Source organism: Amblyraja radiata, chromosome 1 (genome assembly GCF_010909765.2).
Source record: "Amblyraja radiata isolate CabotCenter1 chromosome 1, sAmbRad1.1.pri, whole genome shotgun sequence".
NCBI classification, from domain to species: Eukaryota; Metazoa; Chordata; class Chondrichthyes; order Rajiformes; family Rajidae; genus Amblyraja; species Amblyraja radiata.
The window spans coordinates 8,640,259-8,784,437 of NC_045956.1; the positions used below are offsets into that span (position 1 = coordinate 8,640,259).

At 42.1% G+C, this 144,179-nt stretch overlaps 3 protein-coding genes across 4 annotated transcripts in view; 1 reads left to right on the top strand and 2 right to left on the bottom strand.

Moving 5' to 3' along the window:
* The first annotated feature begins 29,212 nt into the window (after positions 1 to 29,212).
* On the top strand, positions 29,213 to 104,000 carry LOC116970725 (alpha-L-iduronidase-like). 2 transcript variants are annotated; one of them, XR_004411300.1, is made up of 13 exons: positions 29,213 to 29,292; positions 30,312 to 30,419; positions 37,895 to 37,990; positions 41,183 to 41,385; positions 47,292 to 47,471; positions 60,025 to 60,241; positions 76,637 to 76,852; positions 77,597 to 77,718; positions 87,879 to 88,004; positions 92,243 to 92,319; positions 99,234 to 99,349; positions 100,392 to 100,557; positions 103,484 to 104,000. XR_004411300.1 is itself a non-coding variant. In XM_033017211.1 (12 exons), exons 2-12 carry the CDS (start codon positions 30,323 to 30,325, stop codon positions 100,496 to 100,498), a joined length of 1,557 nt encoding a protein of 518 aa, XP_032873102.1. In that variant the 5' UTR covers positions 29,213 to 29,292; positions 30,312 to 30,322; the 3' UTR covers positions 100,499 to 100,684. The 2 variants fall into 2 exon arrangements, 1 of the variants encoding a protein (XP_032873102.1); XM_033017211.1 differs by lacking the exon at positions 103,484 to 104,000 and having other exon boundaries at positions 100,392 to 100,684.
* Positions 104,001 to 104,390: 390 nt separating this feature from the next.
* LOC116970778 (purpurin-like) lies at positions 104,391 to 111,598 on the bottom strand. Its single transcript, XM_033017279.1, has 4 exons — positions 111,302 to 111,598; positions 109,812 to 109,948; positions 108,599 to 108,711; positions 104,391 to 104,616 (listed from the first exon to the last, which is right to left on the bottom strand). Exons 1-4 carry the CDS (start codon positions 111,551 to 111,553, stop codon positions 104,396 to 104,398), a joined length of 723 nt encoding a protein of 240 aa, XP_032873170.1. The 5' UTR covers positions 111,554 to 111,598; the 3' UTR covers positions 104,391 to 104,395.
* An 18,919-nt stretch (positions 111,599 to 130,517) lies between these two features.
* Positions 130,518 to 144,179, bottom strand: part of gtf2e2 (general transcription factor IIE subunit 2) — a 25,698-nt gene continuing 12,036 nt past the window's right edge. Inside the window, exons 5-8 of the mRNA XM_033017219.1 lie at positions 139,097 to 139,279; positions 135,519 to 135,612; positions 132,523 to 132,635; positions 130,518 to 130,990 (exon numbers count right to left, since the gene is read on the bottom strand). Coding sequence (XP_032873110.1) covers positions 130,871 to 130,990; positions 132,523 to 132,635; positions 135,519 to 135,612; positions 139,097 to 139,279 — 510 coding nt within the window. The 3' untranslated portion in view covers positions 130,518 to 130,870. The remainder of the gene's footprint in view (positions 130,991 to 132,522; positions 132,636 to 135,518; positions 135,613 to 139,096; positions 139,280 to 144,179) is intronic.

Genomic DNA, 144,179 nt, shown 5'->3' on the forward strand with positions numbered 1-144,179 from the left:
TTGGGATATTATTATGAACCAGCTGCAAATAACAGAAAAAATGAATACAGGAATTGAAAGTAAACATCATTTCTCCTTACTGAGAGCTGTAAATAATTATGGAAATCGGGATAAGCGTGAGAGACATTTAGCCTACTTCAGAATTCGTAAAGTGAGAGTCGTGCAAATCATGCTGCATTCTAAAATGAATTCATGCCAATTCTTAGGAGTATTAAAGATGCCTTTAAAGGAAGATCAAATTCATCTGCAATTGGTATCACAATTAACAATAAATTGAGAAGAATTGCAAGACCCTTAAAAATACTTTGGAAAAATGTTTTTTTTTAAAAAGGATTCTTTAAAGGCAGAGACAGGAGAAATAATAAAATAGAATAAAGGAATCAGGATTACTCACTAAAGCTTTCTACAAAAATGAGAACTCAGAACTGGTTGACGGGGGGGAGGTCAACCACACTAAAACATATGGGGTGATGCTATATGACGATTGTAAAAAAACATTGATTATACCACATCTGGAGTACAGTGAATAACTCTGGGCACCACACTTTGTTAATTATATCTTTTGCTTGGGTGGAAGGCAGTGCAGATTTACCAGGATTCTCCCCAGGACTGCCAAGATGAAATTATAATCACACAAATAGCATTCCTTGGAATCAAACTGTTTCAGAGGTGGTATGATTGAAGTTTTCCAACTATTGCAAAGACATTGAGAAAGTTCAAATATTCCTATGCATTTTGGGAGTCTATAACCAGAGAACATGGACTAAAAATTGGAGCTGGGTATTTCAAAAATGAGGTTAGGGAATGCTTCGACATGTAAAGAATGATGACATTTGAATTTATTTGACAAATTCCATTTGACGCTAGGTAAATTATTGGTTTACAATCTATTGATTATCACCCAGAGAGTTGTGAATCTGTGGAATTCTCTGCCACAAAATGCTGTCAAGGCAAATTCAGCCTAAATCCCCTGTCCCACTAACATGTCCTTGGCACGCTAAGGCGCGACGGACTTAATGCGTACGCGTGACGTCATTTGAAGATGGACACAAAATGCTGGAGTAACTCAGCGGGACCGGCAGCATCTCTGGAGAGAAGCAATGGGTGATGTTTCGTGTCGAGACTCTTCTTCAGTCTGAAAGAAGGGTCTTGACCCGAAACGTCACCCATTGCTTCTCTCCAGAGATGCTGCCGGTCCCGCTGAGTTACTCCAGCATTTTGTGTCTATCTTAAATTTTCTTGGCCACGCTCTGGGAGTAGAAGTGGGGGCGGATCCGGACCGCAACGGCCGTGAGCCCCAGGCCGAGCTCGGCGATCGTATGCCTGCTTCTGCTGCTGTTGAAGGTGAGACCTTGCATCGCGCCAGGGTCTTGGGCCTGTCCCACTTTGGCCGTCATTTACTCGACAGGCCATTGGCACGCAAAGATTTCGTTCACTACAAAAATTTCGGAGCCCCGCGCGATGTCGCGCACAACTACATACCCCTCCGCGCTTCTCAGTGGGACCGGCCCCGCGCAGCCACACGATGCCCATATGCCTCAACGCGTAAATGAGACAGGCCCTTACCTGAAGAAGGGTCTCGACCCGAAACATCACCCATTCTTTCTACACAGAGATGCTACCTGTCCCGCTAAGTTACTCCAGATTTTTGTGCATATCTTCAGCCTAGTTACTGAAGTTTACAGTCATTTAAAATAGGAAGAATCACAAAGTTTGTCTCCATTGAATTGAATTGAATTTATTTCACTGTTTTAATTATAGAAAATGCCAATGGCACTTCATTGAAGCATAATCAAGTTTTAAATTCATTTTCTGATGTGTGGTCTTTGCAAACAAGGCCAGCAATTCCCCTAGCGAAGGTGATCATATGCAACCTCCGTACAGTGTTGTGGTCCAAGTTATGACGATACTCCCACAACTCTGTTGGTAAAGGGAATTCCAGGATATAGATCCTATGATGAGGAGGGAATGCTGATGTATAGGATTATGACATGGAGGAAGACTATAAGGAAGGATTATATCTTTGGACCAGCATCTAACGGTTTGGCAAAAGCTTTGTGGATGAGGGGTGAGCTGAGCAGTGAAGAGATTTGCAGAGTGAAGGAGACGGTGGCAAGCTGAAGAAATTCAAAAATTCATGCAAAGAAGAGTATTAACATTGGAGAAGGAAGATGGAAAGAGATGGAAGATAAATTACTGTGATTCCATTTACATTTAGTGACATTCTGTTCTCTATGGCTAGTTTATATCCTTACTGAAGAATGATGAGCAAAATTAAACACAGTATTCTAGATATGATCAGGGTGTTTAAACATTTATGGAGCCTTGCTTACTTCCTTGCTTAATCATACTTTACACCAAACGGGATGAAAAATGATGCATAAATGTTTGCACTAATTGCATAAATATTCTGCATTTACAGATTAGCAAATAGTTTAGGCTATCTCATACTTTCCTGTCTCTAGTTATTGTCTTTGTCTCGTCCCCATATCAATTGCAAGTAACTTATATGCCGTATTTTATCTCGCTAAGATTACCTCATTGTACATATTTTGTTCCGCCACTGCTAGTAAGGTCGCTCAAAATGATCATTTACCTGAAACTTGACGCGATCAATTAATCTTAAGGCAGTCTTTTCCAACATGATGACAAAGCTGACAATTATGTATGACAAGAACAGTACTTTAAAAAAAATCTATTTTGATATTTACTTACCGATATTTGGTTGTTTATTTTCTGTCATTTCAAACGACAAATCAAGATTGAACAAGCTTGGTATTTTTTCTGTGTTCGAGTGTAATATGTAATGTGCAAAATCTGGTATGAAGTAAAGGTGCAATCAGTGCACCCAAACCTTGAGTGGCTAAATGAAAATCTATCCCATATTTACCTCAGCTGTTATCAGCCACTCCTTTTTATTTGTTTACTGTTACAATAGGTTGATTTATTTTATCAGTATATGTGGCAATCACTAAATCTTTTTTTTAACATTATTGGTATGCTGTTTTATTTATTTCCAATCAAAAATCGTAGTTAAATCGCTCATTTGATTTGACTGGAGACTTTGCTCTCGAGCCCCTTGGTTCTGGAACGATCTTTGAAAATTTATGGTGTTCAGATATAATGCAGCTTGATTGATCTGTGGATTATTTATCTTACTTACTGGCTGATCAATTAGTTAGCTTGTACCAAATGGCCACTCATTTCTTCCTCTGCAGTGCTTGGCTTTGGAGAATCGCCATTTGGTTCCCCATTTGGTAGCAGCAATACAGAAGATTGTAAAATTGGTCAAGAACAATATTCAACATCATGATCATGTTTTACTTCAAGAAAGAAGTACAAAATCATGACCTGCGCAGCTCCCAATGAGACTAGGCCAAAGTCCCTGCACCTGCCAATTAACCACTACATGGCAATCAAAGAGATTGCTGCCCTAAATTCATTTGCTTGTACAAAACCACAAGAGAGAGAATATCATGCGTTGGGAGTTGTTTGAGTAGTCTACTATTGGTTCTGAACCTAACCTGTGAGGTGCCCAATATTATCAAAGTAATTTTAATCATGAATAAAGCAAAAATCTACCACAGTGGTCTGCCATGACTGTCCTCAGCTGTAATCCACCAATCCGTATTATTTGTAGTCAGTATTTGGAGCCTTCAGCTTCATTTTTTGTCACTTGAGGCTGAATTATGTATAGCATGACCACAATGAAGAACTGAAACAGGGAAAACATCAAGTGTATTGACATGGGTTGAAACCAGAAACACTAGTCCAATTTTGTGTGATTTTGCTAAGAAATAATTTCTAACTTTATACGTCTGCCACACCCCTCCAGATATGCTGCCTGTATGGTCAAGGTTATTTGATTTATAATCAGCTGCTGCAGTACTGCCCTTGTCCTCTGAGGCAGAGATTGCAATTGATTGTGCCTGAAACATCCACTTGTCATCCCTGTGTAGGAAGGAACCGCAGATGCTGGTTTAAATCAGAGATAGACACAAAATGCTGGAGTAACTCTGCGGGCAGGTGGCATTCCTAGAGAGAAGGAATGGGTGAAGTTTCGGGTCAAGATCCTTCTTCAGACTCTGAAGAAGAGTCTCAACCCGAAACGTCACCCATTCCTTCTATCCAAAGATGCTGCCTGTCCCACAGAGTTACTCCAGCATTTTGTGTCTAACGTTTCTGTCATCCCTGCCTTCCCAAGTTGTTGGCCATCCAAGGAGAAATCAGTGACGGTTGCCTCTTCTAGGTCATCTCCCTAATGCAGCAATGGGTTGCCTAATCTGGCATATTGGTCACACCGCTCACAAGATCTAGAGGAGCAGGCATAGATTGCCACAGTCTCCTTTTAAACAATCCACTTGTCGATCAGAGCCTGATTATCATCTACCTCCTGAAGCAGGATAATCCCCGATGTTGCTCATCATTCAGGTGCTAATTTGATAACACATCTCCCAAATGTATTACAAACGTAACTTCCTGGTCAGAGGCTTCCCCGGGCCTTTCCCGATTCCTTCCACCTTCTCTTGAAAGTCTGCCTTCTCCCAATCATATCGGAGATCCCTACGTACTCTCACCACTAAGCTCATGTCTACACTTAAACAGATATGGCTGTAAGTATAAATTTAGAATATTGCTTTGGCACCGGCCATAGCTCTCTGGAGCTTTTTCAATAGCTATTCTATGACTTCTTATAAAAAATCAGTTACTCCAATTTTCTTTAACAACCTCATATCTAAACCAATTGCCAAATAGCCCTCTAAATCCTTAGGATTACTTTAACTAGCATGGCTTGTTTGAAGGAGGGGACCAGATCTTACTGCAGCTAAATGCGAGGTAGTCCTTTGGTAACTATCCCATATAGAGAGCCAGATCTTTGTGACCGAATTGGTCAATATTACCCCAGGACTCATGTCATCAACTGTTTAAAGAAGGGTCCTGACCCAAAACGTCACCTACCCATGTTCTCCAGAGAGTCGACCTGATCTGCTGATCCACTCTAGCTTTATTTCCTTATTATGTAAACCAGCATCTGCAGTTCCTTGTTTTGAAACTGTTTATTTCATGTGCATCGGAGCAATATGCTGCTATCACCATATCCAATCTTATGATTAATGAGTGATTTGAAAAAAAGAGGAATTTTTTGTTCATGAAAAAAAATTCATTATTATTAATATACACCTGCATATATAAACTGAACTTTTTTTTGTTTATTATGGTGTTTACAGAGTACTATGTTTACATGTCTGTTGTGCTGCCGAAAGTGAGAATTTAATTGTTCCGCTATGACAATGAAACACTCTTGACTTGAGCCTTGACTCTTGATCTAGAGTTGTATCACCAACTCCAAAGGAAGCTGACTGCGCTGATGTATTTTGCAGCCAATGAGTTTGCCAAGATTTCTCTTTGAAAACCTGAATAGAAGTGTTATCAACTTATGTATTTGTGAAATTCTACTACACAGGCTTCCTTGTTCACACTTCAACAGAGAACTGCGAAATTTTCCAAGTAGCACGTTTGTGCAATGCTGAACAATTAATTATTGCAAACTATACATTTCCAAGGGAAATTACAAGCAAATACCACATCCAACCAGCATGCAAAAACATAAGTTCAGGTTAACCTAGGTTAACCTCAGGGTACAGGTTTGGTGCTTCTGTTTAACAGTGATCTTTTACCCCAGGGATCGGCAACCTTGTTCTGCATAGGGGCCAGGATGCATGTCTGTGAGCAGTTGGCGGGCCACATCTATCACGTGTACACATGGATCCCGCACCCATCCCACCCCGGGTGGCAGGGATCAAATCACGTGTTCACAGAAGGTGCAGGATGCGGTACAGCCAGAGCTCGGCGCTCGGCCGCACTCAGTCGGTGCTCGGCGCTGCGGGCCGGATGATTTCGGGCTATGGGCCGCATTCGGCCCGGGGGCCGTAGGTTGCCAACCCCTGCTTTACCCCATCTAGGCAAATTACTTTTGTCTTTACAACATTTAATGCAGGGGTCGGCAACCTACGGCCCTCGGGCCGAATGCGGCCCGTAACCTGAAATCATCCGGCCTGCAGGCGGATTTCTTTTCCCGCATTCATCCGGCCCTCGGTCGTATACATTTTTTTTTTTTGCACTCATCCGGCCCGCGGTCGTAATTTTTTTTCCCGCATCTAGAAGTGTGGTTGCAGCGGCTGCTCCTGCTCAACGCGCCCCAGAACCATTCCGTATTTTTTTCCCCGCACCTGTCTTGGATTGGTGGGCGCTGTTCCAGGATGTAATAGTGAAGTTGCATTTGCAGCGGCTGCAGTGCCTGCTGCTCAACGCGCCCCAGAACCATTCCCTCCACAGATACCGCCTAGCCCGCTGAGTTCCTCCAGCACTCTGTGTTTTTTTATTTAACTCTGAACTTGAAGATAGCTGGAGGAACCCTGCGGGACAGGCAGCATCTCTGAAGAGAAGCCATGGGTGACGTTTCTTGTCGAGACCTTCAGCATTATGCGTTGCCCGTGCATAAAACTCGATCACACCTGTGTACGTCCGCGTGTGTGAGTAAGTGTGAATCTGCGTGAGTTAGTGCCAGCGTGCACGCCCGAGAGACGGGAAGTGTCCACGCTGCTCTGCCTCGGGTCTTTATTCCCAGTGAGCAGAATTCTTCCAACTTCCATGGACTCCCAGCTGAACCCAGCTCCAAAATAAATTCCAAATATGAAACCTGAAACGATGCCACTTGATACAAATGCACATAAAAAACTTGAGACAACCCGCAAGCAACGAACAACTCATTTATCTTCAACGAAAGACACTTTAAGAAATAATGAATATACGCCCACTCTTTCTGACCTGTTGATGTATAAATCTCCACATTATTTTGTAAACTGGACGTTACTTGTTTGAACTCATTATCAGGAGTATTACGAAATAGACTCAAAACTCGATGCAACACTAGCCAGTAACTGACTTCAATAATTAATCATATGAAATGTACTGCCGATATACATCCAATATTCATATACATGAAATAAACAGGTCTCCTGAAGAAACGGTCCTGGAGCACCCGATTGTGTATTCGGACAGTAATTTGTACCTAGACATTCAGCTACAAGTCACAAGACTCTTGTGTGGGAAGGAACTGCAGATGCTGGTTTACACCGAAGATAGACACAAAATGCTGGAGTAACTCAGTGGGACAGGCAGCATATCTGGAGAGAAGGAATGGGTGATGTTTCGGGTAGAGACCCTTCTTCAGATAATCACAGTGTTTAAGAAGGAACTGCAGATGCTGGAAAATCGAAGGTACACAAAAAAGCTGGAGGAACTCAGCGGGTGCAGCAGCATCTATGGAGCGAAGGAAATAGGCAACGTTTCGGGCCGAAACGTTGCCTATTTCCTTCGCTCCATAGATGCTGCTGCACCCGCTGAGTTTCTCCAGCTTTTTTGTGTACCTTCAGGTAATCACAAGTACTCTCACCGACGAGACTTCAGTTCAGTCTGAAGAAGGTTCTCGACCGGAGACGTCACCCATTCCTTCTCTCCAGAGTCGCTGCCTGTCCCGCTAGTCACTCCAGCAATTTGTGTCTATTCACAAGTATACTTTGTATCTCTGGAATATAGATCCCGTGGAGGCATTGTATGAAATTATATAACTGGTTTGGACTGATGGGGGGATGGGAGAGGTGGAGTGTCTGCTGTCCATATGCTTTCTGTAAGAGTAGTCAATTTACTGCCATTGTTCATGCATGTAAAACCGAAGAAGGGGCTCGATTCGAAATGTCACCCATTCCTTCTCTCCAGAGATGCTGCCTGTCCTGCTGAATTACTCCAGCAATTTGCATCTACCTTCGATGTAAACCAGCATCTGCAGTTCCTTCCTACATTGTACTAGTAAATCTTGTTTGCGCTCTCTGCCATGCTTTTGCGCTGTACAGTGCAGTTCCCAATATCCCAGCCTTAATGAAACCAATGTTTTAACAAAGCTCAACACAACCTCCTTGCCTTTGTACCCAGCACCTTCAGTTATGCAAACCATGCAAATGGTTGGCATTGTTGATACTGCATATTGTGCATTGGTCATTGTGCATATACTGCATAGTGGAGTATCTTGCTCTGCGCTATGATCTTTGGCTAATGCTCCGGGTGGCGTCCTCGAAGGGGCGGGATCTATGTGGACACGTGATTTGTCGCCTGCCATCCGGGGGCGGGATGGGGGTGGGATCCATGTTTGCACGTGATAGATGTGGCCCGCCATCCACTCACAGACATGCGTCCTGGCCCCTATGCAGAACAAGGTTGCCGACCCTGATTTAATGAATAAAATGTTCTGCTGCAGGCTTTTTAATAGCATTGAAGTGTTTAGGATTAAAATGGTGTGGAAACATCCATGCAAATTTAGCTAAAATGAAGGCAGGATTATTGTATGTTTATCTAAATGCATACATTGATAATAAGTATTACAGGGCTGCCAACATTGGGTGAGAGTTGGGAGTGAGAAATTGCGAGAGACCAAGCCCAAGGAAGCATAGCGACGGGGGGGGGGGGGGGGGGGGGAGGAGGGTGTCCCCCTCCCATTGGTACAGAACATTTGCATTTTTCAGTTTGAAATTGTGCAATATGGTGCATACTGTAGCGAGTCTTTTAACTTACACTTGAATGCAATATATATGCTTTAAATTGGATTGGAGCGTTTTTGAAAGGGGGGAGGCTGTGCGGTTACTGATCACTGGCCTTGGGGGTACCCGGTGAGGGAGTGGAGCAACCGAGTGGGGAGAGGGTGTGGAAGAAGGGTGTCCCCCCTCCCAGGGTAGGAACTTTTAGAAATTTGATGTATTAAAATCAATGTTTTAGTGCACTGTAGAAGTATGATTTCAATGTTTTTTGTATGAAGTATTTTTAAGAGGTAACTTTTTAAGTGGTAACTTTATCCACACAAAGGGTGATGGGTGTATGGAACAAGCTGCCAGAGGAGGTAGTTGAGGCAGGGACCATCCCAACATTTAAGAAAAAGTTAGACTGATACATGGATAGGACAGGTTTGGAGGTATGGACCAAAAGCAGGTAGTGTAGCTGGGACATGTTGGTGGGTGTGGGCAAGTTGCACCGAAGGGCCTGTTTTCACACTGTATCACTCTATGACTACATTATACCTCCACCATGCATGAATGCTTCAAAATCAAGTGATCGAGCTTTATTGCCATATACTCAAGCATAGAAACATAGAAAATAGGTGCAGGAATAGGCCATCGGCCCTTCGAGCCAGCACTGCCATTCAATATGATCATGGCTATTCATCTAAAATCAGTACCTCTTTCCTGTTTTTTCCCCATAACCCTTGATGTCGTTAGCCCCAAGAACTAAATGTAACTCTCTCTTGAAAACATCCAGTGAATTGGCCTGCACTGCCTTCTGTGGCAGAGAATTCCACAGATTCACAACTCTCTGCGTGAAGAAAGTTTGTTCTCATCTCAGTCCTAACTGCCCCGCCCCATTATTCTTAAACTGTGACCCATGGTTCTGAACGCCCCCAACATCGGGAACATTTTTCCTGCAGTTACAGTAAGTGAAAATCTAGCAGGCAAGCAGGATGCTTTCACCAACCACCCCCATTTGAAGTCCACTATCTTCCACCGTTTCTACCCAGTGCTTGGTACTTACTTCCAGCAGCCACTGGTTGTCCTCCAGGATGCACCGAGCCGCAGCCTTATCCATGCCGGTCACCTGGGCGAATTCGGCACAGAGACTCTCTCTCTCTCTCCCCCCTCTCTTCCGCTCTCTCTCCTCTCAACCCCCCTTTCTCTCCCCCTCTATCTCTCCCCTCCCCCTCTCTTTCCCCTCTCTCTCTCCTCTCTCCCTCTCTGTCTCTCCTCTCCCCCCTCTCTCTCCCCTGTCTCCCCCCTCTCTCTCTCTCCCCTCCCCTCTCTCTCTCTCTCTCCTCCTCTCTCTCTCCCCCCCCTCCCTCTCCTCTCTCTATCCCCTCTCTCTCTCCCCACTGTCTCTCTGTCTCCTTCCCCTCTCTCTCTCTCTCCACCTCCCTTTGAGAGTCTGTCCCTTCGGCACAGAGACTCTCGCGGCAGCGGCGCAACGCTTCCGACGCCTCCGACGGCCCGGGACTTCACTATCCGACAGCACTGTCCGGAGTGCTCCATGGCTGGAGCTGCAGCGAGTGACTTGTCAGTCCCGCAAACACTCGACTGCTCGGCAAACACTCACCAGTCCTGGCTCCCCGCATCTGTTCCCGTCACTGGTTCTGCTCCCATCCCTCCCTCAGCCCGGCTCTCCAACACCCGCGGACCATGCAGTTTATCCGAGTTTTGACATTTTCGTTGATCACAGAATTTCTCACCGCTGAGCGTGAGAAATTTCTGATCAGCGTGAGGGCGTGAGAGTTTGCTTGAGGGCGTGATTCTCACGCTCAAAGCGTGAGAGTTGGCAGCCCTGGTATTAGGAACACAGCTTGTTTAGTGTATATTTAATATTTTGAATGAGGTTCAAAGGTATAATCTTAAAATTTACTGATGCAGAAAACAAGCAAAAAAAGTAGAAATAGGGAACTGCAAGTGCTGCTTTACCAAGGAAAAACACAAAATATAGGAGTAATTCAGCGGGTCAGGCGGCATCCTTACAGAACATGGATAGGGACCCTTCATCAAATAGGAAGTGGCTTTGTGAATAGTAGCAGATTTCAAAAGGATTTCTACTAAATAGTAAAGTGGACAGATACCTGGTCGATGATTATTAAGAGTGAGAAGTCTCAAGTGACTTCTTGAAGGCGGATAGAGATGAGGGAAAGGACTGTAACTAACTGGTGCAGTTTTTAAAGAGATGCAAGATTAGAATGAACTGGGATCTTCCCATTCATAAATGCATAAATCTGACAAAACATTGATAACGCTGTTAGTCAAAAAACCACATACATGTTCCCCAGCTTTTATAAATAGAAAAATCGTACAGCAAAGCAAGGAAATTGTAAAATCACATTCTAGGCATCAACTGTATTAGTATGTATTCTTCAGAGCAAAACATACTGGCAAAAAGTGCCAAGATATCAGATGCAATTTACCGAAGTGAAACAAGATTGTTGACTTCTCTCCATAGCCACCCCTTCCTATCAGCATTTCCTTCTCCAGACCTGCACTCCTCTTACCTAGGTCACTAGAATAACCAAGATTTTTTGTGCTCCTCCATAAACTGCTCTGCCAATAACTGTCTCGACATATATCTTGATAATCTGAAGTTATTAGAATCTTTACCTCACTCCTGCTGTGTTGATTCAAGCTATTTTTTTAACCAAGATGTTAACATCTGAATATTTCCTCTTTTGTCTCAACTTTAAATGTAAATTCATTCAGGATAATCTGTGTAATTGACCCTGTCTAAAACTGTATCAATCTTGTTTCTTTAAAATTAAGTTACATGTTCATATGTCCATTCTGATAATTGATACATAGTTTGAAATATAAAAAAAGAACATGGCTTGAAGATCTCTGCATTATGGAATCTGTGGTGCCATCAGTATACGGAGTTGACAGCTGTGTTTCACTCAATCTTGTTTTAATTCGCTTCTGTGTTCCTTTGTTAATGAGAGTTTTCAAGAAGTCCTTCATTGCTTGGCCCTTCATTTTATGGTCAGCTGTTTCTCCAGTACTTGGAATAATATATTTTTGTTTTCATCCTGATTGTATGACCATATTAGCTTGACTGTTTTTGCTTTTTAGTATGACCTCCTAACAATTTCTATAATACTTCCTTATAAGGCAATAAGGTCATAAGGGATAGGAGTAGAATTAAGCTATTCGGCCCATCAAGTCCACTCCGCCATTCAATCATGGCTGATCTACTTCTCCCTCCTAACTTCATTCTCCTGCCTTCTCCCCATAACCTCAGACACCTGTACTAATCAATAATCTATCTATCTCTGTCTTAGAAATATCCACTGACAGCCTTCTGTGGCAAAGAATTCCACAGATTCACCACCTCTGAAATTTCTCCTCGTCTCCTTCCTAAAAGAATGTCATTTAATTCTGAGGCTATGACGTCTAGTCCTAGACTCTCCCACTAGTGGAAACATCCTCTCCACATCCACTCTATCCAAGCCCTTCACTATTCTGTATGTTTCAATGAGGTCCCCCTCATTCTTCTAAACTCCAGCGAGTACAGGCAGAGTGCCAACAAACGCTCATCATATGTTAACCTACTCATTCCTGGGTTCATTTCTTGTAAACCTCCTCTGGATCCTTTCCAAAGCCAGGACATCCTTCCTCAGATATGGTGCCCAAAATTGCTCACAATATTCCAAATGTGGCCGTATAGGGCCTCAACATTACATCCCTGTTTTTGTATACAAGCCCTCTTGAAATAAATGCTATCATTGAGTTTGCTTTCTTTACTACTGATTTGACTTGCAGATTAACTTTTTGGGAATCCTGCACCAGCACTCCCAAGTCCCTTTGCACCTCCGATTTCTGGATTCTTTCCCCATTTAGAAAATAGTCTATGCCTTTATTCCTGCAACCAAAATGCATGACACCACACTTTGCTACACTATATTCCATCTGCCACTTATCTGCCCACTCTCCCAACCTGCCCAAGTTCTTCTGCAGAGTCTCTGCTTTAATTATTTTTCTGTAATTTAACTTCCTCTAATTGTTCCTCTCATCGCTGAAAAGAACCTGAGGTAATATAAAATAATTCTTACCCCCACAAATAGTAGATTGTGGCACAGATTGTCTTGCTTTGCTTTAAACAAATTTGAAGAGACTATAAAGCATTTTTGGCTTTCCTCACTATGTGCAGAGCTTTAACAGTTCTGTAATATTTATAGATCATCCTTAGTGTGATCATTTATCAGATTTTCTTCTCGGTATAAATAAGTGATGGATTTTAATTTAACTACCAAACAGTAAAACATTGAATATTTATTAGTGAGAGGTTCCCTAAAAATATGTGCTCTCGATGACCTCCCAAGGAGTTGAAGTGCATGAATAGATTTTAGTCATGATTTTCAAAGATTAACTACATTAACTTGCAGCGGCTTCACAATTTGGTTATTCAGCATTTCTCAAATGTATTGCAGTTGTGATCCTTAAGTGCCTGTCCCACTTACGCATTTTTTTCGGCGACTTGCCGGCACCCGTCATAGTCGCAGCTGGTCGCCGGAAAATTTCGAAGTGTTGAAAATCCAGCGGCGACCAGAAAAAGGTACGACTCTTTCGGCGACTACTCACGACCATACAGGCGTCACCTCACGATGACGGGTGCCGGCAAGTTGCCGAAAAAAATCGCATAAATGGAACAGGCCCTTTTTTATTTACATTTGTTGCCATCGTATCCGAATCTGGATGGGAAAGAATAACTTTTGCTATAAAATGTTTTTTTTCTATGAATGTCAGAAAACATTTCTACTTGCTTCATGGAGTCACAGAGCACAAAATAGGGTCTTTGGCCCAACTTGTCCAAGATGCCCCATCTATGCTAATCCTATTTGCCTGGCAACATCCTCATAAATCTTCTCTGCACTCTTTCCAGCTTAATGACATTCAGCTTGGTGACCAAAACTGAACATAATACTACAAATGTGGCCTCACCTATGTTTAATTTAGTTTAGTTTAGAGATACAGCGTGGAGACAGGCCCTTCGGCCCACCGAATCTGCGCCGACCAGCAATCCCCGCACACACTAATGCTATCCTATACACACACTAGGGACAATCTGCAATTATACCAAGTCAATTAACCTACAAACCTGTACGTCTTTGGAGTGTGGGAGGAAACCAGAGATCCCGGAGAAAGTCCACGTAGGTCACGGGGAGAACATACAGATAAGTACCCGTGGTCAGGATCGAACCCGGGTCTGTGGCGCTGTAAGGCAGCAACTCTTCCGTTGCGCCACCATGCCAGTCACATGTTGTACAATTGTAACATATCACCCCAACCTTATACTCAATACTCTGACTGATGAAAGCCAATGTCACAAAAGCCGTTTTAACCACCTGTGATGCCACGTTTAGAGTACTATGTATTTGAACTCCTAGATACGTCTGCTGTACAACACACTGCCCAGAGCACTTACCATTCATAGTGAAGGTCCTACCCAATGCAATGCAATGCAACACCTCACTCTTATCTCAGTAAACTCCATTAGTCATTCTTCAGCCCACTTGCCCAACTGATCAAGATCCTGCTGAAATTATACCACCACTTAAACCACCCCATTTACCCCAATTCTTTGTTTATTAATCTTCAGGATGTAGACACCACTGCAAAGCCAGCAGTATTAGTACAGTAAATTACAGTAATACACATCAGATATATCTTATTACATTTGTTGTACCACTTCGTTTTTCGAGCTTTAAAAAAGATAGAAATAAAAGAAGTAAGGAAAGTGAGCAAGAATCGTGAAGGTGCAGGAAAGTGTTGGGAAAAGAAAGCCCCTTAGGGAGGAAGTTAGAGAAGGAAGTAAAGAAAGGAAATAACACCCTAGAAAAAAAAGGAAAAACAATCGCTCTATTGTAACACAAAACTCGCAAAAAAGGATATACCAACCGTGTTTTTTTTTTTTTTAATTTATTTTATTCCCCCCGTTACCAGATCCTGGTACCATTTATATTTTAAATTACTATTGCACCTTATGCTTGTAATAGTTCCATAAATGCAGACCACGTCTTTTGGAAGTGGTCTGCTTTGCCTGCAAGGAGGAGTCTCATCTCTTCCAAGTGTAGTGTTTCGAACATGTTTGAAATCCACATTTTTATTGTTGGTATTGGAGCATTTTTCCAAAATTTGAGTATAAGCTTTTTTCCCATTATTAGCCCGTAATTAAGTAAGTTCTTTTGAAACACGTTTAATTCGGGGTTACCTTCCGATATTCCAAAAATGATCCATTCTGATTTTGGTACAAGTTTTATTATAAATAATTTTGTGAAGATTTCAAATATTTCGTTCCAAAATTTTTGGATTTTTATACAAAAAACAAAAGAGTGCGCTATGGTAGCTACTTGTGACTGACATTTATCACAAGTGGGTGAGACATTGGGGAAAAGTTTATTTATTTTAGTTTTTGAATAATATAGTCTTATGTAATGTTTTATATTGAATTAGAGTGTGTCGTACGTTGACCGAGCATTTATGCCAGTTCTTTTTTGAAATGTTTATAGCTAGTTCTTGTTCCCAGTCTCTTCTAATACCATCAGTTGTAGGTATTTCTATATTTAAAATAATGTTGTATAAGTATGATATTAGATTTGCTGATTCAGCCTTTGTCTTCATGGCTTCATCCAATAAGTCTGGGGGCATGTTATGATAGTCTTTTGTGTATTTTTTCAGATAGTCACGGATTTGAAGATATTTAAAATATTGATTATTTTTCAAATTATATTTCAGTTGTAATTGTTGAAATGATAATAATTTTCCTAATTCATACAAGTCTCCGAGCATTTTGATTCCCATTCTTTCCCATTGTGTAAATGATTTATCTATAATTGAAGGTTTAAACGACGGGTTATTGACTATTGGCATTAAAAGAGATAGATTTCTTAATTTTAGATTCTGTTTTATTTGTTTCCAAGTTCTAATTGTGCTATGTATCATTGGATTTTTATTATAATTTTAGTTATTCAGATTCATTGGTGAGAGGAGAGTCGCTCCTGTATTACACGGAGAGCAGTCCTCTCTCTCCATTACAATCCAGTCCACCTGCAGGGCAGAGTTGTCCAGCAGGTGAATCATATTTTTAATATTTACTGCCCAATTATAGTACATAAAATTAGGGAGCGCTAGACCACCCATCTCTTTTGGTTTACTAAGGTGTGCTCTTTTTATTCTGTGGGATTTATAATCCCATATAAAATTTGTAATGTCTGAGTAGTTTTTTGAAAAACTTTTTTGGAAGATATATTGGAATTGATTGAAATAAATATAGGATTTGTGGTAAAAAGATCATTTTTATAGCATTTATTCGACCTATTAAAGACATCGGGAGCGTTTTCCAGAATTTGATTAGATTATTTAGTTTCTTAAGTAAGGGGCTATAATTGGCGTTAAACATAGCGTGATAGTTTCTAGTGATTCAAATTCCTAAATATTTAAATTTTTCTATGGCTATTTTAAAGGGGAATTTCAAGAGATGTGTTGAGTCTTTCGGTTTTATTGACATAATTTCACTTTTGTTCCAGTTTATTCTGTATCCTGAGAAAGATCCAAAGTCCTCAATTAGATTTAATATGTTTTGTATACTGATTCGGGGTTTTGTGATATACAGTAATACATCGTCTGCATATAAGGATATTTTGTTATTTGAATATTTTGTATTATAACCGTAAATATCCGGGTGTGTTCTAATTTTTTCTGCTAAAGGTTCAATTACCAGAGCAAATAACAGCGGTGATAATGAACATCCTTGTCTATTGCCCCTTGTTAATTGGAATTTCGTAGATAGTTTATTATTAGTTAATATTCTAGCCGTGGGTTTGTTATATAATAATTTTATCCATGCGATGAAGTTCTCTCCCATTTGAAATTTTTGCAATACTTTAATCATATAATCCCATGCTACTTGATCAAACGCTTTTTCTACGTCCAATGAAATGATAGCTAACTCTTGTTCTTGAGGTTTGTGAGAGTGCATTATGTTAAGCAGACGTCTCAGGTTATTAAATGAATGTCTCTTAGGTATAAATCCCGTTTGATCCTCATTTATTAATTTACTAACATATTGACTTAGTCTTCTAGCTAGTGTTTTCGCTAATATTTTTTGGTCCATATTTAACAAAGCAATAGCTCTATATGAGCCTGGTTCTTCTATATCTTTATCTTTTTTAAGTATTAATGTGATCGTTGATTCTGCTAGTGTTTCAGGTAAGATTTGTTCTTTAAAAGCGTATGTATACATTTTCTGTAGACGTGGTGTAACTATGTCGTAAAAACATTTATAAAATTCATTACTGAATCCGTCTGGTCCTGGTGTTTTTCCATTCTTAAGTGAGTTTATTGTGTCTTCTATTTCCTTAGATGTAATTTGTGCTCCCAGTTCCTCTTGTTCCTTCAGTTCTAGTTTTGGAAGGTTACAGTTGTCCAAAAATTCTGAAACTTTATTATTGTCTATTAGCGTTTTTGATAATTCTTGTAAAATTGAGCAAATCTTTTATTGATATCATTAGGTAGTGTTAGTAATTCCCCTCTATCTGATTTAATCTTTAAAATTGCATGATCATTTTCCCGTTTTTTCAGTTGGCGTGCCAAAAGTTTATGGGGTTTATCCACAAATTCGAAATGTTCTTGTTTTGTGATTTGGAATAATCTTATAACCTTCTCTGAAAATAATTTATTTAGCTTAAATTTCAGTATTAAAATTTTATTATGTTTATCCATAGGCTTCTTAAAAGTTGTCTCCACTCCTTCTCCCTCCTTCTCCCCCCTCTCCCCCCCTCTTTTGAAGGACTTACGATACACTGTGCTTTTGTCGTCTTAATTTCAGCGCCAACCTTCCTGTTCATCACGGTGTGTGGCTGTATCACATTGGCTTTGACCGTGTGAATTTCACTCAAACAGCGCTTCCCCCGCATGCCCTGTCCCCCGCCTGCATAACGGGCTGGTGAAGGAAGCGATGTATGTGTGTGCGTTTCACTCTGACAGTCGCCGGCAGTCGTCTGAAAAATCGCCTATGTGGGACAGGCACATTAATGGGAACCTGCAGGTGTGCCAGTCCCCTTAACTTGCTTCATGGTAGAGTCTGCAGGTTTGGGATGTGCTGTGGGAATAGACTAGCAAGTAATTGTGGCCAGAGTGCATGGTTGGGGAAGGGAGGGAATGTTTACAGTGGTTGTGGCTCAAGTGCTTTCATGATGTCAAGGACAATCGGACTCACCTCATCTCTGCAAATCAGCTTTTTTCCCCCCTGTCTGATGAGCTCTGGTTCATAGAAGTCGTGCAAACTGTGCATAATTGAGCGATTATAACTGTGCTACTTGATAGAACCATCAATAACACCTCTATCACTTTTCTGATGATTGAATGAACTACTTGGGTGCTTGAACTGCATTATTTATGCTCTAGATTGAGTGGGCATACCTGGAAATTTCCGCATGATTGGGAACATGCCCGGTGTTGAAATGCTACTGGAATTGTTTGGCTAGAGATGCAGGCGGTGTTTCAACACGTCTTCTTTACTTCTGTCTGAAGAAGGGTTTCGGCCCGAAACGTTGCCTATTTCCTTCGCTCCATAGATGCTGCTGCACCCGCTGAGTTTCTCCAGCACTTTTGACTACCTTCTTCTTTACTTCTTGCAGCATCCTGTCTTGCCCCATTGCATTTGATGTGGTTTAAACCACATTGGTCGAATACTGGCTTCTTCGATAGTGGGGATCTCAAGAGAAAGCCAAGGCAATCTATCCATTCAGCACATTTGGCCTGATAAATTTTCAAATGTTTTGGCCTTGTCTTTAGCACGGGGCAGTGAGAGGTTAAAGATGTCTGTGAATAACATCTGCCAGCTGATCTGCACAGGCCCAAAGTTGTGGCAAGGGATCCATTATTTGCTTTCCACGGATTCACTCTCAGAAAGGCCGATCTTACGTCAGCCACAGCAACCATTGCTACAGGCAATCAAGACTGGACAATCTACCACTGGCGGGTGACAATCTACCACTGACCTGTTCAAAATGGGCGTAGAATGCATTGATTTCATCAGTGAGAAACTCTTTGGGGTCAGCTTTTCTGTTCTTTATCATTCTGTGATAAATAATGTTCCATTAAGCACCATGTTCTTTCAGCAAAACAAATTGTCTCTGAAAGTTTCATCATGAACTTCCACACAAGCTACTTGATGTAGCAAACATTAGAAACCGCTTCATCTCCATCGACTTTATACCACGCAGCATTGGGAAAATAGCCAACATAATTAAGGACCATTTAATTTCCGCTCATTCGCACTTCTTCCCTCTCCCATTGGGATGAAGATATAAAAGCTTGAAAGCACATACTACCAGATGCAGGAACTGGATGCTTCTACCCCACTGTTAATGGACTAGTGAACTATACTCTGCGTTCTGTACTCTGCTATTTTTCTTCGTACCACCTGCCGTACTTGTGTATAGCTTGATTTATACTCATGTATAGTGTGATTTGACACACCATACACAAATAAAAACATTTCTTCCATCGAACGTGTCCAAAGACAGGCAGTTCGATTTGTTACTAACACCTATGAGAGAGAAGCGAGTGTTACCAAACTTCTGAATTCTCTGGGGTGGAACCTTCTCCAAGACAGACGTGAAGCTCACCGTTTGACCTGTTTTTACAAAATGTTAAATGGTCAGCTCGACATAGATTGCTAGACCTACACCAAACCCAAACCAATTAGGAGCAGACGAGGGCATTCACTCCAATTTGTGATTCCAGCTACCAAGACAGATGTGTACAGCAATTCGTTCTTCCCCCGCACAATTAAAACATGGAATAATCTCCACCCTACTATAGTTACCCAACCAGATGCAACTAAATTTAAGGTAGCTCTTTCTTCCCAATAACCCTTTCTGGATTAAGTCTTCCCTCCACCACCTCAAGTTTAAATTCCATTTGGAATATTTTGGAGGACCAAGAAACCAAGAACCAAGACAGGATAGCGTACAAATAAAGCTCTTCAGACTTAAGAATGGTCTCGACCCGAAACGTCACCCATTCCTTCTCTCCAGAGATGCTGCCTGTCCCGCTGAGTTACTCCAGCATTTTGCGTTTACCGGTGATTTGTCTGTCTTCCATTTTCATTGCAAGTAAATCAGTCCTTACTATTAGATTTGTTTGAACCATAAGAAATTATATAACAAATGTTCAGATACATTTCTAATTCAATAGTAATTCTAATTCAATAGTAATATCATTCAAAAGATGCAAATTAAGCTCCAGTTTTTTACTATTACTTAATTCACATAATGGTGTCAGAGTCATAGAGTCATAGAGTGATACAGTGTGGAAACAAGCCCTTTGGCCCAACTTACCCACGCCGGCCAACATGTCCCAGCTACACTAGTCTCACCTGCCAGCATTTGGTCCATATCCCTCCAAACCAGTCCTATTCATGCTAACTGCTTCCTAAATGTTGGCATAGTCCCTCCCTCAACTATCCTCTCTGGCAGCTTGTTCCATACATCCACCACCCTTGATGTGATAAAGTTACCCCTCAGATTCCTTTGAACTCTTTTCCCCTTTACCTTAAACCTATGTCCTCTTGTCCTTAATTCAACTACTCTGGGCAAGAGACTGTGTGCATCTACCCTATCTATTCCTCTCGTGATCTTATACACCTCTATCCTCCTGCACTCCAAGGAATAGTCCCAGCCTACACAACCTCTCCCTATAGCTCAGACCCTCTAGTCCTGGCAACGTCCTCGTAAATCTTCTCTGTACCATTTCCAGCTTGACACCATCTTTCCTATAACATGGTGCCCAGAACTGAACACAATATTCTTAATGCGGTCTCAACAACGTCTTATACAACTGCAACATGACCTCCCAATTTCTATACTCAATACTCCAGCTGATGAAGGCCAATGTACCAAAAGCCTTGGGGGTTTTGATAGGGGGCGATGCACTGGCAGCGCCTGTCGGCAGCGTGTCCGTCTTTTTTCAACTTTTTAAATTTTTTTAGTATGTTTAAAAGTGTGTTTTTAATGTTTCTTTGTGTGTTTTGTGTGGGGGGTGGTGTGGGGGGGGTAAGGGGGAAACCGTTTTGGCCGCCTCTTCCATGGAGAGGCGACTTTTTCAGGCCGCCTCCCCCGTGGCCTAACAGCATGGATCGGCGCCGACTTTCCCGGAGACGCGCCCGGAGCTTCAGCGGCGGGCACAGCGTGGACTCTCGGCGCGGAGCGGGTGAGACCTCGCTGGAGGGGAGCGCTCCGTTACGCTGGCCCGCGGCAGCCGGCAGCCTGAAGCCGCAGTCTGCAGAACTCCAGCTGGTGCGGCGTCTACAGCCCGGGATCTCACGTTGGGGACCCGGGTGGAAGAAGCTTCCACCGCCGGCCCGCGGCCATCTTCTACCGCGGGCGTGGTATGGACTTAACATCACCCCAGTAGGGGAGCTTCGACCGCCGGCCCTGCAGACTGCGGTGCTTCCGGCTGCGGCACGGCAGGTACTTTAAAACTTTGACCGCCGGCCTGCGGCCTACACCAGCCTGAAGCCGCGGTCTCTGGTTGGGAAGAGCCGATCCTGGACTCACCTTGACTTTGACTTTGTCCCTTACCATCTGGACGCCCGCAGCAACGGCTGTGGAGGGTGGAGGTCCCGACCACGGGGGGAAATGGAGGAGGACTGGCCAAGCTCTGTGCCTTCCACCACAGTGATGAATGCTGTGGTGGATGTTTGTGTAAAAGTTTAATGTGGTTGTGTTCTTTATTATTGTACCGCTGCTGGCAACCCAAATACCACCGACCTTGGTTGTGTGGCAATAAAATTATTTCTAAATTCTAACCACCCGACTTACCTGCGACTCCACCTTCAGAGAGCTATGCACGTGCACTCCCAGATCCCTCTGCTCTACAACACTACCCAAAGCCCTACCATTTACTGTGTAGGTCCTGCCCATGTTAGACTTCCCACAATGCAACATCTCACATTTTTCTGCATTAAATTCCATCAACCATTCCCCAGTCCACTTGGCCGATTGATCAAGATCCTGCTGCAATTTTTCACAACTAACTTCACTATGTGCAAAACCACCCACTTTTGTATCATCAGCAAACTTGCTAATCTTGTAGTGTATGTTCTCATCCAAATCATTGATGTGGATGACAAACAGTAACGGGCCCAGCACTGAACCCTGAGGCACACCACTAGTCACAGGCCTCCAGTCTGAGAAGCAACCTTAGAAAAAATAGAAACATAGATACATAGGTGCAGGAATAGGCCATTCGGCCTTCGAGCCAGCACCAGCATTCAATATGATCATGGCTGATCATCTAAAATCAGTACCCTATTCCTGCTTTTCCCCCCATATCCCTTGATTCCTTTAGCCCTAAGAGCTTCCACCATCACCCTCTGCTTCCTACCATGAAGTAAATGTTCTATCCATTCAGCTATCCTTGGATCCCATGCAATCTAACCTTCCAGAGCAGCCTACCATGAGGAACCTTGTTGTTGCATTACTGAAATCCAGTCTTCAAAAATCCACGTCTTCAAAAATCTCAATCAGATTTGTGAGACCGACCTCCCACATACAAAACCATGCTGACTATCCCTAATCAGCCGTTGTCCGTGCAAATGCCTTTATATCCTACCCCTCAGAATACCCTCTAGTAACTTTCCAACTACAAATGTTAAGCTCACTGACCTATAATAATAATAATAAATTTTATATTTAATGGGCGCCTTTCATACAAAATCTCAAGGACACCTTACATAGTAATCAGAATAAAAACATATAATCGGAGTAAAACAAGTAATTAAAGACATCACAATGACACAAATTAAAAACAGAATTCAATCCAAAAACAGAAAATCAAAAACACAGTGTGAAAAGAGAGCAGCGGCAACCAATTCGTGCCAGCGTCCACTCTCCCTTCACGGCAGCCATCTTGGACACAGACCTACAAGACTACAGTTAGACCAAAAAAAAAAACAAAAAAAAACCTATAGTTCCCAGCATTTTCCCTGCAGCCCTTCTTGAGTAGAGCCACAACATTTGCCACTCTCGAGTCTTCCGGCGCCTCCTGTATTTACAGATGACTCATAAATTTCAACCAGGGCTCCACCAATTTCCTATCTGGTTTCCACAATGTCCTCGGATATATATGATCAGGCTCTGGAGATTTGTCTAGCTTCATGCACGATGGTAGCTTCAGCACCTCTTTGACCATAACACTGACTCCATGAAATGCCATTATGATTTCTCAAGACCATGATGTAATTCCAAATGTACTTAAGTGGACAAACACAATTATCTTAGAATTCATAACATTTTCTACCCTGACTTAGTTTACTTAATCTTAATTTTGAGTGAGGTACATGATGGTCTCCGTCAAGTCACTCTCAAAATTTATAACTGATACAACTGTTGTACAAGATGTTGGTGAGGCGACGTTTAGCGTATTCTGTTGAGTTTTTGTCTCCCTGCTATGGGAAGAACGTCATCAGAGGATGATGAGTACATGGAATGAACTGCCAGGGGAGGCAGGTGCCAAAGCACATTTATAGGGCATTTAGACAGGTGCATTGATAGGAACTTTTTAGAGGGATATTGGTCAAATGCAGGCAAATGGGACAAGCTTGGATGGGGCATCTTGGTTGGCATGGATGAATTGGGCTGAAGAGATGCCGATGGCGGGACTGTCATATGAGGAAAGATTGAAAAGACAAGGCTTGTATTCACTGGAGTTTAGAAGGATGAGGGGTTTTCTTATAGAAACATATAAAATTATAAAAGGATTGGACAAGCTAGATGCAGGAAAAATGTTCCCAATGTTGGGCGAGTCCAGAACCAGGGGCCACAGTCTTAGAATAAAGGGGAGGTCATTTAAGACTGAGGTGAGAAAAATATTTTTCACCCAGAGAGTTGTGAATTTATGGAATTCCCTGCCATAGAGGGCAGTGGAGGCCAAATCACTGGAGGGATTTAAGAGAGAGTTAGATAGAGCTCTAGGGGCTAGTGGAGTCAAGGGATATGGGGAGAAGGCAGCCACGGGTTATTGATAGGGGACGATCAACCATGATCACAATGAATGGTGGTGCTGGCTCAAAGGGCCGAATGGCCTCCTCCTGCACCTATTTTCTATGTTTCTATAAGAACCTGTTTCTGTGCTGTATGATTCCATAAAATTAGCAAAAATAACTTTGCCATTGGAGTGTATTCCCATTATCTGACTAAAGACTAGGATGAGAGAGTAGGATGGAAATTATCACTGCAGCAGTTCATGAAATGTGTCAGGTCCATTCTTGCTTGCATAAACAAAGTAAGTTTCAGTGGCAGTAAGCATGAAACTATCTGATCCGTTAGCAACTCTAACAATACAGAACTTAGTTCTGCACAAGTGTAGCCATTTTAGAAACTGAAATGCTGGTGAGGCTGTTATCACTATTATTCCAAATTATGTATTTCAAAGTTAAATGTTAGATATTCCAAAGTTGAATGGATATCAATAATTAATCTTTTCTTACTCAGGAGAAGGTCAGTATGTAAAAGGTAATCAGGAAGTTTGTATAATGTTGAGATAGAGTTCTTATCAGAAAGTACAATAGTCTTGCCCTACTGATTACAGCAAAATAAATCATTTAATTCTTTCCATGATATCTCTTAGATTCAGAAGTTCAAGGTATTTGGTAGGTAAGTTTCTGCAAAACATTTTAATTGGCCAATCAAGGTCCCATTGGAAATGATGAAGTATAAAGTTTAAACTGATAAATGATATGAGGGCTCAGCCAGAAATAACTCTAATATTGACAGTTAAAAAAAAGTAATGGAGCAGAGTTCAGGATAGATAGAGCTCTGTAGAGGCATAGGTGAGGGGGAACTAAAATAACTGTAGTAGGTGCAGCAGTGACAAATGAGAAATGGCATGAAACAGACAGCATCAATGTAGGGGGAGGATGAGAAATGCAAAAAAAATGGCAAATGCTGGAAGTCTGGAATAAAATGGCAAGCAGCGCAACAGGTCTATGGACAATGCAATTGCCTTAGCCCTACATTCATCCCTGAAACACCTGGATAAGAGAGACACCTACATCAGACCCCTATTCATAGACTTGAGATCTGCCTTTAATACCATGATACCATCCAAGCTTATCGCCAAACCCGCGGGACATGATGTCAGCACTCATCTCTAAAACTGGATCCTCGACTTCCTGACCAACAGACACAATTCAGTGAGGATAGGGGACAAATCATTCTCTACAATAATCCTCAACACTGGTGTTGTGCAATAATGCGTTCTCAGCCCCCTTCTTTACTCCTTGTACACCCACGACTGCATTGACGGCGCCGAAGTAGGGATAGTTGAAAACGTCAAATTCCCAGGAGTCAATATCACCAACAGTTTCTCCTGGACCACCCATATTGAAGCAACGACCAAGAAAGCACACCGATGCTTCTACCTCTTTAGGAAGTTCAGCATGTCTCACCAGCTTCCGATGTGGATGCAGCCCAGACCATCATACAAACCAACCTCCATTCTATTGACTCCATTTATATCTCACGCTGCATCGGCAAAGCCAGCAGCATAATCAAGGATGAGTCGCTACCTGGCCACTTCCTCTTCTCCCCACTCCCATCAGGCAAAAGGTATACAGTGCCCTCCATAATCTTTGGGACAAAGACCCATCAATTATTTATTTGCCTCTATAGTCCACAATTTGAGATTTGTAATAGAAAAAATCACACATGGTTAAAGTGCACATTGTCAGATTTTAATAAAGGCCATTTTTATACATTTTGGCTTCACCATGTAGAAATTACAGCAGTGTTTATACATAGTCCCCCCATTTCAGGGCACCATAATGTTTAGGACACAGCAATGTCATGTAAATGAAAGTAGTCATGTTTAGTGTTTTGTTGCATATCCTTTGCATGCAATGACTGCTTGAAGTCTGCGATTCATGGACATCACCAGTTGCTGGGTGTCTTCTCTGGTGATGCTCTGCCAGGCCTGTATTGCAGCCATCTTTAGCTTATGCTTGTTAGGGGCCTGGTCCCCTTTGGTTTTCTCTTCAGCATATAAAAGGCATGCTCAATTGGGTTCAGATTGGGTAATTGATTTGGCCACTCAAGAATTGACAATTTTTAGCTTTGAAAAACGACTTTGTTGCTTTAGCAGTATATTTGGGATCATAGTTTGCTGTAGAATGAACCGCTGGCCAATGAGTTTTGAGGCATTTGTTTGAACTTGAGTAGATAGGATGTGTCTATACACTTCAGAATTCATTATGCTACTACCATCAGCAGTTGTATCATCAATGAAGATAAGTGAGCCAGTACCTTCAGCAGCCATACACATGCCCAGGCCATAACACCCCCACCACCGTGTTTCACAGATGAGGTGGTATGCTTTGGATCTTGAGCAGTTCCTTCTCTCCACCATACTTTGCTCTTGCCATCTGATTTAAGTTAATCTTCGTCTCATCTGTCCACAAGACCTTTTTCCAGAACTGTGGTTGCTCTTTTAAGTACTTCTTGGCAAACTGTAACCTGGCCATTATATATTTGCGGCTAACCAGTGGTTTGCATCTTGCAGTGCAGCCTCTGTATTTCTGTTCATGAAGTCTTCTGCGGACAGTGGTCATTGACAAATCCACACCTGACTCCTGAAGAGTGTTTCTGATCTGTCGGACAGATGTTTGGGGATTTTTCTTTATTATAGAAATAATTCTGTCATCAGCTGTGGAGGTCTTCCTTGCCCTGCCAGTCCCTTTGCGATTAGTAAGCTCACCAGTGCTCTTTCTTCTTAATGATGTTCCAAACAGTTGATTTTGGTAAGCCTAAGGTTTGGCTGATCTCTCAAACAGTTTTGTTTCTCAGTCTCGTAATGGCTTCTTTGACTTTCGATTTACGATGGGTAAATCGAAAGTCAATTTTGGCCCTCATTTATAAACAGTAATAAAAGTTTCCAAATGTGATGGAAAGACTGGCTAGGTTCTGAGAGCTCTCTTATACCTGCATTCAGGAGGCAATTAAACACACCTGAGCAATTACAAACACTTGTGAAGCCATGTGTCCCAAACATTATGGTGCCCTGAAATGGGGGGACGATGTATAAACACAGCTGTAATTTCTACATGGTGAAATTATGTAGAAATGTTTTGGTATATCTTGCTTTTCGTTATGACCATCTCACTGGTGTTATCCATATAATTGGCATGGAAGCAGTTCCTTGTTCTAGTTTTGTCCGTTTTTGTTCTCTTTCTTTTTCTCTTTCTATTCCCTACTGTTGTCAGCTGCAAGAAAGGAACTTATTGAATGAGCATTGCACCTTTGTATTTTCTCTTGGTTTATTATTGTCAGGTGAACCAGTGAAAAACGTTATGGTTAAACGTGGATGCCTGGAATGCGCTGTCATGGGTGGTGGTGGAGGCAAATGCAATAGTGCCGTCTTAGAGTCTTTTAGACAGGCACATGGATATGTAGGGAATTGAGGAATAAGGACTATGTGTTGGCAGATGGAATTAGTTTAGCTTGACCGTGTTCAGCATATACATTATGGGTCGAAGGGCCTGTTCCACACTGTATTGTTCTATGTTTATTAAAGAGGGATAAAATCTGAGTGAAAACATGTGGCTGTGTGATACCCAATAGAAATGTCATTGACAGTGTAGGGTTGCGATCAATAAACTCTGATCTGCATAAAACTGCAAAGAAGAAGGTTATTAATTCTAGGTCAAACAACTGGAATACAGGGGTTAGATCTTTTGGCCCTTTTTTTTTTAACTTTTCCCTGCAGTTGGATTGAGTTTAAATTCAGTGCAGTCAAGTTTGGAGTTCTATTTTCATCTTGGGGAACTACACTTTACTCATCCTCTTTATGATACCATAAGCTACAAGGAATGTGCCCTCACCCATTCAAAACCAGCACCCAATTGGTTTAATTCCAATCTGTCGACTGTGACATGAAATCACTTCTAGTTAATGTGATCAAAATTACAATATTTACTTATTTGCAATGCAGTATTGAGACTGTAAATACGGCACATCTTGTGCACAATACGTAACAGCATGCCATAACCTGAGAGACGGTGAATGACCAATATGCACATATGCACGCACACACTAATTGACATTAACTGACACTAAGAAATTAATATTGAATTGCTAAACTTTCTATTCTGTTGTACTGCTTACAGCTGCAAGAACGTGTAGCAATCAATAAAGGGCTATAGGTCTATTGCGAGTTTATGTTCAGGGACATATCTATCCATGCACTGTATACTTGTATTTATACTTATGCATTTTAAATATGTGTCATGTTTTATACTTTGGCAATATAACGATGTATTTTATCATGCCAATACAGTTTTTAAATGGAAAAAAATTAAATTGAAAGTACAGCAGACTCATTCTGAAAACATGACTATTTACATTATCCATGCCCCTCATGATATTGTTCGCATTGGGTAGAACTTAAAACAACACCAATAATCTGAAGCCTGCATTTGGCCCATACAGGATATGGGCCAAATGTAGGCTCCAGATTATTGGCGTTGTACTGCTAAGGTGTTGTTATTTTTTTCTCGATGGGGTGAAGTCTTGGGTGTTTGAACTGCAGATGAGGAAGCTGTGCCCCTTATAGCTGTCAGTAAGTTACTCAGCCTCCTGCACACTCCCCATTCAGCATTTGCAGATGTAGTCCTCAAACCTAGTGGTCTAATGGGCTGCAGTAATCCCTGCCCTCCATGAGACCTGAGCTACCCACATCAGGCACCTCAAAGGACTAAAAAAATACCACCAAATCTGTCTCTGCAAAATGGTCTAAATTTACGGGAACCAACATCAGTGGCCTTGTCCAGGCTAAAGTCTCTAAGACTGAGCACAGTCACTTTCAGCTACATTGGGCAGTCCACAGTCCTCCTGAAGTAGACATTTTATTCTGAATTCTGTCATGGGAAGAGATTTGCAGGTGGACACAGGGCAAGTTTTAAGAACATCTTCAAGGTCTCCTTGAAAACATGCAACATCCTCACTGAAGTGCTGGGGATCTGGTTTACGATCATTCGACGTGGAGAAAGAGGATTTGGGTTAGCACTAGGCAGTGGCGGACTGGCCAGGGTGTCAGCTTGCCCGATGGCAAGTGGGCCCCTGATGAAGTGATAGCAAGTGATGGCAAGTGGGCCCCTGTTAAATGATAGCATTGTAGTTATGGGTGGGCCCCCTTTGTCTCCTGGCTACCAATATTTTTAGACCCAGTCCGCCACTGGCACAAGGAACCTTGTTCCATGCATCAGGTAATGATGCATACACCCAAAATAAATGGCAGAAGGCATGCGCCATTCCACAAACTCGTCCCATCAGGGACCTCCTACCCCATTTGTGAATGAGTTTGTGGTTCCTACATTGGCCTCATCAGTTACCACAGAAGCCATAAGGCCGGAAAGTATGCAAGTCATCCTAAATCCTGGGCTAACTTCTAGGAAGTGTATGTGTGCAAGAGAAAAACGTAAAAATGAAAGAACTTGGAAGTAAGCTGCAACTTGCAATAATTTGGATGAAGTAGATTTGTAATTTACTGTGCATATTTTTTTTTCTTATCTCCTTTCTGAGCAGAGAGATAAATGGCAAACTTCAGTACACTTTTACAAACTTGGATGGTTTAATTCACAGACTCTGGCAAAATGAGCTAACACCAGGTAAGTCACAAACAAAAGATAAATAAAGACACTAGAGTATAATTCTTATGGTACCTCTTGGAACTCTTTGTCATAACAATAAAGAAAATTCAACAGAAACAAAATATTTTAAACAATGTCTTCAAGGTTTCTGCTTATCTTCTCAACAAATTGCTCAATGATTCCTTTCAAATTCTGTTCCATGTGCTTTGTTCAATTTCCTCCATGGCATGATCGCCCTGGCAAATTACTGCTAATCTATAAAGTGTCCTTGGTACAACAATCTTGAATATAGATAGTTTATTAATGGTACATTTCAGACTTAACATTTAGTTACCAGTAAAGAAAAATAATTTGGGCAATACATAAGCTCGTCCTCGCATAGAGCCAGATTTAAAAATATGGAAGATGAAATTTTCCAACAAATATTTTGAGTATATAGATCGGACAAAGCCCTACTATAAATATTCAGGTTGGTGAACACAGATTTCCAAGTTATGTCTAGTATCTCTGGCACAAACTGTTTTTGTGGTTCTAACTCTAAACCTACTTCACTAAATTTGCTTTTGATTTTTTTTTAAATAACAGTCACTTGCTCAATTGATATGTCTTAAGCCCCTGTCCCACTTAGGAAACCTGAACGGAAACCTCTGGAGACTTTGCGCCCCACCCAAGGTTTCCGTGCGGTTCCCGGAGGTTTTTGTCAGTCTTCCTACCTGCTTCCACTACCTGCAACCTCCGGCAACCACCTGCAACCTCCGGGAACCGCACGGAAACCTTGGGTGGGGCGCAAAGTCTCCAGAGGTTTCCGTTCAGGTTTCCTAAGTGGGACAGGGGCATTACTTATCATTAGAGTATGTCCCTTACTTTTAAATTATCTGAAAATCCATCAGTAGAGCAAGAATTTTTGTCATTATGTGAAATTATAATGTGAAATCAGTGTTAATTAGTATTGTGATTAATGTTAATCAAGCAGTTAATGGTTTGCATTAATTATTACATTATTTAATTAATGACATTTCTTTCTTTGTGTTTTGTAGGATTTGAACTCATGGGAAATCCTTCAGGTTATTTTACCAATTTTGAAGAAAAAATACAGGTGTTTGAATGGAAAAAAATGATCGCTATTATGGCACAAAGGTATATAGGTACGTGCATGGCAAAATATTGTAATTAGATATTAATATAGAGTGTCAACTACAACTTAGTTCATGATGAATTGTAGTGATTACATCTCAACTAAATTTTTAAATATTTCTTGCCTGTAACAAATAAATTGCTAAGATAGCAATATAGCAATTTGTTTTGTATAAAAAGTAATAAAGGCTATCGAGTTTTAGTAACAAACTAGACTAAGTGGGACCCGTTGGGTCAAGGTCATACGGGAGGCCTGGTCCCCCAACGCAACCCATTCCCCAATGCAATATTCCACCACTCACCCGTTCCCCCAATGCAATATTCCCCAATCACCCATAGCCCCTAACTGCACAGGCGCGGCTCATTTCCCCTCATCCCCGAGCACTCCCTCCCCCTCCTCTTCATGTGTGGGAGGGGAGGAGGGGGAGGGAAGTGGCGTGTGTGGCATGGGGGGGTGTGGGGTGGGAGGGGAGGAGGGGTGTGGGAAGAGAGATGGGGAGGAGGGGTGTGTGTGGATGGGGAGGTGAAGGAGGGGGGGAGGGGGGTGTGGTGGGGGGGGTGTGGTGGGGGGTGTGCGGCGGTCGCGTGTGGCGGGGAGGAGTTGTGTATGGGGCGGGGGGGAAGTTGTGGGGTGTGTGGGCGGGGGGGGAGTTATGGGGGAGAGGGATGTGTGGGCGGGGGAAGGGGGGAGGGGGGGACTGAGCTAGGAGAAAAGACGGAAGAGCCATGGGCGAGAGGGGGGTATCACGGGGGGAGGGGGGAGGAGCCAGCGGGGGGGACCAGAGAGTAGTGGCTGGAATTGACGGAGCGATGGGGACTCACAGCGGGGGCTGGTCATTCTCCGTTGGGATCAGAGTCTCCACTTTCCGTTTGGCGACAACGGCGACATCTCCGATTCCGGGCTGGGCTGGGTCTCCGATTCTGGGCTGGGCTGGGTCTCCCACGCCGGGCTGGGCTGGGTCTCCGACGCTGGGTCGGTGGTTGCAGAATTGGCTACTTCAGTCACTGTGGTACAGTTTCTGTCGTCAGCATTGCCTGGGATGCATCACGTGGAGGCTTCTGCTTGCAACCCAAAGTTGTGCTAAAATAAGTATACTTTTCGGTTCCATTATCTAAAAGACAATCAGCATCCAAAACAAGTGTTTATTGTCATATGCACGAGTACAGTGAGGTACAGTTACAATGAAAATCTTGCTTACAGCTGTATCACGGACATATAGATTCAGACAACGCACAAAAAAAACGCTTTGCAAAAAAACCCAGAAGATTGATGCAAAACACAATTAGAAAACAAGTCCATAATAGTGCAAAATGTTCTGTTGCCACATATTTTAGAAGGAGATTTAACACCAAAACAGGTGCCCACAGTTGCTACAATGCTGGCATCCGTTCATATTTTGTTCTGATAATAGACCTTGGAGTGTTTCTATGTCCTGTGTTTGTTAATAGTAAGATTAAACGAGTTTGATCTGTATTTTATGAGGAGTTACGATGAGGGATTACGTGAAGAACCCGCTCAGTGCGCAGGCGCGGCATACTTCCAAGCAGCGGTGTGGAATCACAGATAGACACAGTTATTTGAAGTAAACATAGTAAAGATAAGGAGACATCAATTTATTAGTTTGATCCATATAATGAGGGTGGGAGCGGAGGGCACGTAATCCCTCATCGTAACTCCTCATAAAATACAGATCAAATTTCAAACTGGTAAGTTCTCGTTTAATCTTACTATTTTACTTCAGAGTCACGTGAGTGACTACGTGAAGATTTCAAAGCTCTGTGATTTCAAACCGTGTAACAGTTTCATTTCACTCACTGCCGAAGTTCTTGCGGGAGGAAGTGTTATCGTAATCAACCAATGAGTCTATTTGTAGAAAAACACAATGTTATTTTGTAAACAATAACAACAAAGAATTAAGTTGCTCCCCTGGGCTTAAATTAAATATTTGCAGTTCGTAAATCTTTACTGCAAATAAACCAGGTTTTGCCAACGGCTTATTATAAAATTTCTGAACGGTCTTTTCCCCCCGCCCCCCCACCATCCTGCTGTAGCCAGGATGTGGTCTATAGGCATGTCCATTCTTTAGCCGTCGACATGGATGCTGCCCTGGTGGAATAACATTTGTACATGTTAGTGTTTATCCCAGCAGTTTCTAGCACCTGCTTGAGCCATCTCGCAATGGTTTGGCTCGTCACCTGACCATAAGGTTTTTGTGACTGACCCACAAGGCTTTTCATCTCCCTCGAATATTTTGGTTGTGTCTATGTAGGATAGTAGGTGAGTCATGGCACATAACCGTGGTTCTGGTGGGTAAGCCACGACTGGATTAGGTGTTCCTGGTCTGCTCTGTTTGATCAGTCGCTGGATAACGACAGATCTGGTCTGGAGCTGTGATCATGTTGTCCAGTCGCAATAGGTGTAGTGACTGGACCCTCTGAGCGGATACAAGTGCCGTCTTTAGTGTAGCTTGCTCGAGGCCGAGGGATCTGGCTGGTGGCCATTCCCTGAGATATGTCAGGACCACACTGATATCCCAAATATGGGTATACCTGGGCTTAGGGCTTGATATTGTAAATGCCCTTCATCAGTTTTATCACCAGTGGATGGGATCCCATCGCCTGTTGTCCTGGCGCTGGTTTGAGATAAGCAGAAAGAGCACTCTGCGCTGTGTTGATGGCACTGTAGCTGATCCCTACATCGTGGTGTAGATAGGCCAGGAACTCCAGTATGTTGGTGGCTGTGGCTGTTGCGTATGTTGTCCCTGTTTCCTGGCAGTACTTCTCCCTTTTTTGATGCTGGTTAAGTACTGCCTCTTGGTGGATGTTCGAAGGGATGCCGACATGGTGGTGATGGTTTGTTTGGACAATCCCAGTTCCAGGTAAGGTCTGTTCAAACTTGCAACCCAGGCGTTTAATTTTCTCATGGCATGGGTGTTTAGCTTACCTGGTAGGTAAGTAGCTGATAGCCAAATATGTCTTTCGACACACCATTGCCAAATCATGTTGACCAATTTGTCGCATGATAATGATTTTATGCCACCCATATGGTTAATATAAGCCATCACCGTAGTATTTATCAATTTGTAACCGAACATGCAAGTGCTGCATGTTAGATACATATGCTTTTAAACCATAAAAGGCGCCCAACATCTCTAGATAGTTAATGCCCAGTGTAAGTATACACTGTACAGTATAAGCATACACCATACACCTCTGCACATCGATGGAGCTGATGTGGAAAGGGTCAGCAGCGTGAAGTTCCTAGGACTCCACCTGTCAGATGACCTGATGTCCACAACCAACACCACAGCACTGGTCAAGAGAGCCCAGCAGCGACTACACCCTCTCCGAAGACTACGTAAAGCAGGTCTCCCCACTACACATCTACGAACTTTTTATAGGGGGACAATCGAGAGCACATTAACCAACGGCATCACTTCCTGGTTCGGGAGCTGCAAGGCGTACGAACGGCACCAACTTGACAGGATTGTGAAGACCGCCAGCAGGATTATTGGTGCTCCACTCCCTTTCTTGCTGGACATATACAGGAAGAGATGTATCAACAGCCATCTCCATCATCAAAGACCCCTACCACCCATCGCATCACATATTCTACATCCTGCCATCTGGGAAGAGGTACAGGAGCATTAGCTGCAAAACCAGCAGGATGCTCCTCAGCTTCTTCCCGCAGGCTATAAGACTGTTAAACGGACTTTGCCCCCTGCCAAAGTATCGCGCACCAACCACCAACCTGGACAGAGCTACTGTCGTGCCGCTGCCGATCGGAACGCCTGTTGATGTTTAGTTGAGAGTAGTGTTAAACTTGTTCATGATATAGGTATTTTTATTTCTATTTTTTTTTTACTGCACACTGAATGGACACTGGTTTGAGTAACGTTTTTTTGTTTCCTCTGGGTATGTGAGTACTCAGGAAAATAACAATAAAGATATACAATACAATACAATACAATACAATACAAGTAGTAATGATGACTCTAGGTTAGTCCATCTACCACCTGTGCTGGATATGGAGTTAGTCGCTCCCCAGCCTTGAGCACTGGCATCTGTTTGAATAACTAAAGTAGGGTTAGTGATAAAGATAGGGCTGAAACTATGTCAAACGTTTTCTGCCCACCACTGTAGCTCTGATATTGCTTCAGTGGGTAATTTCATGACACGATCATAGTGACCTGTATGTCGTTTTATTGCCTGTACCTTTGCTCTCTGTAAATTTTTGATAGTGCAAAGGTCCGAATTGTGTAGCCGGAAATGCTGCTACCATTTCCCCAATTACTCTTGCTACTTGTCGAATAGTTGGTCGCTCGTTGACCATTAAATTGTTGCATGATTGTGCTAATTCAACCATTTTTGCCTTTGGCAAGGTAACAGTCATATGGACTGAGTTAATTGTGAAGCCCAGGTAGTCCATGATAGTGGATGGCTTCAACTTAGATTTATCTGGATGTAGGACGAACCCCAGAGTTTCGAGGAGCTGTTTTGTAGCTGATACTGCTGCCACAGCCAATTCCATCGTTTTCCCTACTATCAGAATATCATCCAGATATGCCATGACAATATGTTTTTGTTTTCTTAGTATTGCCATGGCTGGGTTCAATATTTTGGTGAATAATATTGGGGCTGAAGTTAGCCCATAGGGCAATGCTTTGTACCATCCAGATAAATTTTAGGTATCTGCGATGATCCTTGTATATGGGTACTAGATAGTGAGCATCTTTAAGATAAATGCTTGCCATGAAGTGTCCTTTGGAATTCAGTTGTTTGGCAGTAACAAATGTCTCCATTTTGAAATGTATATACTTAACAAATTTGTTTAGTGATGTTAAGTCAATGATGATGCGACAGCCACCATCTTTTTTGGTTTTAGTGAATATATTCGATACAAATTCCAAAGGTTCATGTTTGGTCTTTTCGATGACCCCCTTTGTGATAAGTCTCACCAGTTCAGCTTGTCCCTCACGTTTCTCTTTGACGGAGGGAGAAATACCCTTTGGGGCCAATGTTGAACTGGCGGCGTTTTTTCTGACATGAATTGTATTTTATATCCACTAATGCTGTTGAGTATATACTTGTCACTCGTGACCATACCCCATGCTTCTTTAAACAAGTGTAATCTCCCCCCTGTTAATAAAGCACCCTTATTCTCTATATGCTGGTAGGGACCAGACCCACCTACCTCCATGGTTATTGGCGATTCTGTTTCTTCATTTTCCTGAAGGTTCTGTTCTGACGTGCTGGCGATGTTGGGGGGAGGCGCATTTTCCAGAGGGTCCGCTGCGGGCCCTGATCTAAAAAGATCTTTGGGGATAATGTGCGGACCCCAAGCGTTCACCAGTCCCATATTGCGGACGTCGACTGGTGGATGCCATGGGGTGCTGCCGTTTGGGCATCGGAGGTCTTGGTTTGCTCGTCCCGGGGCCTGCCCTCATTAGGCCGAAGGTTTTTGATGCTTCCTCCATCTCCTTCAGTTTTTTATTGAGATCTTTCCCAAATAGCAGCGCGTCCGTCTCCGCAGCTGGGGCTTTACACAAGCCAGCAAATTTGGGATTGAGGGCAGGTCTTATGTTTCCCTCCGGAGATTGTTGATCTCAAATTGTGTGGTACACATTAATGCCAGCACATCCTGCTGGCAGGTATCCATCTCCGTGGTCTCCACAGAACGAGCAAAGGCTGTGATGGCCGACGTCAGGAGCCTTAGGATCCGCTGTAGCCCACCACACCCAACAGCTCTTCCTGTTCCTGCACCCCTGGCATACTCCCGAATTCGTCCGCCTGCCCCTGTTCCAGACCAGCCCAGCCCTGGTCACCAATGCTAGCCTTCAGTAATGAGGGAGCAGAGGGCAGTGTACAGAACACTGTGGAGGGGGTGCCTGACCTCCCTCCGCGAGAGCGCTCTTTCTGCGCATCTCGCTGGAGCTGCTCCAATAGCTGTTGGATGCAGCTCAGGCGGCTGTCTCTCCTCCATTTAGGTGGAGACATGTCCCCGTCTGACGAATCGGACGCCACCGGCCGGATGCCTGTTCGGATGGCTAGACATCCAGCCCGCAGTTCAGGCACTAGCGGGACTGGGCTCGGCGCGGCGATGGGGATAGCGGAGCGCCCGGTAATTGTTCCTACCGCCTTCTTCTAGAGCTTTTGTGCCTTGTAGTAGCGAGAGCGCCCCTCAAGCAGCGCGTCTCGCAGGCACCTGCTCCGAGAGCCGCTCCAGCGGCTCAGGCGGCTCTCTCTCCCCCCGTGCGGGTGGAGAGACGTCCCGTCCGAAATCGGGAACACCTGCCGGATGCCTCTTCGGGTGGCTATGCATCCAGCCCGCTGCTCAGGTGCTAGCGGGCTGGGCTCGGCACGGTGTCGGGGAATAGCAGAACACCGGGTAAACGCTCCTACCGCCTGTTGCTGCCCCCCTCCCCGACGGAAAACGTTCCTCTTCGAACGGGGGACAGTTTTGTTCCAGAGCCTTTTTCTCTGCCTGTAAAACACAAGCAGAAAAAAGGCTCCCCTGTAAAAGAAACCTGACCTCAGGGTACTCACCTGATGGTCCGTTTCATTCTGTAGCGGGAGCGCCTAACTCCCGCTGCTGCCGCTCAGGCGGCTCTCTCTCCCCCCGTTGCACTGCTGGCGTAATGCCGCGCCTGCGCGCTGAGCGGGTTCTTCACGTAGTCACTCACGTGACTCCGAAGTAAAATTAAGCTGAGTTTGATTATGGTGGTGCTTTTGATAGATTTATTACTCCAAGAATGCTGGAAATTCAGTTAGGTTGCAAGAATTGCAGCCTCTTTGAAATCAATAGTTAAGGGAGTAGATGGATCAAAGGGCATGTTATGCACGTAGCAGCTACATTGTATTCACAGCAGGCTTTAAAGCAACAGATCACTTTCCAGAGGATTGAACTCAGATTTTAGACGGTGATTTTTAGGTGCCTTTTGGGAAACCATTTTATTTTCTTCTTACCCTAATTCCATTACAAACTCAGAGGAAAACTTGACTTATTTAAGGCTCCCAAAACCTAGAAATGTGCTTAACTGTAAATCAGAAATCATCACTCTGTAACCAATTTAGTTTTTCTCTCTCCATTCATTCATTCATTCATTCATTCATTCCTTCATAACATTACGCACATAGACAGAACTGGGACTTTGATTTTAAAATATACATGCTCCTTTACAAATGCTTCCATTATCCCTTGCTACTTTGACTGTCTTTTCAGTATCATTCTAACTTTTCACACTTCACCGTGGATTTATTATTTGATTTATACAAATTTTATGTTAACAGTGGTTAAAAAGTGTCAGCTTGCAAGATACTATTTATTTATTGATAAATTTAGTTCCATTATGGCTTTATTATACTACTGAACTCTTAGTGGCCTGCTATTTTCCACTAGAATGTCATAAACTTAGAGATACAGCTATATTAATTACGAAGTTCATAAAATGTTTATGACTTACACAAGTTTTCCATGGACTTATAGATATGTACGGTATGGCATATGTGTCAAAGTGGAATTTTGAAACATGGAATGAACCAGATCATCACGACTTTGATAATTTAACATTCACAGTACCAGGTGGGTTTATTTAGTTAGTAAGAACATATATAAAATTACACTGAATGGACTTGGAGCATTACTATTTAATTTTGATGACACTTTTATGATGTAGTATTCCTTGAAGAATTTAATGTGAAGGTAAGGTTAAAGGGCCTGTCCCACCAGCATGCGACTGCATGCGGCGAGCGCGACCTTACGTGGTTGCTTGAGCCGTACGGCCTCGCGGGGCCGGTCCCACTTCGATCACCGGAGCCGTATGAAGTTGGGCGGGGCTGGTCCCGACAACGCGTGGGGCTCCGAAAAACTGACACTGTCCAAAAATTCGCGCGGCAACGGCCTGTCGGCCCGCAGCCGCATTGAGGCCGTACAAAGCGCCTCGACGGGCGTACGCAGCGTCTCAACGCCATATGCAGCGTCTCGACGCCGAACGCAGCGTCTCGACGGCGTATGCCTAGCTCGTGGCGTTGCGCGATGACGTCACCGCCCGGCGTGCCGTTGCGTGATGACGTAACCGCCGAACGCCGTGCGACGTCCAAATTCAGTCGGCCCGCCTCCTGCCCAGTTGATTGGTGAGTATGATGTCGGGACCAGCCCCGCACAACTCCAGACGGCTCCGCGGTTGGAAGTGGGACCGGCCCCGTGAGGCCGTACGCCTCAAGCCACCACGTTTGGTCGCGCTAGACGTATGCAATCGCATGCTGGTGGGACAGGCCCTTAAGGCTAGATTACACCTTATGTCCATTGCATTAAGAATCTTTGTCTTCCCTCTTTATAGATGGCACAATGGGTTAAGTGTTCGGCTGGCAACCGGAAGGTAGCCGGTTCGAATCCCGCTTGGAGTGCATACTGTCGTTGTGTCCTTGGGCAAGACACTTCACCCACCTTTGCCTGTGTGTGTCCTTGGGCAAGACACTTCACCCATCTTTGCCTGTGTGTGTGAATGTAATTATGTGAAGCACTTTGGGGTCAATGCAAGTTGACTAAAAATGTGCTATATAAATAAAGAAATTTAAATTTAATTTAATTCAACCTTCCCCTTTAGCTTATCTCTAGTCCATTCTTGTTCCAAAAATAAGTAGATGTTTTAGATTTGCTGCTAAAACAAAAGCAATGTCTTGAACAAATAGTATCAAAGAAACATTGACAAAAATAGGAAGATTAATAAAGTATGCAATTTATTGTCATTAATACCCCTGAGAGCAGAAAAGCTACACCTAATGAGAAAGCGATAAAGAATGTAGATGACCTGGGAACACAAGAATAGTCCTGACCGAAAACATCATAAACCCATTCCCTCCACAAATGCTGAGTCCTTCTTAAGATTCGAGCATCTGCAATTTCCTGTTTCTCAGGTACAGGATTCTCTGAAAAATATATATAAATGGAAAAGCCATCAAAAAGGGCCGAGAGAATGTTGAATTTTATTTTCTGCAGCACAAGATACAAGAATAAAGAAGTTAAGTTATATTTAGTTGGATCTTAGTTGGTATATTTTGTACAGATACAGTGGCTTGCAAAAGTTTTCATACCCCTTGAACTTTTCCACATTTTGTCACGTTACAACCACAAACGTAAATGTATTTTATTGGGATTTTATGTGATAGACCAACACAAAGTGGTGCATAATTGTGAAGTGGAAGGAAAATGATACATGGTTTTCAATTTTTTTTACAATTATAAAACTGAAAAGTGTGGCGTGCAAAAGTATTCAACCCCCCTGAGTCAATACTTTGTAGAACCACCTTTCGCTGCAATTACAGCTGCAAGTCTTTTGGGATATGTCTCTACCAGCTTTGCACATCTAGAGACTGAAATTTTTGCCCATTCTTCTTTGCAAAATAGCTCAAGCTCAGTCAGATTAGATGGAGAGCGTCTGTGAACAGCAATTTTCAAGTCTTGCCAGAGATTCTCAATTGGATTTAGGTCTGGACTTTGACTGGGCCATTCTTACACCTGAATATGCTTTGATCTAAACCATTCCACTGTAGCTCTGGCTGTATGTTTAGGGTCGTTGTCCTGCTGGAAGGTGAACCTCTGCCCCAGTCTCAAGTCTTTTGCAGACTCTAACAGGTTTACTTCCAAGATTGCCCTGTATTTGGCTCCATCTATCTTCCCATCAACTCTGACCAGCTTCCCTGTCCCTGCTGAAGAAAAACATCCCCACAGCATGATGCTGCCACCACCATGTTTCACAGTGGGGATGGTGTGTTCAGGGTGATGTGCAGTGTTAGTTTTCCGCCACACATAGCGTTTCAATTTAGGCCAAAAACTGCAATTTTGGTCTCATCTGACCAGAGCACCTTCCTCCACATGTTTGCTGTGTCCCCCACATGGCTTGTGGCAAACTGCAAACGGGACTTCTTATGGCTTTTTTTCAACAATGGCTTTCTTCTTGCCACTCTTCCATAAAGGCCCGATTTGTGGAGTGCACGACTAATAGTTGTCCTGTGGACAGATTCTCCCACCTGAGCTGTGGATCTCTGCAGCTCCTCCAGAGTTACCATGGGCCTCTTGGCTGCTTCTCTGATCAATGCTCTCCTTGCCCGGCCTGTCAGTTTAGGTGGACGGCCATGTCTTGGTAGGTTTGCAGTTGTGCCATACTCTTTCCATTTTCGGATGATGGATTGAACAGTGCTCCGTGAGATGTTCAAAGCTTGGGATATTTTTTTATAACCTAACCTTGCTTTAAACTTCTCCACAACTTTATCCCTGACCTGTCTGGTGTGTTCCTTGGGCTTCATGATGCTGTTTGTTCACTAATGTTCTCTAACAAACCTCTGAGGTCTTCACAGATCAGCTGTATGTATACTGAGATTAGATTACACACAAGTGGACTCTATTTACTAATTAGGTGACTTCTGAAGGCAATTGGTTGCACTGGATTTTATTTAGGGGTATCAGAGTAAAGGGGGCTGAATACTTTTGCACGCCACACTTTTCAGTTTTTTATTTGTAAAAAAATTTGAAAACCATGTATCATTTGCCTTCCACTTCACAATTATGCACCACTTTGTGTTGGTCTATCACATAAAATCCCAATAAAATACATTTACGTTTGTGGTTGTAACGTGACAAAATGTGGAAAAGTTCAAGGGGTATGAATACTTTTGCAAGCCACTGTATGGTCTCAGATTATGCAAAATGCTTAATTTTTCACGTACTGTCAGATTTTGACATTAAAAGTATAACATTTATGACATGTGATTTTAGGATTCCAAAACTACTATGATGCGTGTTCTGAAGGTCTGAAAGAGGCAAGCACACTACTTAAATTTGGTGGTCCTGGAGGTTCATGCCATCCTCCCCCCCACTCACCAATTTGTTGGGGCTTGCTAAATCACTGCTCGAATGGAACCAACTTCTTTACAGGAGAGATTGGAATACGATTGGATTATATTGCAATACACAAAAAAGTAAGACATGAAACATTGCTTCACGTTACACCAATCAAAACGTGCTTCAAAAATTATTTATTTCCAGACTTCTTTGTTGTAATTAGTATTGTACAAGGTGGATTTTTTTGTTTGATCTTAGACGTTTCTATAACAGATCGGAACAAATAATTTAAGTTAAATTATTAAATATATCTTATATGTTTAGCATATTTTTATTTTTTTTTATTTTTTTATTTATTTATTTATTAGAAGTAGACATATTATAAAATGTAGTTACATATTATAGTAAAAAAAAAACTTTTCATATACATCAGTCATACATTATTAAAAATTTCCATTATCAATTACTTCTGCTTCTAGTATTTTTATTTTTTATAGAAAGCGAGAAAAAGAGAGGGTAGAAAGTTACAAATAAAAAAGAAAGCAAAAAAAACAAAAAAAAACACAACAGAAAAACAAGGGAGGTGGAATGGGTTACCTGTAATACATCAATGGAGATAGGTTCGTAGGTTATAAAGTATAGCTTTTCATCTGTTCCTGAGTTCAAGTTTCAGCTGGGTCCTCGTGCTGTGCCAATCTATCCCTTCAGATAGTTAATGAATGGAGCCCAAATTTTATGGAAAAGATCTTGTTTGTCCATTAAGACAAGTCTAATTCTTTCTAAGTATAGGGTCTCCGACATTTCCGTAATCCACATTTTAATTGTGGGGGTTGTAGGGCCTTTCCAAAATTTTAATATTAATTTTTTTCCGGTTATTATACTGTAATTGAGGAAGTTTCTTTGGTTTGTTGTGAGTGTTAAGCTTTGTTCTGATATTCCAAGTATTATTAATTTTGTGTCTGTGTCCAGTTTTGTATTAATAACTTCTGAAGTTATTTCAAAAATATCTGTCCAGAAATGTTTAAGTTTTATACAGTTTGCAAACGTATGTGTTAAATTAGCCTCTAAATGTAGACATTTATCACAAATAGGAGAGATTTGTGGGAAGTATGTTTAGCATATTTTAACTTGTTATTTGAGGATTTTGGTTATATAAAATCATTGTAATATGATTTGATCACAAATTCTTGCTTATGATGCAGCATAGAATATATTGTGGTTTGTCTTTCTAGAAAAATTATAGAAAAGAAAATATAGCGATTTTCCCTAACACAAAGCCACATCATATGCGCATTCATCAAGAAATAAATTGGGTTGATCTATTTATTTTTTTCACAAAAATTGGTACAATAGCTAAATTACTAATATCCTTAAATGGCCGTATCACCATTAGAGCATCTTTTTTCTATCTAAAAGCCTATTTTTTGGCAGGCTGCATTGTGTATTTGTGTATTACAAGAAATCTGTGCCCCTATTTTGAGTTATTTTGTTATTCTTCAATCCTGTGTATTCATTGCAAAGTGCAGCAAACATTACGTTCCTTTTGCATTGGTAAAATAATTGCTCACTTCTGAACTGCCTGGTTCTGGGTTTAGCCTGAATTCATGGACTGAAATTATTACTTTGCATTTTAACATAACTTAAACACTCAGAGGGCCTAACTAGATTGTTTCTTAGTTTAACCACTTGCTAATATATAAGCACATGTTGGTTTATTATTAAACATTCCTCCAGTAACCAAATACATTTACAATTATTCAACCAAGGATGCATTTACTTTAAGTCCAGATTTTAATTTTACAAATCGCTCACATTGTCACTGTACAGGCACTTTGAATACATTTTGCAAAAACAACAATTAAAACACATGCACAGTATGGAGAGGAAGTGCAGGAGAGCTAGCATCCAACTGCAATAAAAGAGGTCACAATGAAAGCTCAGTGATTACAGAATGTAATGGATGACTCCCACAAGAAAGAAACTTCACACATATTTGTTTGTTCATCCCATCTTCCCACCACCCCCACCTTTTCTCCCCAACATAGGTATCTGAGAACCCAGGGTCGGAGTGACACTTTGTAAAGCAGAAACCTTCTTGATTCTAAGTTTCTGTATGAGTACGTTGAATACATTTGTACACGGTTCTCATTTCTCACAAATTCCTCTCCTGTCCTTCGTAATACACAAATCCACATTAACCATGTCATGATCCAACTGACAAAAATCAGATATATATGTCATCAAGCTATTGGCAGTTTTAAACGACAGCGTTCACCTGAGAATTCACTTCAATTAAACGAGCTGCACCTTTCTCAAAGCCTGCAACCATACGGTTTGCAAAGTGCCAACGTAAACAATATTGATAAAACAAACAAGAAGCAAGAAGTAGATTTTCTAAGAACAGGATAGATTGCAGCATAATTTTAGAGAAGTATGAAAATTATGGCATTAAAAAAAAAGGGACATGGCTTACATAAATGGAATAAGTGAAGATAGACACAAAAAGCTGGAGTAACTCAGCAGGACAGGCAACATCTCTGGGGAGAAGGAATGGGTGACGTTTCGGGTCGAGACACTTCCTCAGTCTGAAGAGCTTTATTTGTACGCTGTCCAGTCAAATCACACTATACATGAGTATAAATCAAGAATGGTCTCAACCTGAAACGTCACTAATTTCTTCCCTCCAGAGATGCTGCCTGCCCTGCTGAGTTACTCCAGACTTTTGTGTCTATCTTCAGTTTAAACCAGCATCTGCAGTTCCTTCCTGCACAATAGAAAAGGGGGATTAGACTAGGTAACATGCTGACCCTTAACAACAGATGAAGACACAATTGTAATTAAAAATATTGGAGAATTTGGGGAGGGAATAGTGGTGGGGCGGGGGCTGATGATAAGAATAACATAGACAGTCAAGAGAACTGTACCACAGGAACAGGAACAGAAAGTAGAATCAGTGCGGATGGGGATAACATACAAAAAATGGACAAAGCCGTAGAGTTGACGACCCGACCCTCTCCTTTCCTACAATCACATTAACCATTTGCAACCCTGCGAATAAAACAAAGCCCCGTGTCTTGCTCATCGAACCAGCAAACATTTTGTGAGTAGAGACCAGGCCTTTGGCAGCAGATGCTAGGAGCTTGCACAACTGACCCGAAGTCTCTGATTGAAACCATGAGATATCAAAGTCTTCTCAATTGTTTCTACAGTACTCTGATGATTAGAGACATTTAAAAACAGTTAAAATAGGTTTAAATCACTTAAATGACTGAAATTAATCACAAAGTAATACAACGAGAATGAAGCCCTTAAGCTCACCAAGTCTGCACCAACTATTTAATTCTTTGCAAGTGACAAAGTGTATCAATGAGGCCAGGGCGGAAAATGTGATTTACATAAAGGCCTCGATATCTGAGATGGGTTCACCAAGGGTGAGGGGCCATGGGATCCAGGGCATGTTGGCAAACTGGAGCCAAAATTGGCAACAGGGCACAGAGAGAGCTGGTAGAGGGTTATTTTTGCAATTGGATGCCTGTGATTAGCGGTGTCCCTCATGGATCGATGCGCAAACCCTAGTGGACGTGAAGAAAGATTCAGTAAGTTTACGGATAACATGAAAATCGGCAGAGTTGTTGATAGTGTGGTAAACATCCCTCTGGTAAATCTCTTCTGCACATTCACCAAAGCCATCACATCTTTTCTGTAATGCAGCGACCAGAACTGCACACAATGCTCCAAATGTGGTTTAACCAACGTTTTATATAGCTGCAACCTGACTTCCTGATTCTTATACTCAATGCCTCGACAAATGAAGGCAAGCACACCATACATCTCTTTACCACTCTATTTACTAGTGATCCCACTTTCAGGGAGCTATGGATTGAACTCCAAGACCCCTATGTTCATCAATGCTGTTAAGGGTCTTGTCACTAACTATATATTTTTCCCTTATATCAGACCTTCTACTTCCCAAGAGAAGAAAAGAAAAAATAGCAGAATAACCAAGCTGAGCTAATATTACAGATCGGCCATTGATTCAAATTTTAGCTAAAGTCGAAGAATGCAATGTGGATCAGACAAAGGATGAGGTGCAGTTCCTCAAGCTTGCATTGAGCCTCATTGTGTTAGTACAGGAGACTACAAAGCCATATGTCAGTGCAGGAGTGGGCTGAGGCATTAAAGTGACAGTCAACGGGAAGCTCAACATCTCCCTTGCAGACTGAATACAGATGTACCACAAAGTCATCACTCAATCTGCACTTGGCTTCTCCAATGTAGAGGAGGCCATATTGTGAACACCTAATGCAGTACACTGGATTTAAAAAAGGCCCAAGTGTATTGCTGTTTCACCTGGAAAGAATGTTTAGGGAGGTGGGAAAGGAAACGGTAAAGGAAAAGTATTCCATGGTCTGCATTTGCAATAAAAATTGCCTTAAGAATGGGGTTGGTTGGTGAGAATGGAAGTGAAGGGCCTGGTCCCTGTAAAATGCCGACAGGAAATGAGAGGGGAAGATGCATCCGGTGGTGAAATCTCTTCAAAAAGGTGGCAGAATTGTGGAATGTCTGCCAGGGCAACCCTGAGCTTCCTGTGGCTTGAATCTAAAACAGAAGTTTAATTATAAGTGCCTCCTCAAATAGATGACAATGAGATGAAGCATTGGGCATTGGTTGAGAAATAAATGGTTGAGAAGTCGAGTGGAATCATGTTGCTGTGGGTTTGTCTCAGTGACTTATCAGCTCCTTAATGACCTGTTCTGCTACCTTTAGCCAACTGTAGATGTACATTTGAGACACAGGGAACCACCGATGGTGGAATCTTGAACAAGACACAGAGTGCTGGAGAAATACTGACTGACTCAGGCTGACCCACTGGGTACCTCCAGCACTTTGTGTTTTGCTGCGGATGCACATTCCCAGATTTCTTTGTACTTCCAACCATTTTTTATTTATCCCATAGCACCTCCCTAAAAGCATTACCTAACACCCTTCTGGATTCAATTTTAGCTGCCTTCCTATGCTTTGAGGATCATCAAAAATCAGACTAAAATCCATGTAGGCGCACTGCTCCCATCGACTTTCTGTGTTTCCTTCTCAAAAAAGTCAATCAAGTTATTCCGGCACAACCTTCCCGTAACCGGGCTCCTCCTCCTCCTCTCCTTTTCCTTCTTTCTTTCCCCCTCCCACCCCCCATCAGTCTGAAGAAGGGTTTCGGCCCGAAACGTCGCCTATTTCCTTCGCTCCATAGATGCTGCTGCACCCGCTGAGTTTCCCCAGCAATTTTGTGTACCTCCGTAACAAAGCAATGCTGACTATCCCTGATTAATCCATGCCTCGAGTAATAAAGGTTGAAACCGTTCCTTAGAATAGATTCAAGTCATTTGTTCACCATTGAAAATAAACTGTCTGGCCATTACAATTTATCCTTCCTCCCTTTTACAACAATGTGCAATATTTGCAGTTTTCCAATCTTCTGCCACTACTGCTGCAGAGAAGGAGGATTGAAAAATTGTACTCATCCCCTCTGCAACTTTGTCCCTTGCTTCTTCTCTATCCATTTATCTGTCTAAATGTATTTTAAATGTTGTTATTGTACATGCATCAACTATTTAAGTTCTCTATCATGCAGCACAGGCACAACATCATGCATTAATAGCACAATTTGTTATTTAAAGTTTATAATTGAATTCCATTGTTATTAACTATTAAAGATTTATTTAATGAAGGTACTTTCATGCACAGTTTTACCTTCTTTCTATCACCAAGTGTGCATTACACTCAAATAATCTTAAAATAAAGTACAATGGGCATTCTGTTTGAGAGCAAGTACAATAAGTATTTACAGAGAGTACAATGAGCATTTTATCTGGTAGCAAATATGTACTAAATAATTAAGAACAAAGTTAGTAAGATTATCAATATGATCTTTGATCCTGAAAAATTGAAGTAGCCATGAAGTGATATTGATGTAGCAGATAGTGACATTGTGTAAAATGTAAGTTCTTGCATAGTCATTTTTTTTTAAATTGTTTCCTTATTTTGGTAGGGTGCTGGTAGTTCTCTACACATCATAGAGCAAGAATTGGATACAGTTAATCAGATCCAGAAACGCTTTCCTGAATTCCAGTCAATTCCCGTTTACAATGATGAGGCTGATCCACTGGTCGGTTGGGCAATTCCTCAGGTTTGGAGAGCTGAAGTGACTTATGCTGCAATGGTTGCTAAGGTAAATAAAAAAGGCCACTTCACAGTTCAAAATAACGATTTGTAGTTACTTATCTTTTATCACATTCCTTTCAGGATGTCTCAAAGCATTACTATCATGGAAGTTCTGTATGTAGCCAGTGTTGTCACTAGAGGATAAGGCACAGAGTGCTGGTGTAGCTGAGCGGGTCGGGCAACATCTCAGGACAACATGGGCAGGGCCGGATTTAGATGAAGAGAGGCCCTAAGCTGTTCCACTTGTGAGGCCCCCTCCGCGTTGGTTTTCAGCGCTGGCGGCAAGGCAGCGACCGGACAGCCATGGCGGCCAAATCTCCCACAATTCAAAGCGAGGGAGAAAGTGCCCAGCGCCGACCAGTTGCCGTTGCAGTGCGCATGCACGGGAGATGGAGAGAGAGAGATAGAGAGGGGGGCCCGCCCAGAGTTGAACGGTAGTTGTCCTGCCTTGGTCGGAGGCCCCCTAGACCTCGAGGCCCTAAGCTTAAGCTTGTCTAGTTTATAGGTAAATCCGGCCCTGAACATGGGTAGGCAACGTTCAGGTCAGAACTCTTCTTTAGGCTCTCCCCCTCTACTTGTCATTGGAGGAATTATGGCTGCTAATTTCTGCACATTAAGCTCTCAACAGCAGCAATGTACTAATAACAGATAATCTGTTTTTGTGATGTTGCTGAAAGAGAAATACTGAGAAGGAAAATTAGAGTTCCCCTCTAAACCATCCCCAGAAAATGGTCAGATTTTCTGTTTAATTTCTCAATGGTCTTGTTTGCATACATTCTTCTGAACTATAAAACATTGAAACATTGAACTCCATCATCAAGTTCGCTGACGACACCACTGTTGTGGGGCGTATCACTGATGGGGATGAGTCAGAGTATAGAAGAGAGATCGACCGACTGTCCATATGGTGCCAGCACAATAACCTGGCCCTCAACACCAGCAAAACTAAGGAACTGATTGTGGACTTTGGAAGGAGTAGGATGGGGACCCACAGTCCCGTTTATATCAACGGGTCGATGGTTGAAAGGGTCAAGAGCTTCAAATTCCTGGGCGTGCACATCTCTGAAGATCTTTCCTGGTCCGAGAACACTGATGCTATTATTAAGAAAGCACATCAGCTCCTCTACTTCCTTTTTCGGAGAGTCAGTTTGTCAAGGAGGACTCTCTCTAACTTCTACAGGTGCACAGTAGAGAGCATGCTGACCGGTTGCATCGTGGCTTGGTTCGGCAACTTGTGCGCCCTGGAGAGGAAAAGACTACAAAAAGTAGTAAACACTGCCCAGTCCATCATCGGCTCTGACCTTCCTTCCATCGAGGGGATCTATCGCAGTCGCTGCCTCAAAAAGGCTGGCAGTATCATCAAAGACCCACACCATCCTGGCCACACACTCATCTCCCTGCTACCTGGTAGAAGGTACAGGAGCCTGAAGACTGCAACGACCAGGTTCAGGAATAGCTCCTTCTCCACAGCCATCGGGTTATTAAACTTGGTTCGGACAAAACTCTGAACATTAATAACCGATTATCTGTTATTTGCACTTTATCAGTTTATTTATTCATGTGTGTATATATTTATACAATGGTATATGGACACACTGATCTGTTTTGTAGTTAATGCCTACTATGTTCTGTTGTGCTGAAGCAAAGCAAGAATTTAATTGTCCTATCAGGGACACATGGCAATAAACTCTCTTGAATCTCTTGAATCTTGAATCACAAGCCAACTCAGCCCATCCTTTGGTGATTCAATACATTGTCATTGGATCTGATTGAACAAAAGGGATATGGATTTTGCTGAGAGATCAGAATTTAATATTCAACCTTAATTGCTCTGTTGTGAGCCCACTTCTTGAATTGGAGTTATCCCGGAAGAGAAGGCACTCTGATGCAGCTAATAGGTAGGGAGTTCAAGATTTTGATTCAATGTCAATATTTTTCAGAGTTAGGATGGTTGCTTGGTTGCAGAGGAACTAATGGCCTCTGCTGCACATGTACCTCGACGTGGGCTTGTGTCATCCGTTCAAAGAAAGCTTGATGCATTTGTGCAGTGCATTTTATGGATCATTCATAATACAGCTATGACGCCAGAGAGTAAATGTTCAGGGTTGTGATTGGAGTTCCAGCATGATACTTAGTGCTGGGTGGCTTTGACCTTCATGATTGTTAGTGGAGCTCCACATGCATTGGCAAATGGAGTGTATTCCAATCTGTGCACTTGGTTCTGTGCTTGTAGATGAAAGAAAAGATATGGGGAATCAGGATATTTGTCATTCAGATCTACTGCTCTTGTAATTTATGTGACTGGTACATTTACATTTCTGGTCATTATTAGTCCAAGTTTTCAATGGTGAGGGAATCTGGCAACATTAAATATCAAAGGGAGATGCTTGACACTTTTGAATGTTACTATCCATTTATCGGCCTATACCCAACTTAGTACAGGCAAGCACAAGATGCTTCTTTCTCTGAGGAATTGTAATGAAACCAAACATTATGCAATCATTAATGAACATAACTCGTTCTGATCTTAAGTATAGTTGAAAGCTTTTCACATAACAAGATAAACCAAGATCAATACTAAATCATTGCTGAAACAGCTGAAGTTGTGGTTGGGCAGAGTAAATTGCCCTGTGGCGGGGGGGGGGGGGGGGGGGGGGGACCTAAACAAATATGCACTTCAGATGGTTGATCTCTAAAAAACACACCATCTGTGCTAGGTGACAGCAGAGTGTTAGAGTGTTCCCCTTGTTTGTATTTCCAAGTTCCTGCACCATATACATTTAATAGTGTTTCCTTGCTTCACACCAGAAAGTCATGTCTCCATTCATTACATTGGTCCCCCTAGACATCCCTTCGCTATGATAATGAAAGAGGAATAGAGAGTCCTTAATTGTAAAGGGACATGATTTGATACACTCGCCCACAAGATGTTAGCCCTCTCAGAGGGTGCTAATCATTTCCTTTCTTACCTATTGGGAAAATGTTAAAAGCACAATGACTTTTACTGCTCTGATTCCTTCAAGTAGTGAAAGGAGATCCACAGAATTTTTATTTCTTTATTTTTATTGTATGGCTGTATAGTTATCTCATTTCACTGTGCCAACTGGCACATGTGACAAATAAGTGTATCTTGTATCTTGTAAATTAGCAGGGAGCTGTAAATCTGCAATTAGCCCTTTACTTATGGTCTGTTCTGCTGGGATCCAGAATCAATCAATGTAGCACATCCACGGCAGAGCACAAAGCCACATATTTCTCCAGCCTACCTTCTCCAGTGCAGGGGCTGGTGATGGTATGTACAGGGTGGGAAATTAAAGCTTCAAATGAGAGACTATGGAGGGTTATGTGGACCTGTGCAGCCTCTGTCAACACCAGCTACCAACACATGGAAAGTAGCCATGATTTGTTCAGCTGTTGAATATTTATTAGATAGGACAAATAGACAGCTAGACATTGGAAAATATTGATGGCATCACTTCAGTTCCAGCAGAGCAACGTCAGATAATCAATATGGTGGTTAAGCAGGTCCTTGAGGGATTGGCACCTCCTCAGGCACTTCCTCTAGAATCCCTAAAGAGTGACTAGGATTTGCTCTAGGTCATCTTCTCTAAAGCCAAACAGGACAGGAGCTTGGTCGACCTTAATATCTTTACCCATTGTGGAGCAAAAGGACGTCTTTCTACATGGGAACACGCCCCATTTCTCTAATCTCTTCAGGCCTTGTAATACAAAGTAAAAAGGAAAGCCCTATTAGTCTATAACAAATTCACGCAGCTAGTTACTTATTACACCACACTTTACCAAAAGGCATTTAGATTATTGATTTTAAAGGTTTACCTACTATCAGTTTAATGCTGATGGGATGTAATCCCAGCTGCTCAGAACTCATGTGTATATCTCTAGACCTCTGATGTTGATCCAACATTCAAAGTGCAAGACGGTGTCTGGCCAATCTGTCTTCTTTCTTTTCTATCATTACTCCCTTCTTTTCAATGCATCCTCTTCTTTGAACTAGATTGCAAAGTATTCACTCAGTATGTTGGCTGTGCTGTCCTTATTTACGAGAGGATCTCCTTTGAATGCCCGTTTTCTATTATTATCAAACAATCTAGCACTCAAAACATCAAAACATTGGCATCGTCACATCCCCTTAGTTTCCATTTTCAGTTCTCCTTTGCATTTATTGTATTCAGTGTTGTTTTCTACAGTACTGTGCTTAACATTGATAAATGTAAGCCTTTTTCTATTTAATTTTGATCATTCAAGAAGTTCCTACTTTGGATGCCTTTCTTTTCTCTCTGCTGGGGATGCATTGAATCTATACCGGAACTATTGCCTATTTGAAGGTCTGCTTATTGCTCTCTTAATTACCCATCTTTAATTACAATATTCCAATCCACCTGCAGAAACTCCCATTTTAAGCATTGAAATTAGCCCTTCTACAGTTAAATATATTCTCGTTTGATGTTCCCTGTCCTGAGAGATAATTAACCAAAAGCTAAAGATATTGTGATCACACTTCCTACATTCTGCACTGGTTCATCTTTGAGACGTTGTGTAAAATATGTCCATAAGTGCACTCGTCACTCCTTCTGGGACGTTTTACACTATCAGTATCTCCAACATTGCTTGCTTCTTGCCAGACCATAAATATATTGATAAAAAAAGTTGCCTCATACAACTTGAAGGAACCTATCACCTTATTTCCCCCTTTCTCTATTATTTTCCCATTTTATATTTGGATAATTGTAGTATTCAATTACACCATATTATTGCTACTTTAGAATTCTTCCTTTTTTTCTGAAGGATGTATCTGAATGTGTTCGTATATCTCCTTATCTATTATTGTTACCCTATAATGAACGCAGATAGTGCAATACTTCCCTATTGTTTGTTATTTTTAACCAAGTTATTTTTATCCAGTTTATCAACTCTTGAGAATACCATCCTTTCTGATCCTGTATCAATAGCTCGTGAAAATCACTGGATGCATTCAAAAGAGAGTTAGATAGAGCTCTTAGGGCTTGCGGAAACAAGGGGATATGGGGAGAAGGCAGGAACGGGGTACTGATTGTGGGTGATCAGCCATGATCACATTGAATGGCGGTTGTTGGCTTGAAGGGCCAAATGGCCTACTCCTGCACCTGTTGTCAATGTATCGATGTAACTAGCATAAATGCTGGACGTCTTTCCTCTGTATGAAGGCACTGCTTTGTTAAATCACAGAAACTGTGGGAGGTCTAACAGATGTTTACAAGAGCCAGCAAAATTATAGAGAAAAATCACACAGAGTAATGAAAAAAGGCAGACAGCACTTGTACAAAGGACTTTGATATGCTCATATCCAGTTACACTAATGACATTTTTGTTTTGACAAAGGATTATAACTACTGCTTTGGAAAAAAAAGGGATTGTTTTCAGAGAGATGTGCAAAGAAAAATATGAATAGTAGAAATCCAGTAGCAATCCATTCATTGCGGCTCTGCCTGCTGTGTACATTATTTTATTTTATTCATAAAATGTTCGCAAATGAATGAAATATGTGCAATGTTTTCACATTACTTTTCTGCTGATAACATTCTCAGGACAGCATGGTCTCCATTTATTCATTATCAGACTGTCGTAAAAAAGAAGCCATTTGCAAAGAATTTTCCGTCCATAGTAGCAAAAGTGCAGTGAATCACTTTGCTGATAGACTAAATTAAACATGTATTTGAAGAGAAGATTGTCAAAGTATTTTTTTATCAATTTGGGGATGTTCATGTGCAGAAGCCATCAGCATGCAGTCATCAGCCATCAGAATCAGCAGCTGCAGACGAGAACGCCCCACCACCCAGATGATCACCTTCGTGAAGGCCGGAGTGCAGCTGCCAAGAACCACAGCAGCCAGGAATCCGTCAGGACTGGCAGCTTTCCGTAGACCTGGTGAAACAGCTGAAGTTCCCACAGCACATTGCCACGACCACCCTGAGGCCAGATATCCTCCTGGTCTCAGAGGCGACCAAAACATCGTCTTGTTGGAACTGACAGTGCCGTGGGAGGACCGTCTGGAGGAGGCCCACGAGAGGAAGATGGTCAAATATGAAGAACTGGTCATAGACTGCCGCAAGCAGGGCTGGAAGGCAAGGTGTATGCCCATCGAGGTTGGCTGCAGAGGTTTTGCAGGGCAATCGCTCTACAAAGCCTTGAATGCACTGGGCATCAACGGAGTGGCGAAGAGAAGGGCCATCAAAAACACCACAGAGGCAGCGGAGAAGGCCTCGAGATGGCTCTGGATCAGGAGAGGAGGTCCATGGGGAGGAGCGAATGCCGTGGTCTGATCAACCACAGCTGGGTCGCCTGGGTGAGGGTGTCTGATGTTGAAAGATCCGAAACACCCAATGACCCCAGGTTACATCACTGATGATCTGTTCAGGAGCATCTATCGATGTATTTGTATCAATGTAAGAGATCATCAACATCCCGACACCACCATTTCTTTACTCCCTCTCTAACTCAACCAACACTGACCCCATTCCAAATGCAGGGAGTGCAATCATTCGTGTGAACCAATACGTGTGAGGGTCAAAATAATTGAAGTAATACCATGCTAAAAATTCTTATCATAAATAAGTTTTAAGAGGGAAAGATAAGAGAATGCTCCTTAACTTCTTGTCAATAATCGAAATAAAATGAGCAGTATTTTTTTTGCTGTGATAAAAATTCAAAAGGGTTTGAATTTAAATTGCCCGTTAAGTGAGTGGAATGAGAATTGAAATTAATTAGTTGACAGCAGATTGAAAAAACAATTTGTTTTATACGAGTCTGCGAGGTTTCAATTGCTGTTTCAAGTATTTTTTGCCTGTTTGCCTGAACTGAGATGTGTCTCACTTTTGTAAATTATCTGGTTTTTAATGCTAAATGGAAGATTGTCTGACGTTGCAGACTATAATAAAATAAGTTTAACAGTAATGCGTGTGAAATATATTTTTTTAAATGCACAGGTATTCAACTATTTATGTAAGTTTTCCAAATTTAATGGAATAACCTGCAATGTAAGCACAGCAACAAAGAGCAGATTGATTACTGTCTGACTTTGGGAGCAATGGTGGTATTGTCATGGTCTAGACAATGTTTTCAGACACCTAAACGTCTGTCAGCAAAATGCTGCAAATTTGAACAAAAGACAATTCCACTGAAGATTTATTGAAATTACCCCACATGCCATAAGGCCACATACAGAGGTCTCATACTGCACAGTAAATGCATGGAGAAGGGTGATTGCAAAGAAAAGCACCTACAATTAAGCCAAACGGAAAAGAGATAGGGAGGGATTAGGGAGAGATAGGGAGGGATTAGGGAGAGATAGGGAGGGATTAGGTCGTACTGCAATATCTGCACTGAAATCACAATAGAGAAGTAATAATGCCAATTGACCCAGAGTGGGTAACATCTGAACTGAATGTTCTTTCATTATTATTGTCATTGTGATGTCCAAGTCATGTCATAATCAGTGCCTATTGCCTAATCAACATCGGCTGATACTGGAGAACATGGATAAATGATGTTTCGGGTCAGATTGATTGTAGTAAGGACGCAGAAAGCTGGAAAAGAGATGGGGGCAGGACAAAGCCCGGCAAGTGATAGGTGGATACAGGTTCGATCAAAGGTCCAATAAAGTCTGACCTACCATCCACCTCATTGGAGATCCACGGTCTATCTTTTATGGGCATTTACTGGAGTTTATCTTGCAGTAAACATTTTTCCTGTATCTGCACACTGTGGACGACTTGATTATAATCATGTATAGTTTATTTGCTGATTGGATCTCATCTTCTGTGCCCATTTCCAAAGCACTCAATTCACTGATCTTTTTAAAAACCTATCAATTTCCTCTTTATATACCCCCTTTAATCTGGCTTCCACTAACCTCTTTGAAACTACAGAGATTCATTAGAAAGCATGGAACTCCATGTGTACAGCATTATTCTTGCCTGCTATCTCCCTCAGATAACTGGACTTTCATCCCATTATATAGATAAAACACTATCACCTGAACTTCTCCAGTTAGACATGGTTATAATGCACTGAGTCCAATAGAATGCTAAGTAGAAGATCAACCGTGTGCCCTGCGTGAGTAACTAACCTCCTGATGTCTGAAAGCGTACCCACAACCTACAAAGTTCGAGCAACTAGTGTGATGGAATATTCTTGCCTGGATGAGTGCATCTGGATGAGCACGCCCGGTGGGGTATCGCCTCAGCGCAGAGGGAGAATAGGAGGGAAGAGACAGTAACTCTAAGACTTTTGCCTTCATCACAGTGAGGAGGTGTTTGATGAACTCACTGTGGTGGATGTTAATTTGTGTTTATTGTGTGTTGTTATTATTACATGTATGGCTGCAGGCAACAGCATTTCGTTCAGACCGAAAGGTCTGAATGACAAATAAAGGATTCAATTCAAAATTCTTCAACGTCATCAAACCCTGTTCAAGGCAAAGTAGCCTGCCTTATTGACACCCCATCCACCGTCTGAGCATTCACTCTTTCTAGTGAACTGAGGCCTTCTACAAAATGCACTGCAGTAACTCACAGATGTTGGTCAGACAGCACCTCCCAAACCTGCAAATGTTACCACCAAGATTGACAAGGGCATCAGGCATGTGGGAGCAACAAAACCTGTGACTTCCTCTTCAAAGTATATAGTGTTCCCCAGAGAAAAGGAATGGGTGACGTTTCGGGAGCCGAAACGTCACCTATTCCTTTTCTCCAGAGATGTTGTCTGACCCGCTGAATTACTCCAGCTTTTTGTGTCTATCTTCGATTTAAACCAACGTCTGCAGTTCTATCCTGCATATATAGTGTTCTCGCCTGGAAACATGTCGCCATTCATAGAAACATAGAAAATAGGTGCAGGAGGAGCCATTCGGACCTTCGAGCCAGCACCGCCATTCATTGTGATCATGGCTGATCGTCCCCAATCAATAACCCGTGCCTGCCTTCTCCCCATATCCCTTGATTCCACAAGCCCCTATAGCTCTATCTAACTCTCTCTTAAATCCATCCAGTGATTTGGCTTCTGTGGCAGGGAATTCCACAAATTCACAACTCTCAGGGTGAAAACGTTTTTTCTCATCTCAGTCTTAAATGGCCTCCCCTTTATTCTAAGAATGTGGCCCCTGCTTCTGGACTCGCCCAACATTGGGAACATTTTTCCTGCATCTAGATTGTCCAGTCCTTTTATAATTTCATATGTTTCTATAAGATGCCCCTTCATCCTTCTAAACTCCAGTGAATACAAGCCTAGTCTTTTCAATCGTTCCTCATATGACAGTCCCACCATCCCAGGGATCAATATCGTAAACCTACGCTGCACTGCCTCAATCACAAGAATGTCCTTCCTCAAATTAGGAGACCAAAACTGTACGCAATACTCCAGATTCCTTGGATGTTGGTGGATCAAAATTCCAGAACGTTACCCAACAACACTCAGACAATACCTTCACCAGAACTGTGGCATCTGAGGAAGTTGGCTTCCCATCATCTTTTCAAGGAAAACCAGAGATCGACAACATTGCCCACATCATGTCAATCATTTAAAAAGTTCAAGAAATGTGTAGGATGATCATGGCAGAACCTGAAAATTTTTAAATTAAAACTAAATTGTTGTTAGTTTGAGAGGCAATATATTCCAGAGAATATAAGATTAGTGCAAAAAAGCATCTTAGTTTTAGTTTAGTTTAGAGATAAAGTGTGGAAACAGGCCCTTTGTCCCACCAAGTCCACTCTGACCGACGATCACCCATTCACTAGCTTTATTCTACACATTAGGGACAATTTACAGAAGCCAATAAACCTACAAACCTGCACGTCTTTGGTATGTGGGAGGAAACCAAAGCACCCAGAAAAAAACCCACGCGGTCACAAGCCCCCCCCCCACGCGGTCTCAACCCCCCCCCCCAAGATATAGGCTAAGTGAGCCTATATTCTGATATGTGTAGCCAATCAGCAATTCATATAGCATTGGCTGCACATAGTAGTCATTAAAATTCTCAGACGGTATGATTAAATGATGTCTGCATTGCAATATAATGGCAGGAATTTAATTGCATAACACAATCAAGTGTATGTTTTAAAGCATTATCCAAGTTAACACTCATACAAACATAGGCCTAGAAATTAGATTGCACTGAAAACATTACACTAGCAGACCACTTCCAAAAGACGTGGTCTACATTTATGGACTTACTACAAGTATAAGGTGCAACAGTAATTTAAAAAATAAATGGTGCCAGGATCTGGTAACGGGGGATGAAAAATATGGTTGGTATATCCCTTTTTGCGTAGTTTTTTAGAATAGAGCAACTGTTCTCTTTCTTTCTCTCTTTTCTAGGACCTATTTCTTAACTTTCTTCTCTAACTCTCTTTCTAATGGGCTTTTTTTTCCAACACTTTTTCGCACTATCACGACTCTCACTTTCCTTACTTCCTTTATTTCTATCTTTCTTAAAGCTCAAAAAATAAAGGGGTACAACAAATGTAATAAGATATATGTGGTGTGTAAGGCAAGGCAAGGCAAGGCAAATTTATTTGTATAGCACCATTCGTGCAAAGAGCAATTCAAGGTGCTTTACAGGAAAGAAAAAATAAAATAGTCAATAATTTAAAAGTATTACTGTAACTTATTGTACTTCTAATAAATAAATAAATAAATAAAAAGAAAAAAGAAGAAAACATTGCACTACAACTATGCCTCTGCTAGTTGGTTGTAAATTGGGTGTTTAAGTAACACCAACCAAACTGCGTTTGTATTGGCGTACAAAAGCAGACGATAAATAAAACAGAAACTACTCAGCAGGTCAGGCAAAGTTTTGATCTAATACTTTGGTCTGGGGTCTTCAGCAGCGCTTATTCCATTACATTTCTGGCTCTGCCCCTGAACCAAAGTTGTTCCAACTCAGTCATCAAACAGCAGTACACAGATGATGCGTGTGTGTGTGGACAAATTCTGAGGTGAACTCAGGCTCCCTGTCGACGTGCTTCAAGTGTATGGGACTTACACTTAATATAATAAAACAAAGGTTCCCTACCAACCTGCCTGCAGTCTATCAATGCCACCTATCACTAACGGATCACCATGAGACCATGGAAGGCATGGACTATTTCTTGCACCTCTAAACAAATGTAGGCATTGATGATGAAATTAATCATCACCTTCAATGCATTAGCATGGTCATTGGCACCTGAGGAAAAGAGAGTTTGAAGATCAGGATGGTCTAACATGAGCTGCCTTCCTGCCCGCCTGTGTGCCTCAAAGATACAGAAAACAAAAAGCAGACACCGCAAAGCATTGGATTGACATCTCTAGTGTTGTTTGCAAAGTTGTCCAAATCGTTGACTGGATAAGTAATCTACTTTCAGTATCGTCTCCAAGCCAACATCCTCAGCATTGATGGTCTGATGAGCTCCGACTGGTAGACCACATCATACATGACTGCTGACTACCCAAACAGACATTCTCTTCCAAGTTTTGTTACATCAAAAAGATATTCAGGTGGACAGAGAAAATGATGTAAGGATATTCTCAAAGCCTTCTTGAAAAGGTGCAACATCTCCATCAACCTCTGGGCATCCCTGGCTCAAGGGTGCTCAAAATGGAAAAGGAACATTTGAGATGGCACTGAGAACCTCGAGCACCCCACCTAGCAAACTACTCACATGGCCTCACATGAAGCCCCACTTGTGGCTTTGTAACATCTTGGTTTCAGCAGCCATCTCACAACCCACAGAAATGGAATGGAATTAGGTCACCCTCGACCCCAAGGAACTGCCTAACAAGGGAAGTTGCTGCTTCTGCTGTTTAAAGCCCCTGTCCCACTTTCACGACTTAATTAGCGACCTCTGCCGAGTTTGCCCTTGACTCATACTCGCAGCATGGTCGTAGGAGGTCGTAGACATAGTCGTAGGAGGTCGTAGACATAGTCTTGGGAAGTCTTTTACTTCAGCGAGTCAACACGACTTTGACTTTTTTTCAACTCGTCTAGGGTCTTCTCGTGGATTAGGTCGTCCAAGTGGGACAAGCCCTTAATGCTCACGTAGACCTCTGTTGCTATCGCACCAGGGAAGCCCATTTGTTTACCGTCTACACCTCCAAATGTGTTGGTGATGAATGTTCAGTGTTTGAAGATTTAAGGTCAATTAATCATAGCAACATCTGGTTTTGAACTGCTTGAGAAAATCTTTATTCTCATTAATGTTCATAAACAAGCTCCCTTTAAGTGATTATTTTAAATTCAATGAGTCATAAGTGCCACATGGCAAAGGGCCACACTGTTTGTTAAGATCTAGTCATAAAATGGCTATGGAATACACTGGTGTTTAGAGAGGAGGTTTGACCCTCACCCACACTATTCCTTCAAATATAAATTGGAAGAAAACCACTGAGGTCACTCTTATACCAAGATTTACTTTATCACACAAGGAACCTTGTTGCAGGTTTCCTGCATGCTTTTCCATTTCTAATTAACAGTTAAAAATCTAGTAAGTTATTAAAAAGTTCAATATGTTCCTGCTTTCTTCTAGGTAATATCACAGCATCAGAATTTACTAATTGCAAATCCAGAGAGCACCATCAATTTTACATTGCTTAGCAATGATAATGCCTTCCTGAACTACCACCCAAACTACTTTACACAGCGGACCCTTACTGCCAGATTTCAGATGAACAATACAAAACCACCACATGTACAGATGATTCGCAAACCAGTGCTCACTGTTATGGGACTGTTGGCGTTATTAGGTAAGTAGGAAAATATCTGTTAGCTATGTGTATGAAAGCTTGATATGGCTACAAATATTCTAGCTATTTATTCATACGCTACTGCTTAAAGTTAAAAAAAATACCTCAATACAACATATTTATCCAGTAATTAGCTGCCATTTATGCTGTAGGGAGGATTATTTGTATTAATTTCCAGTCTGAGTTTATTTAACTAATCTTACATTAATTAACTAATGGCAGATCACTCAAATTCCTCAGATTTAGAAGGAGATAATATACCAGGATTTCCTGAGTCCATTACACCAGGTTGAAGATGTGCATGCTGAAGATGGAATGAGTATAAAATCAGGTTAAAGGGCCTGTCCCACCAGCATGCGATTGCATGCGTCTAGCGCGACCAAACGTGGTGGCTTGAGGCGTACGGCCTCGCGGGGCCGGTCCCACTTCCAAACGTGGAGGCGTATGGAGTTTGTGCGGGGTTGGTCCCGACATCAAACTCACCAATCAGCTGGGCAGGAGGCGGGCGGACTGAATTTGGACGTTGCACGGCGTCGGGTGGTCACATCATCACGCAACGGCACTCCGGGCGGTGACGTCATTGCGCAACGCCACGCGCTAGGCGTATGCCGTCAAGACACTGCGTACAACGTCGAGATGCTGCGTACGGCCTCAATGCGGCTGCGGGAATTTTTGGACAGTGTCAGTTTTTCGGAGCCCCGCGCGATGTCGGGTCCAGACCCGCACAACTCCATACGCCTCCGGCGATCGAAGTGGGACCGGCCCCGCGAGGCCGTACGGCTCAAGCGACCACGTTAGGTCGCGCTGGCCGCATGCAGTCGCATGCTGGTGGGACAGACCCTTTAGCCACTACTATTGCAGTGATTACTGATTGCTGACTCAAGGCTCAGACAAAATGGTAATCTGAGTGAGATAATGAGCAGCCAAAGAACCATAATGCAATCAAATCAATGGCTTCAGTAGAAACTGAACATGAAGGCAAAATTTACAAATTACCTTGGTTTCTGTTTGATTTCAATACTATTCTTTAATTGTCAACATTAGGAAAGGACAACACTGAATCATTGATACTGCATTGGCATTGATAGCACACCAAAGGTGCGGCACGGTGGCGCAGCGGTAGAGTTGCTGCCTTACAACGCCAGAGTCCCGGGATCGATTCTGACTACGGGTGTTGTCTGTACAGAGTTTGTACGTTGTCACTGTGACCTGCGTGGGTTTTCTCTGAGATCTTCGGTTTCCACCCACACTCCAAAGATGTACAGGTTTGTAGGTTAATTGGCTTGGTATAAATGTAAATTGACCCTAGTGTGTGTAGGATAGTATTACTGTGGGGTGATCGCTGATCGGTCTGGACTCGGTGGGCGGAAGGGCCTGTTTCCGCACTGTATCTAAAACTAAAACTAAAAATCCAAGATATCATGAATTATGATTGATATTCTAACTTTATTGCGATTCTTACACAATACCTAATGTCATTTATCGCCTTATGCATTAGCTAATTCAATTCAATTCAATTCAACTTTAATGTCATTGCACAAATACTGAGTATGGGTACAACGAAATGTAGTTTTGCGTCAGTCCGTAGTAGTAGTGCAATATAGAAATTAAAAAAAAAGAAGATACAGAATAATCAAAAATACAGAATAATTAAACAATGGGGACGGAGGGACCGGAGAAATCTATCGGCGGGACTCCGAGTTCAGCAATGTGATGGTATAATTGTAGAAGCTGTTCCTCATCCTGCTGGTACGAGACCTGAGGCTCCTGTACCGTCTCCCTGATGGGAGGAGGGCAAACAGTCCATGGTTGGGGTGGGAGGGGTCTTTAATGATCTTCCCAGCCCGTCTCAGACACCGTTTTCGGTGGAGGGCATCCATGGCAGGGAGCGGGGCACCGATGATGTGCTGCGCGGTTTTCACCACCCGTTGTAGTGCCTTCCTGTCCGCAACAGTGCAGCTGCTGTACCATACCGTGAAGCAGGTGGTCAGGATGCTCTCGATGGTACAGCGGTAGAAGTTGGTCAGTATCTGGGGGGACAGGTGGGCTTTCTTGAGCCTCCTCAGGAAGTAAAGGCGCTGCTGTGCCTTTTTGATCCGCTTGGAGGTGTTGAGGGACCAGGACAAATCCTCCGAGATATGTACCCCGAGGAATTTGCAATCTATCACCCTAGTATGCACAAGAAAAATGGAAACATCATTGGTTTTTGACATGCAATTAGAGGCTTTGTGTAAACAGGACAAAGTTTAACTGCTACCAATCATAAATGCACAATCGTTCTTTAATTATTTCCCCATATATGTCAATATCTTCACTTTAATGGATACTTTCAGAGGAGCCGCAAGAGTATTAAGTGGCAGACTGTTTCAAAAGTGCAAATTGATGCAGATTTGGAAAAACATATAGCCGTTCAATTAACACATGAGACTTTTTGGCAAGTCTGAATCTGCCTCAGATTTAGCAACAGTTGCAACAACCAGACAGAATATGCTGCCACTTTCCCTTCATGTGCCAGATAATGAACTCAACCACACAGTTGTTTATGTGTTACAGTAAAATCTTGGTGCTCTGGCACTTCACACACTAGCATGCCATAGTAACTGACACTTCAGAGAGAGCAGCTGAACTGACAGAGGAACAGGATTAAGGGGGTGGCAGGTCATAAGGTCATAAGGGATAGGATTAGAATTAGGGCATTCAACCCATCATCTACGCCATTCAATCGTGGCTGATTGGAATCATTGGGCTAATGCCCTCATGCAATCATTAGGGCATCTCTCCCTCCTAACCCCATTCTCTTGCCTTCTCCCCATAACCTCTGACACCTGTACTAATCAAGAATCTATTTACAGTATCTCTGCCTTAAAAATATCCACTGAGTGCCCAAATCAGGATGGCAGCAAGTGATCAGGGCAATATGAATTGAGCACTTGGTCCTGCATCATGGCAATACAGAGGACATCTCGGCCAACCTTGAATTCACCAGTATCTATTGTCCATTTTATGCCATCTAACCAAGCTGGTACTGTATTCACAGATTTTACACTATACCATATTCTTTGAGGAAACATAAAAGCATAAAATTCAGTTGCTGAGTACCTGATGAAAATGACAAGATATTCCAATTTTAATGTGTAATTACATTATTTAAAATACGCAACGCTTTATTTTTTAGATTAGAAAAGTGTTATATGCCCAACACCTAATTAAACTCATCCCGAAAGGCCTTCTACAAAGTTATTTTGCCGCATTCTGTAAAACACATCGAGAGGATGTAGAAAGTAGATATTTGTACAGTTTTTATGAGAGAGATGTTTAACCTAAACTATTGAGTAAACTTGAATCATCCTTTCAAGTTATTTCTTGCCCAGGTAGTCTGGGTGCTTTGCTGAAAATGGCAAGAGCAATGTAGTATGGTTGATGAGTCATGTATTTCTTGTACAGACAGATATTAAACATTTAAACTGAGTTTAAAACTTTAAATCCACCACTGTGTTTAGGAAAAGGGCTGTTTATTGATGTTAAAAAGACAATTTGAGTCATACAGCACGGAAACAGGCCCTTCAGCCCAACATCCAGAAGGACCAAGATGCCCTATTTAAGGTCCTACTTGTCAGTATTTGGGCCATATCCCCCTAAACCTCTCCTATCCAAATGTCATTTAAATGAGATCAAGACTGAAATAATGCTTCAAGAGCAGTCTCGCCAATGTCTTATACAATTGCAACATAATATCACAATGTCTCTTCGCAATACCCCGACTGGTAAAAGCCAACATGCCAAAAGACCTTTTCCACCACCATGTCTACTTGTGACATCACTTTCAGGGAACCATGTACTTGTTCTCCTAGATCCCTCTATTCCACAATACTCACCAGGGTCTTGCTGTTTCCTATCATCAAGCCAATTATGTATCCAATGAGCTATCTCTTCCTAGACCCCATATGATCTAACCTTCCAGAACAGCCTACAAGTGAAACATTATCAAAAGCCTTGCTGATGTCCAGATAGAATACGCCTTCTGCCCTATAATCATCAACCTCCTTGATTACTTCTTTAAAAAACTCAGTCAAATTTGAGAAACATGATCTCGCACAATCTCCAATCTTCTCCTGCCTCCTTTCAAATACATGTAAATCTTATCCTTGAGAATCCTCCCCAGTAGCTTTCCTATCACAGATGTTAGGCGACTGGTCTATGGTTCCTAGGATTTTCTTTGCAGCCCTTCTTAAATTAAGGTACAACTTGGGCCAACTAGCTAACAACAATGCATCTGTCTCAGCCAGGGATCCCGCAACTTCTTTTCCAGCAACAATATTTTTGGATGTACTTGATCAGGCCTCGGAAACTTATCTACGGTCATATATTTTAAGAATCCTCGACCTCCTCTGCTTTAATGCAGTCTGTCCCCTAGACATATGACAAAAAGGAACTTCAGAGGCTGGTTTATACCAAAGATAGACACAAAATGCTGGAGTAACTCAGCGAGTCAGGCAGCATCTCTGGAGAAAATGGATAGGTGATATTTTGTGTCTGAACCTTTCTTCAGACAGATTCTTGTACGAAAAAGACTGGAAGCGAAATGAGATGGGCCAAATTCTGGCCGACAACAGATGGCCACAGGCAAGGGAGATTTATGATAGGTAGGTTGTTGTATAAAGACCTACAAAAGAAAGAAAAATAGATCAGCCATGATCGAATAGCGGATCATGCTCAATAGGCCAAATGGCTTATTTCTGCTGCTACGTTTTGTGTTCTTATGAAGTATTTGGAAAGCATATTGAATTTTTGATGGTGAGGTATAAGTATGAAATTAGACAATCACTACAAATTAATGTGAGTGATACCTGATACAGCAATGAAGGGTCTGTAAGAAGAATATTTTGGCATTACACGACAGTCTTTCTACTGGAGAAAAGTTTAGGATGCCTGGGAAGCAATGACACTGCAGAGGACGATATAGACACTTTACAATATTTGAAAATTGCTACTGAGTTGGATGATCAGCCATGATTATATTAAATGGCGGTGCAGGCTCGAAGGGCCGAATGGCCTACTCCTGCACCTATTTTCTATGTTTCTAAAAGAAGTGGGGAGGATTTTGTCCACAATTGGAGGCTTTAAAGTGCAGTTAAATAGTATCATTGGACGTGAATTTCTGCAATAAATGCAATATCAGAATACATGCAGGTGAAAAACAAAACAAAACAAAACAAAAATAAAATCTGCTGTTGATGAATATTTAAAATAAAAGCAGAAATTGCTGAAATACTCAGCAGGTCAGGCTACAATTGCAGGGCGAGAATTTCAAATTGAAGACCCTTCGTCAGAACCTTCTTCGATCTGGAATGTTAACTCTGTTTCACTTCTCACTGATGTTCCATGGCCTGCTGCGTATATCCAACATTTTCTATTTTAATATTAGAAAACATACTAAACTTTCAGTTTACAAAGTGGTTATAGTCTCTTTCATGGTTGTGAGATGAGGAATCTGCATAAAACAACTGATACATCTACATTGCCAGCTCCAGCATACAGTGTGGAAACAGGGCCCCCTCGGCCCAACTTGCCCACACTGGCTAACATGTCCCAGCTACACTTGTCCCACCTGCCCGTGTTTGTTCCATATCCCTCCAAACATACCCTATCCATGTACCTGTCTAACTGTTTCTTAAACGTTGGAATAGTCCCTGCCTCAACTACCTCCTCTGGCAGCTTGTTCCAAACACCCACCACCCTGGTGTGAAAAACCTACCCCTTTAATTCCTATTAAATCTTTTCCCCTTCACTTTAAACCTATGTCCTCTGATCCTCGATTCACCCAGTCTGGGTAAGAGACTCTGTGCATCTAACCGATCTATTCCTCTCATGATTTTATACACCTCAATAGGATCATACCCCACCCTCCTGCACCCCAGCCAACTCACCCTCTCCCTATAACTCAGACCCTCTAGCCCAGGCAACATCCTTGTAGATTTTCACTGTTTCTTGAAAAAACAAGGGTCTGATGAAGGATCTCGACCCGAAACGTCACTCATTCCTTCTCTCCAGAGATGCTGCCTGTCCCGCTGAGTTACTCCAGCATTTTGTGTCCACCTTCACTGTACTCCTCCCAGCTTCGCAACATCTTTCCTATAACATGGTGTCCAGAACTGAACACAATACTCTAAATGCGACCTCACCAACGTCTTATACACTGCAACATGACCCCCCAACTTCTATACTCAATACTCTGACTGATGAAGGTCAAAGTGCCGAACGCTTTTCTGACCACCATTTCTACCTGCAACTCCACTTTCAAGGAACCATTAACCTGCACTCCGAGATCCATCCATTATATTCAGCACAGACATGTGGGCCATGGGGCCTGTTCTGGTCCTGTACTGTTCCAATATCTATCATCTTTATTATCCAGCTAGGGTGGAGCAAGACCTGAGCACATCCCCCTAATGCACACCAACCTAAATATTTGCTGTTCATGGAGAAAGGACACAACAGGACCAAAAGACTCTCTCAACATTGAGAACTGTGGCAATTACATCACACTAAAAAGATGGTAGCTCAGAACAAGGCTATCGGAGGACTACCAGGGAGAAAAGTCAACTTGCCCTGAATGCAGTTGAATGCCAGAAAAGAAACAATAGGCAGCTGTATCATAACCATCATAGCCTAATATTGCCTCCTTACATCAACTATAGTAGTTGCTATTGTGTCTGTAGCTATATTAGTGGATTCCCTGGTACCTAAGGATCCACATACAATAAAACCTTGCAGAAGACATCATCATCCCATCTGTTGGATGGCTTCTGTCAACTAATACTTATGTTCATGAGGAAAGGGTAAGAGAACGTGGCCTTATTATTACTGGGTGGACTGCTACATTCAAGAAACTAGCTCACTGCCATGTTATTGGACAGTACAGCAAACAATTCAGTTGCCTGTCTATTGTCTATCTCAACGGCAATATGGTGGTCTATGAGGTATTGTCCCATGAATAAAAAATAGAAATTCTACCTCTTCAGAATTCTTTATTTTATTCCTATTCTTGCTATTGAGGGAGTGCAACATTCTTGCTATTGAGGGAATGCAGCGTAGGTATACAAGGTTAATTCTCGGGATGGCGGGACTGTCATATGTTGAGAGAATGGAGCAGCTGGGCTTGTACACTCTGGAGTTTAGATGGATGAGAGGAGATCTCATTGAAACATATAAGATTGTTAAGGGCTTGGACACGCTAGAGGCAGGAAATGTTGGGGGAATCCAGAACCAGGGGCCACAGTTTAAGAATGAGGAGTAAGCCATTTAGAACAGAGACGAGGAAACACTTTTTCTCACATAGAGTGGTGAGTCTGTGGAATTCTCTGCCTCAGAGGGCGGTGGAGGCAGGTTCTCTGGATGCTTTCAAGAGAGAGCTAGATTTGGCTTAAAAATAGCGGAGTCAGGGGATATGGGGAGAAGGCAGGAACGGGGTACTGATTGGGGATGATCAGCCATGATCACATTGAATGGTGGTGCTGGCTCGAAGGATAATTTGGCCTACTCCTGCACCTATTGTCTAGTGTCTATTAAAGTCTGCATGTGGCTAGCAACTCAGGAAGAAGCAGCTCAGACTGCAGTCACTCATTTCCATGCAAAGTCTGGAAACCAGCGGAGGGACACTGTATGGTGGGATTTGCAATTCCATGGGGGAGAAGCAGAAGAAGGGTCTCGACCCTAAACGTCACCTATTCCTTCGCTCCATAGATGTTGCCTTACCCGCTGAGTTTCTCCAGCATTTTTGTCTACCTCTGGAGCAGCAGAGGTCAGATTAAAGAACGTGGAACAAAAGACAGTGTGATTTTAAAGGTTACAACATTCCTTTGCAACAACATAAAGAAAATGTCCTTAACTTCCTCAGTCCATTCAATAGACCTGAAGTAATTGTAGTTATACAGTCACTAAAGGGATAAATAGTGTATAGAATTATCACCGTTCTGGGCGCCTTTGATGATTTCTGAGCAACCTTTAAAAAAGACATCCACTGATCATTGACTGTGCATCCAGGTACATTAAAATAGCCATGCGTGAGGAAAATTTGCCATATATTGCTCTCTCAGGAGAGCAGGAAAGCCAGCCGGAATTTTCCTTGAGAAATAGACTAATTTGGGATCAGGCTGTTGAGGAGCTATGTTCATGACTAGCAAAGTCTTCAAGCCAAGGACTTGGTGCCTGCGATTGGTGTGTTTCACAATGCTGTTTTTGTCAGCTCTCAGGGAGGTGAAATACCTCCAGCTCAATTTTACAGCACAAACAATGAACACATTTTTAGCATGATTTACAGTCTGGAAATTTGGATAACATGGTAGTGCTTGTATTTTACCACAAGCTGCAGGTGTGCTGAGTACATGGTTCTTTTTTGCAAAACTTCATGCAATGTTCATTTGACACCAGCCCCACCAAGTTAGCTTCCTCTGGCAGCTAACACATGTCTTAATTATACATGGGAATCTGCCATAGATTGTATGAAGGCACTCCCCTACCTCGCCAACTGCACACTTGCATTATTTAAAGGGATCATGGATTTGTTAAGATTTGTTGGGAATGGAATTGGTGTTATATTGGTTTTGGTGAGATGTAAATCTTAGCTGCTGATCAGTATGAAACATTTCAGACACAATGTAGGCATGTAAGATCACACTTCTCCCATTTAAATGACAAATGAGTAGGTATTGGTGGTTTTAAAGTGCATTAAGGTGGATAGATCCCCAGGGCCTGACCATGTGCATCCTTGGACCTTCTGGGAAGCTAGAGAGGAATTGCAGAAGCCTTACAGGGAGATTTGCATCACCTTTAGACACAGGAGAAGTTCCAAAAGACTGGAAGGTGGCCAATATTGCACCATTATTTAAAAAACCCAGTAAGGACAAACCAAGGGACTACAAGTGCGTGAACCTGATGTCATTGGTGGTTAAGTTGTTGAAGGAGATTCATAGAAACAGGATCTACCATCATTTAGTTACATAATCACAGACTGATTAGGTATCGTCAGCATGGCTTTGTGTGTGGAACATCATGTCCCAGAAATCTGAGTTATTTGAAGAGGATTGATGGGGTGGGGCAGGGTTGTGGACTTTGTAAAGACTTTAACAAGGCCTTTAGCAAAGTCTGACATAGTAAGCTAGTCAGGAAGGTTAGATCGCATAGAATCCAAGATGAGCTGGCCAATTGGATTCAAAATTGACTTGGAGGTAGGAGTCCAGGGGTACTTGTGGAAGGTTGTGCTTCTGATTGGAGGCCTGTGACCAGTGCAGTGCCGCAGGATTCAGTGCTGGATCCACTGCTGTTTGCTATGTACATTAACGATTTGGATGACAATGCAGTTAACAGTTTTAATAACTTTGCAGATGACACAAACATGCGTGGTATAGCAGACAATGAGGAACGTTATCTAAGTTTACAACAAAATCTAGAGCATTTGGGAAGGTGGGCCAAGGAATGGCAAATGGAATTTAACTCAGTTAATTGTGAAGTGTTGAAGATATGTCACAGTAGAGTAGGACTTCCACAGTACATGACAGAGCCCTGGAAGGTGTTGTAGTACAGAGAGATCTAGGAGTACAGCTGCATGGTTGACTAAAAGTGGCAATGCAGGTTGACAATCTGCTAAAGAAGATGTTTGGCATGCTCACCTTCATTGGCATGAATATTAAATATGATGCAGCTGTATACGTTGTATGTGACAGCACAGTTGGAGTACTGTGTGCAGATCTAGTCACCCAGCTACAGGAAATATGTCATTATATTGAAAAAGCTACCGAAGGTATTCTCCAGGATTTTACCTGGGCTTGGAGGCTTGAGGTATCAGGAGAATTTAGATAGGATGGGCTTTTTTCTTTGGAGCATAGTAGCTAAGGGGCAACCTTATTAAGGGACCTGGATAAAGTGAAAGCTATTTTCCCAAGGTAGAGGATTCTAATAGGGCATAGCCGTACGGTAAGAGGGGAGATAATTAAGAGGGACCTCAGGGACAGCTTTTTCACTCGGGGTTGTCCATATCTGGAATGAGCTGCCAGAGGAAGCTGTAGAATTACAACTATTAAAATACATTTGGGCAGATATGTGGGTAAGAGGATGTGGGCCAAATGCAGGCAAATGGGATTTGCCAAAATGACAACTTGCTGGGCATGGAAAAGGTGTGCCGAAGGACCTGTCCCGCAGCACAGCTCTATGTTACTATTATCATTATTTGTTCATTAAAAAACATCAACATGTCTATATCTATGTCATGTCTGAATGCATTATTAATGTTCACTCATCCTTGGTCAACTGATGCAGTGTGTGATGCATGGACTCGTTGCCACAGCATGAAATCACAGAGCTTTGAAATCTTCACGTCGTCACTCACGTGACTCCGAAGTAAAATAGTAAGATTAAACGAGAACTTACCAGTTTGAAGTTTGATCTTTATTTTATGAGGAGTTACGATGAGGGATTACGTGCCCTCCACTCCCAACCCTCTATCATAAAGGTCAGCTGGTATTCTAGTTTCTCTAATCTTACTATATTCAGTTCAACAACTGTTATCTGTGATTTCACACCGCTGCTTTGAAGGTTGACGCGCATGTGGGCTGGCGGGCTCTTCACGTAATCCCTCATCGTAACTCCTCATAAAATAAAGATCAAACTTCAAACTGGTAAGTTCTCGTTTAATCTTACTATTCTATGTCACCCCTCGCAAGGGATGTACCTCTCTCCAGTAGGTGCATTTGGCAGGTTAGAGGCGGGTGGTTTTGTGAGGCTACAGATACTGAGAAACTATTCTGGATCGTGATGCCAGTCTCTTGTCATGAATGGCATCAGTCTGGGCTGTCTGACTGTCAGACAGCAGAGGGCTACTAACTGAGTGGGAGGGCAAATGCTGTAACCCTGAGAAAGAATGGGAGGTTCATGATCCCACTGCCACTCCACTGAGTAATCCTAGTGATCAGTTATGGATTTATAGAGTCATACAGTGTGGAAACAGGCCCCTCGGCCTAACTTGCCTATACCAGCCAACATGTCCCAACTACATCAGTCCCACGTGCCTGCATTGGGCCCATATATCCCTCCAAACCAGTGGTTCTTAACCTTTTTGGCACCAGTACACATATACGCAAGCAAAATTTTGTATGTGGTATGTACCTTTGTTAGGTTCCTAAACATGGGCTCAACAAATTGAAATGTTATTTGTGTTCACTTCATGACCCCCGGCTAAGCCCCAAACGACCCCCATAGGGGGGTCACGACCCGCAGGTTAAGAACCACTGCTCTTAACCTGTCCTGTCCGTGTTGGAGAACGGGCTGCTGGACTGTTGTGAATCAGTCAGGTCTCTTGCGGTGTACCATGTTCAAAACCATGATACCAGCAATCTGAGCTTGCACTGGAAGACTTAGACTGGAAAACAAGAGTTAAAAGTAACACCTGTCCTCTTTCCCTGTTCTCCAAAATCTTTATAGGCAAAGCTGCAGTTTATGTGTACATCTTCCAGCAGGTTTACTGCATTCACAAAGGAGTCTCCTGTGCATTGGAAAAATCAAATACAGACTGGGCGAGCACTTGGACCAACACTGTTCAATTTCTACCTTTACCCAGTTCTGATGACAGTTCATTGACTTGAAACGTTAACTGTTCCCCTCTTCATTAAAGCTATGTTTCTCATGCTTCTCCTGTTAGCAGTTTCCACATTGACACAGGAGTGACTTTATTAGCACAGTGCCAGACCCAGGCCCCAGAAGAGAAGGTCCATTTCCCCATAGTACTTCCCCCCATCATTCCTGAACCCCGGATTGACCAAGATTCTAACCCGCCAATCTGATAATCCAACACCCGAGGTCTCAGGCCATCTGATATCCTCTAGCCCAATGGCCTCACCATCTGATTTCCCAGTGTCCCAATTCCCCAACTCTCCAACTTTCTCAGATTTCCAACTCTCCAATTCCTCAGGATCACCAACATGGGACCTCATTTCTACCCAGCACCCTGCCTCCACTCGTGCCAAACACCAACCCAACACCACTTCACTGAAATGTATCTCCTCACCATTGTCCCCAGTGTTGATAAGCAGCTATCTCCCAACCTGGCTCAGAATATATTCTTTTATATGCTATATGGTTTACTTTCCTGTCAAAAGCAGAATGGTGATAATCTGTGATATGTAGACATCCAGTGGAAGGAAAGAGAACTGATTGTTTTTACTTTGAGAAAATTAGATTGAAACTAGATCATGTTTTCTTTAGAAATTTTGCCTATATATTAATGCATGTACCGATTTGATTGTAAGATTCAACAAGGTGATAATTACCGATTTGCTCAGGAAAAAAAGCACAGATGGCTTATGTCTTGGAAGGAACTTCAGATGCTGGCTTACACCAAAGAGTGACACAAAAATCTGGAGTAACTCAGCAGGTCAGACAGTATCTCTGTAGAAAAGGAATAGGTGATGTTTAGGGTCGAGACCCTTCTTCAGACACTCACAGAGGGGGTGTAGCGAGGTGTTGCTGAACTCTCGTCGGAGAGAGGAGAAGAACATCTTCAAAGTAGGCATACTTTGTGGAGATTTCGTAGTGGAGCAGACAACATTTGTAGGATAGAACTGCAGATGCTGGTTTACACCGAAGATAGACACAAAAAGCTGGAGTAACTCAGCGGGTCAGACAGCATCTCAGGCGAAAAGGATTTCACGAAAGACTCGGTTTATATGGTATTACATTTATTGAGTTGAAGAGAAGAATGGTGGTTGTACTGTCTAAGGCAGACAACATTTAATTGATTGACTAAAAGACACAGTATGGAAACATGCTCTTTGACCGACCGAGTCCACGCTGATCATTGATCACTTGTTCACACTAGTTCAACCTACAAACCTGCATGTCTTTGGGATGTAGGAGGTAACTGGAGCATCTAGAGGATACCACGTGGCCACAGTGAGATTGTGCAAAACCCAATTATTTAAATAGCCTGATATGCACCAACCAAGATTTAATGGTGAGCAATACAATGGACCAAGTAAAAGGAATATCCATTGACCAGTAACCATTAAACTATTTGAATTTTGGTTTTGCTTTCAGTGGGAAGAAAGGTGAGTGAGAAACCATGTCGTAAAGTTTAGTTAAGATACTGAGCATACGCTATAAAAATGATTTTCTTACCACAAATTCTATACCTATTTCAATCAATACCTATATATCTCCCAAAAAAGTTTTTCAAAAAATTGGACTCAGACATTACAAATTTCATATGGGATTATAAACCCCATAGAATACAAAGAACACACCTTAATAAACGAAAAGAGTGGGGGGGTCTAGCGCTCCCTAACTTTATGTATTATAATTGGGCAGTAAATATTAAAAATATGATTCACCTGCTGGACAATTCTGCCCAGCAGGCGGACTGGATTGTAATGGAAAAAGGGGATTGCTCCCCGAGTAATATAGGAGCGATTATCCTCTCACCAATAAATCTGAATAATAAAAATTATAATAAAAACCCAATTATACATAGCACAATTAGAACATGGAAACAAATAAAACAGAATCTAAAATTAAGAAACCTATCTCTCTCAATACCAATAGCCAATAACCCATCGTTTAAACCATCAATCATAGACAAATCATTTATACATTGGGAAAGAATGGGAATCAAAACGCTCGAAGATCTGTATGAAGTGGGAAAATTACTATCATTTCAACAACTACAACTGAAATATAATTAGAAAAATAACCAATATTTTAAATATCTTCAAATTTGTGATTATTTGAAAAAATACACAAAAGACTATCATAATATGCCTTCCGACTTACTGGATAAAGCAATGAAGACAAAGGCGGAATCAGCTAACTTAATATCGTACTTATATAATATCATTTTAAACATAGAAATACCCACAACAGATGGAATTAGAAGAGACTGGGAACAAGAATTAGCTATAAAAATTTCAAAAGTGAGCTGGGATAAACATTTACTACAGGTGCATAAATGCTCGATCAATGTACGACATACGCTTATCCAATTCAAAACATTACATAGACTATACTATTCAAAAACTAAATTAAATAAAATCTTTCCTAATGTTTCACCAATCTGTGATAAATGTCTGTGTCAAGAAGCTACCATAGCGCATTCTTTTGTTTTTTGTACAAAAATCCAAAAATTCTGGCATGGAATATTTGATATTTTTTCAAAATTAATTAAAATAAAACTGGTACCAAAACCAGAATGGATCATTTTTGGGATATCGGAAGGTATCCCTGAATTAAACGTGTATCAGAAGAATTTACTCAATTATGGGCTAATAATGGGAAAAAAGCTCATACTTAAATTCTGGAAAAATGCGCCCACACCAACAATAAAAATGTGGATATCAAATATGTTTGAAACATTACATCTGGAAGAGATGAGATTCCTCTTAGCAGATAAAGCAAACCAATTCCAAAAGACGTGGTCTACGTTTATGGACCTATTACAAGCATGAGGTGCAATAGTAATTTTAAAAATAAATAAATAAATAAATGGTATCAGGACCTGGCATTGGGAGATAAAACAACAAAAACAGACTTGGTTGGTAGTCTTTCTGCGGAGTTTAATGTTATAATAGAGCGATTGTCCTTACTTTCTTTTTCTTTCTTTTCTAGGGTCTACTTTCTTACTTTACTTCCTTCTCTAACTTCTTTTCTAAGGGGCTTTCTTTTCCCAACACTCTCCTGCACTTCACAACTCTTGCGCACCTTCTTTACTTTCCTTACTTCTATCTTTTTCTTAAAGCTTTAAAAAAAAAAAAAAATGAAGCGGTACAAAAAATGTATTAAGATTTATTTGTTGTGTGTTATTGTAATTTACCGTACTTCTAATTAAAAAAAAAAATAAATAAAAAAAAAAAAAAAAGATACTGAGCATAGATTGAGCAACATACTGATGCATAAAACCAAAACTAGGTCAGAGGTGTTCAAAGAAGTGTCAGCCATTATTCCGACCTATACGTACAGATGCTATGTCCTTATTTACATGGCAAATTTGGCGTTACACAAAATCAAGGCAATGTGGTTCCACATAGAGGTCAATAAACATTAAGGTAGTTTGATTTCTGAAAAACAATTGCTGGGAAATGTTTTAAGAGATTACATGAAAAACATGAGAGGTTTTTATAAGTACAGTAAAAGTGAAAATTTGAATAAGGAGTACGTGGTCTCATGGACTAACACAGGTAACGTTTTAATGGTAAAGAATAAATTAAAAGTATCAAACTTCGAAATGGGGAGAGAATATAAATATCAGGGATGTGAGGAACACAAACATTTAATCAAGGAAACAAATGGTCAAGACCAGAAATAATATTACAGTAGTGGAAATGAAAATAGAGACAATTTCTAAATCCTGATGGTTTCCATCTTAGGCTATTATCAGGACTAAGTCATTGTCATAGAATCATAATGGATATTAAATCACAATCATTCCAAAACTCCTTTGATATCTGAGTTGTCTCTTTGTTTGGAAAACTGCCAATGCCATTCCACATAATTGGGACCAAATTTCAGAAAGGGAATTTTCTATATCACCCGTTAAGCCCAAGCAACCAAAGGCAATTTTTTATTCCAACAGTTCAGGTGATGTAAGTAATTTTTAAATATATCTGCAGATAGCTAACATCCGTTTTATCTTCTACCATAACCTTCAATGTCCCATCTTTCCCATTTCTGATTTAGGGTCACATACATGAAATGCTAAGAGTTTTTTTTCCACAAACGTTGCTTTAACTGCTGAATATTTTCCGTATTTTCCCATGGTCTGCTATTTTTCACCTAAATATTGTACACTTAGGTGGTGGAAATCAAAATAATAATATAGCCATATTCTGTATCCGATGTAATGATAACAATGGGTGCTTTAGAGTTCTTTCACATTCACATTAAGATGCGGATACCTTAAAAGCACCATTGTCATCAGCATTTCCTACTTTCCACCTGCAATATCAAAATGGATTTATGAGCTGGTAAATAAGAATTTTACTGTAAAATAAGAATGACAACCTTTGTTAACCTTGTGAAGTGTCTTCTTATCTCAACATCGCAATGGTCCTTGGTCAAAATAGCTCTGGACATTTTCAATATATTTTTATTATTGTACTATTTGCAGAATAACAGGAAAGTAAAATAAACTGTTTAAGAAGGAACTGCAGATGCTGGAAAATCGAAGGTACACAAAAATGCTGGAGAAATTCAGCGGGTGCAGATAGCATCTATGGAGCAAAGGAAATAGGCAACGTTTCGAGGCCGAAACCCTTCTTCAGAGTTTTTTTCAAAGTAAAATAAACTGTTGTTTCCCATAAATTGCATACTGTTGTCCCTAATCTTTTTGTATCGCATTTATTTCCCCCAAAATAGGTGAGAAACAACTGGAAGCAGATGTGATGCTCAGTGGCAAAACCTTAGATTGGAATAGTACTTTGGGAGCACTGGCAAGTATTCATGAACCTTCAGATCATCATTCCTCTGACAGTTGGCAATCCGCAATATTAATTTACAATAGCGATGACATTCGGACATCGTTATATGTTACCACGGTGACTGTCAACCTGACTCATTTTCCTACCCAAAGAGGTAAATGCACTTATTGTCATGATTATCATGCTAAGATTATTGGGCTAAAAATGCTGTAATATGTGTAAACGTATTGATACGGCATGTCAGAATCCTGGCAGGTAACTTTGCCCAGAGTGCTGGAATCAGCAAGATATGTTGATATTGGGCTGTTTGGGGAAAGTGGTGGAGAGAAGATGCTGAGGGGAAGATAATTGGAATGTGGCAAAGATCACAGAGGCAAAGCAAGGGAATGTAAGGAAATCATTCAAGGAGGAGATTGCTGAGATCCATTGGAAAGGGTGGGGTGGCAGAAGATTATGTGGAGGGGAAAACCAAAGTTGACAGGATGTGGGTGGTAGTTCGGCGAAAAAAATAGTAGAGATATACAAGGGGACATGGAAGGTATCCCAAATGCACCAGAAGGGAATATAATCTGATCATGAAGATGATGAGGGCATTCACAAAGGAGTGTAACATTAATGATCTTGAAAACAATATCTTGCTTAAAACAGGCAAATACACCTTTACTCTCATCCACAGGACCTGCTCCCAATGTATGAGATAGGCAATGTCTGAGGATTTGCAATTTGAAGTGAAACTTATGAGTGCTATGTTACCATTTAAAGAATTTAAATAAGCTTTGATCGTCCTTCACATGCCTTCTTTCCAAGAATTACCGTTTAAGGTTGCTTTAAAAAAAACAACATTACAGAATCTTAATTAGTCTTAATATGGATTGATTTTTGTTTCATCTTTCTGTAGGACTCATGTATGTCATTTACCACCTGAACAACAATGACACCAACCCTTACCTGCAGTGGAAGATTTTTGGAAGACCAGATTTTCCAACAGTGGATAATTTTCGTATTATGAGGGAAATGGAGGTATTACTTCAACCTCATTTTTCAATGAGTATGTTCATAAATTAGTACAATCGAACCAACATAGCAGGCACGTGCCATCAGGGTAGGCAAGGTAGGCACTGCCTACCCTGACTAAAATTATAACATAGTAATTACAAAATATAAATAGTAAAGGCATGGGAGAATTATGCCTATCTAAGAGCTCGATCTCTTAGGTAGGCATAATTCTCCGTGCCTTTCAACCGCAGCGCTTGTAACACGGGAAGCTCTGTGCAGCCCACGTGCCGTCAGCGCTGCCTGAAGCCGTCAATTTCAAGCGGGGCTGAAGGCAGCAGAAATTCTGCCTTTGCAGCACTGTGCAGGTGCAGCAGCCTACTGCGCATGTGCAGCGCTAGTTTCTTGGCGGGGTTTTCAAATCTGGATTGGCAATATTTTAAGTGTATCTTAGGAAACGGAGAGAAGAATGGAGCTCGTGTACCAATGATTTATTGGTGATGTTTTTATATACCGTATTTCCCGGGGTGTGGGGCTGGGGGGAGAGTTCATTTCACAGCGTTTGGGGAGCCTGGCCCGGGGTAAAGTTGCGGGGAGGGCACGAATGTTGTGAAGGAGGGGATCGGGATCATGCCACTTGCGACATTCCTTGCACTGAGGCGTGCAATGCCACCGCATTGAGGCCGGGGGAAGAAGTAGCTCGGGTGGCTTTGAGCGGCCGCTGGGCCGGACAGCAGAACCGGCAGCCACCTTAGCTCCTTCTGCCGGCCCCCGCTCACCTCTGGCAGCTCTCCGTCTAAAAACCTCTCTCCTGCCGCTCGCTGGCCTCACTCATGTCCTTAAATTCCGACAGCGCGATTGAGGTTACTCGGCTGTGGGAATTTAAGGATTTGCTGAAGCGGCTGACATGAGCGAGCGGCAGGTGAGAGGTGTTCAGACGGAGAGCACTGCCAGAGGTGAGCGGGCCGGCAGAAGGCGTTGAAGTGGCGGCCAATTCTGCTGTCGGGTCCCGGCGGTCGCTCGCAGCTCCCCGAGCTGCTTCTATCCCCGGCTACAATGCGGTGGCTTCGCGCCCGGAGAGCTGCGGCAGCGGTGAGTGAGTGAGTTACTGGCATTATCCCCGACCCCCTCCTTCTCAACACTCCTGCCCTCCCCGCAACTTTAGCCCTGGCACAGACTCCCCACACGCTGTGAAAGGAGCTCTCCCCCCAATTGGTCCCTTGAACAAGTGTTGTCTTTCAATAAGATGACAACTATATAACCATATAACAATTACAGCACGGAAACAGGCCATCTCGGCCCTACAAGTCCGCGCCGAACAATTTTTTTCCCTTAGTCCCACCTGCCTGCACTTATACCATAACCCTCCATTCCCTTCTCATCCATATGCCTATCCAATTTATTCTTAAATGATACCAACGAACCTGCCTCCACCACTTCCACTGGAAGCTCATTCCACACCGCTACCACTCTCTGAGTAAAGAAGTTCCCCCTCATGTTACCCCTAAACTTCTGTCCCTTAATTCTGAAGTCATGTCCTCTTGTTTGAATCTTCCCTATTCTCAAAGGGAAAAGCTTGATCACATCAACTCAGTCTATCCCTCTCATCATTTTAAAGACCTCTATCAAGTCCCCCCTTAACCTTCTGCGCTCCAGAGAATAAAGACCTAACTTATTCAACCTATCTCTGTAACTTAGTTGTTGAAACCCAGGCAACATTCTAGTAAATCTCCTCTGTACTCTCTCTATTTTGTTGACATCCTTCCTATAATTGGGCGACCAAAATTGTACACCATACTCCAGATTTGGTCTCACCAATGCCTTGTACAATTTTAACATTACATCCCAGCTTCTATACTCAAACTGATTCAACTTTTCCCTGTACTCCCGTTTTTCCCACCATCTCTCCACCTGCCATCACCCTTTACCCCCCCCACCCATTCAGTAATTCAGAATAAAGGAGACGAGGAAGCCTTGGGCAAATTGAATTGTTACTGTTTTTATTTTTATTTATTATTTTTACGGAGAGAACAACGGCGCATGCGCGGTTTAAATTTTTTTTTAAAGCCGACTGACTGCCTACCCTGAGTAATTACTCACGGCACGTGCCTGCAACATAGGATTATTATTTATATGTTTACTCTGGGTGTATTGAGAATATATGAAAAACACTTTTTAAAATATATCTTTGCATGTAGGGATTATCATTAACACATGTTGATTGCTTTGTGCAGTTTGGAAGGTGAAAGGGACATTCTGTATTTAGTAAAGTTATTTTTATCCATTCTCGTCTAATTTCATCATTGGTACCTGAGAGACTCAAGTTTCCATTGCAATCATGTAGAATAATAGAATCGTTCAACATGGAAACATTTGGCACAATTATCCATGCCAAGCAGTGGGTACCCTTCTACAGTATATTAACCCCATTGTCCAGCACTTGGCCCATAGCCCTCTCAAAAAACTCCTTAAATGTTGCCACCAACGTAGGTTCAAACACTCTCTCACACAGTGCATTTGCAGTACCTACTATTCTCTGCGTGAAGCAGCCCCCCTCATAACAACTCTGAATCTTTTCCCCTTACCACAAACCTAGTTCTTTATTTTATCCACCTTTCCCCCTTTTCCATGGGGGAAAGTTTACTGCAGTTTATCCTATGTATATCACTCTCAACTTTATATATCTCAATCAAGTTCTCCCCCCTCAACTTTCTTTGCTCTAAGAAGAACAGGCCTAGCTTCTCCAGTGTCTCCTCACATGTGAACTGCTCCATCCCAGGCATCTGCTGCACACACTTCAGTGCCACCAAATCCTTATCTGTACCTTGCTGATCGGAACTGCACACAGTACCCCAGCTGACATCTGACCAAACTTTTATAAAGTTAGAACATTATCTCCCTATGTACCTTCTAACAACATTGCCTACCTGTGTTGCCATAGTCAAGGATCTATGGACATACTCAGAAGGACCCTCTGTTTCTCAATACTACACAAGACCCTACAATTCATGGTATATGTCCTAACCTCATTAGATCTCCCAAAACGTATCACGTCACATTTGTCTAAGTTAAATTTCATCTGCCATTTTACAGCCATCAGTTTCTCTGCAGCCTAAGTCTACTTTCCATACTATCAACAACTTCACCAATCTTCGTGTCATACACATACTTACTGATCTTGCCTCCCACATCTACATCCAAGTCATTCACAAAAAAATACAGAAATACAAACAATTGTCTCGGCATCAATCCTTGTGGAACCCACATAAGTCATGGGCATCCAGTTGCCAAAACAACATCGCCCTGTGTCTTCTATTGCCATGCCGATTTTAGATCCAGTTTGTTAACTGGCCCTAGAGCCCATTGTCCTTAACCTTTAGAACTTGTCTCCCATGTCGGACCTTGTCAATGGTTTACTAAAGTCCATGAAAAGCACATCTACTGCCCTGGCCTCATTTATACGCTTTGTTACCTCTTCAAGGAATAATTAAGTTGATTAGACATAATATGCCCTTGACAAAGCCTTGCTGGCTCTATCTGATTAGTCCCTGCCTACCAAGTAATCATTAATCTTCTCCCTCAGATCATCTTCCAGTAACTTCCGTACCACTGATGTTAAACTCATAAAGCTATTATTCCCAGGCTTAACCCAGCTGCTTTTTGAATAGCGGAACCATATTTGCTGTTGTCCAGTCACCTGATACTTCACTTATGTCCAGCAATGATTTGTACATTTCTGCCAGAGCACCAGCAATCTCTTCTCTTGCCCCGCACAGCACCCTGGGGATTTAGCCACTTTTAAGCATGCCAAGTCATTGAATAATTCCTGGTTGAATGTCATTGCAACTCAAGCAGGGATTCGGAAAAAGACAGACCAGGTTCCAAAAAACAAGGGGAATATCTTACAAGCAGATCATCAGTGGTGTGGACTCTCAACACAAATAACTTTCGATCTGGCATAACTTTGAAGCCTGATTTAACAAGCAGGTAGAGGCATATTATACCTTGAAGGATTAAAGTGGGACAGCCAGAAGCTTTCCAGAGTTATGGGAGGCACTTCTGCGATAAGAAATTGTATTGACACATTGCCTGAAAAATCCAGCAACCTGCTGCCAATTATCACCTGTTTAAGAAAGAACTCCAGATGCTGGTAAAATCGAAGGTAGACACAAAATGCTGGAGAAACTCAGCGGGTGAGGCAGCATCTATGGAGAGAAGGAATTGGCGACGTTTCAGGTTGAGACCCTTCATCAGACTGATGCCAGCGGAGGGGGTAGGACAAAGATAGAATGTAGGCGGAGACAGTGGAACTAGTGGGAGAACTGGGAGAGGGGGGGGGGAATAAAGAGAGAGAGCAAGGGCTACCGAAGTTCAAACCAGGGCATTGGAGATGTCCTCATTCTTTAGGGAACGGGGGTTCCCCTCTCTCATTATAGATGAGACTCTCTCTAGGGTCTCCTCGATATCCCGCAGCTCCACTCTCACTCCCCCTCCCTCTTCCGTAACAAGGACAGAGTCCCCCTTGTCCTCACCTTCCACTCCATCAGTCGTCGTATACAACATATAATCCTCCAACATTTTCACCACCTCCATAGGGATCCCACTACTGGCCACATCTTCCCATCTCCACCCCTTTCTGCTTTCCGCAGAGACCATTTCCTCTGCAACTCCCTGGTCAACTCGTCCCTTTCCACCCAAACCACCCCCTCCCCAGGTACTTTCCCCTGCAACCGCAGGAGATGCAACACCTGTTCATTTACCTCCCCCCATCCAAGGACCCAAACAGTCTTTCCAGGTGAGGCAGAGGTTCACTTGCACCTCCTCCAACCTCATCTACTGTATCCGCTGTTCCAGGTGTCAACTTCTCTACATCGGCGAGACCAAGCGCAGGCTCGGCGATCGTTTCACTGAACACCTCCGCTCAGTCCGTCTTAACCAAGCCGATCTCCCAGTGGCTCAGCACTTCAACTCCCCCTCCCATTCCCAATATGACCTTTCTGTCCTGGGCCTCTTCCATTGTCAGAGTGAGGCCCAGCGCAAATTGGAGGAACAGCACCTTATATTTCACTTGGGTAGTTTACACCCCAGCGGTATGAAGATTGACTTCTCTAACTTCAGGTAGCCTTTGCTCTCTCTCTTCGTTTCCCTCCCCCCTCCCCCTTCCCAGTTCTCCCACTCGTCCCACTGCCTCCGCCTACATTCTATCTTTGATCTACCCCCTCCCCTGACATCAGTCTGAAGAAGGGCCTCGACCCGAAACGTCGCCAATTATCACCTCCCAGCTAAAATATGCATTTAGTTGGAACAGATCCCAAACACAACTTCTATAAAGAGACCAGAGCTGCTCAATAAGGCCTGAGCTGCACAGGTTGTCACTCATCAGTAGAGCCAGGATTTTGCCATAAATGCCATGTGCCTTTTCATGCCTTTTTTGAATATTTCACCAGGATAATGCCTTTTTCACGACCGAGTGCCTAAATCAGCCTTTTTTGCCCTTTTTCTGAAAGGTTGTGCCATTTTCTCTAGTTGTGCCGTGATTACAATGACGTTTTCTATGTTAACACGTTAATATTAATGTTATTATTAACGTGTTAACAAAGTATAAGAAGAAAACTTCCCCCATCGGGGCGAAACCCGGGGCACCACCGTCGGTTGTTCATTCGTTCGTGCCGCTGCCCGCCGGTTCAGTTTTCTCCAAGATCTATTTAAGAAAGAACTGCAGATGCTGGAAAATTGAAGGTAGACAAAAAATGCTAAAGAAACTCAGCGGGTGTTGGGGGAGATGGGGGAGATATTGAACTATTTCTTTTCTTCGGTATTCACCAAGGAGAAGGATATTGAATTATGTGAGGTAAGGGAAACTAGTAGAGTAGCTATGGATACTATGAGTTTCAAAGTAAAAGAAGTACTGACACTTTTGAAAAATATAAAAGTGGATAAGTCTCCAGGTCCTGACAGGATATTCCCTAGGACATTGAGGGAAGTTAGTGTAGAAATAGCCGGGGCTATGACTGAAATATTTCAAATGTCATTAGAAACGGGAATAGTCCCCGAGGATTGGCGTACTGCGCATGTTGTTCCATTGTTTAAAAAGGGTTCTAAGAGTAAACCTAGCAATTATAGACCTGTTAGTTTGACTTCAGTGGTGGGCAAATTAATGGAAAAGATACTTAGAGATAATATATATAAGCATCTGGATAAACAGGGTCTGATTAGGAACAGTCAACATGGATTTGTGCCTGGAAGGTCATGTTTGACTAATCTTCTTGAATTTTTTGAAGAGGTTACTAGGGAAATTGACGAGGGTAAAGCAGTGGATGTTGTCTATATGGACTTTAGTAAGGCCTTTGACAAGGTTCCTCATGGAAGGTTGGTTAAGAAGGTTCAACTGTTGGGTATAAATGCAGGAGTAGCAAGATGGATTCAACAGTGGCAGAATGGGAGACGCCAGAGGGTAATGGTGGATGGCTGTTTGTCGGGTTGGAGGCAGGTGACTAGTGGGGTGCCTCAGGGATCTGTGTTGGGTCCTTTGTTGTTTGTCATGTACATCAATGATCTGGATGAAGGTGTGGTAAATTGGATTAGTAAGTATGCAGATGACACCAAGATAGGGGGTGTTGTGGATAATGAAGAGGATTTCCAAAGTCTACAGAGTGATTTAGGCCATTTGGAAGAATGGGCTGAAAGATGGCAGATGGAGTTTAATGCTGATAAATGTGAGGTGCTACACCTTGGCAGGACAAATCAAAATAGGACGTACATGGTAAATGGTAGGGAATTGAAGAATACAGTTGAACAGAGGGATCTGGGAATAACCGTGCATAGTTCCTTGAAGGTGGAATCTCATATAGATAGGGTGGTAAAGAAGGCTTTTGGTATGCTAGCCTTTATAAATCAGAGCATTGAGTATAGAAGCTGGGATGTAATGTTAAAATTGTACAAGGCATTGGTGAGACCAAATCTGGAGTATGGTGTACAATTTTGGTCGCCCAATTATAGGAAGGATGTCAACAAAATAGAGAGAGTACAGAGGAGATTTACTAGAATGTTGCCTGGGTTTCAGCAACTAAGTTACAGAGAAAGGTTGAATAAGTTAGGTCTTTATTCTCTGGAGTGCAGAAGGTTAAGGGGGGACTTGATAGAGGTCTTTAAAATGATGAGAGGGATAGACAGAGTTGATGTGGACAAGCTTTTCCCTTTGAGAATAGGGAAGATTCAAACAAGAGGACATGACTTCAGAATTAAGGGACAGAAGTTTAGGGGTAACATGAGGGGGAACTTCTTTACTCAGAGAGTGGTAGCAGTGTGGAATGAGCTTCCAGTGAAAGTGGTGGAGGCAGTTTCGTTGGTATAATTTAAAAATAAATTGGATAGGCATATGGATGAGAAGGGAATGGAGGGTTATGGTATGAGTGCAGGCAGGTGGGACTAAGGGAAAATAATTGTTCGGCATGGACTTGTAGGGCCGAGATGGCCTGTTTCCGTGCTGTAATTGTTATATGGTTATATGGGTGAGGCAGCATCTATGGAGAGAAGGAATAGGCGACGTTTCGGATCGAGACACTTCTTCAGACTGATGTGGGGGGGGCGGGAAAAAGAAAGGAAGAGGCGAAGACAGTAGGACTAGAAGGAGAGCTGGGAAGGGGGAGGAGGGAGAAGACAAGGGCTATCTAAAATTAGAGGTCAATGTTGATATCGCTGGGGTGTAGACTACCCAGGCGAAATACCCAAGCTTGTCTCCACACTACATTTAATGCTGGCTCCAGTCGCAAATCTGAGTTTTTGAGTGATCTGTGCAAGGCATACATTGATGCTGGAATTCCACTGTAGAAATTGGAAAACAAATTTCTCAGAGGTTTTTTAGAGAATTAAACAGGAACATAACAAGTCATCATATGGAAAAATTATGTTGACATTGCATTTGACATTGTTGTGCAGAAAATTAGAGATGAAGTTGCATGCAACAATATATGGATCTCAACAGATGAGACAACGATGCTGAGGAGAGATATGTTGTCAATGAGGTCATCGGTACACTGGAGGCAGGTCAACCATCAAAGGAGTATTTGTTGACATTGGAAGTATTGGGGAAGTCAAACAGCTCATCTATAGCTCAGAGGAGAGGAAGCTGATTTACATCGGTGAGACCAAGCGTAGGTTGGGCGATCGTTTCGCCGAACACCTCTGCTCAGTCCGAAATAACCTACCTGACCTCCCGGTGGCTCAGCACTTCAACTCCCCCTCCCATTCTCAATCCGACCTCTCTGTCCTGGGTCTCCTCCATTGCCAGAGTGAGCAACAGCGGAAATTGGAGGAACAGCACCTCATATTCCGTCTGGGGACCTTGCGTCCTTATGGTATTAACATTGAATTCTCCCAATTTGGCTAGCCCGTGCTGTCTCCTCCCCTTCCTTAACCCTCTAGCTGTCTCCTCCCACCCTCCCATCCGCCCGCCCTCGGGCACCTCCTCCTCCTCCCCTTTTCCTTCTTTCTTTCTCCACCCCCCATCAGTCTGAAGAAGGGTTTCGGCCCGAAACGTCGCCTATTTCCTTCGCTCCATAGATGCTGCTGCACCCGCTGAGTTTCCCCAGCAATTTTGTGTACCATCTATAGCTCAGTTGTTTACATCTTCACATGGTCAGAAAGTATAAAACACGAGAATGTACTTCTGTTTGTGACTTCAAGTTTTATTCCCCAAAATGTTGCATTTGACATGCTTAGCTCAAGGACTTCATAGAATTGCCAAGCACAGACGTAGCTTATTTCCAAATGTCGATCGCCTAGTTTCCAATGTCATGAAAATCTTCCTCAAAGCACCGTCACGTGTGCAGTTGTTCAACGATAAGGCACCCGAGATTCCGCTACCTCCTCAGCCCGTTTTGACTAGGTGGGGTACATGGCTCTCTGCTGTACTCTACTATGCTGCAAACTTTGAAAAGATAAAATAAATCATCAGCTGTTTTGAAGAAGGAGAATCTGCTGCAGTCAGGATCGTCAGTGAAATCATGCAGAAAAAGTCCCTCCACCGCGATCTTGTGTTTATTGCTTCCAATTTTGCAAACTTCCCACAAGCTATCACTTCCCTTGAGAAATGTGGCAAAACATTAGTGAATAACTTGCAGGTTTTCAACAAAGTAACTGACGATATTCGTAAAGTTTCTGGCGATGTAGGTAAAGACATACAGGAAAATGGGAGAGAGTGATTTTAGGAAACAAAGATCTTGAAGAAATACAAAACATAGCTACATTTCTCAAAGGTAGTTGTAATGCACAAGATAGCAACATGAATATAGATTCTGTAGCTTATTTCGGGTATGCACCAGTGACCTCAACTGGGGTAGAAAGAAGTTTTTCACAACTGAAGCATATTCTGTCTGACAGACGGCATAGTTTAACACCAGAAAATTTGAAAAAAATGCTAGTAATTATGTGCAACCAGGCAATTTTGGTCATTTAATGTAGTATACCTTTATATTATAATTTTTAACCATATTTTGGTGGTGGAAATAAATGCCTTTTTATGCCTTTTTTTGTCAATAAATGCCTTTTTCGTGCTTTTTTTGTAATTTTATTATGCCTTTTTGCCTGCCTATTTCAGTTTTTTAGTGCCTAAACATCCTGGCTCTACTCATGAGTAATCCCAAATGGTTGGTTAAGTTTTGCCCAGACTTCTATGATGGTTGCCTATTTGTGGCCACCTCTGAATTAATATTAGCAAAACTATAAAAGTTAACTATTTGTGTAAAAATGAATAAATCAAGCGCAAAGGCAATTAAATACTCATAAATTAACGCCATTATTCCCAGAAGCCATTCTTCTCCATTCAGCAAATAGCTTTGCCATTCCTGCCCCAGGTATAATTTCAGCATGCAATTTTCCCTGGTGCTAGTTGTGGGAAAACTGCAGAGTCCAAAATCAAAGTGCAATCCGAAATCCACGCTATGAGCAAGGAACTACAATCTGTCTATTCATTGCAGAACTGTTGGGTTTTTTTAGTAAAAAATGTCAAGATACTGAGGAGAGCTGACCAGAGCCATTTCTGCTTGATAAATGCTGGCTTTAAGGTCACCAACCTTACCGTAGATCATTTGTTTCTATGAAGGTATATTTTGTCATATAAGTATTGGTCAATGTTAGTTTCATATGTAATTGTGTGTCTTATGGTCATTTGATTTTGTCTTTGCCAGGACCCAGTAGTTAAAGGACCAATGCCATTTCCTGCAGAAGGAACACTCATTTTAAAACTGCAGCTTCCTGTTCCTTCTGTGTATCTTCTGCACATCTGCGCAAAGCCCAAAGGGCCTCCAAATCAGGTTATAATTTGACTTTTTTAATTTCCCTTGTTGCGGTAGAGGATATCTTGTTGTATAATTGGGAAATCTTAGGACCTTTTTTCATCCTGCACAGTAAGGACATTACTCGATTAATAATTTTCTTCACTTATGGGATGTGAACATCACTGGCACAGCCATATTTATTACCTGTCCCCAACTAACTTCAGAAAGATTTAATGAGTCACCTTCCTGAACTGCTGCAGTCATTGTGATGAAGTTATTCCAACAATATTGCTTGCCATGAAGCTTCAGATTTTAACCCAGCTACAAAGAAAAAGCGACGGTACTTTCCCATTGATGACTGATTGAGACTGGGAAACAATTTTGCACTTGCTTGCCTTGCCCTTATTAATGTTGGAGATTGTTAGTTTGGGAGATAATGTTGAAGAAGCTTTAGCAAATGCTTCTTGCAGAAAGTACTGCTAGGTTAGAATTTTGACCCGGCCAGAATGGAGGGAAGACAATAGAATTCAAATAAGGGCAGCTCGTGACTTGGAAGGAAGCATTGATGATGGCTTTGTCCTTCTCAATGGTTAGGTCTTTTGAAATAGGCACATTAAAGGTGAAGAAAAGGGCATGTAGAAGGAGTAAATTTGAACTAGGTTATAAAGCAGAAAATGATAATGGAATATGAGGGCAAATATAAGGAAAAAAACATAAAGTGCAGGTGTAACTCAGCATCTCTGAAGGTAATGGATAAGCAGCATTCTGGGTTGAGACCCTTCGGGACCCTTCTTCAGTCTGATCGTAGTAGGCGGGAAACAGCTGAAAAAGAGGTGGTCTGGCATGTTATAGGGGGGGGGATACAGCTGAGGCTCTGGCCCTCCAGGTGCCCCACTGGATGGACACCCATTTCCTCCACTCTCCCTTTGTTCCCCACCTCTGTCCCTCACTGTGGTTTCACATTTTATTCCTCTTTTCCCCTTTTTTGATAACATTTTGGCTCCTTTATTTCTCTAGCCTTTGACCATCAATCTGCTAATCAGCCCCCCACCTCTTGCCTGTATCCATTTCAAACTTCCCAGGCTTTGTCCTGCCCCCAACACTTTTCCAGCTTCCCTTCCTTCCTCCCTCCCCCACCCCTCCTCCACCACAACACTACAATCAGTCTGAAGAAGCGTCCCGATTCGAATCATTGCCTATTCTTGTCCCCCAGAGATGCTGCCTGACCCGCTGAGTTACTCCAGCACGTATTGTGTGTTTATGTTTTTGTAAACCAGCATCTGCAGTTCATTGTGCCTGCAGTTAAATAAGAACATAGTGTTTTTCTCAACGAACAATGGAACTCTGCTGATCTTTGCTTGAGCAACCTCCCCATTAAACATGGCAAGGATAGAGTGGATGTGGAGAGGATGTTTCCACTAGTGGGAGAATCTAGGACTAGAGGTTATAGCCTCAGAATTAAAGGACGTTCTTTTAGGAAGGAGACAAGGAGCTATTTCTTTAGTCAGAGGGTGGTGAATATGTGGAATTATTTGCCACAGAAGGCTGTGGAGGCCATGTCAGTAGATAATTTTAAAGTAGAGATAGAATGATTCAGAGGTTATGGGGAGAAGGCAGGAGAATGGGGTTAGGATGGAGAGATTGATCAGCCATGATTGAATGGCGGAGTAGACTTGATGGGCCGTATGGCCTAATTCTGCTCCTATAAACATATACAATTCTTAAAGGATTGGACAAGCTAGATGCAGGAAAAATGATCCTGATGTTGGGGGTCCAGAACCAGGGGTCACAGTTTAAGAATAAGGGGTATGTCATTTAGTACTGAGATGAGGAGAAACTTATTCACCCAGAGAGTTGTGAATCTGTGGAATTCTCTGCCACAGAAGGCAGTGAAGGCCAATTCACTGGATGTTTTCAAGAGAGAGTTAGATTTAGCTCTTAGGGCTAAAGGAATCATGAGATATGGGAATAAGGCAGGACGGGGTACTATGGTTCTATGGTTCTATTCCTTACGAGCTTATGACAGCTGACACTGTGGACATGATAGTTTGCTGCAAAATATCATGGTTTGATAGTTTGTGAATATGGGCTACAATACAATACAATACAATACAATACAATACAATTCAATTTATTGTCATTTGGACCCCTTGAGGTCCAAACGAAATGTCGTTTCTGCAGCCATACATTACAAACAAATAGACCCAAGACACAACATAACTTACATAAACATCCATCACATTGCTGTGATGGAAGGCCAAAAAAACTTATCTCTCCCCTGCACTCCCCCCCCCCCCCTCCCGATGTCAGAGTCAAAGTCAAAGCCCCCGGCGGGCGATGGCGATTGTCCCGTGGCCATTAAAGCCACGCCGGGTGATGCAAGGTCGCGCACCGGGTTCTTGGTGTTAAAGCCCCCGGCGTGCGCTCGCAGTCCCGCGGCCATTCCAAGCCGAGCGGGGCGGTGGTGTAGGCCCCGCTCCAGGAGCTCTTCAACCCCGCAACTCGGGCGGGAGAAGTCGCCGTTGCGGAAGCCCCGAAAAGCGGTCTCCCTCCAGGGACCCGCGGGCTCCCGGTGTCACTGTCCGCCAGACCCGCAGTTGCAGCCACCGAATCTCCGGAGGTCGGGCCGCAGCAGCGTCCACCACAGCTCCACCCGCTCTGGACTCGGCCAGCTCCGCGACGGTGAGGTGAGTAGTCGGCACCACAGCCCCCGGTCTTCCTGTTGGAGGCCGCTCCTCGTTGCAGCCCCAACGACAACGGAGACCCGACAAAGAAAAGGTCGGGTCTCCCGTGCTCTCTTATACCTTCTGCTACAAGAGAGAGGTAAGGCTGCCACTGAAGTGTTGCAAAGTGTGTGGATAATATGATTGGCACAGACAAATTGTTGGAGGTGTGGGTAGCACCTGATGTTTGGGTCATGCAGCAGGATGAAGCTTGTGTGTGGAGTGGTGCATGTCGCTGTCTCTGTACTGTACACTGACAATGACAATGACAATTAAAGTTGAATCTGAATCTGAATCTGAATCTGATGTCCTTGGAGATGTGTGTTGGTGCTTTTTCCAAAACCCTTGAGCATGCCTATCAGGTCATTACATTTCTTTCATCACAGGGGCTGGGTTCATAGACCATCAAAGGTCCTCCCTCTATTGCATACATCCTCCAGCAATATCTTGAGACTGGGTGCCCACTCATGTATTTGCACTGATATCACTGTTACCCATACTGTTATGTTATGCTGCTAGAGGTAAGAATTTCATTATCCTGTTGTTGGTACAAATGACAATTAAACACTCAGCGATGGTCTCCCCTTTAAGGAAATTCTGCAAAATGTCTTGGGCTTAATGAAAATGTAGTAATTGGAACTTTCTAAGCACACATTGAGTCATAGGGTCATATAGCATGGAAACAGGCCCCTTGGCCCAACATGCCCCATCTGCACCCGTCCCACCTGCCTGCGTTTGGCCCACATCCCTCTAAACCTATCCTATCCTTACAAGGTTCATTCCCGGGATGGCGGGACTGTCATATGCTGAGAGAATGGAGCAGCTGGGCTTGTACACTCTGGAGTTTAGAAGGATGAGAGGGTATCTCATTGAAACATATAAGATTGTTAAGGGCTTGGACACACTAGAGGCAGGAAACATGTTCCCGATGTTGGGGGAGTCCAGAACCGGGGGCCACAGTTTAAAAATAAGGAGTAAGCCATTTAGAACGGAGACGAGGAAACACTTTTTCTCACAGAGAGTGGTGAGTCTGTGGAATTCTCTGCCTCAGAGGGCGGTGGAGGCAGGTTCTCTGGATGCTTTGAAGAGTGAGCGAGATAGGGCTCTTAAAAATAGCGGAGTCAGGGGATATGGGGAGAAGGCAAGAACGCGGTACTGATTGGGGATGATCAGCCATGATCACATTGAATGGCGGTGCTGGCTCGAAGGGCCAAATGGCCTACTCCTGCACCTATTGTCTATTGTCTATTGTCTACGTCTATCCATGTACCTGTCTAAATGTTTCTTAACACAATAAGCAGGCACTTGGAGCACTCGATTAAACTGGAGTTGGTGGAGTTGGAGCCTGTATATAGAATAAACATGGTCATTGAAAATCATTAGCACCAATCTTGAGTGCTGTGTTATCATTTGGTTTATGAATTTATTGGATATTAACTTCTTGGCAATTTTATATGAGTTTAGAGATTTCAACTGATGCATGTTTGAAAAGTTTCCACGTTAAGTAAATTATCAAAGGTCGTGTAAACTATGTTCCAATTATTTTTGCAGGTTAATGGAGTGAGTTTCATACCTCTGACTCTGGGTCAAGTGGCCATCAGCTGGACTGATGGTTGTGTAAATTCAAAGTAAGTACTGAAATTAAAGTACAATTTTAAAGAGGGTGCAGGGCCAGGCGTAGGTGCATTGATCTCTCATATTGATAAGGGAGGTTGAAAATGCTGTTAAAAACGTACATAGGATCGTGACCCCCTCCACCAACCTCCACCCACCACCAATTCACCTCAACCTCAACCACTTTAAAGGGGGTGTCAGGCAACACGGAAACAAGGGGAGGTAAAAATGAAAAAGTAAAATGAAACCAATGCCAAATTGTGTCAGATTCATTCATTTAAATTTTGATTTGCTTTAATAGAATTAGTATTGGAATGACAGTACAAAGCACTGATGTGACTGTATATTATTTAGCTCAACCAGCTGGCAATTACTTTCCAGGTATCTATAAGATTGGTGTTGCTTCAGGCCAGAATAGTCACACAGCAAAGTGAAAACAATTTATTTAGCTTAGGGGAGTATTTTTATTAGGCAAAGAGTCCACATTTAAAAAAAAAGATTTAGAACGATTGAAGCATTTTGTTACTGAAAGGCATGCGCTTGTAACATTAAATGTTATGCAACTGAGCTTCAAATTCCTGGGTGCTAACATCTCGGATGCCTGTCCTGAGTCCAGCACAAAGATGTAAATGCTAAGGAAGGCCACCATGCCTCTACTTAGGAGTTTAAAGAGATTTGGCATGTCTACGGATGACTTCTTGCACAACCACAGACTTGCTTTCTAATTGTGTTTTACACTAATGGCTTGTCTTTTTTTTGCATAGATATTTCACTGCTTTGTAGATTTTTAATCTAATTTATGTTTTTTATTGGTTGTCTGTATATGTACCTGTGCTGCTTCTGCTGCAAGCAAACATTTCATTGTGCCCTGTATCCCTCTATACTTGTCCACATGACAACAGACTTGACTAATGTCCATCGTATGCCCTCTTGTTTAGAGTGACAGGCACTGGGCACATGTTCCTCAGCAAACTGTAAAGATGCTGGTGCTGCAGATAGCGGCTGTTCATCATTTATCTGCATTATGATGAGGATCACCACATTGAATATTATTTTATATTTATCTAATTGTGCCTGACCCGTTGAGTTACTGCCTTTTTTTTTGGAAACCAGCATCTGCAGTTCCCTGTTTCTTTATTTATCTTTTTCTCTTTATTTCAGCACCTCCAGTTTCTATTTCAGATCTCCAGATGTGTAGCCTTTTAAACCCCGATTAGCTGTAACAGATGGAGCACCATCTTGTGTCATCTAATGATACTGCAGCAATAATGAGTCTCAAGCATTTCAAACTTTAATTACCACAAAGTCTAGCTGCTGCGATACTTTGTCTTCTCCATGCTCCACCATACAAGTTAATCGTGAACTATCTAATGGAAGAAAACCAACTCGGTATGTCTGGTCATTTGCCTGTGCATCCACTGTATGCTATCTTAATCAGATTGCATAGCCATCAGCACTCTGTTCTAGTAGATACATTTAAAATCCGCCTCTTTCATGTCCCACCTTATCTCCTCTTTACCTTAATGTACAGCTTCTCAAAAACAAGTCAGCGTTCCAAACAAAACCACAAATGGATTGAGGATTTATTTAATGAACTGTTATGATCAGTGCAGGTGACCTGTAAGTAAGTGCGTGAGGGATTATAACCATATAACCATATAACAATTACAGCACGGAAACAGGCCATCTCGATCCTTCTAGTCCATGCCGAACACATAATCTCCCCTAGTCCCATATACCTGCGCTCAGACCATAACCCTCCATTCCTTTCCCATCCATATAACTATCCAATTTATTTTTAAATGATAAAAACGAACCTGCCTCCACCACCTTCACTGGAAGCTCATTCCACACAGCTACCACTCTCTGAGTAAAGAAGTTCCCCCTCATGTTACCCCTAAACTTCAGTCCCTTAATTCTCAAGTCATGTCCCCTTGTTTGAATCTTCCCTACTCTCAGTGGGAAAAGCTTTTCCACGTCAACTCTGTCTATCCCTCTCATCATTTTAAAAACCTCTATCAAGTCCCCCCTTAACCTTCTGCGCTCCAAAGAATAAAGCCCTAACTTGTTCAACCTTTCTCTGTAACTTAGTTGCTGAAACCCAGGCAACATTCTAGTAAATCTCCTCTGTACTCTCTCTATTTTGTTGACATCCTTCCTATAATTAGGCGACCAAAATTGTACACCATACTCCAGAATTGGCCTCACCAATGCCTTGTACAATTTTAACATTACATCCCAACTTCTATACTCAATGCTCTGATTTATAAAGGCCAGCACACCAAAAGCTTTCTTTACCACCCTATCTACATGAGATTCCACTTTCAGGGAACTGTGCACAGTTATTCCCAGATCCCTCTGTTCACCTACATTCCCTACCATTTACCATGTACGTCCTATTTTGATTTGTCCTGCCAAGATGTAGCACCTCACACTTATCAGCATTAAACTCCATCTGCCATCTTTCAGCCCACTCTTCCAACTGGCATAAATCTCTCTATAGACTTTGAAACTCTACTTCATTACCCGCAACCCCACCTATCTTAGTATCATCTGCATACTTACTAATCCAATTTACCACACCATCGTCCAGATCATTGATGTACATGACAAACAACAGTGGACCCAACACAGATCCCTGTGGCACCCCACTCGTCACTGGCCTCCAACCTGACAAACAACCATCCACCATTACTCTCTGGCATCTCCCATTCAGCCACTGTTGAATCCATCTTGCTACTCCACCATTAATACCCAACCATTGAACCTTCTTAACCAACCTTCCATGAGGAACCTTGTCAAAGGCCTTACTGAAGTCCATATACACAACATCCACTGCTTTACCCTCATCAATTTCCCGAGTAACATCTTCAAAAAATTCAAGAAGATTAGTTAAACATGACCTTCCAGGCACACATCCATGTTGACTGTTCCTAATCAGACCCTGTTTATCCAGATGCTTATATATATTATCTCTAAGTATTCTTTCCATTAATTTGCCCACCACTGACGTCAAACTAACAGGTCTATAATTGCTAGGTTTACTCTTAGACCCCTTTTTAAACAATGGAACAACATGCGCAGTACGCCAATCCTCCGGCACTATTCCCGTTTCTAATGACATTTGAAATATTTCTGCCATAGCCCCTGCTATTTCTACACTAACTTCCCTCAATGTCCTAGGGAATATCCTGTCCGGACCTGGAGACTTATCCACTTTTATATTTCTCAAAAGTGTCAGTACTTCCTCTTCTTTGATCCTCATAGTTTCCATAGCTACTCTACTTGTTTCCCTTACCTCACATAATTCAATATCCTTCTCCTTGGTGAATACCGAAGAAAAGAAACTGTTCAATATCTCCCCCATCTCTTTTGGCTCTGCAGATAGTTGGCCACTCTGACTCTCTAATGGATTATTATGTATCTTCTCACCTGCCTTGGCAGATTGTTGGTGAATGACGCTGATGTTAATGATTGGAGTATGGAGAGATTAGTTTGTGTGGGAACAGGCACCTTGTGAAAGGTCCCCCTCCAAGTGGGAATCCTTTTTAGCCACTTCAATCAGGGGGCCCTTTCTCCATTCTGTTGAGGGATGAGGCTGTTCGTATTCTGTTGAACCTTCTCTTCTTGCTGCTGTGGTTCTTCAACCTTTGCCTTATGTCCCCCAGGCTACAGCTCTGCTCACTGCTCTTCCTCCAGCATATAGAGTTGCTGCCCTCACTCGGTTGGGTTGTGAGGCACAGTGATGAAGTCTTTGCACCTGATAAGACATATCCTGCAGCCTTCATCTGAATGGGTGCTGGCGGCAGAATATGGAGCTAGCATTCCCTGTGGCATTCACAAACCAGTTGCTGTTGTCAGACAAACCATGGAAATAGAGAGTATCTCCCCTGTCGTCCTTCGGTACAGTACCAGCTCTGGAAAATGCCACCCTCTCATCATCGACATGTGTGGTACTGCAAATATAGCTCTCCATAAAGAAATTCTTCTCATGATCTATAAGCACCAGAACAATGAAGGAGTGACATGTTTCCTGATGAGAAAAATGCCCAGACTATTAAGGTTTAAGAAAGAACTGCAGCTGCTGGAAAAATCGAAGGTAGACAAAAATGCTGGGGAAACTCAGCGGGTGAGGCAGCATCTAGGGAGCGAAGGAATAGGCGACGTTTCGGGTCGAGACCCTTCTTCAGACTGATGTTGGGGGAGAGCGGGAAAACGGAAGGAAGAGGCGGAGACAATAGGCTTGTGGGAGAGCTGGGAAGGGGAGGAGAAGGAGGGAGAAAGCAAGGACTACCTGAAATTGGGGAAGTCAATGTTCATACCGCTGGGGTATAAACTACCCAAGCGAAATATGAGGTGCTGTTCCTCCAATTTGCGCTGGGCCTCACTCTGGCCATGGAGGAGGCCCAGGTCATAAAGGTCGGATTCGGAATGGGAGGGGGAGTTGAAGTGCTGAGCCACCGGGAGATCAGGTTGGTTAATGCGAACTGAGCGGAGGTTTTGGGCGAAGCGATCGCCAAGCCTGCGCTTGGTCTCACCGATGTAGTGAAGTTGACACCTGGAACAGCGGATGCAGCAGATGAAGTTGGAGGAGGTGCAGGTGAACAACTGCCTCACCTGGAAAGACTGCTTAGGTCCTTGGATGGAGTCGTGGGGGGGAGGTAAAGCGACAAGTGTAGCATTTCCTGAAGTTGCAAGGGAAAGTACCAGGGAAGGGGGTGGTTTGGGTGGGAAGGGACGAATTGACCAGGGAGTTACGGAGGGAACGGTCTCTGCGGAAAGCAGAAAGAGGAGGAGATGAGAAGATGTGGCCAGTGGTGGGATCCCGTTGGAGGTTGCGAAAATGTTGGAGGATTATATGTTGTATGCGGTGGCTGATAGGGTAGAAGGTGAGGACAAGGGGGACTCTGTCCTTGTTATGAGTAGGGGGATGGGGAGTGAGAGCGGAGCTGCGGGATATAGAGGAGGCCCTCATCTATGAGAGCCTCATCTATAATAGAAGAGGGGAACCCCTCGTTCCGTAAAGAATGAGGACATCTCCGATACCCTAATCTGGAACACCTCATTCTGGGAATTAAGGTTCCCAGACTATTAAGTCTATTAAGACTATTAAGGTTAATACTTTTGGGCACAAGGTTGTTGATTAACCGCACTCATGAGAAGGCAGCTGACCAGTTATTGTGCCGGAGATCTCAGTTTTCTACTGAAATCAAAATATCCTCATGTAAGCAGTGCCGAGGTGACTCTGATGCATCAGTGAAGAGCAAATGATACGACTTGGTGGGGATCTGCGTGAGATCACTTGAGAAATCCTGTGCAAGGAAGTTGAAAGGCCTGACCTCAATAGAGAGGACAAACCAGGCAAGAGAGCGAGGCCAAAGGCCTTTCTGCAGCATTTCACAAAGCCTGCAATGAATAAGGAGGTGAACACCCCTTAAAACAGACAGTGAATTAACTATTTGAATCAAGGCACCAACAAGAAAATTGGTAGAACACTGCTGTCATCAGATGGGTGGCTTGATCATGATCCTATGTGGGGCCAACCAAGCTAGGCATTGTATGAGGAGGCCTGGGGAAGACTGCACAAGAAGTTCAGGGGACTGAAGCACTAACAACTCTTGTTCCAGCACAACACCACTGCAGCTTAACGAGGCCATGTTGAACACCATGAAGTTTTCACCAACAGGAACTTCTAATTGGCCTTGTTCCAGAGAAATAATACAGGCTGAAACTGGCCCCTTGGCCTAAATCGTCTATGCCAACCAAAATGTCCCATCTAAGCTAATCCCCTTTGCTCGTGTTTGCATATCACCTATTTTAGTGTGAACTTGAAAACTTACTAATCATGCCATGTAGATACTCATCGAAATTGTTGATATAGATGACAAACAGCAACGGGCCGAGCACCGATCCCCGAGGCACACTATAGATTACATGCCACCAGTCCAAGAAACCACCATCCTCTGCTTCATGCCACGAAGCTAATTCTGGATCCAGTTAGCTGTTTTTACTTGGACCCCTTGTAATCTTATTCTCCAGAGCAGTTTACCACGTGGAATATTTTCAGTGACCTTGCTGAAATCCATATAGATTATACCCACGGCCCTCCTTGAATAAGCCTTCACGATTACTTCTTCAAAATCAAATTTGTGAGACACAAATCACTTACAAAACCATACTGACTATCCTTGATCATCCACCATCTCATCAAATGCACATATATCTTATCACTCAGAATCCTCTCCAGTAACTTTCCTACCACGGTTGTTAGGATCACAGGTCTATAGTTCCCAAGGTTTTTGTTGCAGCAATTCCTAAAAAGAGGCACAACATTAGCGCCCTCGAGTGTTCCGGCACTTCACCTATGTCTAACATATAACTCAGCCAGGACTCCTGCAATGTAATCTCTAGCTTTGCACAGTGTCCTTGGATATATCTGATCAAGCACAGGAGGTTTATCTACCTTCATATGTCGTAGGATGCAACAACCAGGTTCAGGAATAGCTACTTCCCCACAGCCATTAGGCTATTAAACCTGACTCGGACAAAACTCTGATTATTAATAACCCATTATCTGTTATTTGCACTTTATCAGTTTATTTATGCATGTGTGTATATATTTATATTATGGTATATGGACACAATGATCTGTTTTGTAGTAAATGCCTACTATATTCTGTGTGCTGAAGCAAAGCAAGAATTTCATTGTCCTATCAGTCACATGACAATAAACTCACTTGAACTTGAACATGCACCTCCCCGACTGTGATACAGACTGTCTTCAAGACATCGCCATTAACTCTCCCAACTTCCCTCGCAGGAACTTCATTTTAATGTCATTGTAAATATTAATAATCAATATTTGTTATTTTAAATTGAAGCTAAGATATGACTACTTCAGTATCCCCTTTTCTTCATTCTATTACAGATGTTTAAAAACATTTGAAGTAGAGTTTTCAATTGATGGGAAAGTTTACAAAAGGATTAATGATAAGGACACTATATTTACCATTTTTGTATATGCTCCATTCAGCAAGAGAAAAGGTTGGTATTATATTTTTGCTTCTGCTTATGCAATGAATTTATCCAAAAAATATAAAATAAATGTATTTGACTTTTTAACCATGATCCACACATGACACAATTCACATTAAAATCTCAAAGTTAAAACACTTGATGGCGCAGGTGGAAAATACGGGATGAAAATACAATTGTAATTTCTCTATATGTTGTGCTTATGTATAATGTTGCCGCAGAATTGTACCTATGACTAGATCAAGTAATTCCCCTGATTTTATTCCAGATTTTCTTTGTTGAAGCATTTGCACAAAACACAAACCAGAACTCCTTATAGATGTTGTCCCGTTATCATTTTCAACAAAATGGTTATTTAACTTGATATTCTTTACCTTTTGTTTGTTTTCGTGTTTTCGGCACAAGAAATATTATTGAAGATATTTGGTGAAACAATGATTAAAGGAACAAAATGCAGGAAATTGTCCTTCACTTTTTCCTGTCCTGAACATCTTTTCCTAAAGTACTTTATCAGATAACCAAGCTGAGATGAAAAAGTTAACCACAAATTAAGTAAATATATCTATTTTGAGAGAGAATTTGATATTTCAAAAGAATGTGGAAAATTGGGATTTGGGAAGAGCCCTTTTCCCCGCCTCTACTGCTAAGTTTCTCTTTGCTGAAGACACTCCTCTTTCTATCATGATGAAAGACCGCTAGCAGAACAGGCAGCAGTATACCCCATTTTGTTTACAGTATATGAGTATGTCAACACTAACAAGCAAGGATGTACAATCTTGGCCTCGGCGCACTCTGGTGACTGTAGCCTTATATTTATAATGACAATAATATTCACCACGTTATTCCCCCGATCAAGAAAAGGAAGTCCATTTCGCAGTACATCTTCCAAGTGAAAGGGCCACTCAAAAAAAGAGTTCAGAGGTTTGATTCAAGAAGAACATCACGTTCCAGCCTATTATAGGTTTTGAGGTGAAATCGTTCATCTTCAAGAAATTTGAGGGCAAAATATCTTTTTTATCACTTCTCATGTTATCTTTTCTTCCTCTGACAGATCTTTCACAGGTGTCTGGCTTCTACAAGATTCGTGCAGTAAACTATTGGGGCAAAGCTGGAAAATATTCTAACCCTGTTAAATACGTTGAAGGGAAATATTACTAAATGTTTATGAGGAACAATTGTAATATCAATATGTACATACATGAGTCTGCTCTAAGCAGGTAATTATATGAGATCACATGGCAATGCAAGCCAAAATGATTCTTATTTCAAAATTACATCATGAATGGAATATTTTTAATTCAGTTTAATAATAAAATTCTATTGGTCTTTTTTATAAATTGCCAATAAATTTGCACTGCGATTCATTAATGAGAAAAGTCCACAAGTCCTTTCATCACAGGTAATGGTTTCCCTGAATTGTTCAAAACTGAACATGAGATTAATGAGAATTTCAGAAACTTAAATAAAACAAATATAAAATGTAAACATCCCTAGATCATACCGTCTTCACGGTTGTTTAGAGCCCCAGCTTCCAACCCCACTCCCGACTCGCAAGGTGCACCAGCAAGTCCTTCTTCACCCACTGAAAGCTAACAAAGTGCTGGAGTAATTCAGCGGGTCAGGATCTCTGGAGAACACAAATAGATGACATTGGGACCCTTCCTCAGACTGATTCAGTCGGCTAAGTTACTCCGACACTTTGTCTTTCAGTGTGCCCCCCTCGGTCACTAGGGCTCCCGCCCCTCTCCTTGCTGTCGCTTTCAAGGTGGATTATGTCGGAAACTCCGGGGAAGAAGGAGGCAGTGTCGATGGTGGGGGGAGGGGGGTGGATGGGGGGGCAGATGGGTGGGGGGGGGGGAGAATGGGTGGAGGGGGAACCCCAGCTTCCAGCTTTCGGGTCACCGCCCTGGCGTTTACCATTCTCCATTTTGTCTCTCCTGCCTTCTCCACCCTATCATTGGCCTATTGTTTCTGTTCTTCTATCCCCACTCTCTCCGCACCTTGAGGCTTGACTAACCTCCATGTTCCAGATCTGATTGCCAACCTGAAATGCTAGCTCTGTTTCTCTCTACACAGTGGTGGCACACCCTGTTCAATATTTCCAACCATTTCTGTTAATTCAGATTAATCAGCATGTACGTCTCTTTTCTCGTGTACTTTTTAAAAGGTAGCATGCGTTATTTAGACCCAACCCACCACTTAATTGGGAGGTGTGTGGTGGCTACGGCAAGGGACAGGTCACATCGTGGATGCCTCACTGGAACTACGACTCCTCACAACATTCATCCACCTTCCTCATTGTGCAGTTTGTCAATACTAGAGCTCTCTGTTCATTCTATCAACCATGATGTATTGCAAGGGAAGTGGCTGCCAGTGAATCATGTGGGACTAACCTCTATTACCGAAATGAAAACTGGTTACAATCCTTCAGCAGATATATTTATTCGTAAAATTCACAGTTATATCTGTCTCTGGATACACATACTCTATGACATCAACAATATATTTCCACAATAGTTTGAGAATAAATGGTCTTTGTCATGGTTTTTTCTAGTAAACAATCATATTTGTCTACGATTTGACAACAAGAAAATTATACTAACGTTCATTTCATTTTTAATTACTGTTTAATGCCAAAAGTTTATTAATGTGAAGGGCAAGAGTTAAAATTACTTTTTATGACAGTCTGTTACTAAAAATTTCAAAAAAACCTTTAGATTGTAGGCCAACTATTTCTGACCCGAACATGTTGAGAAGATCTAATGGTTTTATATCTACTGGTTCAATCTCTCTCAATGTAACAGTTTGTAACAAAAGCTCTAGGATTCAGCTGCAGGCAAGTTGTCTATCCCGTAAGAATCTTTAAGGACAAGCACCTGAAAAAAAGAAAAACATGAGAATTAAATTGGGACCCTTAGATTATTATAATAATAATAATAATAATAATAATAATATTAAACTTAAATCTCCATAGCCCAGAATTTGCAGCATTTACATAGAGAGGTACAGCATGGATACAAGCCCTTTGGCCTAATTTGCCCACACCGACCAAGATGCCATATCTAAATTAGTCCCAACTCTAAACCTTTCCTATCCATGTACCTGCCCAAATGTCTCTTAAATGGAAAACAAACACAGTACATTTCAATTAAAATAGATAGGAAGGCCCACAAAGTGCAATTTTTCCCTGCAGGTATACTGTGCATCTGACCCACTGATTTTCAATCACACATAGTCTGCCTGGACATGTCCATGCATGCGAAACCTGCCTGAACAAGATCCCTGTAGACTAGGTCTAAGAGCATGCATCTAATAGGTGAATAGACAATAGATGCAGGAGTAGGCCATTTGGCCCTTTGAGCCAGCACCGCCATTCAATGTGATCATGGCTGATCGTCCCCAATCAGTACCCCGTTCCTGCCTTCTCCCCATATCCCCTGACTCCGCTATTTTTAAGAGCCCTATCTAGCTCTCTCTTGAAAGCATCCAGAGAACCTGCCTCCACCGCCCTCTGAGGCAGAGAATTCCACAGACTCACCACTCTCTGTGTGAAAAAGTGTTTCCTCGTCTCTGTTCTAAATGGCTTACTCATTATTCTTTATATGTATTTTCACTTTTGAAAATACTTGGGCACCAACCCCAACACCCCCAGAACCTGTTTCCCAGGGTGGAAATGTCAAAAGACACGAGGGCATAGCTTTAAAGTAAGATGGGTGAATTTAAAAGGAGATGTGAGAAACAGAGTGGTGGGTGCCTGGAACAGGCTGCTAGAGGTGGTAATAAGGCACATACGATAGTGGCATAAAGAAACGTTTACATTGGTACATGGATATGCAGGGAATGGAGGGATTTGGATGATACGCATGTAAGTAAGATTAGTTTATCTTGGTATGCTCTGCACAGATACCATGGGCTGAAGGGACTGTTCCTGTGCTGTACTACTCTGTGCTAACCCAGGGACATATTCCCCTCTCTGCCCTTTTAACCAATGTCTTTACATTGTGCCACTCAGCCTGAAGCTGTGAGCCAAACTCTTGAAAAAATGTCATTTTGTAAATATATGTTTCTAAAGTGCTGTCAGTACTTTATGGAATTTTGACCCAATGCAGATAAAGACCTAGTGATTTTTTTCTCCAAAATTAGGATGGCTTGTGACCAGGAAGGAAGCTCACAGGTTTTGACATTCCCCTTTTTCCTGTTGCACCTCATCCTTTTGGGTGGTGGAGGTCATGGCTTTCAGGCTGGGTGTATGGGAAGGAACTGCAGATGTTGGCTTACACTTACAGATAGACACAAAATGCTGGAGTGACTCAGCGGGACAGGCAGCATCTCTGGAGAGAAGGAATGGGTGATGTTTTGGGTTAAGACCCTTCAGGCTGGGAGCAGGCGGAGAGGGAGGGCAAAGGGCCATTTCAGAAGCCTTTAAGAAAGAACTGCAGATGCTGGAAAAATCGAAGGTAGACAAAAATGCTGGAGATACTCAGCGGGCAAGGCAGCATCTGTGGAACGAATGAATAGGTGACGTTTCAGGTCGAGACCCTTCTTCAGACTGATCAGAAGCCTTGATGAGTTGCTGCAAATTCCTTTGAAGATAAGATGCACAGCAGCCGTGCTGTGGCAGCTGTGGAAGAGCTGGGCCAGTGGTGGAGGAGTTAAGGGCCGGTCCCACGAGCATGCGACTGCATGCGGCGAGCGTGACCTAATGTGGTCACTTGAGCCGTACGGCCTCGCGGGGCCGGTCCCATTTCGATCGCCGGAGCCGTATGGAGTTGTGCGGAGCTGGTCCCGACATCGCGCGGGGCTCCGAAAAACTGACCGTGTTCAAAAATTCCGCGCAGCAACGGCCTGCCGGCCCACAGACGGCGTACACACCACCTTGACGGCGTACGCACCGACTCGACGGGCGTGCGCAGCGTCTTGATGCCGTACGTCAAGCGCGAACTTCCCGCGGACTTCGCTCGAACTTCACATCAATCACTCGACCTCCGCGTGGCCCCCGCTTCCGGTTTGGTTGCGCTTGCCGCATGCAGGTCGCATGCTCATGGGGCAGGCCCTTTACTCACCTGACTGAAGCACTGGCTCAAACTGCCCAGTGAGGCAAATCTCCTCTTGTTTCTGACGCACGATACGCTGGATGTTTGCCGGGAAACCATGTGGACTGCGGGAGAAGATGATGGAGTAGCCATCATCACAGGTTCCATCCGCCTTCTGCCTGCGGCACGCATATGTGACGGCATAATTATCATAGTCGGTGTCAATCACCCAATACTGGTCACCTAGGGAACACAAACACCGCTCAGGAGCTGATCATGTTGTGGAGACACAAGGGACTGTAGATATTACATTCAGTACTTCCAAATGATATCAACAGAATCTACTTGCCGATATACTTTTTGTTTAAAAAAGGAGTTTCTCAATATTACTATTGACAAAAATATTGTATGAAGATCCACTATTATTGAATAATTCACCCACTATACACGTTTACAGATAGAAAGGGCTTAGAAGGATGTGGGCCAAATGTGGGTAATGAATGAATGAATAAGTTTATTGGCTAAGTATATTCACATACAAGGAATTTGCCTTGGTGCTCCACTCGCAAAGTGACAACATGACATACAGTGACAGTTAGGAATGACACATAAAACATTAAACATTAATAATAAAACATGGGTCTAGCTTAGACTGGGAATTTTAGTGAGCATGAATGGGTTGGCCTGTTTCTGCACTGTATGGTTCTATGACTCTAATCACTGATTTTGGAGGAGTTTATTTTAACCTGTCGTTGTTATAGAGTCATAGGTAGAGCAGGGAAGTAGTCTCTGATTCTGCACTGACCATCAATCGCCCACTTACACTAGTCCTGTGCTAATCCCACATTCCCATCCACTACCGATTCTCTCACCTACACATTAGGGACAATTTACAGTGGGAAAATAGTGGGAAAACAACCAGCACATCATTATGATCCATTCTGTTTGTAGTTTGTTTGTTTGTTTGTTTGTTTGTTTGTCTTTTTGCACAAAGTCCGCGAGCATTGCCACTTTTCATTTCACTGCACATCTCGTATGTGTATGTGACGAATAAACTTGACTTGACTTGATATGGGAGAGAACCAGGGCACCCGTGGTCATAGGGGGAAACATGCAAACTCCACACAGACAGGATCTGAGGCCAGTTGCACTACTGAGCCTGCCATTGTTATGTGATTAGGAGAAGATAATATACTGCCACAGACGGCAGTGGAGGCCAATTCACTGGATGTTTTCAAGAGAGAGTAGGATAAAGCTCTTAGGGCTAATGGAATCAAGGGATATGGGGAGAAAGCAGGAACAGGGTACTGGTTTTGGATGATCAGCCATGATCATATTGAATTGCGGTATAGGCTCGAAGGGCCGAATGGCCTACTCATGCAGCTATTTTCTATGTTTCTATATGTCAGTAAGAAGAGGATTAGAAATTGGTCACAGTTGTTGAACATTGAATTGGAGGCTAACTTGGCTGAAGACTTCCTTAATTAGTTTGCTGCTCGGAGTAAAGGCAAGGAGATTGTTTGATAGCAGCTGGCTCTGTCCAAACTCCTCTTTCTGATTTATAATCTATTCCCCCCTCATCTGATCACATGGCTGCCAAACTGATGGTAAGGGCTAGACCATGATAAAGGTGAAACTGGCCTAGGTGTGTACATCAGCACTTGTTCAATCAGGGGCAGGTCACAAGGAGACAGCGGCAAAACGTCATCGAGTCAACATGGAATCAGGCTCTTCAACACACTATATACATGCCCACCCATCTGTAAATATCCCCTCTTCCGGCACTTGGCCTATAGCCTTCTACACTAAAGACAATTCAAGTCGACACTCCTTGAATGTTGTCTTCAACTCTATTTCCATCACTCTCTCAGGCTCTATCTTAGGTATTCGCTACCCTCAGGGTGAAAAAGTTCCTCTCAGCTCCCCTATGAATCTCTTAACTCTCCCCCTACTTCTATGTCCTCTAGTTTTATCTTAAACTGTAATGGTAATAGTCAGAGCCAGACACAGAGGTAATGCTGAGAATGCTGTGGTTTAAGATTAGATGACAGCCTCCCTAGTGCCCCGTAGGTTCTTTCTCAGTTATTATTGATGAATGATACAGCATGGAAACAGGCCCTTCAGCCCTCCAAGTCCACGCCAACCATCAATCACCCATTCAGACTAGTTCCATATAATCCTACTTTCACATCCTCTCCCTACATCCACTGAGGCCAACTAACCTACAAGTCCACATGTCCTTGGGTTTGGGAGGCAATGCAGAGGAAATCCACACAGTCGCCAGAAGAACGTGCAAACTCCACACTGACAGCACCCGAGATTAGGATTGCACCCAGGTCTGGCAATGTGAAGCAGCAGCTCCACCAGCACCACTGTGCTGCCCAGAAGAGGTGCTTCCCAAATGCTAACCATGAAAGAGCTTTGAGTAAATTGTCTGTCTGGTATCAGGCATGGGAATGAATGACGGTGTCCACTCATTGGAGATGGTTGAGTGATTAGAGCCTTAATGCTGAGGTTTTGGATTGAGAGGGAACATTGTATTTGGTTTGATTATCCTGTCAGTGAATTTGGAGGATTTGGCAGGGAAAATGTTGGAGGAATCTCTCCAATGCTTTGTAGTGCTTGCTGTAAGTAGTCCATGCCTTTGAACTTTACAGCAAGGTGGGAATCACTGCTGTCCAGTCAGCCAGGAGCTATGTGGTGAGGTTCATGTTATGCTTGTTGAATGCTTCAAACACAATGGTCAGGCCACCTCATTCATATACCCAACACCAGCCTTCGAAATGAAGCACGCTATTCCAATCTCCCTCGTGTCATGGGATTGCCAGGTGAATAAAGGAAACACTCATGTTCTCAAAGCCTCCTTAAAAAATGTACCATTCTCATGGGATCCCTGGCCCATAAGCAATCACAGTGGAGAAAGAACATTTGTGATCCGGCTGGCTCAGTCTAAATGGAAGATTAGTTCTCTAAAAACTATAAGATCCTTATTACACAGAGACATAAGGAACTGCAGATGCGGATTTTTCAAAAAAGACACAAAGTGCTGGAGTAACTCAGTCAGCCAGCACATCTGGAGAACATAGATAGATCAGGACCCTTCTTCAGACTGAATGTTGGAATTCTCCAGGGATGATCACCCACTTACAAAATTCCTAAGGGGTTGGACAGGCTAGATGCAGGAAGATTGTTCCCGATGTTGGGGAAGTCCAGAACAAGGGGTCACAGTTTAAGGATAAGGGGGAAATCTTTTAGGACCGAGATGGAAAAAATATTTTTCACACAGAGCTCTGGAGCACTCACCCGACTCCGGCGACGAGGATTACGCACACCGTTTCCAAGTATATTCCTTGCAAATCTACATTCTCTCAACAACAAGGTTCACCAGACTGATTCCTGGGATGTCAGGACTTTCATATGAAGAAAGACTGGATAGACTCGGTTTGTACTCGCTAGAATTTAGAAGATTGAGGGGGGATCTTATAGAAACTTACAAAATTCTTAAGGGGTTGGACAGGCTAGATGCAGGAAGATTGTTCCCGATGTTGGGGAAGTCCAGAACAAGGGGTCACAGTTTAAGGATAAGAGGGAAATCTTTTAGGACTGAGATGAGGAAAACATTTTTCACACAGAGAGTGGTGAATCTCTGGAATTCTCTGCCACAGAAGGTAGTTGAGGCCAGTTCATTGGCTATATTTAAGAGGGAGTTAGATGTGGCCCTTGTGGCTAAAGGGATCAGGGGGTATGGAGAGAAGGCCGGTACAGGATACTGAGTTGGATGATCAGCCGTGATCATATTGAATGGCGGTGCAGGCTCGAAGGGCCGAATGGCCTACTCCTGCACCTATGTTTCCATGTTTCTATGCTGCCTGACCCGCTGAGTTATTCCAGCACTTTGTGTCCTTTTTAACGAATTACACACATTGCTTTTTCACATAGGGTGCTCCCAGTATCGCTAGTATTGCAGGTAAGACTAATTCTTATAACAACAAGGTAACCATGCTACCAACCCACCACATTGTGGCTTCAGTACACCACTACAATGTAGACTTGGATTTATCTATATGTCTTAGCTAGATTGCCTCTGGTGGAAATAACATATTACAGTCATCCACGAGATTTTACAAAAGGTTGTCTATTGAAGAGAATAAATATCAGTGGTAAATTAAGCTATTTAGGTTTAATCTTAGTCTATATAAAAATATGAGTGTTGTCATCCACGCACCTCCGCTGGACAGGTAACTTGCAAGCCCCTGGTAAGTCATCTCCATTTTCCCTGGTTCTAGAGGATTAGGTACATTATATTGAGCTGCCATATCGGCACAGATCACCCAGAACCTACCGGTAAATGGTCAAGCACATAGTTCATGTAGAAAGCAACAGTTACAACGTTAAAACATGAGCAGTGAAGAAATGTTTTATTCAATCTAATTTGAGGAAGGACATTCTTGCTATTGAGGGAGTGCAGCGTAGGTTTACAAGGTTAATTCCCGGGATGGCGGGACTGTCATATGCTGAGAGAATGGAGCAGCTGGGCTTGTACACTCTGGAGTTTAGAAGGATGAGAGGGTATCTCATTGAAACATATAAGATTGTTAAGGGCTTGGACACGCTAGAGGTAGGAAACATGTTCCCGATGTTGGGGGAGTCCAGAACCAGGGGCCACAGTTTAAGAATAAGGAGTAAGCCATTTAGAACGGAGACGAGGAAACACTTTTTCTCACAGAGAGTGGTGAGTCTGTGGAATTCTCTGCCTCAGAGGGAGGTGGAGGCAGGTTCTCTGGATGCTTTCAAGAGAGAGCTAGATAGGGCTCTTAAAAATAGCGGAGTCAGGGGATATGGGGAGAAGGCAGGAACGGGGTACTGATTGGGGATGATCAGCCATGATCACATTGAATGGCGGTGCTGGCTCGAAGGGCCGAATGGCCTACTCCTGCACCTATTGTCTGTTCTCAATACTTTATATCCCAGGAGAAGAAGTCAATTATATTGATTGATATGGTTTTACATGATTTCTTTCTGATTCGATCATTTTATAATCATTCATGTATCATTAGAGCAGACCAGCTTTAAAAGTGCACTTGGACAAGGGTGGTAGATCTAATGGTAGTTTTCTATCTGGTTATATATTTGTCAAACTATAGAGATTAATGTACATTCAAACTAGAAACATAATATTAATTAGAATCCTTATGCAAACAGCTTAAAATATCAACTTATGGAAAATGTAATTTGTCAGAATTAGATGTTTAATATTTAATATTAATAAATAAATTAAAAGTTGTTTCTTCATTTAATCTTACTCCAACTCCATCTAAGTTACAGCACTGTAACTATGATATTAAAAGAATAAGGTTGAACATCGTTAATTAAATAATTACTTTCAACTTTGCTACGATCTATTCAGCATCAATCCGAAATGGTAAAATGGGACTCACCCAAAAATCTTTATTCTTCCCTTTGAAGAGGCTGTCATAATTCCTTCATCATCCACAAAGTATTCAGCTGAGATGTTGTCGTCGAGGAAGAGTCCCTCTGGGTCTTTCTTTGCCAGAGCATACCATTTACCAGCATACTGCAATTTATGAAACATAGAGTCTATAGTACCTGATCGACTTACATATGTTTAAAAATATAATTCATGGGTGAGGTGGGCGGGGGAGGGGGAGGGGGAGGGGGGGGGGGGGGGACGAGGAGCAGGTATATCTCCACTTTTTTCTTTTTCCTCTTATATCTTTATTCACTCTTTGACCACACTACTTTGGTAGTCTAGGGGTCCTGTCTTTTCACTTTCACTTTTTCCCTCTCTTCTTTCTCTCTTCTTTTCCCTCATTTTCAGGTTAAAGGGTCAACATTAAAGCTGTACAACAATTTTATAATTTTACATGCCGAATGTTTTATTCTCGTACAATTGCTTCTAATAAAAATAGTTTAAAAAAATTTAAAAATACAAAAATAAAAAAAGAGAATTCAAAAATCAATTCACAATTGTGGATTCTCTCCACAACGTCCACTGGGTTGGGCTTTAGTTTGCACCTTATGCCTGGAATTCTCTTGGTAGACTCCTGTAATGGGACCACGAGACAAACTGTGCAAGCAGCTCAAAGTAGTTGCTTATTTCACTCTTCAAGTCTTTACACTTAAGTTTAGTTTAGAGACACAGCGTGGAAATGGGCCCACTGAGGACAGGGCTGCAGCATGTCCTTTCATGTCAGTCCTATCAGGGAGTCTTTCCAACTGCGGACCTCCTATCACCTTCCACTGAGTAGACTGTGCCAGCCAATGGAACAATTCATGAGCATCAACTGTGGGAAAGGACCTAACATTCTGCAGCTTCACAGACCCACCCTCCAGCCAGATCTCACAGCTTGCACACTCTGCCAACTCTCAAGCCCCACTGCACAAAATCGTAGCATAATATTCAACCTCCTCTCTTGTGCAAGGTAAGATGCCATAGAATCATTGGTACCAGCAAAAATAATGTTGGAAAAAATGTAAAATAAAAAAAGTTTAAAAAAACTCAAATCCGTTTTGAGAAAAACAATTGTGACTAAAACAGCTTACGCCACTGGAGAAAGGAATGTCAATGCAATTGGAGCAGACATCACTGCATCAGTGTGCAAAGCCTGTCTTGCCCTGTCTAACCATCTTTCTTACAACAGCTTTCCTTCTCCGTTTCTTCCGATTTACAAGCTATAGATGGAATGAGCATACTGTACATTTCTCACCCCCCAACCCCCAACCCCCACCCCCACCTCCAGCTCCACAACTGCTTTCTCCCACCAGGGAGCAGTCATCCAGTTTGGCAGGAAATGCTCCAATGGCAACATGATCCTAGATCTAAAATCCTGTTGTTACCCGCAAGAATTTTTAACATTATTTTATCATTTACCGTATTTTTTTTTTTTAAATATAAGCAAAAACGTACTCTTTTTTGGTCAAATCCATTCTTTACGTTGAATTTATCAACGACACAGGAGGTGGCGAGGGAATCCTTGACAAGCGCGATAACCATTGTCAGCAGCACAAACCTGGAGCAATACATCCTGTGAAGAAAAAAAAACATTACCTTCATTCTCAAAACATGTACTGACATCTCAGTTGCAGGAATTAAATTGTGAATTGTTGATTTAGCATGGAAACCATCCCACCAAGCCCATGCCAACCAGCGATCATCCATTCACACTGCTATCCTAGTGCAGTGAGCTCATGCACAGCATGCACTTACTGTATATACTCAATAAGCCCGCATTTCTTCCCCAAACTACAAACAACGGTTAATGTTGTTTTCTGAAATTAGACATTGGAATAGGAGTTATTTTAATCAAGCTAAATCTTGAATATCTCTGGGCAGAAACATTTGTCTTGTCGTACTACTATATGTCTGTGACGCTGCATAGATTGAAGGCCTCGTGAGTCCCACGTTCTTCCAAGCGAGCTAAATTATTTTCCTCAGCACTTAATTGTTTTAGTCGCACCAACCTGAGCCTACTTGCTCGGTGAGGGCTAAATGACAACAACTTCATTATGGCTGAAAAGCCTGGTTTTTTTTTGTTTTTTTTATTAATTTGAATTTTGAATTTAACAGCAATTTGCATACATACAATGATAACAGGCAGTGATAATCAGGACATAATTGTACAACAGTGTGTAAACGACCCTCAAAACCCTTACCCTTACCCACCCTCGCCACCCGGGGACAAACAACACTCACATACGTACACATCCACACAAATACGATTAAAAAATAAATAAATAAATAGATAGAATAAAAAAAATGTTTTTTAAAAAAAAGAAGAAAAAAAGAGAAAATAAAATAAAGAATTATTTTTAAAAATTAAAAAAATTGTGGGGAGGGAGGGGGGGGGAAGGGTTGAGGGGATAGCAGCTGGAATATGACAGAGCTGTGATAGAGGACACTCAGTCCTCTTCCGAGTCCGGAAACAAGTTAAGAGAGTTAACAAGTTCCAGGAAAGGGTTCCATGTATCTAGGAATGTCTTGGTAGAGCCTTTGAGAGAGAACCTAAGTTTTTCAAGCTTTAAGTTGTAGAGCACCTCCTTGATCCAGCGGGCGTGTGTCGGGGGACAGGTAAGTCTCCAGTTAAGCAAAATCAGTCTCCGGGCTAACAGGGTTGTAAAAGCCAGGACCCGCTTCAAGGCAACAGAGAGGTTGGTGTTGGGGGGAATACCAAAAATAGCTGACAGTGGGTTTGGAGGAATAGTCTAGCCATAGGCTCTGCTTAGCACGTCGAAAGCACTCCTCCAAAAGGTTGCTAGCTTAGGGCAAGACCAAAACATATGACTATGGTTGGCAGGGGATTGATTGCATCTGTTGCAGGTGTCTTTAACAGCGGGGTATATTCTAGATAATCTTGCGTTTGTGTAGTGGACTTTGTGAAGGACTTTGCATTGGATTAGGCCATGACGGGCACATATGGAGGAAGAATGGATCAATTTAATTTTGGAGAGCAGTCTGTTATCTAAGAGGAAGAAGTCTATACGGGTATAGGTACGGTGCACGTGGGGAAAAAATGAAAATAATTTAGTCGTGGGAAATGTATGTCTCCATGGGTCAGTGAGCCCAAGTTGTTTGGTAAAAGCATGCAAAGTCCTACCTGATTTAGTTAAACTGGAGGCTTTGTTCGAAGATCTGTCCAGTATAGAGTCTTGGACCAGATTAAAATCTCCACCCACAATGACGTGGTAATTTTCAATGTTTGGGAGAGATGTAAAAAATTTGGTTACAAATGAGCTGTCATCCCAGTTGGGACCGTAAATACTGGCCAATATGACAGGTGTGTCTTGCAGTTTGCCAGAGACCATGACATAGCGGCCAGCAGGGTCTTCCACCGTTTTCTGTGGTTCGAACATAACGTTTTTACGAATCAGGATAGCAGTACCCCTAGCCCTATCATTAAATTTTGAATGAAATAAGTGGCTAATCCAACCTCTCTTAAGCCGTGTTACCTCTCTGTTGCGAAGGTGTGTCTCTTGAATAAAAAATATATCGCCCTTAAGGTATTGCAAGTGGGCCAAGATCTTATCAGTCTTAGTAGGACCCCCCACTCCCCTCACGTTCCATGAGACAAATCTAAGAGTGTCGTTTGTGTTGGCCATATTTAGCTATATCCAAACGAGTGGGCAGAGCGCTGTAATACTGCAGATTGAAATGGAAGAGCGCATCGAAGCCAGCTGCTGAGAGTGGGGGTGTGGGTGGTAAAAGGGGAAAAGAAAAAAAAAAGATACATACATACGTATACACACAACAAACGGTCGTGACACATATCACTTAACCATCTTTCAAACCTGAGTCCCCGGACCTGAGGTCCCCGATGTCCCAACCGAACCTTGAGTGCCCATTGCACCAAGGTACGTTGTCCTCGCATCCGCATGGAGTAGTCCGATCTTAACTCCCAATATTTCCACATCCCAAAGCAGCAAAGTCGCTCAATATCAGTAAAGTAACATAAAATGAAATAACTATAATAATGATAACAATGATAATAATAATTTGAGAAATAGACAATAGAAAATAGAAATAGAAATAGAAATAAAGTGAAGTAAACCTAAATGAATAGATACAAAGTTAAAATAATAGCCTTGGTAGTTGTACTACCAATGACATTGTTAACACTAATGGTAATAATAGTAGTGATGATAGTAATAATACAACAAGACAAATTAACAAAATTAACAAAATAGTGATACTAAATAAGTAAGCCAACGTATAAGTGAAACAGGAATAGCTTCCTTTGGTATAACATAGTATAACTTAAAGTTGGTAAGGTATAAAGAAAGAGTTAGCATTAGAGAGATTAACAAGTGGCAAACTGGATTCTTGGATTAAGGCGCAGGGCAGAAGAACATCAATTAAGTTTTGTTAAACAAAAACGCTGTAAGAGCTAATTGGTGTAACGCAGCCTTGACTATAATGAGTTCTTATCAGCCCCAGACAGTCCGCTATGAAGACTAGTGTAAACAAACCATTCAAATGCTGGCCAGCTGCTAAAAGCAAGAAGGCAGAGATCAAATCACGAACCACAATGTGAGTCCCTTGAGCCCTATTTTATAGCATGTACAGGGGAAGAGCCTTTCAAGTATGATTACACATAGACATTAAAAGGCAATGTTGGTAAGACATAGTCATGAACGTGGTGATTTCTTACCTCATACGTTTCAAGACCGGGGTCTGGTATAACAGCAAGGTCGAGCGCTAGCAGTGGCTAATTGCTAAGGGCAGTCAAGCTAAAGTTACCCATAATGTAACCGTAGATTAACTGGATCCCTGTGCCATTCGGATGTAAACGTACCGAGCAGAGTCAGTCATCTGTGGGTCCCGGTCTGCATCAACGGTAAGATGAAATGAAAGCCTGAGCGTCTTCGGGAGATGTTAACCGTCGCCTCTTTCCCTCCCCGGCCATGATGAACAGCTTGGCCGGATAATGAAGGGAGGGTTTGTGACCCAGGTTGTACAGCTCCTTCATGACGTCTCGATATGCAGAACGTTGTTCAACTATCTCGGGACAGTAATCTTCAAAAATGTGAATCAGGATATCTTTGTACTTCAGCTTACCCCTCTGCCTCCGAGCCTCACGCAGCACCAACTCGCGGGTCTGGAATCTATGGAAGCAAACCACAACTGCTCTGGGTTTCCCACCAGAGCTTGGTTTGGCTGCTAGCGTACGATGGGCTCGTTCTAGCTCCGGGGCTGATTCCAGTATGCGTTCGCCAAGTGTCTCGAGCAGGAGTTGAGAGAAAAAAGCTGTTGTTTGGGGGCCTTCGATGTTCTCGGGGAGGCCGACTATCCTTACGTTATTTCGGCGACTCCTGCCTTCCAGGTCGATAAGCTTAGACTTAAACTTGGCGTTCTCTTCGATGACCCTAGTTAGCATTGTCTCCATAGCTCGCATGTCTTGGCTGGTGGTATCGGCAAATGTCTCTAATGACAAAAGACGGTGTTGTTGATCTAGAATAGTGGTCTGGATATTGTCCAGCTTCGTTTCCAGCTTGGTGAACGCTGCGTTAAATTCTGCCAGTAGCGATGCCTTGTGCTCTGTTAACAAGGCTGCTAGCGGAGCCATGATGGTGCTGGTCGTCGAGTCTTCAATATTTTGCTCCTCTTTCTTTCTTCTGCCTGCCATCTTCACGATGTGGAGGAGTGCTGTCGATGGTGTTAAATATTTATGGTAGTTTTAAAACTTAGGCTGAGCTGTAATAACAGTTGAAGGTTAACAGATCGGGAGCTTGGAAAAAGTGCGACTACTCCAGTTTGTTGCTCCGTCTCCTCCCCGTTTACTCTGAAAAGCCTGGTTTAAACCTTACATTACAACTATCAGCGAGTGCTTGTTGCAGGTGAGCTGTTTCTACAGTGAGTGCCTCAGTAATAACACACTTGGTAGCAGCAACTCTTTCACAAGGGCTTCGGAAAAGGTGTTGTGTGTAACTCAGGGCGGTGGCATAGAAATATCCACCAGAGAAGCTTTAGAGACACCTGATCATAGCCCACCCTCTCTGATCAGCTTCACAGGCTTGAACTATCGAAGTCTGTAATATTCAGTTTCTTCTCTATTGGATCATGCTTACCTTATTCAGCTCCCTCCCTCAACGGCTACCATTATAAGTATTGGAAGAGCAGATGCAACCAGTGAGATGAACCCGCTCCATATTGGAGGGCTTGTTCTTTCATAGCCAGGGTAGCCTGATAGCTGTGACAACAATTTCCATTCACAGTCATGTGGATTGATGCAGCATTTTTGCAAGTCTCTAAATTGCATGCAATACAATCATTTTTACAGTAATAATGAGCACAGATTGTGTTTTTTATTGTTACAACTGCGCATTTCCAGGCCAGGAGATGCTGAGAGTTGACAAAAGAACATGAGATAATATACACTGGAGAAGGCACCAGGCCCCTGAAGCCTATACCCCATTCTATATGATCATGGCTAATCTACCCCAGACCTCTACTCCTCCTCTGTACCAGATACACATAGTTCAGATCAAAATTAGCTGACTTTTACTCTTATCCATTTACGTAAGCACTCAAATATCAATATTTTGAACATATGTATTAAGCATCATTATTCATCAGGAAAATTCATTGTTTTTTTGTGTTAGCATAGCAGAGATTGCTGGAAGCTTAAGAAAACATCACTTACTTGAAGAAATTTGAAGAAAGGTACTTTCGGAAAATTCACCTGTTGCAAACTGTGGGATACTTTCTTTCGAAGTGAACCTCTGGTCTTGCCTGAATCAGTCCTGTGTCTTTATGATCGACAGTTTAATCTGCAAACTAAGCTGCCTTAAATATTAATGATGCGGCAGACTAATTTGCTATTTTTGTCCCAACATTCACATAACGCTTAATCTTTTGCTAATCCAATGTGGAAAATCCCCAATTAATCCTTGTACAGAAATAGATATGTTCTGCCCACAATTCTGAAGCTGTTATTCATCAGTCACTTTTTCAGAATTTATGACCATTTATTTCCTTCAAGAATTGAGCTATGTTTAATAATAGTTTAATAATTAATGCGTTCACAGTAGTTTTAAATTTCTTCAGGTATTAAAATCAGTTGAACCGATCTGTTGAACATTGTAATTTGTATTTTGTTTCACAGGGATAGAGATAACATGCGGATTCCCTATTTAGTATTTCTACTATCGTTTGTGGTGGGTCCCTATCTGAAATTAAAGTGAGTGGAAGTACAGGGAGATTCCAGGTAATTGTCCCATCCATAGGTCAGGATATCTTGGGACAAGTAGCAGGTTAGGTTAGTTTATTCACATCCACTGAGATGAATATCATTCTGAATCACCAATTCAGAATCTACAAAGAGATTGAAAAAAATTCCATGTCTAATGTAAACTTATTAATGATTATAAATAAGAACTCCCTACCACAGTTTTAGCTCAGCTTCAAGCTAAAATACAGGTGGTTAGTTGTTACAATCACAAGCTGCAGAAAGATGTTGCAAGATAGTGAGTCCGTTCAAGAAAGGAACAGGGTGTGTGATCTAGAAAAAAGCTTGTCTTCACCTTTCTGTGGGGAGAAATGATCTGGAATAAATCAGTGGTATTCAGGTTGACTGTTACTTAATCTGCTTACTTGCCACCTGTGAAATAAAGCAGCTTAATGATTCAAATCTAGCTTTGAGGCACCATATGTCTTGCAGTTCAGCTTTGAAGGGATATGAGAAACACAAAAAGACATTCACCAAAGATATGGGTTGAGAAATTAAATTTAGGGCATCTATGTTGGCTGGATGGGACAGTGGAGACAGGGATCTTCTGGCCCTCAGCCTGATGTGTACACACATTCTATCTGAGTGTACCACTCCTTTCCCCTCTGGTTAGGCAGGCACATTGTTTACACTAACAGAAGCACATTGCATGTCATTTGTTTTTCAACATTGATTTTCCCTACTTGACTCACATGTACTAAACTACCCTGAAACACATGGAACTAAAGGGCAAGTTTGATCCCTCACCAGGGATTACTAAATACATATGGCTTGCTTGATATAGAAACATAGAAAATAGGTGCAGGTGTAGGCCATTCGGCCCTTCGAGCCTGCACCGCCATTCAATATAATCATGGCTGATCACCCAACTCAGTATCCTGTACCTGCCTTCTCTCCATATCCCCTAATCCCTATAGCCACAAGGGCCACATCTAACTCGCTCTTAAATATAGCCAATGAACTGGCCTCAACTACTTTCTGTGGCAGAGAATTCCACAGATTCACCACTCTCTGTGTGAATTTTTGTTTTCTCATCTCAGTCATAAAAGATTTCCCCCTTATCCTTAAACTGTGACCCCTTGTTCTGGACTTCCCCAACATCGGGAACAATCTTCCTGCATCTAGCCTGTCCAACAATTTTGTAAGTTTCTATAAGATCCCCCCTCAATCTTCTAAAATCTAGCGAGTACAAGCCGAGTCTATCCAGTCTTTCTTCATATGAAAGTCCTGCCATCCCAGGAATCAGTCTGGTGAACCTTCTCTGTACTCCCTCTATGGCTTGAATGTCCTTCCTCAGATTAGGAGACCAAAACTGTATATTTTTCATTTTCGGATGTTTTGTCGTTTATTTTATCGTTCTGATAACTTCACCGTTTGGATGCAAAGATTCAGTGAAAGGAGATCATGTTTTGAAAAAAGGATCTGCTTTTTCCTGTTTCCACGCTGTTCCCCTTAAAACTTAAAAAACTAAAACTAAAACTGATCAGATGTCATCCACAATATTGAGAGAAGGAAAGTGAGAACATAACAGATTTCATGGGTAATGGTTTGTTATGTTAGAGGAAATAAATAATATATTTGGTGTTTAAGGGAAATAACTGAATAAATAAGGACTACTGTATAACTCTTCTAAATTAACATAAACAAGTATACTGCATTAGAAACAAATATTCTACGCAAATATTGATGTTTTGCATCCTGGGAATTTAGAGCAGATGGGATTGAAGGTTGCTTTCTGTATAATATTCCAAAGCTTTTTCAATTAAAAAAAAAGTCAAATATAAATATAAAAATGCCAAATTTAAAATGCCAAATATAAGAGAGATTGTAAAAAAAAGTATATTAAAGACTTGTTAATCCAAAGTCTTGGTTTGGGGGAAAATATTGATTGACCAGAGGGCAGGAGGTCAAATAAATTTATACCAACTAGAGTTATAGTCATGGAGTAATACAGTGTGGAAACAGGCACAACTTTCCCACACCAGTCGCAGCTACACAAGTCCCACCTGCCTGCGTCTGGTCCATATCCCTCCAAACCTGTCCTATCCATGTACCTGTCTAACTGTTTCTTAAACTTTGGGATAGTCCCAGCCTCAACTGCCTCCTCTGGCAGCTTGTTCCATGCACTCACCACACTTTGTGTGAAAAAGTTACCCCTCGGATTCCTATTAAATCTTTTCCCCTTCACCTTGAACCTACGTCCTCTGGTCCTCGATTCCCCTAGTCTGGGCAAGAGACTCTGTGCATCTATCCGATCTATTCCTCTCATGAGAGAACCACCACAGATCTGTAAAAGGTGGGCCATGACTGTGTTGCATGTTCTAAGGATGTAACGAAAGCCACAGAATAGTCAAGTGAATGTAATTTCATTCTTGGGGTTCAAGGTCATAATTCCCTGAAAGTGGCAACGCAGGTAAACAATTGTCTGCTTGCCCTCATTGCTCAGGGCATTGAGTGTAAGATTCCGTAAGTCATGATGCAGCTATATAGGATTTTGATTAGGCTGCATTTGGAATATTGCACACAGTTCTGATCAGGAAGGATGTGGAGGCTTTGGAAAGGGTGCAGAGGAGGTTTACCGGAATGATGCCTGGATTAGGGGTATTAACTACACACCTGGATTGTTTTCTCTTGGACACTGGATAGAATCAGACGTATATCATATTATGAGAGGCATAGATAGGGTAGACAGTCAGAAACTTTTTGCCAGGATGGAAATATCAAATACAACTTTAGGGTGGAGAGGCAAAATGTAAAGGAGGTGTGCGGGACACGTTTGTTACACAAAGGGTGGTGAGTGCGTGGAATGCCCTGCCATGGGTGGTGCAGGAGGCAGATACAATTGCCGCATTTAAAAGCCTTTTAGATACATACGTGGATATGCAGGCAATGGAGGGATATGGATTATATGCAGACAGATAGTCTTGGCATCATATTTAGCACAGACATTGTGGGCTGAAGGGCAGTGTACCTGTGCTGTTCTATGTTCTACAAATATCTTTTGTATGACCACAATCACTGACATGATTTTGTTTTAGAAAGTGCATCAGACCAAAGGCAAATTAATGACCTGGTTAAAAGGTTGGCTGAATGATAGAAGATATGTGGTGAGGTGTGTGTGCAACATACCTAATACATGATGTTCCATATGCATCTGCACTAAGTAATGCCCCTGTCCCACTTAGGAAACCTGAACGGAAACCTCTGGAGACTTTGCGCCCCACCCAAGGTTTCCGTGCGGTTCCCGGAGGTTGCAGGTGGTTTCCGGAGGTTGCAGGTAGTGGAAGCAGGTAGGGAGACTGACAAAAACCTCCGGGAACCGCACGGAAACCTTGGGTGGGGCACAAAGTCTCCAGAGGTTTCCGTTCATGTTTCCGAAGTGGGTCAGGGGCTTAAGGGTGTAAGGGGTTATTGGAGAAGGCAGGAGAAAGGGGTTGAGAGGTATAGATAGATCAGCCATGATTGAAAGAGTGAAAGCAGACTTGATGGGCCGAATGGCCTAATTCTGCACCTATAACTTATGAACTTATGAACTCCACTAGTCACTATATTATTGTCAGACATAAAGACCATGTTATTTAGGTTTGCCTACAGCACAAGAATTGATTACATCGTAAATACTATTGACGGAAAATATAAGATTTTAAAGAGGCATGCATAGATTAAATGCCTAGCCAAGTCAGTGGCAAATGCATTTCAATGCATATGGATCAATGGGGATAGATCTGAGAAAAACAGTGATGTAAGAATAATGGAGGTCCGAACTAATATAGGGATCTATGCACGCTGCTGACTATCATGCAGTAGTTAATACAAATAAACATCATAGACTGTACACAAAAAAGCTGGAGAAACTCAGCGGGTGCAGCAGCATCTATGGAGCGAAGGAAAAAGGCAACGTTTCGGGCCGAAACCCTTCTTCAGACTTTTTCCTTTTCCTTTTTCCTTCGCTCCATAGATGCTGCTGCACCCGCTGAGTTTCTCCAGCTTTTTTGTGTACCTTCGATTTTCCAGCATCTGCAGTTCCTTCTTAAACAAAAATAATAGACTGTCAGGTTTTGCCAATAGAGAGCTTGTGGAAAGCTGGCTCAGTGGTGGAGCTCAGGGAGCTGCTGCCTCATATGACCAGGTTCAATACTGAGCTCTGGTGCTCTCCGGATGGAGTTTGCACTTTCTCTCTATGCTCCGATTGTTTCCATCTTTAGCCAAAGACAGAATTGGCTGCTGTAAACTGCCCTTCATGCGCAAGTGAAGTGGTAAAATCTACAGGGGTTGTTGAGAATGTGGTGGGGAATAAAATTGGATTATTGTAGGAATTGTGCATGTTGGTGCTTGATAACCATATAACCATATAACAAGTACAGCACGGAAACAGGCCTTCTCGACCCTTCTAGTCCGTGCCGAACACGTATTCTCCCCTAGTCCCATATACCTGCGCTCAGACCATAACCCTCCATTCCTTTCCCGTCCATATAACTATCCAATTTATTTTTAAATGATAAAAACGAACCTGCCTCCACCACCTTCACTGGAAGCTCATTCCACACAGCCACCACTCTCTGAGTAAAGAAGTTCCCCCTCATGTTACCCCTAAACTTCTGTCCCTTAATTCTCAAGTCATGTCCCCTTGTTTGAATCTTCCCTACTCTCAGTGGGAAAAGCTTATCCACGTCAACTCTGTCTATCCCTCTCATCATTTTAAAGACCTCTATCAAGTCCCCCCTTAACCTTCTGCGCTCCAGAGAATAAAGCCCTAACTTGTTCAATCTTTCTCTGTAACTTAGTTGCTGAAACCCAGGCAACATTCTAGTAAACTGTGGCAACAAACCCATATCCGTTCTGTATTGTTCTGGCTAACAAGTTCAGTTTAGTTTATTGCCACGTGGAGCGAGGTACAATGAAAAGATTTTTGTCGCGTGCTGACCAATTCAAGCACATTATAATAATAATAATAATAGTGCATTTTCAAATTGCATATCCCACCAGCTGCAATACTGGCTTATCCTTTCCAGTCATGCATCTATCAATAATCTATTGTGTCACAAAAATAGGCTAATTTGATGATCTGCCTACCATACTATTGTATTAGACTTTCACAATAAAACACTTAGCAGAAGCTACACAAAAATGCTGGAGAAACTCAGCGGGTGCTGCCGCACCCGCTGAGTTTCTCCAGCATTTTTGTGTGCCTTCGATTTTCCAGCATCTGCAGTTCCTTCTTGAACACTTAGCTATTCCACCCTGATAGACACAATACCAAGACAGTTGTGAGGCACTCACTAATATGGTTCAGTCTTTCTTTCAGGACCAAGTCACAGAGCAGTCTTCTTCTTCTTTTCGTTTCTTTGAAGCTGGTTGACTATATGACAGTTTCCCATTCCTTTACACAGTCCTTTGCGTTTTTATTGAACACTGCAAGATCCTTTGAGCTGCACTGGTTGGGTAGTAGGGGGCAGACAAGGCAGTGCTGCATTGTATGGTCCTCTTCTCCACATTCACAGGTGGTTTGGCCAGTTTCATAGCCCCATCTGGCCATGGCAGCTTTTGATCGCCCTGTTCCTGTTCTCAGGCGGTTGAGCGTCTTCCACTGGACCCATGGTGCTTCTGAGCCCGGAGGGAGGGCTTCAGAAGGAGGGATACCCATGTCAGTAGGAGGGGGGTCGTCCTCAAGCCTTTTTGTCCATAGTTGGAGTCTGGTTTCTTCCCGTGATGTTATTAGGGGCTGGACATGGCTGAGAAAGCTTCTCCTGGACTTCAGCCGTTGGGCCGGGGGTACACGTCCATAGAGGAGGTGGCGTTCATCACTGGTGGCCTTGGTCATCTCTACTCGGCTGAGCAGTAACTAATGAGCAAAGGAGAGACATTGCTGCAACTCCTTCTCTTCTCAGAGTGAGTATTCACCACCATTGTCGGGGGGTCATTAATGAGTCCATGGAAAGCTACCACCATAGTGTCCACGGACTTTACTCACCACCTCGCTCTTCTCCCTCACCCCACACATTCTTCTGAAGATTTACAAGTATTTATTCGATTGTTATCCCCCCTCTACTCCACCACCCGCGCTCTTGTGGCTTTCATATTAACAGCAACTGCAGCCCGGACAGACGGCAGTGGGAGATACTGAAGATGGAGACATCACGTGGAGGGGGGAGCGAGAGAGATAACAAATGATTTAACACCACAAGCCATCAGCTCAGACACTGACACTGATGTAATTTAGAGATCAACAAGGATGGGATGTATGACCTGCCAGGGCAGGAGACGAGGATAATCTTTTCTCCCTTCTGGAAGAAGATTCAGGAACATGAAAGCCAAGACATCCAGACTTAAGAACAGCTTCTTCCTCAGTGTTATCGGATTGGTGAACCAATCACCTCTTTCGCACCCCCTTCCCAGAGGTTCTGCCTCATACACTAAAGGGCCTGTCCCGCCAGAATGCGTCTGCATGCGGCAAGCGCGACCTAACGTGGTGGCTTGAGCCGTACGGCCTCGCGGGGCCGGTCCCACTTCGATCTTCGAGTTGTGCGGAGCTGGTCCCGACATCGCGCGGGGCTCCGAAAAACTGACCGTGTTCAAAAATTCCGCGCGGCAACGGCCTGCCGGGCCGCAGCCGCATTGAGGCCGTACGCAGCGTCTTGACGGTGTACGTCACGCGCGGACTTCAAGTCAACTCGTACGGGATCACTCGACCTCCGCGCGGCCCTTGCTTCCGGTTTGGTCGCGCTTGCCGCATGCTTGTGGGACAGGCCCTTTACTCTCAACTCAATCCCATTATTGGTTGAGCTGATGGCTTGTGGAGTTAAATCGTTTGTTTAGTTTCTTGTTGCACTACTGCAGGTTGCCCGATAATCATGGCACCATTCTGCTGTTTATAAGGTCATAAGTTGTAAGGGCAGAATTAGGCCATTCGGCCCATCTAGTCTACTCCGCCATTCCATCTCTCCCTCCTAACCCCATTCTCCTGCCTTTTCCCCATAACCCCATAACCCCTGGTTGAAGGGCATTGTGAGCAAAAATGTGACTTGCATCGGTATGAGATTAATAAGAGATAAAGAGAAAGAGATTGATTTGCATGACTGTTAATTCTCATCCCGTCAAAATGAACCAAACTCTATTATTTATGCTCATGTTTGTGCTCGTGTTGAATATTGACAATAAACTGAGCTGAATCTGAAGTGGCAGCTCTCCAGAGAACAATGTTATCCACGGGGTCAGCTGCAGACGACTGAAGAATTGAATTCCAGAGGCAACATGAGAACAGTTTTTCTTGACATCATGGCACCCTTAGGCCACATGTGGCATCAAGGAGCCTGAATGAAGTCAGTGGTACTGTCTCCTCTGTCAGCAGTCAGACCTCACAAGACAAAGATAATGATTCAAGCCAGCTTCTCATTCTCAATACAAACTGCTGCATCTACTGGCTTGCAAAGTTCTCAACTTTACACTGACATTGACTAAGCACGTTGGAAATAGCATCAACAGCAGATGAGTTTACATAGGAAACCGTTGACGTCAGCAGTATTAACTGACAACCACCTTGTATGTAGGTAGTGAAATAATCTGCAATGACATGTGACCTTATAAAGTCTTATTTATCTTGCTTAAATCTTTTTTTCAAATTGGAATCACTACTTAGTTTAAAGGACCAGACAGATGCAGGCTTATACTACTGTGGTTGCTCTTTAAGAATTGGTGACACTAATTTAAAATATAAGAATGTTTGTCAATGTTTGATATTTCTTGCTATTGGATGCTACTGTTATTGGCTTATTGTAGCCACGTGTCCCAAGATTAATTGAAGAGTTTTGTTTTGCGCATTATTCAGGAAAAGCACACCATATAAACACATGTATGCACATCAAATAGTGCAAAAGAGAAAATAACCAAAGTATTTAATTTAGTGTTACAGCTACTGCAATAGTTTAAAAAGTGCAAGGGCTTCGAGACGATAGATTGGAAGATTAAGATGTTCATTCCTAACATTGGAATGGTCTGTTCAAGAGTCTGAAAACAGCAGGAAAGAAGCTGTTCTTGAATATGGTGGTATGTGCGAGAGAAGAGAGAATGACTGGGGTGTGAGTGGTCCTAGATTATGTTGCCTAACTGAGGCAGCATGAAGTATAGATGGATAGATGGTGAGGGGGAAGCTGGCTTGTGTGGTGGACTGCACTGCATTCACAACTCTGCAAATTTTGCAGTCTTGGATTGGGCAGTTGCCATACCAATTCTTTCTTCAAGCTGGTATTACCTAACTTCAATAGACAATAGACAATAGGTGCAGGAGTAGGTCATTCGGCTCTTCGAGCCAGCACCGCCATTCAATGTGATCATGGCTGATCATCCCCAATCAGTACCCCGTTCCTGCCTTCTCCCCATATCCCCTGACTCCGCTATCTTTAAAAGCCCTATCTACTGTAGCTCTTGCTTGAAAGTATTCAGAGAACCGTCCTCCACCGCCCTCTGAGGCAGAGAATTCCACAGACTCACAACTCTCTGTGAGAAAAAGTGTTTCCTCGTCTCTGTTCTAAATGGCTTACCCCTTATTCTTAAACTGTGGCCCCTGGTTCTGGACTCCCCCAACATCGGGAACATGTTTCCTGCCTCTAGTGTGTCCAAACCCTTAACAGTCTTATGCTTCAATAAGATACCCTCTCATCCTTCTAAACTCCAGAGTGTACAAGTCCAGCTGTTCCAATCTCTCAGCATATGACAGTCCCGCCATCCCGGGAATTAACCTTGTAAACCTACGCTGCACTCTCTCAATAGCAAGAATGTCCTTCCTCAAATTAGGGGGCCATAACTGCACACAATATTCCAGGTGTGGTCTCACTAGGGCTCTGTACAACTGCAGAAGGACCTCTTTGCTCCTATACTCGACTCCTCTTGTTATAAAGGCCAACATGCCATTCGCTTTCTTCACTGCCTGCTGTACCTGCATGCTTACTTTCATAGACTGATGTACAAGGACCCCCAGATCCCGTTGTACTTCCCCTTTTCCCAAATTGATGCCATTTAGATAGTAATCTGCCTTTTCTGTTTTTGCTACCAAAGTGGATAACCTCACATTTATCCACATTAAACTTCATCTGCCATGCATCTGCCCACTCCCCCAACCTGTCCAAGTCACCCTGCATTCTCATAGCATCCTCCTCACAGTTCACACTGCCACCCAGCTTAGTGTCATCTGCAAATTTGCTAATGTTACTTTGAATCACTTCATCCAAATCATTGATGTATATTGTAAATAGCTGTCGGCCCAGCACCGAGCCTTGTGGTACCCCACTAGTCACAGCCTGCCATTCTGAAAGGGACCCGTTAATCCCTACTCTTTGTTTCCTGTCTGCCAACCAATTTTCTATCCATGTCAGCACTCTACCCCCAATACCAAGTGCCCTAATATTGCCCACTATTCTCCTAACTTCAATTTGTAATTGGATTTCTCCTCTGTCTTGGCCAACTTCTTTCCATTTCCCATCTGTCACTCTTTGTTCTCCTACACAAGATGCATGTAGCGTAAACTAGCACTCACTTGTTGGTTTGGCAACCAGATTCTCGTCTAGTTGTTTTTCTCTGAATATTTCCTTGCCCTCTTATATGGCCTATCCTGCATCAAATCCAATTGGCCACCGATTGGTAATGTTTACATTTCACCATGATATGCAGTAAGAGTGAAATTAAAATATTTGCAAGACCAGAAATAGAGATTATACTATTTACGATGGTAAGGACTGAGACAAAATCATAGCAGCAAATCATGAAAACGATGGGTTGAGATTTAGAAAGTCGGGGTTTGATAAAATTGTAACCATTTTGCAGGAATAGAGTGTCAAGGACAGGGGTTGGAGCAACTAGTTTTCCCCATCTATCTGTGTACTCACTTGGTTCTTTCTTTGAACATAACTGACATCATCACTGATTTATATGGAACCCCACTAGTTGCCCTGTCATCCTGAAAATGGCCCATCCTGGCTGTTTTCTATCAGTTGGCCAATTTTCTATCCATAGTAATACCTTATCGCCAATGCCCACATTGTCTAAATCTGCAACATCTAATTGTTCCACTTTTGTCATCACATTTCCGTGATCTGTAACAAATTTCTTCATAATGGATTTCAGATTTATCTGATAATTGGCATTAGTCTAACTGGCATATGGCTTCCTATTTTCTCTCTCCTTTCTTGCATGGGGGCATTACATTTGCAGCTCTTCTATGTGCTACGACCTTTCTTAAATCTAGGGAAATTTGCAAGACCATGACATGTATAAACCATCTTTGCAACCACTTACTTTAAGAGCCTAGAAAGCAGGAAATTAAATCACAGGTTTCAGTCTTATGTCTGATTAATTTTCCCAGTGCTTGTTCTCCAAAGATAGTAATTGGAGAATTACTCTGGATTGGAGACACGAGAAACTGCAGATACTAGAATATTGAGCAAAACACAAAATGCTGGAGAAACTCAGCAGGTTCAGCAACATCTGGGGAGAGAATAGACAGATGACATTCCGGTTTGGGATAGTTCCTCAGACTGGTCATTGTTTTTAATTCCTTTTATTTGCTTCTGATTTTATATCATTCTTGAGATGTTTTAAGTATCTTCTACCATGAAAACTGATAAAAAAAATAGTTGGCTGAAATCCCTGCCATTTGTTTAGTTTCTATTATTGCTTCCCCAGTCTTATCCCAAAGGTTCAACATTTACTCCAGTTTTATGTGCTAGTATAAGTTGCTAGTTTTTCTTAACCTTCTTTCTCTTAATTTACTCAATATATTTTGTCACAGCAATAGTGAAAAACTGTGTTTGCCTGTTAGCCAGTCAAATCATGCCATACATGAGTACGATCGACCCATACGCAATACCTACTTCCTGCCTCATTTTATAGTAACACCCTCGTTCCACATGTCTTGACCCAGACTGCAAACCTCAATGAAGGATGTGACCAACTCCTGTAAAGTGCCCAAGGACTTTTGCCTATCTGATGCATCATTCTGCCAAAACGTGGACATCGGCTCATCAAGACCGGGTAAACAAGGGCAGGACTTACACCACTCAGTGGAGTGATGTAGATGCAGAGGGATCTAGGAGTACAGGTGCATGGTTCCATGAAGGTAGAGTCACAGGTAGATAAGGTGGTCAAAACAGCTTATGGAACATTGGCCTTCATCAGTCAGAGAATTGAGTATAGAAGTTGGGAGGCCATATTGCAATTCTATAAGACGTTGGTGAGACCGCATTTAGAATATTGTGTTCAGTTCTGGGCACCATGTTATCGGAAAGATATTGTCAAGTTTGAAAGGGTTCAGAAAAGATTTACGAGGATGGTGGCAGGACTAGAGGGTGTGAGCTATTGGGAGAGGTTGAGTAGGCTGGGTCTCTATTACATGGAGTGTAGGAGGATGAGGGGAGATCTTATAGAAGTATACAAAATCATGAGAGGAACAGTCTTTTACCCAGAGTAGGGGAATCGAGGACCAGAGGACAAAGGTTGAAGGTGAAGGGGAAAAGATTTAATAGGAATCAGAGGGGTAACCTTTTCACACAGAGGGTGGTGGGTGTATGGAACAAGCTGCCAGAGGAGGTAGTTGAGGCTGGGACTATCCCATTGTTTAAGAAACAGTTGGACAGGTACATGGATAGGACAGGTTTGGAGGGTTATGGACCAAGCGCAAGCAAGTAGGATTAGGGTAGCTGGGACATTGTGGGCGAGTTGGGCCGAAGGGTCTGTTTCCACACTGTATTACTCTATGACTATGTGCTGGTTGTAATCACAGTGGCTTCACCGCGCCTTCTCTGCCACAATTAATCATTTATTTTGTTGAATTGACTAGTCATTGTTTAGTTTAAATGTTACTCCTTATGATCTTTTTGTCTTTATATTATTAGTGATCGTTTGCACTGTTATAGAAAAATAAGGATCTGGTTGAATCATGTAATTTGAATAAGGAAACAATAAATTCATAATCATGATATCTAGTATTGGATGGGGAAATATTCCCCCATCTAAAAAAAATCTAAGCCATTAACTGCAGTCCTCAAAATCAACTGTCTCTTCTGACTCCAAACCTCTCCTCAAAAATTGTGCAAGATTATTCAAGACCGACCTCAACTCAACTGATATAGAAACATAGAAAATAGGTGCAGGAGTAGGCCATTCGGCCCTTCGAGCCTGCAGCGCCATTCAATATGACCATGGCTGATCAATATGGTTGACAAATACAGATTTCTGACACCACACACTACAGGACTACAGCTTATATTTCTGTTCCCTCAGCTGACTTTTATCTCAATTTAGGATCAGTTGCTGAAATTGACATTCATGCAATTTGTGTCTGGACTTGAAAATGTCAATGTGCTCCTAGATGAGCTTCCCTCATTTTATCCTCTCTAAACTAGTCATGAAATCCCTCAGGCTGGAACATACACCGTCCAATTTACCTATAGTCTTTGTGAGTACTAACCTACACTGACACCCAATTAAGCAAAGATTTAAAATGCCACCACACTCCTATCACTCTCTTACCCCCTCCAATCTTACAGATTTCTGAGATGACCGCATCCCAGTTCTAGCTTTTTAACCGCTTTTGTCTTTGTGTGAACAAATCCTGGGAATCATTCAGCCACAGCCTGAAGCGTTCCAATTTCCTCTAATACACGCCACCTTCCTTCCGTTTCTTATAGGATTTCTTCGGTAGAGTTTTGGGTCGTCTGTCCTAATAGCTTGCATTATGTGACGTGCATTGGGATTTATTACATGCGGAAAATATATAATTTGCTGTTAATCTAAATATTGATATTTGAGGACAGAATTTATCTGCGTTGAAATGATTGTTCTGGTGTTAATGATGGATTTATGCAAATTTATTTTAGTTATGAGATAATGGATATATTTTCCACTAAGCTGCTCAAAATCGAATTCACTACCTCTTGGTTCTTGGTCCTCCAAAATATTCCAAATGGAATTTAAACTGGAGGTGGTGGAGGGAAGACTTAACTAAAATGTAAAATACTCACCCCACCTCCTCTAACCCAGACTGCAATCTCTAGCTACAGAACTCACTCAAACTACAAGCAACTAGCCTGTGAAGTAGGAACCTGGAGGTGGGGGAAATCAAGAGCAACTTTATGGTAAAGGTTAAACGTCTCTGGTTAAACACCAGGCTTGAGGAGGCACCTTCTCCAACGTTGCGTCTGCAAATCTCCATCTCGAGACTGCAGTCTCTTGCTTGGGGGAAATTCCAGTCGTTAGTAAGCCCCGTACACTGCCCCAAAATGAGGGCCAGCGCACCACATCTTGTCCAAAACCTCCCAACCTCTGAAGCATGCTGCCCCCTTTTCTGTGCAAAACTATGCATTAGAAAACTCCAAGATGTTGCTAAAAACAGGGCATCCATTAACAATCAGCTTCTCATATAATAAATGCTTACTTTTATTGTACAACACTCCCCAAAAGCACTTCAAAGTTCCAACAGAAAGAGATCTGATGCAGGTATCACATTTTACTGAGCAATCGTTCCAAAAAGAGAAACAAGAGTTTATTTTGTCCAAATCCTATAAGGTCACTCCAGAATCAGTAATGTTGGTTTCACAAAATTTTCTAATAAGACGCAACAAAAAGCATTAGATTTAAGTAACAGAACGAAAGAATATCAATGGAAAAGCTACAATCAGTCTTCTGGCACTGTTATTCTATCACACACCTTTGGTGCATTATTCAGTTCATCTTCAAGTATCATTCCACTTTCTCTTTCAGTCCTGCTAGTCTTTGCCAGTTACTCCCTCAGAGTAATCTTCCAGTATGCCTGCCATATGGTTATTATGTGCCTTGAATTTCCTTTTTCTTTGAGAAGCAGACTTTTTCCTCTTCTGAATAGACAACTGAAATAAATATACATATTTTTGTAAATAACATACAGCAGTCTTCTGGTGAATGGTTATTTAATAAAGCTAAAATGTACAAAGAATGGAAGGGGAGAGGACAATGGTAGAACAATAGCTGGCCACCGTCATGAGAGAAGCAAGAGAATTGAAGGCAGCAAGAAAGACATTGCAGGTGGTGAGGCCAAGGGCATGAGTCTTGAAAGCATGTGAGAGTATATTGAGGGCTCAAGGTACAACACAGTGTTGGGAAAAACGCACAGCTCAAAAGAGAGATGCAATCCAAGAGAAAAGGCCTCCTTGTTTTATTATTTGTATCTGCTAACGCCAGGTGGCTATAACCGCATCCTGCGCTTCAATATTATTTCTAGAATATGTTAAGAACTAGATTGCAGAGAGCTAATGTTTTTCCCATTTATACACAATGCAAAATTGAGCAGGTGGATACCAATACAAAATGCAAAGGAAGGTCAACTGAAGTTTTGTTGAAGGAAGAGAGAAGCCAAGTGAGTATTTCTGCCCAACAATCACTTAAAAAATAATCCTATGCCTCAGAATGAGTTAGGCTTCAAATGCAGGCACACAATGCCACAGGCATAAGAAAACAAAGATGTCAAAACCTTATTGCAGTGTTCCATTGAATGTTGACTGGCAAGAGATTAGCCAATGTTGTACCCATTTAATAATACCCATGGAATAGTTTCTCCAGGTTCGCCACAGATCAGTAAAATTAACATCGGTGGTAGGACGAATTTTCAAATTATGGACGAAATTACGACCGTATAGATGAAAAGAAAGCTGGTTCGAATTCCTTAACGGTGAAAGATATGTGATAGATGAGGGTAATAAAGTGGATTTGATGTCTTAAAGGAGAGTACTGGCAAAGATTAGGGGTATTGGAATTGCAGCAAACATAATAAAGTGAATACATATTGGGTAGATGGAGGTAAAGAAAAGTTCAGAAGTTAAGGGTAATCATTCAAAGTGAATGAAAACAAATTAAGCGTCCCAAAGAATATATTTTAAAACATATCCTTTTGCAATGATGTTTATATGTTACAATGGAGTTGAAGTGTGCAGATTATAAATATAAGCTTCTCCCATTATACTGATACAAGACTTAGGCATTAGTGCAAAAATGTAAAGGAGAATATCTCTCATAAAACTCAGAGTTCTGAAAAAATGGAGGTTAAACCATTTCAGGTTAATGAATCAGATTGATGTCAAATTAGAGGAAAAAAAGGGAAGGTTTGGCAACTAATTCGACAAATGCAACTCTGGTCAAGGAACAGATGATGGTGCAGTAACTCGTGCCTGGGCTTGTTTGAATTGTCTGCATTCATTATATTAATAATACATAATAATAACAATAAAAATATATTATGAATCATATAATATAAATTTTACGTCATATTACAAAAGAAAAACATGCTTTTTGACTTTACAACTCCAAGATATAGATCAGAGTACAGCACACATGATGCTGAAGATTGTGACAAGTGAGATAGCCACATTAGGAAGGAGTATACTACCTTCTTTGGTCCTGTCTCCTGCATTGAAGAAATGCCCTGTCTTTTCAAATACTCTTCAATCTTCTCTTCATCCATAGAATCCACTGGAATGCTTCTCCACAGCTTCTGGAATTCTACATCAGAATAAAAGCTTCTTGTTACACAGAGGTTTTATTTCTAGTTATTAATGAATAGAATGGATTGAGTGGTCAATATCCAATATATCCAAGCCGTTTTCAGTTGAAAATAAGTTGTATTGCACTGTTTTGTTTATATCTCTGAAAAATCAATAAAAATGTAAGTGAAAAAAAAAGAAAATAAGTTGTTTTCATTAGAAATGCTCCACAGACACGTGGAAAGTTTCAGGATGCAGCCCTGCACTTGGTTAGTGGGTGAGAGCATAATACTGTCACACTCTTATTGCTATTACACTGCAGTATACAGCAAAGTGCCAACAAGTCTGCAACTGGCTGCAAAATGGGTTTTACATTTGTAGGGAAACTCCCGGAGAGCGCTGCGCAGCCATGTCACAGCCATCGCGGTGGCTGAAGTGACCCCGAGAACAAGGGACAAGGATGGGCCCGGTACCCTAGTGAGGAGGGCCATGGGTGAGGGCTGTGGGCTGTCGGAGATCCGTCGGTGAGCGAGGAGGGCCAGGTGTCAGCCAAGGACGGGCCCGCATGAGTGCCGGAGATTGGACGGGTCCACAGTGGGTGCCGGAGTTTGGACGAGTCGCCAAAAACAAAGAGGGACCGTAGGGGGGGCCGCCGAGAATGATGGACACAATGAACACTTGGTAACTTTGTCGGCACTCTATACGTTGTGACTCTTTTCGTACTTGTGTATACAATCAACCAACAATCAGTTTTATTCGTCACATTGCACATAAAGTGCAAGTGAAATGAAAGTATAGTATACAAAACAAAGAATTTCACTGCGACATGTCACATTTTATAATAAAGTATCATTCATTCATTATACATTAATTACAGAGGCAATCTGGGATTGTCTGATAACAATGGCACATATGCCCAGAGAGGCTTCAGTTATAAGCAAATGAAGAATCGTATGTTATAGGATGTTTACAAAGATGTTTAAAATCGAAGAGAGACACAAAATACTGGGGAAACTCAGCGGGCGAGGCAGCATCTATGGAGAGAAGGGAAAGGCGACGTTTCAGGTCGAGACCTTTCTTATATGTTATAGGATCAATGAAATCCAATTATTGAAATGTAAAATACTTAAGATCGTGAAGAACGCCAGCTGAAAGAAAAAAATGGTGGAAAAATAATAATTATAAATATTGTACAGGGTATTGGTCCAGAACAGAAAATCAAGTCACTTCCATTGAAGCAGCCTTCTCATCTTATCCGTTACTGACCTAATTCCTTTAATGCAGATCTTACATTAAAAAAAACTCCAACTTGAACCTGTGGACATTAATTTAATATCTGCAAGAAATTTTGTTTGATAACAGTCTTTTAAAAGCCGATGGATTATTGATCTTTCTTAAAGTGCCATAAACAGTGAACATTCAGTTGGAGAAACCAAGAACTGTAGGTGCTGGTTAACACACAAAAAAGGACACAAGTTGCTGGAGTAACTGGTCAGGCAGCATCCCTGGAGAATGTAGATAGATGACATTTTGGGTCGATACCCTTCTCCAGACTGATTGTGGGGAGGTAGAAGATGGAAAAGGGGAAAGGCAGTGCAAAGTGTGGCAGGTAATAGGTCGACATCGACGAGGGAGGGGGGTTTGATAGGCAGATGGTTGGAACAAAGGCCAGAGATAAGAAAGGAAGGCACAGTGCCCTCCATAATGTTTGGGACAAAGACCCGTCATTTATTTATTTGCCTCTATACTCCACAATTTGAGATTTGTAATAGAAAAAAAATCACATGTGGTTAAAGTGCACATTGTCAGATTTTATTAAAGGCCATTTTTATACATTTTGGTTTCACCATGTAGAAATTACAGACATTGTGGAGTAGAGAAATAAATAAATGATGGGTCTTTGTCCCAAACATTATGGAGGGCACTGTATGATAGCGGAAAAATAGGTGGGAGCCCAGGTGGGGCACAGGGGAGGGGGTGTGTGGGGGAGAGAGGAAGGGTCTGGGGAGAGAGGTAGGGTTTGGGGGGGAGAGGGGGGGGAAGAGGGGGATTTTTACTCTGCAAGGATTTTTTGAAACCATGAACAAAAAATAAAATTGCTGTATTATATCCACAAGCCCTTTCTGCTACCATTCACCCTTAACCACCTTAGAGCATTCCATTGTCTCAAATCTGTCACACCATTTAGCTGACACCTGACACGAGCCAAGCAGACATTTCCTGCAACCAAACAGAAATCCATCTAAAATATCTCATTCTATAGTATTTCCAACTTCATCAGTTTATCAGCTCCTGGTAGGCTCAACCAGGCCTAACTTCCCCTTAGATTTTAATGTTCTAACTATTGTCTAGCCATACAAATTCATGCACAACCAAAACTATGCTTCTCCTCTTTCAACTTACATCAACTGCTTGTTCTTGCTGATTTACACATGTTTCCAGCTTTACAGTTGGAAATCTTGTTGGATCAACTCCCCTCCCCTTCTTCCCTCTCCATCTTCCCCTCCACCCTCCCCCTAATCTCTGAAAACTTTCCCAGCTTTACACATTTTCTACATCTCTGCTCATTTCTGGTCCCCTGCAGACTCTTGAATTTAACCACGAAGACCAGTGCCAAACACGCGCTATGTGAGCCCCAAGCACTAAAATACCTGCCCTGGAACTCTACATCTCTCTACGTCACCTCCTCTAATTCTTCCACACTTATTGCGGCTTGGAATCAAATTCTTACTTAATCATACTCCTATTAAATAACTTGGTACTTGAGGTTGGAGACTCAATATATGGAAACTGTTGTAGTATTTACCCTTGTGGTTATTCACTCAACTAAAATAATTTATTTGTTAAAACCAATTTAAAAGTTAGTTTTGTGTTGCAACGGATACTGAAACAAAACTCTTACCTTCATCCATCGTGAACTGGCAGCTTTTGTCATTGTAGAAGAGAATCTTCTTTTTGTCAGGTCGTGTCACAAAAACTATTTGGTCCCCCAATACCTAGCGTGGTGAAATATACATGTTATGCAAAATTCATTGATTTAAATAAAACAAATAAAAACATCGGTGCTAATTGAGTTATTCGTTCTGATTACTCATATAGTAGGTATGTTGCAAAGCCTACCTGAAGCGTCGGTGAAAATCTGCCGTTGCGGGTGTGCGCGATTTTGGCGCCGTTTAGAGGGGGCGGGTTTAAAACGCGATTTTCTCTAAGCTGTTCCAATCGAAAATGTTCAGCCTAGTTAATTATTAACGAAAAATCGCTGAAAGACCCCGTCGCAAAAGCTATTATTAGGTTTAAAGGCCTTGAATAATAGTTATAGTAGTTTAAAAATCAATCTCTAAACCCGCGACCGCCAGCAACTGCAGGGTCTCATAAAGCAAACCACAGAAGGTTGGCTGTATATTTTTACATTAAAAAGGGCTTCTAAAGATCCCTTTATACAAAGTTTAATATTGCGAGTAGCTCATTTTGGGCCCATTATATCCCGCAGTATTTTTCTGGGCATTTGGGGCACAAATCTACCGCAATGTGAACGTTCTAAACCAGCGCGTTCCACAGGGACCCACTGGAAAGCTGATTTAAATGGACATTTATTTACAGCAATTAAACACTAAATTCCTTCCATTTGGCCTATAAATTAATGTAAATGAGATTTTAAAATCATGTTTTATTGTGAATTATTTGTGAATATTATTTGGACATTTAGGCTATTTAAAAATGTTAATCATTTATTAAGAAATGGATAGATGTTTAGATCTAGTAATTGAAGTCTGAAATGAGCTACAATTAGGTAACAAACTAATTATATGCTTTAATTTCAGGTCATCCAAGTAAGATTATTTTATATTTGTTTCAGAATGCTTCAATCTATGATAACTGAAAATTTCATTCAGTTCTCTTAATTTTTAAGAAAGTTATGGGCTTTTGACTGTTCACGATCACAGGTTTTTTGTTATGTCCATAGAAAATCAATAGGGAACAAGATGCTCATTTCCCAGTATGAAAATGGCCATAACTTTTTAAATACTTGAGATATGAAAGTGAATTAGGTGTCAAATTAAACTTATTTTTATGCTTTATCTGATGGGATAAATTACAGACTTGATTTTTAAAATCTCAAAATTTTGTAACATTGCTACATATAGCGTGTATTTTAAATGATATTCAACTATCTAGAGATAGTTGAACAAAATATTGAAGGAACAGGTGGCATTCTACCATGCTGAATTATTGAAAACTATTGGGCACAAAGTTGGATGGAAGTAATGCCACTTAAATAGCTAAAATTTGGACATTGAGAGAGGGAGGTAAATGTATATTTACATCCTGAGCAAAATACAAAGCACTGGAGTAACAGAACAGGCAGCACCTGTGGGGGGAATGGATAGGCGACGTTTCAGATCATGACTCCAGTGAACTTAACTTAATTTATATCAATGTTTTACTTTAATTGATATCAATGTTTCCAATGGATTTCTACAATAACAATTTAACACTTTTTAATTAAAAATAAAATATTTACACTTATTTATTAGGATTTTCATGTGTTTCTAATTTACTTTGATTATAAGAAACGATTAGAAATAGTGGGTAGGATTTTATTAATGGGAAAGTAGTGGGCAGAAAGGCATGTCATGTGTGGTTTGAAGAGCAAAAACTTGTAGTTTACAATGCCAAAATTGAAAAGTTGAAGAAAAACAAGGTGTACAGAGTTGCTTATTGGTTACAATCTGAGGAGTATGATGATGCTACTGATTATGATATGCCAATGTACCAGCTAGCAACTGATCTTCTCCATAAAGACTTGGTCTATTGCTAGAAATTGTAATTTATTTACAGATTTACAGCATATAATACAACAATATTAAAGTTCTGATCTTGAGAATATCACATTTTTGAATTTTCAAGGCAGTCTGGGTGTTTATTACTATTTCCGTCACAACGGTCAATTTTGTAATTAACTACAATTAGATAATTAACTAATTATATGCTTTAATTTCAAATCGTCCAAGTAAGATGTTTTATATCTGTTTCAGAATGCTTCAATCTATAATAACTGAAAATTTCATTCAGTTCTCTTAATTTTTTTTAAAGTTATGGGCTTTTGACTGTCCTCGATCACAGCTTTTGTGTTAAGTCAATGGAAAAGCAATAGGGAACAAGATGCTAATATCCGAGTATGAAAATGGCCATAACCTTTTTAATGCTGAAGATATGAAAGTGAATTAGGTGTCAAATTAAACTTCTTTTTATGCTTTATCTGATGGGATAAATTGCAGACGATTTTTAAAATCTCAAAATGTTGTAACATTGCTACATCCTTGTATATCTTTTCATAAGTTCAGGAGAAGAATTAGGCCGTTCAGCCCATCATGTCTACTCCGCCATTCAATCATGGTGGATCTATCTTTCCCGCTCAACCCCATTCTACTGCCTTCTCCCCATAACATCTGACACCCGTACTAATCAAGAATCTGTCAATCTGCAACTTAGAAATATCCATTAACCATGTCTCCCCAGCCGTTTGTTTCAATTCAGCTTAATGGTATCTTTCCTACAGTGGGGTGACTAAAACTGAACACAATACTCCAAGTGAAGCCTCACCAATATCTTATACAACTGCAGCATAACATCCCAACGTGTATACTCACTGATGAAAGCTAGCGTGCCAAATGCATTCTTCACCATGTTGTCTACCTGTGATGCGACTTTCAGGGAACAGTGTATTTGTACTCCCAAGTTCTTTTCTACAATAGCCTACAGGCCACACCATTCACTATCAACGTCCTGTCTGATTTGACTTCCCAAAATGAAACATCTCACACTTATCTGAATTAACCTCTATTTGCTTTTCCTTAGCCCACGTGCCCAACTGATCAACATCCCGCTGGAATTCCTGATAACTTTCTTCACTGTCTACGATAACACCTGTTATACTGTCATCTGCAAACATACTAACCATGCCTTGCACATTTTCTTCCCCCAAGTTCCCTCATCTCCAGCACTTTCTCCATGGTAAATCCAGAGGAGAAATATTAATTGAGGACCTTGTCCATCTCCTGTGCCTCCGTACACTCTTTGAGGGGCCCTATTCTCTCCCTATTTTTTCCCTTAATATTCTCACCCTCAATCATGGCCACTTCCAAAAACTCCTGTTCCGCTAGTGCATGCCTTCCTTTTATCACCACTTGGGATTTTGACTTCCAGAAACGAATCTTCGGTACTCCTCCTCCTTTCTGCTCCACGGTCACTGCTGATTAGTTCCCCAATCCCCCCTCCAGTGCACGGTTAGGGGAGTAATTTGTTTCCTGGCCTGCAAGCTGCTACTAGATACACAAGGCAGGCAGCTCTCATGAGAAAGTAATTTTAGAATACCAGAAGCTCAGTAGCTCAATCCCACTCCAGAGACTTGAATACAAGGGTAATCATTTAAGAAACAAAGCATCTCATTAGTCTTGGTAAAAACATTTATACTTGTACCTTTATAGCTTTCTGTGCATTTGGCAATCCTTCCTCTATGTCTTCCAAGAGGATTCCTCCCAAACCCCGCTGATCATGCTTGTCCAACAGCCTTAAGAGAGCTTTTTTATCTCTCAAGTTATATTTGGGTTTAAAGGCATACTTCCCATCAGTTGCGTCGATTTTTGGGTTACTTAGCAATGCCTATGAAGAAAGAATTAAAAAATCTTATTGAAATACATGTTCCACTAATATAACTGCTTCAATGAAAATTGCACAACGCGAATGTCTCTCAAGGCATTAATAATACTACTGATAATTATGAAGATGTGGAGGTCTCAGCTCTACTAGGTAAACTAGTGTGCATCAAACTAATGACATAGTAGGAATAAATTAAATTAAAAGCTTTAAAAATTGATGCAATAGTACTCTGTGACAATGCTGGCTCTGCACCAAGCTTAAATGTATGTGGGTTTTTTCTTGTGTGGCTCTTCATTCTCCATCACAGCTACTCGTATATCTCCCACCATCCCAACCACAAAAGTATGAATCATCATCAGATTCACTTGTTTTTCAAGGGAATCAGCAAAATAACCAGTTATGGTACCAAACTCTTTCCACCCTGGACACAACCTGTTCCACCTGCTGCCCTCTGGCAGACGGTACAGGTCTTTCAAAACTCGCACAAACAGACTCAGAGACAGCTTCTACCCCATAGCCATACGTGAACTTAACAATGCAAAATAAGAAATAACACTCACATTCAACTGAATGGTTCTACCTCAGCTGCTATTGTTATTTATCTGTAATTTTTTTTTATATGTATATATTTTTACCTTTTCTTATATATTTAAAATTGCTCTTGTGAATCGCACCGTGGGATTGACTTTTAAATTTTGTTGTACCATGTGCAATGACAATAAAGAGATTCATTCATTCATTCATTCATTCATTCATTCATTCATTCAACTCCCACAATAATTACTAACTTGATCAAGTTTTATGTGGAGGTATCGATGAGGTGTGAGCCCACAAAGGGGGACTATCAAAAACCTTGCTAAAATCTATGTACATAATATTCAGCACCCTACCCGTATCGATCATCTTCAATACCTTCTCATAAAACCTGATCAAGTTAGTAAGGCATGACCTGCCATGTACAAAGCCGTGCTGACTGTTCCTAATTAACCCATTCTCTTCCTAATAGATAGGTAACAAATATTTATATATCTATATATCTTTCTCTCTCTCTTTCTATATATACACACATATTAAAAAGATACCGATCTGAAATGTCACCTATCCTTTTCCTCCAGAGAGGCTTCCTGACCCGCTGAGTTACACCAGCACTTTGTGTCTTTATTTGGCATAAATCAGCATCTGCAGTTCTTTGTTTCTATGCCCACCCTGGAATTCAGATCTAATAAGTGAAATTCTGATGACAATTTGCATAAACTAATTTTATATTTCCCGAGTTTAATTGAGATCCTTAAGATGTTTAAAAGACATGATAGTTTAGAGCAGTTTCACTTGACTCTTCCCCTGGTAGGTGATCCCCCCCCCCCCAAAAGTGGTATTAGCTTAAAATTCTTGAGTCAATTAGAGATGATATCATGAAAAACATCATTAAAAAAAAAATTCATTCAACAAAAGTTGCTTTGAAAATTATAATAACACATCTGTTAGGAAATGTAAAATTGTTAAGGTACAGAATGGCCTCAACCTAAATAAAATGCAAAATAAGTGTGAGGAATTGAAACTCCCACTTGCCTGCTCTTAAGTTAAAAACTTTCCTCACAGACTTGAGCACATAAACTAGCTGCACATTTGGTTTAGCACTCAGAAAGAACTACTCCGTCAGGCAAGATCTCTTTTAAAATAAACAAACCACCTGTTCTCACATGATGCAAAAGATTCCAAAACACTAAAGCAAGATTGTTCTGTTTATCATCTGGCCAATTTTTTTATCTTTCAGACAAAATAAGGTTATCAAGTTGCTTCTCATAGTTGACTGTCCCCCTTGATGACACATTGGCTGCTGTTGCACTCCAATATTGAGTGCCAATAATGAGACGTCTCGGTAATGACCCCACCCACAGTAAACCATGTGGAAATGTGACAGGTTGCCCACCATTTGTTGCTAAACGGCAAGGGTAGTGGTACGACCATTTTGGACAACTTTGGACTTAATCAGCACGTAACAGAGCCAACTCACAATAGGGGGCATATATTGGATCTGATTATTTCCAAGGGTCTCGACATTTCTGATGTTATGGTGACTGATGTTGTTCTTTCCGATCACCACTGTGTATTTTTTTAAACGACCATCTCTGCTAGCAGTATCAGAAAAGAACCAGAGATGATCGAAAGGCGCTGTATCAATGAAAACACCAGCGCATTGTTTGCTCAGGCCTATAGACCACCAGCAACTCTGCCCTCGGCCTCTGTCGATGACCTTGTGGATGGTTTTAGCTCCAATGTTATGACTCTTATGGATGCTATTGCACCACTAAAGACCAAGGTTTTATCTGGAAGGAAAAAGTCACCATGGAGAAATGCCACAGCAGTGAGATCCCAAAGAACAAAGTGTAGACAGGCCGAACGTAGGTGGCGAAAAACCAAACTACAGGTCCACTACGACATCTACAAAGACAACCTCCGTATCTATAATCAGGAATTGAAAGGGGCAAGGCAGTCCTTTTTCTCAGAGGTTATCAACAAAAATAATAATTCCCGCACCCTGTTTGCCATTGTCGATAGACTGACAAACCCCTCATCATCAGTCCCTCCTGAGCTCCTGTCCAGCAAGTCGTGCAATGACTTTGCAGATTTCTTCACCGATAAAATTCTGAAGATAAGACAAACAATGTCTAGCTCCACCTCAGGGAACATGGCTTTGTCACCTATGCCTCCAGATTCACTAATGAATCTACAACATTTTAAACTTTTAGATTGTGCATCTCTGACTGAAACTGTTCAACAGCTAAAGTCCACTACCTGCTGTCTTGATCTGCTGCCCACAAGCTTCTTTAAAAATATTTTTAACAGTGTTGCACCAGAAGTACTGAATATAGTAAACACTTCCCTTCAATCGGGGCATTTTCCCGAAGCCTTAAAAACAGCAGTGATCAAGCCCCTATTGAAGAAGCCTAATTTGGATGCCTCAGCTATGAGCAACTACAGGCCCATATCTAATTTAGCATTTTTGGCAAAGATTATTGAAAGGGTAGTTTACCAACAAATTTACTGCTTTATGACCCAAAACAATATTTTTAATGTTTTCCAGTCGGGATTTCGGCCACATCACAGCACCGAGACTGCACTCACTAAGGTCCTAAACGACATACATCTAAACAGTGATGCATCAAAAGCTTCAGTTTTGGTACTGCTAGATCTCAGTGCTGCTTTTGATACGGTGGACCACAACATACTGCTTGACAGACTGGAGAAGTGGGTGGGACTCTCTGGTTCTGTCCTGGACTGGTTCAAAACTTACTTGAAAGATCGGGATTATTTTGTTTCCCTTGGTAATTTTGAATCAGAACGTACAAAACTCACATGCGGGGTTCCTCAGGGCTCCATTCTTGGACCCATTTTGTTCAACATTTATATGCTCCCCCTAGCTCAGATCATAGAGCATTTTAACATATCCTACCACACTTATGCCGATGACACACAACTATATAGCGCAGTGTCACCACATGACCATAGTCCCCTACACTCACTGAGCCAGTGTGTCAAACATATCAATGAGTGGATGAACCAGAACTTCCTCCAGCTCAATGCAAATAAGACAGAAATTATTGTCTTTGGTCCCAAAAAATCAAGGCTAGAGGTGAGTGCTCAACTCGACTCAATTGCACTGAAAACCACAGACAAAGCCAGAAATCTTGGTGTAGTTATGGACTCGGATTTGAATTTTAACAGCCATATAAAGACCATTACCAGATCTGCCTATTACCATATAAAAAATATAGCAAGAATCAAGGGATTTCTGTCCAAAGACGACACTGAAAAACTTGTTCATGCATATATTTTTAGTAGGTTCGATTATTGTAATGGCATCTTTACAGGTCTCAATAAAAAATCAATTAAACAACTGCAGCTTATCCAAAATGCCGCTGCCAGAGTCTTGACCAACACCAAGAAAATGGACCACATTACACCTGTCCTTAAATCTTTGCACTGGCTCCCTGTGTGTAAGAGTATAGATTTTAAAATTCTGTTACTGACCTACAAGGCACTGAATGGTCTTGGTCCAAAATACATCTCTGACCTACTTGTTGTATATGAGGCGCCTAGACTCCTCAGGTCTTCAGGGACAGGTTTACTCTGTGTTCCCAGGGTCAGAACTAAAAAGGCTGAAGCAGCATTCGGTTTTTATGCTCCACACCTGTGGAACAAGCTCCCTGAACACCTGAGGTGTGCACAGACTGTAAGCGCATTTAAATCAGGCCTAAAAACATTGTTGTTTAGTATAGGTTTTCCATAACCCGACATGCAGGTAATCTTAACCGTCTAATTTTAACCCTTTTATGTGCTTTTTAAAATCGTTTTATTGTTTCATTGATGTTGTTTTATTATTCATACATTTGTCGTATTGCTTATTTTGCAATTTTTAATTATTGACTATTTTATTTTTTCTTTCCTGTAAAGCACATTGAATTGCAGTTTGCACGAATGGTGCTATACAAATAAATTTGCCTTGCCTTGCCTTACGAAACGTCCACCCCCAAAGGTTGCTGATGGCAACAGCCGAAACGACGGATGGTACACTCAACCTTTCACCAGGGACGAAGTCAACAAAGCCCTGAATGTGATGAAACCTAACAAGGCAGCTAGCTGGCTCAGACAACATCAGAACTGAGATGCTGCAACGAGAATGGCTGCTGGAGATGTTTAACATCTGCATAGCAACCAACTCCATTCCCCGAGTCTGGCGGAAATCCAAGGTTGTTGCTTTACCAAAACCAGGCAAAGATGCCAATCTTCCCAGCAGCTACCGGCCTATATCCATCCCTGCTGTGCCACCCATACAAACTGATGGAAAGATGCATACTGACCCGCATCACGCTGGATGTAGACGATGTCTTGATACCTGAAC

What these genes read in the sequence shown, in the direction of transcription:
- LOC116970778 (XM_033017279.1), bottom strand. Translation starts at nt 111,553, where the DNA reads ATGGATGATCGCTGGTTGGCATGGGCTTGGTGGGATGGTTTCCATGCT. An exon ending in ATGGATTTGACCAAAAAAGA is followed by an intron (nt 109,949 to 111,301) that starts GTACGTTTTTGC and finishes CATAAATTGCAG; the next exon opens with TATGCTGGTAAATGGTATGC. An exon ending in GGAAGAATAAAGATTTTTGG is followed by an intron (nt 108,712 to 109,811) that starts GTGAGTCCCATT and finishes ATTTACCGGTAG; the next exon opens with GTTCTGGGTGATCTGTGCCG.
- LOC116970725 (XM_033017211.1), top strand. Translation starts at nt 30,323, where the DNA reads ATGGGAAATCCTTCAGGTTATTTTACCAATTTTGAAGAAAAAATACAG. An exon ending in TTTAACATTCACAGTACCAG is followed by an intron (nt 37,991 to 41,182) that starts GTGGGTTTATTT and finishes ATGTGATTTTAG; the next exon opens with GATTCCAAAACTACTATGAT. An exon ending in CCAAAGGGCCTCCAAATCAG is followed by an intron (nt 88,005 to 92,242) that starts GTTATAATTTGA and finishes TTATTTTTGCAG; the next exon opens with GTTAATGGAGTGAGTTTCAT.